The 140,414-nt window shown below is 47.1% G+C and overlaps 3 protein-coding genes across 4 annotated transcripts; 1 reads left to right on the forward strand and 2 right to left on the reverse strand.

Annotated features, from left to right (window-relative positions):
* Positions 1 to 5,914: 5,914 nt before the first annotated feature.
* PSTPIP2 (proline-serine-threonine phosphatase interacting protein 2) lies at positions 5,915 to 74,438 on the reverse strand. Its single transcript, XM_012932169.2, has 15 exons — positions 74,328 to 74,438; positions 48,367 to 48,467; positions 37,405 to 37,482; positions 35,558 to 35,592; positions 31,291 to 31,397; positions 23,327 to 23,389; positions 18,990 to 19,088; positions 18,329 to 18,374; positions 16,280 to 16,359; positions 14,698 to 14,796; positions 13,481 to 13,577; positions 13,290 to 13,371; positions 11,701 to 11,735; positions 10,457 to 10,514; positions 5,915 to 7,704 (listed from the first exon to the last, which is right to left on the reverse strand). Exons 1-14 carry the CDS (start codon positions 74,358 to 74,360, stop codon positions 10,465 to 10,467), a joined length of 1,005 nt encoding a protein of 334 aa, XP_012787623.1. The 5' UTR covers positions 74,361 to 74,438; the 3' UTR covers positions 5,915 to 7,704; positions 10,457 to 10,464.
* Positions 74,439 to 83,193: 8,755 nt separating this feature from the next.
* Positions 83,194 to 92,140, reverse strand: ATP5F1A (ATP synthase F1 subunit alpha). The gene is made up of 12 exons (XM_004606097.2): positions 91,986 to 92,140; positions 90,294 to 90,372; positions 88,674 to 88,843; positions 86,932 to 87,105; positions 86,684 to 86,850; positions 86,377 to 86,525; positions 85,863 to 86,014; positions 85,534 to 85,758; positions 84,384 to 84,491; positions 84,116 to 84,260; positions 83,550 to 83,700; positions 83,194 to 83,438 (listed from the first exon to the last, which is right to left on the reverse strand). The coding sequence occupies exons 1-12, from the start codon at positions 92,043 to 92,045 to the stop codon at positions 83,357 to 83,359; spliced, it is 1,662 nt and encodes a 553-aa protein (XP_004606154.1). The 5' UTR covers positions 92,046 to 92,140; the 3' UTR covers positions 83,194 to 83,356.
* A 2,256-nt stretch (positions 92,141 to 94,396) lies between these two features.
* HAUS1 (HAUS augmin like complex subunit 1) lies at positions 94,397 to 111,026 on the forward strand. Of its 2 annotated transcripts, XM_055127214.1 has the most exons (10): positions 94,397 to 94,482; positions 95,375 to 95,549; positions 98,514 to 98,649; positions 100,351 to 100,485; positions 102,298 to 102,421; positions 102,790 to 102,855; positions 104,471 to 104,542; positions 104,832 to 104,879; positions 105,258 to 105,307; positions 107,211 to 111,026. In XM_055127214.1, exons 1-9 carry the CDS (start codon positions 94,453 to 94,455, stop codon positions 105,264 to 105,266), a joined length of 795 nt encoding a protein of 264 aa, XP_054983189.1. In that variant the 5' UTR covers positions 94,397 to 94,452; the 3' UTR covers positions 105,267 to 105,307; positions 107,211 to 111,026. The 2 variants fall into 2 exon arrangements, with proteins under 2 accessions (XP_054983189.1, XP_004606156.2); XM_004606099.2 differs by lacking the exon at positions 105,258 to 105,307 and having other exon boundaries at positions 107,211 to 111,025.
* Positions 111,027 to 140,414: the final 29,388 nt, after the last annotated feature.

A 140,414-nucleotide genomic window follows, 5' to 3' on the forward strand; every position in this document is an offset into this window, starting at 1 on the left:
AGAAAGACCAGAGCTGCCATCTGGTGGCCATTCTTACTCATGCACTCTGGCTGATGACTGCTGAGAAGTCACTTTTCTTACAAAACAGCTTGTCACTTCCCGTATTCACTCTGTCCTCCTAAGCAGGTGATTTCTAACTGGGGTGCTACTCCCAGCTCAGTACTGGATGTATCTCCTGGTGCTAGTTGGGGACCATCCAGTGCTAGATCAAACGGGGATTCCTGCATATAAAGCATCTCCCTGTTGATGTATCTACCTAACTCTTACTTCATTTTCTTTTTTTTTTCTTATTGAGGGGAGATGTAGGGGACCAAACCTGGCAGTGCTCAGGGCTTCCTTCTGGTTCTGTGCTCAGGGATGATTCTTGGTGGTCTCACGGGATCATATGCAGTACCAGAGATTGAACCAGGGTCAGTCATGTGGAAGGCAAGCATCTTAACCTCCATACTATTTATCCGGCCCTGTTTCATTTTCTTAAGACAATTAACTGGCAAAGCAAGTAAGTCTCAAAATATACAGCCTTTTTATAGGAATAAAAATGTCTTGTCAGAGGTTGGAGCAATCATACACTGGCTAGGAAACTTGTCTTACAATGTATCCGGCCCAGGTTTGATCCTTAACACCCCATATAATTCCATACGCCCTGTCAGCACAGAGCCAGGAGTTAGCCCTGAACACCAGTCAGTATGCACCTAAAACAAACCAAACAAAATCCTGTTGTTTCTATTTGTTTTCTTTTTTTTTTTTTTGCTTTTTTATTTCCAGTCCTTTGGATGGGCGTGGAGAGGACACACTCAGCAGTGCTCAGGACTTACTCCTGTCTCTGTGGTGAGGGGTCACTCTTGACAGTGCTTGGAAGACCATTTGAGGTGCTGGGGATCACCTGCATGCAAGATGAGCACCTTCATTTGTGGAATATAAAATAACATGAGACTGACACCCAAGGACAGTAGAAACAAGGGCCAGGAATATTGCCCCATAGTTGGAAGCCAGTCTCATGAGCTGGGGGAGAAGGCAGCTGGAATAGAGGAGGGATCACTAGGTCAATGATGGTTGGAGGAATCGTTCAGGATGGGAGATGTGTGCTGAAAGTAGTTAACAGACCAAACATGATAGCCTCTCAATATCTGTATTGCAAACCACAATGCCCAAAACTAGAAATAGAGTATGGGGGAAGATGTCTGCCATAGAGGCAGGAGGAGGTTTGAGATGGAGGGTATACTGCGGACATTGGTGGTGGAGAATGTGCACTAGTGGAGGGATGGGTGTTTGATCATTGTATGACTGAAACTCAAACACAAAAGCTTTGTAACTGCATCTCATGTTGATTCAATAATGAAAAAAAAAAAGACAAGGAGGCTGGAGCAATAGCAAAGCAGGTAGGTCCTTTGCCTTGCACGCAGCCAACCCGGGTTCGATTCCCAGCATCCCATATGGTCCCCTGAGCACTTCCAGGGGTAATCCTGAGTGCAGAGCCAGGAGTAACCCCTGTGCATCGCCAGGTGTGACCCAAAAAAAAAGAAAACAAAAGACAAGCACCCATCTTAACCTCCTGCACCCCCTCCTTGGCCCCTCCAGCCTTGTCTGTAAAGACCATTATAGAGATCACTTCTGCTACAGACTTTTGCTTCCATATAAGGAAAACAAAAAACATGTCTTGCATTTTTTTTCTCTTTCTAATTATCTCCCTTGCTTAAGAAAAAAAGTGAAGAGTCACAGAAACGGTTATTTGCACCCACAAAGCATCAGACGCTGCTGGTCTCCGGCTTCCTCCCTTCTGCACAGACTCACCTCCCACTGCCTTGTCTCCTGCCTCAGACCCCACCTCAGACCCCCTCGACCACATGATGCAGATAATGGGCCAAAGGTGCCGGGAAATAACACCCTCCCCTACACTGAGAGCCAACCCCACGAGGGACAGAAGGCAGCTGGCACCTCCAAAGAGTCAGGAGTTGAAAATTCGGATGTAAAGTCCTAAACTTCAATGTCATGCTATTAAGAGCTAGGTCTTCACTGTGGAAACCAAATAAAATAATTCACAAGGTGGATTTTATCCAGGGATCTTATTTAAAAAGCGAGGGATGGGATTTAGAACTGGAGTGACCATGTAGTCATTAAGGCACCTGCCTAGTTCCATCTCCAGCACCGCAGGGTCCCCTGAGCACCTCCGGGTGCACCACCGCCACCAGGTGTGGCTCTGGAGATGCCTTTGAGCACCACAGAGCCCAGGCAGCACCGAGTTCTCAGGTGTTTTTGTTGAACCACCAGCTTGATTTGGCCAAGAATCGCTGGAAGAGGCCTCCAGTTGTAGAATATCATTGGTTTGTCCTTTCTGCCTTGTCACAAAGAGTTTGGGTTTATCTGGTAATAATCTCTAAACAATTTTAGACAACATTGGTATGTCCTGTTCCCCTTGCTACAGGGAGCTTAGGTTTATCGGGTCACGCCCATCAAAGTGCTCCCGAGTCACTGCCATCCCTTTGTCTATCTGTAACCACTTCTCTATGCTCTCTTCCCCAACCAGTTAATCAGCTTTTCCCCTAATCAGACTCTGTTAATTTGTAAGGTCAGACCTTTCTTGGACACTGAACTTGTATTGTAAGTTAATATTGCCTTTCTCCTCTCCTCATGTTTTTTGAATAGTTTACTTTAAAGCAATATCCTTTTTGTATGGACAAAGAAAGACAGTTGTTAATATGCTTTGGTAACATGGGATTTTAATTGGCTTCGAATATTATTCACTCCCCGGCATCTGCTTTCTCAACTTAAGCCTCAGCTGCCCTTACTTCTTAGCACCCCCAAAAGCAGGGTCCCGACAAGGGACGGGACGGACCCAGGGCAAGCGGTGAGTTATGTGCTGCCCTGGCATCGAGATGGGCCTGGCCAAAGTGCCTAATGCTTAACTCTATGTTAAGAGCTTGGTCATGGACATGTCATGTCATGATCCAAAAGTAACAACGAGACTAGGGCCCTGCTAGGGGTAGGAAAGACTAATCTGGCCTGAGCACTATAGTCTGAGATCGAGATGACACCAGGAGAGCAATTCTATAAGCTAAATGCATCTCTTGCTATGTCCATACAAAATGATTAATATTATGAATGCTTATATGTTAGTTGGACAAGGAGAGGAGAAACACACCCATGAGATTCCGCTCTTGGGTTGGTGTCCTGCTGAAAGAGAATCTGTCCTAGAAGAAGCATCCCCTGAGGTAAAAAACTTTACCCCTATTGATTGTGACCACACCTATGTGTAAGCCCCAACCCCTCATGCTTGGGGATTTAACTAGGCTGAGAGTGGGCGGGGGGCCAGTCACCAGTGCCAGATCTGGAGAAGCCAGATCGAGATCCAGATCCAGAGAAGGAGAATGAAGTAGCATGGGGGAGGAAGAAGCAGGAGGAGAATCAGAGGAGAATGGAGATGGGAATGGAATAAACTGCAACTGAGACCAACCAGCCTGGCCTTCATTCCTTCCTTCACCTGCCTCATCATAGCCATCAACCTCCCCAGGGTGAGGGAAGCGACTGGAGACTACCGAACGTGGGTGGCAGGAGAGATAAAGCGCCGCTGTCCTGTGCCCGGTGTGGTGCCCCCCTCTTTTCTTTTTTGTGTGTTTACACATCCAGGCCTCCAGAGCACCACTTGGGAAGCAAGAATTGAAGATGAAATGAAACAGGACTGGAGCAATAGTACAGAGGGTAGGACACTTGCCTTGTATGCATCCAACTGTGGTTCAATTCCTGACCCTCCTCACCATAGGGTCCCCCTAAGCCCCATCAGAAGTGATTCCTGAGTGCAGAGCCAGGAGTAACCCCTGAGCATGGCTGGGTGTGGCTCCAAACCACAAAAAAAAATTGAAATGAAACAATTAAGGTTGGGGGGGCAAGATTTGGACACAGAGACTCTGAAGAAGGAAGATAACAGTGAGTGAACAAGGCCAAGAAACAGCTCCTTCCCTCACAGAAGAAACCAGCCCTTTGGGGACTTTCAGACTTCACATTGTAAGAAAAAACTTCCTGTGGTCAAGGCTACCCAGTCTGTGGCACAAAGATAAACAGGCCGGGAACCTGAACTCCAGCTCTGGCAGAGCCAACTCTGTGGGGTTAGGGGGGCATTCTGGAGTGAACACCCCCTCCTGACCAGAAGGCCATGGCAAGCTACTTGGTGACCTCCTTGAGCCTTCGGTCCCCCATGATGATACCTCAGCTGTGAGGAACTGAGGTGGGATGCAGGAGGAATGACTTAGCTAATCTCCCTGCCCTAGCATGTGAGAGACTGGGGGATGTGGGTGTCAAAGATAGATGTACCAGGAAGTTGGTTGGTTGGTGACAACTGCCTTGAGCACACAAGAGAAGGACAAGTTTAGGTCACTGGGACAATAAGCAGGCCAGGTGTTTCTGAAATAGCACCGACAGAAATCTGGCAGTGCTCAGGGCTTACTCCTGGCTCTGTGCTCAGGGTTTTGTTTGGAGGATATTGTTTGTTTGGGGACACACCCAGTAGTGCTCAGGGATTACTCCTGGCAACTTGGGGGACCATATGGAATGCCAGAGATCAAATCCAGGTCCACCACATGCAAGGCAAGAGCCTTACTGTACTATCACTCCAGCCCCCAGAAATACATTTTTTGATGAATAAAGGAAACCTAGGCAGGAAACAATGGAGCCATTTGAACTTTTCTTCAGACCACTGAATCAGGCAGGCACCTCAGCCGGCCATGAAAATGGAACATTCTGGTCAGGCCAAGCCAGAAAAGCACATATGTCGCTGGAAAGGGCAATCCTCATCACCTTCCTCCACTCGAACTGATGCCTGTGCCTGGGCCATTTGCAGGCAGCCAACATGGACTTGAATCCCTGGCCTCCGCTATGGTACCCCAAGCCCCACCAGGAGTCATCCTGAGCACAGAGGCAGAAGTAATCCCTTAGCACTTTGGGGTGTGGCACAAAATGGAAACAAAACAAAATAAATGGAATTCCAGGGCTGGGACATAGTACAACAATTAGGGCACTTGCCTAGCATATGCCTGACAGGGATTTGATTTCTGGCACCACCTTATCACCCCAAGAATTGCTGGGAGCAGCCACGGAGCCCCACAGCACCACACCCTTCATCCCTTGCCTTGAACTATTGGCTCAGTGGAGCTTTTAGCCTCTTGAGCATCACTTGGAAGGACCTCCCAGCCACCTTCAAAAAAGGTGGATCCCTGCCAATGACAACCACCTAAAGGCTCATGTGCTCGGGAGTATAAGAGAACAAGAAATATGTAGTAAAGCAACCCCCCAATGTGAGCAATCAAAACAAAACCAAATCTGAGAGTACAGCAACAAAACAGGATTTATGAAAAGAGATGGGGGAAGCAGCGTACATAAAAGGACTCAATCATACAGTGATGGACAGATGGAAGCTGGACTGCTGGTGACAAGCATGTGTGGTCTATACAGATATTGATGTAAGTCTATACACTGGAAATCTCTGGAATGTTATAAACAAATGCTGCTACTAGCATTTGTGCATCAGCGGGGAGCTGGAGAAATAAAACAGGGGTTAAGGCACTTGCTTTGCATGCAACCAATTTCAGTTTGATCCTGAGAACCATATGATCCCCTAAGCACTGCCACGAAGGATTCCTGAACACAGCTGGGTTTGGCTCCCCACCAAAACCAAAATAATAAATAAAAATCAGTGGGGAAGAAAAACTCTCCCAGTAGAGTACATCAAGTTGTACTACTGTCAGCTAAGGGCTGTGACCTTGCAGGGAAATGACCTTGCAGCTGGCTAGGAGACTAGTGGGAAATGCCCGCCCCCGTACTACATGGTCTTTAGAACAAGCAGGTTGTCTTCTTGCTGTGTCACAAAAGCAAATGCTACAGGGCTCCAACGGAGCTGGGGAGAGAAGGTGACCACTAAAAAAATGCAAAAGAAATTCCCAATCACCACGAACCTTTATTTGACTTCCATTCAAACTGAAAGATCCACAGAATGTCAATTTCATTCATCTGACACTTTCCCACCCATTACACACCCAGCAGAGAGAAGTGTAAAACCCCTGAGGAGTGGCTGGCAATAAATAAATTAAAGGAGACAGTTCTAAGTTCAAAGGAAAATTTCCTGAGTCTGCTCCATTTGGGGAAGTCAGTGGCCCTTAGCAAACTTCAGTTTCTCAAAAGGATGAGCAACCGATGGTGCAAGCTTCCTGTCCCAACTAGAGGCTGTCACTTTTGGTAGCAGAATACATGAGAGAGGGACAGCATCTTCCAAGCAAAGTCAACACTGTCTCAGGAAGGGAATTGCAATGAGCAGGAGAGGAAGCTGGCCATTCTCGTGGGGTCACGCTGTAGGGTACATACCACTTCAGTGTGAACAAGTCTCTAACCAAAATACACCCAACGCGTGCTCCCCAGTGCCCAACTGTCCGCAGGTGACCAAAGGAAGTGTCAGATATTTGCAGAAGGTTAAGATGGACATCTGGATGTCCAGAGCTGGTGAGGGCAGTGTTTCTCACTGAAGATTCAGGTGCAGGGGCTGGCACTGGCCCTCTAAAAGTCTCCAGAAATAAAATCAAAATCCCACGTCTCGTGGACTTGAGGATGTGCTGCTAGGTGACCCCCACACTTGAGCATTTTAAATTCAAACATCCTTTGCCATTCAGTGTTACAGCTGTCCACTCCCCCACCCAACTCTCCAGGGTATCAAAAATAGGCTCCTGGCTTCTGGTCCCTGGCTGCTTTGATTAGATGAAACAGCCTGCTCCAGAGCGCAGCACACACAGGAGCCAGATAAAAATAAACTTGACATTTACAGCCCGGTACTTTCTCCAGCTAAAAAGATGCTGGCCACAACATGGAGCATCTTACATTTCAACAGCCCCATCACAGCCTCAGGCAGGGTGAGGTGAAGGGTGAGCTCGCCCTCCAGTTAGGGTTCTGGCCCAAATCAGCAGGGAGAAGAGTGCAGGAAGGGATTGCCCACTTCTGAGGTTTATCTCCTCATCTGTAAAATGAGAAGGCACCATCATGCAGATCAGCGTTCTTCAACCAGGGGTCCGTGGGATGGTGCTGGTGGATGGGGTGTAGAAAGGTGGAAAAGCTCTGGTCTGCTGCCTCAGGTTAGAAATGCTCATCCGTGGACCCATGGAGGGAGATTTTGGTCCACAGGTGTAAAAAGGTTGATGAACACTGACATGGATGGTCTCCAAGGCTATGGCCAGATAGGGTGGTGACAGTAAATCTTGCACCACTGAGAGGGTGGGTCCCGGTGCACAGTCCTTTGGCTGCCCTTCAAACCAAAGGAGCTTTTGCAAGTTGATTGGTTCAGAGGCCCCTGCTGCCCCTCCCACCTTCTGCTCCTCCCACCTTCTCACCAAGTTCCAGGCTCTAAATCCCAGACTTTCCTGGATCAAGTGGGGGGAAAAAATAAAATAAACCACACACACACACACACACACACACACACACACACACACAAAATTCATTCACAACCTAAAAGGGACTGATCAGGAAAGGATCTTTCGCAGCTTGGAGCAGTTTGTAAAAACTGCAGAACTCTACTAGGATACACTGGATTCAATGTCTACTATAAATTGTACATATCAAAAGATGAAAGCAAGAGTTCACTTCAAAGTCTTCAGGATTGACATCATTTCTACAGATTCTGAGATTCTGAGTGCCCCGTCCGCAGAAGCACAGTCAGAAAGAGCATTGTTTCTGCAAGAGATGATAAAGAAGTTTTTATTGGAATGAACCATTCAGACTGACCCTCCTACCCTGGGAGTATCGTCAATGAGAAGAAATGGCCAAAGAACACAGATGGCTGTACTTGGAGTATTTTTCAGCAGCTGTTGGGGATCAGCAATGGTGCCAGGAATGGAACCCAGGCAAGGCAAGTGCTTTACCATTGAACTGCATTCCCAACACAAATAGATATATTTTTCATTGAATCACAGGAGAGACACAGTTACAAAGCTGTTCATGACTGAGTTTCAGTCAAATGATGTTCCAAGACCCATCCATTCACCAGTGCACATTTCTCATCCCCAGTATTCCCAATTTCCCAACCACCATCACCACCAAGCACTTATCAATGTCACTGGCTACTGAAGGAAAACCATTTGGGAGCAGTTAAATTTATTTTGTTTTATGACTGGCAGGAAATGTCACTGATACCAAACCAGGACAGGTGAGTGAGAGGCTGTTCTGGTTCCATTACAATTTTCTGCATCCCATCTAGCCCTCCTATCCATGCCAGGAACACACTAAGATCAGCAGTATACAGGAGGACCAACTCTTAAAACAGCTCTTCAGGCGCATATGCTGCCCGAGCCCATATGCTGCTTGCGCCTGCATGGCCGAACACATGTGTCGCCCGAATCTCCCCTCTTGAGATGTGTACTTTCATGCTTTCGTGTCTAATGTGTGTAGGGGCTCTCTCTGCCCTTGAAGAAGCCCGTGTTCTCTCTTGAGTGTGTTACTCTCTTTCTCACACTCTCTCCCCCTCCACACCTTAAAAAACGCTCCAAATAAAATCTATTTATTTCACTGAATAAAAAAATACAGCTCTTCACATATATAGAATAGCGGCATTCACTTGTAGAATATAAAAAATATATGTAGTAGAAGACTAATATCCAAGGCCAGGGAAAACAGGGCCTAGGAGGACTGGTCAATGGATTCTACCACAAGTGTGTGCGGGAGGTAAGATGAGACCAATATGACAATCATGGAAATAGCACAGCGGTTGGGCATTCGCCTTTTACGGGGCCGACCTGTGTTCGATTCCCCCACCCCTCTCGGAGAGCCCGGCAAGCTACCAAGAGGATGGAGCCCGCACGGCAGAGCCTGGCAAGCTACCCATGGAGTATTCAATATACCAAAAACAGTAACAATAAGTCTCTCAATGAGAGACGTTACTGGTGCCTGCTTGAACAAATCGATGAGCAACGGGATGACAGTGACAGTGACAATTGGAAATGATCACACTGACAAGAACTGAGTGTTAAAAGTAGGGAAAGGAATATGTACATTAACCTTTCAGTATATGTATTGCAATCCACAATGCCCAAAACAAGCAGGCGGGGAGGGGGGAACGGGCAGGAGGTGATGGGATGAAAACTGGGGACACTGGTGCTGGGAAGTGTACATGGTGGAAGGATAGATGTTGGAACGCTGTACTACTGAAACCTAATCATTAACAGCTTTGTAAGGGTCTATCTCACGTGATTCAATTAAAAACATCTTTTTCAAAAATCTTAAAAACAACAACAACAACAAAAAAACAGCTCTTCATTAAAGAAGCAATACTTTAGCCTGCAGATCAATTAGAAGACATGGGTGAACAAAAAGAAAATATGTTGCCTGCTTAGAAATACATCCTTTTAGACTTTTTCTTTGCTCATATATGCATATATCATCCCACCCTCAAGATATGCCAATTTGGGTTTAAAGAATTATAGTTTATGTGTGGTTTTTTTTTTCTGTTCTGGTTTGGTTTTTGTTTTTTAGGTCATATCCAGGCCTTATTCCTGGCTCTGCACTCAGGAATCAATTCTGGTGGTTCTTGGGGGAACCATATGCTTGTTGCAGGAGATTAAATCAAAATTGGTTGCTTACAAGCCAACTGTCTTAATCACTGTGCTCTCTCTATGGCCCCAAGGGAATACTTTCTGAAGCATTTTCTTTAGCACTGTCCTTTTGGCTTTGGAGGCATTTCTTCACATTTTTGAGGACGGATCCTGACCAGAGGGCACACAGCAGGCATTGAGGGGAAGAGTCTTTCAACTCGCCACTGCCAGCTCAGTCTGCGCTACTGGAACCCTGTGATCTGCCTATTCAAAGCAGTAGTAGTCCAGTGCGAGGTGGCCCCAGAGATTCTAGTGTGTGCCTGTCGTGAGATATATTTAATCTCATTTTTCTTGGCTTCTTTTTACTTGACTTTTCCCCCTAAGGGTCTCGGTGGTGGTGAGTATGCCAGACTGTAAATAAATGATGAGAAACATATGGGTTTTGTTGGGGAGTATTGCTTTAAGTGTGGGTGTGTACTCACTTTATAAAAGTAGAAAATGAGTTACAGAGTAATTACTAAAGAGAAAATGTCTGAATTCAAGTAGGTATGGAATGGTGCCCAGGCCTTTCTTAGCTGTGGGATACACACACACACACACACACATTCATACACACACACCCACACATACTTACACACATACTCTTACACACAAACATACACATGAAAATGCAGATATAGACTCACACATACACACTCACACATAGCACACACATACATACTTACACACATTCATACACACACCCATGCATGTACATTCACATATATGAGTGTCAGTCTGGTGGATGACTGCTTACTTGTAGGTTATTTTAAAAAAAACGGTTTGGGTGCTTAAGAAAATTCAATCGCCAGTCTAAACATGAAACATGAACATGACTTGTAAAAATGAAAGATTCTTACCATAGATGTTATTGATAGATCAAGCTGTAGTTATCAACCAAAGAATATTCAGGGTCATCTGCAAAGGGAAAAATACAAAGAGGCATTAATATTTCTTCATAATTATGTGGGCCCTTCTCAAACCAAGGCTAAGCTACTTGAAGATTCTAGTGTCCATCCTTTTATTTAAAAAAGAAAGTATGTTCTGGTAATAAAACCCACAAATAATCACCAGGACTCCAAACCAGAGAACATTCTGGAAATCACCATTGTGAGTTCTTTGCCCTTTTGTATTTATGCCTACTTGGCAGTACCCACAGTGGCGCTGTCTTCAAAGATGGGAACAAAGAAACCCATGCTACCAAGTGGTAACTGTGAAGCAATAGAAACTAATAAAACTTAGTCCTTACAATATTGTTCAAATTTTCCATTACTGAAGCATTTGTTTTCCAGTCACTAAATTTTTTCCAAGTGGCTATATGCAGCATAACTTGTCTCTTCTCCATTCCCTTGTACAGACAGGCATATCTTTCTTCTACTCAAATAACAGAAGTATGCTGAGCAGGTATTAGGTGCTTATGACTGTGTTAAGTATTCCAAAAGTTTGCCATACAGAATCTTATGCTGATGTAAGAAATCTAATTATGCAACTAAAATTTGTTATTGTGACTGGCTCTTCTAGAGGTTCCTCAGGGATTCATTCAAGCCAGTGATTAATGAAAGATCCACCTATGAGAAGTACATGAAATCTATAGTATGGAGGGGCTGGAGAAATAGTACAGCAGGTAGGGTGTTTGCCTTGCACAGGTCAATCCAAGTTGGCATACTATATGGTCCCTCAAGCTTTCCAGGAGTGATCCCTGAGCACAGAGATAGGAGTAAGCCCTGAACTCAGCTGGGTATGGCCCAAAAACTAAAAATAAAACACACACACAAACACACACACACACAACAGGATTATGAACATCTGTGAGTTCTGTAATAGAATGTTTGTGTGTAATGTAAAGAAAACAGTTCTCAGTTTTTATCTTCTCTTGGGTCAAATCGAAATTATCTCTTAGGCAAGCATGCCTTCGACATTTGTTTTGGAGCTTTGGTATCTGATTTTTCTGGGAGATGTAAAATCCAATCAATGATTGGATCCTGAGCCATAACAAGCAGTATGATGGGAGAGTAAGCAAGGCTTATTCTGCATTCCCCTCTTTTCTTTATTTCAGAACTCTACTACCTCTTCCACCTGAGAAAAAAAACTGTCGTAGGCATACCTGGCAAACTCTTAGGAATTGGGTGAGGTCCTCTCCTGTAAAAAAGAAAAACCAAGGTCTGTCAGAGAAGTCATTGTTATTTCTCATATACTTTACTTCACATTGCAAGCACATTGCCCATTAATCAGGTCGGATTTCTGCTTTGGAGGCTCCAGAAAAGAGCAGCAAAGCCAACACCTACAAACGGGCTCCTGGAATCCAGGCTGTGGCCCTGCAATGCTCGGGAAGGCAGGGCCCTGCCCCAAGGTCCACGGGGTGCATGCACCTCTCAGCTCTGTGGGCAAAGTGCCCCGGAACTGAAAGGTCCAGTGGAAAATGCAAACAGCCTGGAACTCATGCTGAGGCTTAAATAAACTACTTCACAGAAACTGTGTGTGAACATGTTTGACATTCTTGAGTAGAGTGATGATCACACAATCCAACCCCCAGCCCTTCTCATCTGCACCAAAACTGTTCCCCTCTGAGACTTCAAATTGGCTCTCTGTGTAATCCTGTCAGGATCCTTTCTACAGAGGGCAGGACACTCTGTTGTGCTAAACTGATGGATTCATATCTCAGTTGTGGGGCTGCATCCAGCAGTGCTCGGGCAGCCGTGTAGTGCTGGTGCTTGGATCCTGGTCCTCGCCCTGCAAAGCAGGTGCCCCATCACTTCAGTCCCAGCCCCTAGACAGCAAACTTTGACTGTACGGAATCAGACCGTATGTGGTTTAAGCATAACAGGCCACACAGGACAACACTACTCAATTCTAATACAGCCGTGTTATAAGACAGCTGTATATGAGCACTTTAGATGCCAATTGTGAGTGCCATGTAACTTTTGTGTGTCACAAAATTGTATCCTTTTCCATTTTTATATTTTTGGCCATTTAAAATGTAAAACAAAATAATAAAACATATGCAGGGGGCAGATATAGTACAGGAATCAAGGCACTCAACTTACAAGCAGCTAACCCCTAGTCAATCCCCGGCACCATATAAGATCTCCCAAGCACCCTCAGGGGTCACTTCTGAGCACAGAGCCAGGACTGGCCCCTGACATGGCCAGTGTGGCACAAACTGCACCCACCCCAAATGTGTAGGACTGTATGCATGCTTTTCATGCAGGAGGCCTGGGTATAGTCCCTGGCACTGCATAGTCCCCTGTGCACCTCTAGAACCTTGAGTCAGGAGTGTTACCCAGACACTACCAGCTGTGGCCCCCAAAACCAATTTTTTAAAATTTTTAATAAAAAAGTAAATATAATCGCTGCTCTTAAATTATAGATCTTGCCAAAACAGGCAGGCAAAGTCTGACTCACAGGGGACTGGATTTGCAGTCACCTGTTTTGTATAGGCGGTCTGAAAAACACAGGTATCACGAAGGAGTCACAAGGACCACTCAAGTGCAGATAACAAGGTCCCCATTGTACTGGGAGTGGCAAACTCCTTCTAACATTTGTCCTAAAAATACCTACATCACAAGAACTGGCAACCTCGTTAAGCCCTGTAGTCAGAGAAGTTGTCCCCCAGTTCAAATACGTCTGAGAACAGGAGTCTGAGGATGCTTGGGATCACATCCTTTTCTTCACCGAAAGGAAACTGGTCATTACCTTGCTATGTTAGGTGCAGCAGCCTTTCTGGGAGGGGCTGCATTCTTCTGGGGGGAGTAGAAGTTCTCATACATGATGGGTGCTAGGAGAATCATCAAAAAGCCACATTAGGGGAACAGTGTTTCTGTTCTTAATGACATAATAAGACCAACAGACTTACTTAAGGAAACCCCACCGGCTGCTCTGCTCACCTGGTGGCACCTGACCAGTTTTGTGGTGATTCACAAAGCACTCGATGTCCTTCTCAATGCTGCACATTTCTAAACTCTTTCGGATTTGTTCATACATCTAGCAAAAAGAAGATAAACCCAGGCAGAGGTTATGCCCATAATCACTGACCTAGAGCTGATTTGAACAGGAGGCTGGAGGAAAGGCTAAGTCTCCCAAATTTTGTGGAAGAAGCAGAAGACAGTCAAGACCCTGATTCAAATAAAGGGATTTCTCTGAGGCATATCTGGTAGTAAAAATATTTTTAAAAGATACTAAATCTTTGTGGCAGCACAAAAACTTTAGCAAAAGAATTTTTTTTAATCCTGTTGGGACAAAGAAGATATATATCAAGTCCCATGATGGAAGACTGATGCCACACAAAAGTGTGAAGACAATAGTATAACTTGGGGGGAAAATTCTTCTAGTCAAACTACAGGTCACTTGGGAATTTGCTTTTCTAGAGGAAAGGTGTAGAACTTTTTTTTTCGGTCCAGGGCCATTTAGATATTTATAACATCATTTGTAGGCTACACAATACAGACAGTCAAGGGCAGCTGATGAGATGCATCCATGTCTGTCCCGTCATGGACAAGGGCCAGATCACATGACTTCCTGGACCAACTATGGTCCATGGGCCAGACAATTCCCACCTCTGTGTGTCATCCAAGCAAGAGTGGTTATTTCGTACCAAAGTAGGTTGGCGATTCTTTGATTATGGTGCTCTCAGATCTGGGAACCCTATGCTCATTGCCACAAGAATTTTAACCTGGATCACAGCTTTGGGATAGGGACTAAAAACCACCCTAATTCCTGGAGTGACCATCAGCCTGGTCATGAGTCAATTGGCTACTACGTGGTGCTGGAGGGGTCCCAAATATAAATATAAATACAGGCTGGAGAGGTCTCTGGGACTCAGATTCATGCTGGGACCTCTCTGTCTGCCACAAACATGCTCTCTCTACCTCTCCTTTCACTGTTCTCTTGACTTGCTCTGAGTTTCTGAAGGTGAAAGTCATGGTAGTTGAGTGGCCCCAGAGCAGACAGGTTAGGTAATTCTCTGGAAACTTCGAATGACACACTGTGTGGCCTGGAGCAAGTCACGGTGCCTCTCTGGGCCACAAATTAGGGGGTTAATTAGAACATATCTGTAGTTCCAGTAGGCAAGAGCTGCAGTCCGCCAAGGATGCCTCAAACTTACATTATCATTGGTGACACACTGCTGTGACAGCTGATTCACATGGACCCACAATGCATTCCTGAAGAAGTTTATCCTCTCGCATTCTTGAGCTTCAAACACCTACAGAAACATCACATGTGTATATGGCCGAGAAAGGGACCAGTTATCTAGACGGGTATATCTCAATCAGTTTCCACTGTGACACCTTTCCCAACCTTGTTTGCTCCCTGCGGCCCCATTTTCCTACTGGTTGACTCCCTACTCTTGTGTTATGCCCCCATTTATGAGATTTTTCACCAGTAGCCACACTTGGAATATCCTGGGGATTATAGGAGGGCCAGTTGTTCTACACTGATTATGATTTCAGAAATGGCATCAAATCTTAATTGCCTGGGCACGTATTGTTCCATTTAGGGTACTCTGGACACCACCAAAGGAGTTCATAATCCCTTACTACAGATAAGAATGCAAATGAGTTCTAGGATCATCACATAAATGGGATTGGGAATAGGTCTGAAGAGATACTAATAAGTCCAGACATCAGTGTTCTAACTCAAATTTCAGTTTACATTTCCGGTTGCCAAATGGGCATCTCCATCTGTCAGCCTTCCAGAGCCTCAGATTCAAAATGCTGACCCTCACCCCATCAGCAAATGAATAACATTCATGGACAAGAGGGATATCATTGTTGAAGCTAGATGATTAGCATGGAGAGGCATTGCACTAGTCTTTTATCTAAGTATGTTTGAAATTTTCCTTAATACAAAAAACTATAAGGGGCCAGAGCAATAGCATAGCACGTTGGACATTTGCTTTGCACACAACTCCCACTTCTTTTTTTTTTTTTTTGCTTTTTGGGTCACACCCGGCGATGCACAGGGGTTACTCCTGGCTCTGCACTCAGGAATTACTCCTGGTGGTGCTCAGGAGACCATATGGGATGCTAGAAATCGAACCCGGGTCAGCTGCATGCAAGGCAAACGCCCTACCCGCTGTGCTATCGCTCCAACCCCCAACTCCCACAATTTCTGATCGAGGAGGTCTGGTGTGAAAACCTGCATCTCCAACAAGGTTGAATCTGCAGGTCCAGGACTCCCTGAGAACTATTGCTAAGAGGATGGATGTGTAGACAAGGCAAGAGAAACTTCAAGTTCCATCCCGAATTTTCACAAGGAAATTGCATGTGAGGTTGTATGCTGAAGATGCAGAGACCGTCTGCCCTCTTGCCCTCTTGCTATCTGTTTTCCTTATTACCTAGCAAGTTTAAATGAGGTTCTCACAGGGTAATCACTTAATCATTCATTGATTTGGCTGTCTCATGCCTAGAGAAAAATCTGGACTAGAACTTGACAGCATGGTGAGGACAGGGAAAAGCCAGACTTTGGAGGTTTGAGTAAGACATCCAGTTCCTTCCTTCCATCCTCCTCCTACATTCCTGATTTCTCACTCTAGAACTGGTTCTGGAATCTGGTAGAACTCATTCCTGTTCTACCAGAGTCGGGCATTATAACACGGGTTGGGACCTTTCTCAGAGCTGACTCTCCAGGGTCCAGGAGGGAGACCCGCCCCCACCAGCATAGGTTGCGGTTTCGGTTCCGAGTACCTCGCAGGCCTTGATGTGCTCACTCTGCCATTCCTCTCGGATCTTATCCAGCGTGCTGATGTGCGCCATGTATGCCTTATCTGAAAGGGAGGGGCCTGAGTTGAGAAACTAGTGGGAGGGGTTACCAGCTGACCCACCTTCGTCACCTCCCAGATAGCCCTATTGAGCTGCTCTGAGCCCACAAGGTCCCCCATGAAAGGCCATAATTAATTCATTGTATGGCTGAGACATCAGCAAAGGTGAAAATCACATTACAGATCAAACTTCCCTTGAAACATTGAATTGGCAACGGGCAAGAAATGCTCCGAGGAGAGAGGAGAGAAGGCAGGGAACTCAATGAGTTTTCCTTTGTCTGATTTATCCCTGAAAGTCCCTCTCACCTTCACCCCTTCCATCTTTATATCTACTACCCAGTGAGGGTGTTGGAGAAAAGAAATAAGGTAACTCAACCCCTCGAAGAGTGTCCTGTGACTTAAATTTGGAGTATAGAGACTTCCGAAGAGGCCACAATCCCTATGTTTATTTGCCGTCTCACATTGTTTTAGGACGTCAAGCCTTTGCCAACCAACGAAAGTGTGGATCTTGGGTTTCAGCAATGGCAACCATAGAAATGTCCAGCTCTTACCTCTTAGCTCTGTCCTCCACAGCAGTTAAGCACAACCAGGAAGGGACTCTGTGGATAGCTTGAGGGCTGGAGTACTTTGCGTGTGGGTAGCCTGTATCTGATCCCAGCCCCTCATGGCCCTCCGTGTATCAAAGGGAGCAGCCCAAACACGGTGCTGAGAGTAGCCCGTGAGTAGCACCCAAACAAATAAAACTACCAGAACTGGGGCTGGAGAGGTAGTACAGTGGGTAGGGCGCTTGCCCTGAATGCTACAGACCTGGCACCCCATATAGTTACATGAGCCCCGCCAGGACCAATCCCTGAGCACAGAGCCAGAAGTAAGCCCTGAGCACAGAGCCAGAAGTAAGCCCTGAGCACTGCTGGTGTGGTCCCAGTATAAGAACAATGATAAATAATAATAATAATAATAATATTACCAGAACTGAAATGGGCCTTTCATCGTATTTTATTTTGTCAGGAGCCACACCCAGCGATGCTTAGGAGTTAGTCCAGGTTCAGTGCTCAGGAGTGAGCCCTGGTATTGCTCAAGGAACCATATGTGTTACCAGGCATCAACATGGACTGCATGCAGGCAAGTGCCTTTGTCCCTGTGCTCTCTCTCCAGCCCCTAAAATGGATTTTTTTAACAGAGTCACTGTGAGGTACATAGTTACAAAGTTGTTCATGATGGGATTTCAGCCATACAATGTTCAGACACTTGTCCTTTCTTTCACCAGTGTACATTTCCAACTGCCAATATCCCCAAGTTTCCCTCTCATCCCTCACCACCCCTGGATAGGCACTTTCTCTCTCTCCCTCCCTCCCTCTCTCTCTTTCTCTCTCTTTCTCTCTCTCTCTCATTGGCATTATGGTTCACAGTACAGGTTATGAAAAGTTATCGTGTATATCCCTTTACTTAATTTCAGCACACAGTTCTTATCCAGAGTGATCATTTCCAACTATTTTTTTGGCTCACACCCGACAATGCTCAGGGGTTATTCCTCATTCTGCACTCAAGAATTACTCCTGGAGGGGCTTGGGGGACCATGCCGCGTGCAAGGCAAATGCCCTACCCACTGTACTAGCACTCTGGCCCAGTCCAACTAATATTGTCATAGTGGCCCCTTCTCTATCCTAACTGTGAAATGGGCTTTTTAAAGAGATATGTTGGCAGTTCCTGGGACACATCACCAGTCACATGTGCAGCAGTGAGATTTAAGTGGGTAGTGATGAGAAACCTGCTTCATTTCTAGAAAGTCCTTTCCTTTTTCCCTCCTGATAACTTTCTAACTTTACTGTACGTCCATAGTTTGAGGAGGCAAGGCCTATAAAATCCGCTTCCTCAGAGACACAGAATTACTTTACCCTTGTCTAAAACCCCACCCTCCACAACATACACACATACACACACACACCCCACAAGCTTTCTGGGAGCAATCCCTCACCTGAGTCTTCTACTGCAGTTTTACAAGTTGCCAGTTTCACAAAAAGCTGTGAGGGGAAAATATAAGAGATCAAGAGTACTGAGCCAGGCTACTAGAGGCAAAGTAGATTTAAGACCAATAAAAAGACAAGTTCCCATTAGTCCCAGGCTGACTTCAGTTTCTCTCCTGCGCAAACCAGGCAGATTTTCCTCTCATCTTGTCACCATGGAAAAATGTCCATCTGGGAGCTTATCAATGGCCTTCTAAAGGCAAACCCCCTGTGCTCCAGTTGCAGCCTTTCATCAACCCAGCCTTTATAAAATCCAATTTATAAAACCCCAAACAGGAGGCAGCAGACCACAGAGATATTTGGCTGAGTTTTGAAGAAGTATGAAAATATCAGCAAGGGGGCCAGGATGGTGGGGAGGTGAGGTCATCAATAACGTTAATGTTTTGTTTTTAAAAAACGGTTTTTAATAGAGAGGGGAGTAGCTCATTCCCAATCCCAAAGTGTGACCAGTGTTTTTCTGGTTCAGAGACCCTTTCCCCAAGAAGCCTGAAGAAAGATGCTGCCAGGAGCGTCTGATACAGACTCACAGTTACATAAACTCAAGGAATACATGACTCATCCGCTGGACTGAGTCCAGGCTCTGATGGTTCCAGGCTTGGGATTCCCAGGTACCTTTTCCTGTTGCTTCTGGTTTACCAGGTTGGCATTCCGGTGGACAGCCTGCTCCGCCTCGTCCTTGTCACGGCATTTCTGTTCATACATCTTCTTTGCCTTTGTGGGTAAGAGCCAAAAGATGATCCAAATGGTGAACAGACCATGACCCAAGAAAGTGGCCCCGCTGGCTCTCAAGTCAGGCTAAGGGGAGGGAGATTCCACTGAGAAGGGTTTTGTGTGTGTGTGTGTGTGTGTGTTTATCTGCGATGGAAGGGGGCTGTCTATCATCTGGTGGGGGCTCTTTATAAGTTCTCTAGTCAAATAAGGCATGGTTGGGCCATGGAGGGGCCACCTGACAGAGGAAGCAATGACTCCTGTTTGGCTAGCACCAAACATATGAGATGTTTCAATTGTTTAAGAAAGAAATAGATGAGGCAGAGAAATAGTACAGTAGGTAGGGCACTTGCTTTGCATGCAGCCAACCCAGGTTTGATCACCAGCATCCCATATGGTCCACTGAGCACTGCCAGGAGTGATTCCTGAGTGCAGTACCAGGAGTACGCAGTACATATCATTGGGTATAGGCCAAAAACAAACCAAAGTGAAAGAAAGAAAGAAAGAAAGAAAGAAAGAAAGAAAGAAAGAAAGAAAGAAAGAAAGAAAGAAAGAAAGAAAGAAAGAAAGAAAGAAAGAAAGAAAGAAAGAAAGAAAGAAAGAAGGAAGGAAGGAAGGAAGGAAGGAAGGAAGGAAGGAAGGAAGGAAGGAAGGAAGGAAGGAAGGAAGGAAGGAAGGAAGGAAGGAAGGAAGGAAGGAAGGAAGGAAGGAAGGAAGGAAGGAAGGAGAGAAAGAAAGAAAGAAAGAAAGAAAGAAAGAAAGAAAGAAAGAAAGAAAGAAAGAAAGAAAGAAAGAAAGAAAGAAAGAAAGAAAGAAAGAAAGAAAGAAAGAAAGAAAGAAAGAAAGAAAAAGGAAGGGGCCAGAGAGATACTGTAACAGGTAGGGAGGTTGCCTTGCATATAGCCAACTCGGCACTGTATATAGTTCCCTGAGCACAGAGCCAGGTTATGTAAGCTCTGAGCACTGCCAGTGTGGTCCAAAAGTACAAGACATACACACACACACACACACACACACACACACACACACACAGAAACAGAGAGAGAGATGCATATGCGTATGTGCGTGCAAAACAATAGACTAAAAACCCAAGACAAAATCTGAAATAGGCAAGATTAAAATGCTGGTGCTGGGGCTGGAGCGATAGCACAGCGGGTAGGGCGTTTGCCTTGCACTCGACCAACCCGGGTTCAAATCCCAGCATCCCATATGGTCCCCTGAGCACTGCCAAGGGTAATTCTTGAGTGCAGAGCCAGGAGTAACCCCTGTGCATTGCCGGCTGTGACCCAAAAAGCAAAAAAAAAAAAAAATGCTGGTGCCACTGTGAATGTGTCACCCAGCACCCCTGTCACATTCATCATGGTCAGGACTTGCAGAGAGTCACTTGGCCACTTGGCCGTGGGAACTAGACTTCTGCTCCAGTCTTCACATGAGCCTGTTTGTAGCATGTGGGCCTCAGTGACAAGGTGCATGTCACCTGCCCCCCCTCTGCCACACAAGGCTAGGCACTTTCCCTTTTGATTTCAGTGATTGTTTTAGATAGTTTAAAAGTGGCCATGGCCCATGGCCAAAAGGCACATGAAAAAATGCTCTACATCACTAATAATCAGGGAGATGCAGATCAAAACAACCATGAGATACCACCTCACACCACAGAGACTGGCACACATCCAAAAGAACAAAAGCAACCGCTGTTGGAGAGGATGTGGGGAGAAAGGGACCCTTCTACACTGCTGGTGGGAATGCCGACTGGTTCAGCCCTTTCGGAAAACAATATGGACGCTTCTCAAAAAATTAGAAATTGAGCTCCCATTTGACCCAGCAATACCACTGCTGGGAATATATCCCGGAGAAGCAAAAAAGTATAGTCGAAATGATATCTGCACTTATATGTTCATCGCAGCACTGTTTACAATAGCCAAAATCTGGAAAAAAAACCCGAGTGCCCTAGAACAGATGACTGGTTAAAGAAACTTTAGTACATCTATACAATGGAACACTATGCAGCTGTTAGAAAAAATGAAGTCATGAACTTTGCATATAAGTGGATCAACATGGAAAGTATCATGCTAAGTGAAATGAGTCAGAAAGAGAAAAACAGACATAGAAAGATTGCACTCATCTGTGGAATATAAAATAATAGAGTAGGAGACTAACACCCAAGAATAGTAGAAATAAGTACCAGACAGTTGACTCCATGGCTTGGAAGCTGGCCTCACATGCTGAGGGAAAAGGCAGCGCAGATAGAGAAGGGAACACCAAGTAAAATGTGGTTGGAGGCCACTCGGGGGAAGGGTGATGCGTGCTGAAAGTAGACTAGAGACTTAACACGATGGCCACTCAACATCCCTATTGCAAACCACAACATCCAATTGGAGAGAGAGAACAAAAGGGAATACCCTGCCACAGAGGCAGGGTGGGGTGGGAGGAGATGGGATTGGGGGGGGGGTGAGAGGGATGCTGGGTTTATTGGTGGTGGAGAATGGGCACTGGTGAAGGGATGGGTTCTCGAACATTGTATGAGGGAAACACGAGCACGAAAATGTAAAATCTGTAACTGTACCCTCACGGTGATTCACTAATTTAAAAATAAATAAATTTAAAAAAATAAAAATAAAAGTGGCCATGGCCAGAGAGGAAACTCCGTGGGTTGCATGGAGATGTTGGCTGCTGGAGGCCCAGGGTTGGTCCCTAGCTCAGAGCCCTGAGCATGGCCAGAGAGACCCCTAAGCACAGTGCTGGAGTAGCCGCCGTGCACCCCTGGTGTGGCCCCCTAGTCTCCAAATAAAATTAAATGTAAATGAAGAAGAAGAAGAATAGCACTGTAGCACTGTCCTCCCATTGCTCCCATTGTTCATCGATTTGCTCAAGCGGGCACCAGTAACGTCTCCATTGTGAGACTTGTTGTTACTGTGGGTTTTTTTTTTTTTTTGGCATATCGAATACGCCATGGATAGCTTGCCAGGCTCTGGCGATAAAACTTACAAACTTACATCAAAATGGAGACTCTGTATGCTTTATTGGGTAATCCCTGGGTCCCTAGAAGTATCACAGTCAAAGGCCAAGACCAAACTCGAAGGGGAATCAGAGATGCTCCCATAGCAGGACTCATTCAGTCCAGAGCAGTCAGCACTCTAGAAAGTCAGCAAGCTCCCTAGAAAACTGTCCCAACTAGTATTGGGGGTGGGGGTAACCTTTAGGCTCCCAACTCACTGCTTGGCAGGGTGGTGACACCCAGAAGTGATCAGGGGACCTTGGGGTGCTAGGATTGAACCCAGATCTCCCACAAGAAAAGTCGCTGCTCTAGCCCTTTGAGCTATCTCTCTGGCCCCTAGTTCTGTCTTATTTTTTTGTTTTGTTTTGTTTTTCAATTTCCCATGAAGAAAAGAAAACTTTCATACTTTTTCAGGTATCTTAAAATAAGAAGGTATCAGTAAAACAGGGTAAGAACTCAAGATTTAAAATAGTCACAGAAAAAAGCTCAAATCCAACAAGACAATATACTTCTATCAAACAATATGCTTCTTTTTTATTTGTTTTATTTCTATTTTGAGCCACACCTGGTAGTGCTCAGGCACACTCCTGGTTCAGGAGGTCATATGTGATATTGGGGATCAAACCTAGGGTGCAAGACAAGTGCCTTACTCACTGTGTTCTCTCTAGTCCCCCAACCCCATAAATGGTCTTGACTAAAAAATGGTGGTGGGGGGGAGGAAGGGGAGAAAGGGGAGTGGCAGTTTGAGCCACACCCAGCTGTACTCAGGGACTAATCCTGGCTCTGTGTTCAGGGGTCACTCCTGGCTATGCTCAGGGGACCATGTGCAGTGCTAGGGTTTAGATCGAGGTGAGCCGCCTGCAAGGCAAGTGCTTAACCCCTGTTATCTCTATGCGCCCTGAACTTCCTTTTGTGGTGCCAGGGTGGTGCCCAGGGCCTCCCACTTGTGAGCCATGCACTCTATCACCGAGCTGCACCCCAGCACGGCCAGCTGTTTTTGTTGTTGTTGTTGTTTTTATCTTTCTGGAGCCTGAGAAAGCACAGCATCACAGCACTTCCACACTCGGGTTTCACCCTGACCCTTTCCATGGTTCTCCAGGGAGCAGAGCCAGGCCATACTGGTGGTGTTTTCTACGTGTCTCCCACAGTTACCAAAAGGTGGCCTGCATAGGTGTATGCACAGAACATGGATTTGAGAAAAATGTCACCATTACCAAAAAGACAAACAACATAAAATGGTACTCACTTCCATGGTTTTCTTGAATTGGGAGTGCCTTTGCTTATGGGCAGCATCCATCACAGCCTCTGTCTGTGAAGAGAACACACGGACCGTTGATAATCAGGACGGGCATGGGGGAGACCAACGTCTTTTCAGGGCTAAGTGTGTTTGCACCACGGATTCGCTCCCCGGGTCCTCACACAAGCCCCAGGGCATGATCTTTGCTCATGCCCATCTCGCAGCACAGGGAGGCTGAGTGGCACAGCGGGGCCTGGGACAGGACTAGTGGGTTCTGCCTCTGATGGGCCCCAGTGAGGTCCACCGGCCACCTTAGAAGTCTCTTCAGAAAATCTGCAACCCAGGTTTATTTCAAGAAGGGATTCAAGTTTATTTCAAGTTTACTTCAAGTTTATTTCAAGAAGGAATTTCTTTTTCCCTTCTTGGGAGGTTTTGAAGCCACATCCAGCAATGCTCCAGGATTACTCTTGGCTCAGGGAAAACCCCTAGAAATGCTCAGGGGACTATTTGGGGTACCAAAGATTGAACCCAGGTTGGCCACATGCCAGGCAAATCCCAAACCCGCTGTACTATCTCTCAGGCCCCTCAACTACTTAGTGGGCTGAATGTCATCTCCTTTCAACATTCCAGACATGGAAGATGCTCACTGTTCACTTGGGATTGAAGCGTGCGTGCGTTCCCTAGTAAGTTGAGGTCACACCGGCAGTGCTCTGTATTCAGGGATCACTTCTGGCAGTGCTCGAGGAACCATATGTAGTGCCAGGGATAGAATGCTGGCCATCTCTGCACAAGGCAAGTGCCTTACCCTGCTGTACTATCTCTCCAGCCCCAAAGTGGACTAATTTATGCAAGGTAGTACCCTTCATAAATAGTAGTTAGAATTAGAATCTGACTCATTGGCTTGCTCCTAACCACACTCTAACCTACTGTTATCTATATGATAGCTTCGTAAAACCAAAGGGCACATACTTTGCATGTGGGAGCACCAGGTTTAATGCCATTAACCACACAATTGTTGGAATGGCCCCTGAGCACAGCCAGGTGTGGCAAAAAAGGGAGGGAGTGGGGTATTGGAACAAGAACTGTACAATGGGTTTACTTGCCTTGGGTTTAATCCGTGGCACCACATACAGTCCTCTGAGCACAGCCAGGAGTGGTCCCTGAGCACAGAGCCAGAAGTAATCCCTGAACACTGCTGGCTGTGGCCCAGAACACAACAAGAAAAAAGAGGGGGAGGGAGCAGATAAAAGACAGGGTGATACAATAATTCCAAATGAGCCATGACTTTGTTCTCATACAAAACCATGAAATGCAAAATACTAACATTGAAAATAATATTCAAAGGTGATTTATCCCCTGGAATAATAATTTTTGTGTGTGTTACCACAACAAAAATGTTTGGGTCTGGGGACATAGCTCAGTGGGGCTGGAGCACTTGCTGAGCATGTAAACTGTCCTAGGTCCCCTGAGAACTGAGCTGGAAGTAGCCCCCAAGTACCACCAACATATAAACTGAAAAAAAAATAACATGGTTACATAAATAAATCAAGAGTTTAAAAGGGAAATAAAGAAAAGAAAAATTAAATTAATCATGAGTTCTCTTTGAAGAAAGAGTTCTATCTCTCTTGGGAAAGTGGCACTTTTGGTTTTGTTCTTTAGGATTCTAAAATTTTCTACTAAGGGGCTGGAGCGATAGCACAGTGGTTAGGGCATTTGCTTTGCAGGTGACTGACCCGGGTTTGATTCCCAGCATCCCATATGGTCCCCTGAGCACAACCAGGAGTAATTCCTGAGTGCACGAGCGAGGAGTAACCTCTGTGCATCACTGGGTATGACCCAAAAAGCAAAAAAAAAAAAAAAAAAGTCTACTAGGACCAAAGGAAATTTGGTTGTTTTGTTGTTAACCAACAGAAAATAATACAAAAACAGTTATCTCTACTGTTGGGTGGGGAGAAGAAAGAGGGAAGGGAAGGGAGGAAGATAAGTCCAATGACTTTGCAGTAAGTGGTTGAAACAGCTGCTCCACGATCTGTTTATCTGTCCCCTATCCTCAGACTGTTTTCAGAAAACTGGAAGTGTCACCCTCTGTAACCCAGGAGGGTCCTTTCTTAGAAGACTTCTCTCTGCACAGGCAAAAGCAAATTCATGATAAACCCAGTTCAGTTTTGGGTTCCGGTTTGTTTTATTTTTATTTACTGTTTTGCAGTGCCAGGGAACGAACCCTGGTCCGAGCACACAACTCTCGCATGCACTTTAACCGCTGAGAGCCACATCCCCAGCTAAATTCAGTTTTGTAACATGCAGGCCTGTGCCCTCCCTCTTGAGCCACTTCTCCTGGCCCAACGGTTCCCGGGCTGGGCTGAGATGGTGAAGGCAAGTGTGGGCACCAGAGGAGACAGTTGGCGGCCCGAGTGCGGTGTGAGTTAGGCTGGGAAAGGAAGCGTAGGACCATAAAACTCCTGTGAGAGTCTCCTAAGAGCCCTCCCTCCCTGCCACCTTCCCTCCCATGGTAGTAAGTGCCCCCTCTCACCGCCCTCACCTCTGCAGCCATTTCCTCTGCTGGTTTGGGTTCCCTGGCCACATCCTCCTGGCCCAGCCCAGAGACCAGGTTAGGGATCTGCCCCATCATTTCCCTGCCATTGGACTCCATCCTGTTACTGTGTCGAACAAACTCAGTGAGGGGAGGATGGCCCTGTCCATACTGTCCTCTACCCTTCAAAATATAGCGGTAGACATGAGGACACCCTCAGCTTCTGCCTAGTCCTGGCTCCCCAACCTGATTTACTAAAAGCGATCATTTGCTCTTCTCGAGAAGTGGAAATGGCCTCATTTCCAAGAAGTGAAAGACCGAAGTGTGCAGGTTTCAACCTGTGAAAATGAGAAGTTGAGCATGATGCTTCTTCCTCTGATGATTATTTTTCTTTAGCATAAAAAGTCTCGTTCTGCAGACTAAGGAATTTGACATTGGGTTGAATAACTGCTAGAGACCTTCAATTATACTTAAAGATTGAGGAACAGAATGTAGTGGTGTACCATCTAAACAGAAATTGTGGGGGACAGAGATGGATAGATACAGATATAGACTATACATATCTATATCTGTGTCTATATAGGTATATAAATACAGCAGGTAAAGTGCTTGCTCTGCACATGGCCAACCCGGGTTTGGCTTTGATCTTCAACATCCCATATGGTCCCCTGAGTACTGCCAGGGGTATGACTTCAGGGACAGGAGTAACCCCTCAGCATTGCTGGGTGTAGCCCAAAATATAAACAAAAATTATTAAAAAAATAAACAAATTGTACCCATGTACCATAACATACTATTTATTTCAAATATATCAGGATACAGTATTATTTCATAATTCATAATAGAGATACTTTACAAGACTTTAATTAAGCTAAAAAATTCAGAATAATTGCATCTTTGACTGTTCATTTGGTTTTGTTTTGAGGCCATACTTGGTGGTGCTCAGCCTTTACTCTTGGTTCTGTGCTCAGGCATCACTCCTGGTTGTGCTTGAGGGACTATACGTGGTATTAGGGATCAAACCTGGGCAAGCCACATGCAAAGCAAGCTCCTTACCCACTGTAGTACATCTCCACCCCAATAACTGCATCTTTTAAATGTAACACTGAAAAAAGGTAATAACTCCACATTTATTTTCTTTGAAAAAACAAAAAAAAGATGATAGAAAGTGTGACCTGATGTGTCATATAAATGTTGCTTTATTGCTGCAGTAGTCCAAGTTCAAAGTTCAAGAAAGACAGGAGAGACTATAAAGATATCCCTAGGAACTTGGTCGAGTGAGGTGGGTGGGAGGGGGAATGGATGGGAGATAGCTCAAAAGACAGCAGAGCATGGGGTTTGGTCCCTGTCAGTCCCCGGCACATGCGTGCACGTGCGCAAACACATGCACACACACACACACACACACACACACACACACATACACAATTGGATTTTTGTAGAGTTCTCAGCTAGACTAAATGTCACCCAGAAGTGGCTCCTGGACCCCCTAAAAAAATTTGGCTTTGGCTTTGATGGTAGATTTTATTTTATTTTATTTTTTGATGGTAGATTTTAAACGGTAAAGTTCATTTACACACCAAGAATTAAATGACATGTACACACAATAAACAAATATACTGCAAACCACAACATTTTCAAATGTGGAGCCAAAAAAAGAACCAAAGCAACCACTAACCCTTTGGGGGGAAAAAAAAAACAACAAAGTTTGATGTTTTATTATTTTGGCTGGAGGGGAGTGGGGGGATTGGACCACAACCAGGTAGGCTTACCTCTGCTTCTGTGCTCAGGGCTCACTCCTGGTGAGTTGGGGAACCATATATGATGCTAGGGATCGAACCTGGGTCCAACATGTACAAGGCAAGTGTCCTCCCACTGTACTATCTCTCTGGCCTCAAGTTTGGTTGTTTTTTTGTTTTTGTTTTTGTTTTGCTTTTTGGGTCACACCCAGCAATGCACAGGGGTTACTCCTGGCTCATGCACTCAGGAATTAGTCCTGGCGGTTCTTGGGGGACCATATGAGATGCTGGGAATCAAACCTGGGTCAGCCGCATGCAAGGCAAACGCCCGCTGTGATATCACTCCAGCCCCAAGTTTGGTTATTTTTAACCCGCTGTGATATCACTCCAGCCCCAAGTTTGGTTATTTTTAACCCGCTGTGATATCACTCCAGCCCCAAGTTTGGTTATTTTTAAAGAGGTATCCAAATACAGAAAAAAAAAGGTACATCTCAGAACTTGTGACAGAAGCAATTGGGAATTTCTGAATCACTTTGTACTTTTCAAAGGAACCTAGGGAGGAGTTAGTCTATTGTCTCGAGCTCAGGATTTAGGGAAGTTGGGTGAGGGCGGGCTGTGGAGCCCGGGCCCCTGATTGCCTAACTCTGTGACTCCACATTGCCTGCTAGCAGCAGGATTCCTTCCTGGCCAAGTGTGTGCATCGGGGAAGTTTGGGAAGGCTTGCAAAATCAGTGAAACTCCCCGAACTGATTTTAGTTCACAAGGGCGCCTGGGAGCAAGAGAAAATGATGCTCCTCCCTGCTTCATGGAAACCCCATGTACGGAGGAGATGCTGGTTGTCTAAGGCAGTGTTTCTCCACCAGGGACCATTTGGAGATTCCAAGGAGGCCACAGGTGCAAATAGCCTAAATGAAGGTGGGGGGGAGCGGTAGGAGCGAAACTAGGGACATTGGTGGTGGGAAATTTACACTGGTGAAGGGATGGGTGTTGGAACATTATATAACTGAAACTCAGTCATGAACAACTTTGTAACTGTGTGTCTCACTGTGATTCAATAATAATAACAATAACAATAATAATAATAATAATTTTAGAATAAGAAAAGAATAAATAAATCGTGAAAAAAATTGGAAAATTATCCTTTGGGTTAAAATGGGTGAAAAAAGAAAAAGAAACACATCTCTCTTTGTCGAGTTCTTCAGGGGCATAATATCTTGATAATTTGAAATGTATAATATAAATTTGTTTTGGGGCTGGAGCGATAGCACAGCGGGTAGGGCGTTTGCCTTGCACGCGGCCAACCTGGGTTCGAATCCCAGCATCCCATATGGTCCCCTGAGCACTGTCAGGGTTGATTCCTGAGTGCATGAGCCAGGAGTGACCCCTGTGCATCGCCAGGTGTGACCCAAAAAGCAAAATATATATATATATATATATAAATTTGTTTTTTCTGATGGTATTAAAATATCATTGTGCTGATGTATGTGTGTGATGTATGTAAGCATTTCTGCATAAATTATAAGAATATGAATGTGTTTAAATACATATATATGCTGGTAGAAAACAGAAGGGGAACATTTGAGTTTGCATAAATAATGTGAGATAAAATAAATTCACAAATAAAACCAAATGGAGGACCAGGACATAAGACCAGGGAACCAACTGGTAGGGAAGGGGGGAGGGAGGGGGGAGTACAACAGGAAGGAAACAAAGTGGGAAGTAGATGACAGAAGTCTAGAAACATTCATCTGAGGCTCTGTCCTTCAACGTGTGTAGGACCAGTCCATGAAAATGTCCTGGTGGCCCACTAAAATCCCCGCCCCACCCCCACTCCGTCACGTGGTGGTTCCATGATGCCAAGCTACAGTGAGTTTTGTTTCAGTCTTAGCCAGTCTGCAAAAATATTTCTCCTATTTTCCCCAGTCAACAGGTGTAAGCAAGGCGGAAGAGCACTAGTCTAGGGCATCTGCTTCTGAAAGACTCATTGCTCTCAAGGGCAAGGCCAGGCTGGAGACATCAGCCAAAAGAGACTCAGACCCTCCTGTGGGGTCACAGGCACAATATTCCCACTCTGAGAAGACTGTCTAGGCCAGTCTTTTCTAGAGAGAAAAAAGTGGGCCACCAGGACATTTTCATGGACTGGTCCTACACACGTTGAAGGACAGAGCCTCAGATGAATGTTTCTAGACTTCTGTCATCTACTTCCCACTGCAGCCCTGGGAGCTGGGAGACAAAGCCTGCACGTCTGCGTGAGAGCACTAGCTACGGAGCCTCCCCATGCTGACACTGCTTGTGTTTGCAGAGGCTGTGTTCTCGCTGGCAAGCAGGCAGCCTGCAGGGCTGGCTGGAGGACTCTGGCAGGGGCCGTGGTGTGGCTGCTGGAGCCCCAGGGCTGTCTCGCTGTCCTCTTCCTTGGAGCTGAGAGGAGGTCCCATGGAGCAGAGAGAAAAAATCAAGGGGCGTGTGCCTGGCCAGCTAAAGAGCTGAATCTGCTCTGGGGATCCCTGAAGTAACGGGGTTACTGTCACACTGCTCCCATCCAAGTTCAAATGCCAAGTGTCCCCCCCCACCCCCCGCAGGCTGGCAATGCACGTAGAACCACAAAGTTGTTGAGATTTCGTTCTGGGTACAATCAACTTAGCTGGACTCTCCCGGCTGGCTGATAAAATAGCACCAGTACAGCCCAAGGGATGGTGAAACATGGGGAAGAATTCCCCAAGCCCACACACAGCTATATGAGGACACCACACAGGAAAAGCTTTTCGCCCACGTAAAGCTTAGACTCCAGTCTTGGAGACTAGATGCAAAAGCTTCAAAAGAGAGAGATAGTACAGTAGATAGGGTTCTTGCCTTGTATGTGGCTGACTCATGTCCAATGCCTGGCACCACATATGGTCTCTCAAGCCCCACCAGGAGTGATCCCCGAGCACTGGGCCAGAAGTAAGCTCTGAATACTGCCAGATGTGCTCCCCCAAACAGATCAATTTTAAAACAATTTTTAACTGCTAATGGGCCTTAATTGGGTCTGCCAGGGCAATCGGAATATGTAGATCTTTCACAAAAAGAAGGGTATCAGAATAGTGTCTAATCTGACCAAAGTAACACTTCCCTTTACATCTAGATTTATTGTTTCTCATCCTTCTAACTTCCCAAATGTGGGCCAGTTTTAGGAACCCTTGCCACCTTTATGTTCATGTCTCAAGCTCATTATGATTAACCAGAATAAATTCCATCCACGAAAATATACAGCGGTATCATCTACTTTGAAGACGAAAAGGCCTCATGTCCTTTCCCATGTATGAAATAAGGAAGAGGGTAGATGATACTACAATCTCCAGGGAGAATCTTTCTTTCATTTCTTACTTTTTTCCAGCCACCCAAAAGGGAAACTGTGGCCCAGGAGTCTCCCCAGCTTCTGTGAATAGCGGCTGCTAAAGACAAAGGCATTGTCATGGTGGTCTCTTCCTTGTCCTTCCCCCCTCCACTGCCAAGTCAATACACAGAAAAAACAAACAGGAAAACAAAACCCAGGCAGCCTGTTTCCCCTTTCCAAAGTTTGAATCATGGCTGCAGATACAAATAGGAAAAGGCAGGCCGAACCCCTGGGTTGTGCCAAGAGTTGAAACAGGGCTGCCTGGGGTGCAGGGGTGGGACCCCAGCAAATGAGCAGAAGCGCCACTTGGCTGACCACGCGCCACTCCTACCTTCTTCCGCAGGAGCTTTTGCTTTTCCCTGAATTCTTCCATCTTCTTGGCCTCTTCCCTCAGAGTCTGTGCAAGGTGGATGTGACATTGCGCCACATTGTCTAGTTCTGGAAAAGGAATTTTGGAAACGCCAACAATGAGCCAGGACTACACTCGGTTGAATTTCAATGTGCAAAACCGCACCAAAATGTTAAATCTGTCCAGGACGCCAGAGTAAGTGCTAAAATAGACATACTTGGACACCAACATTAATTGAGTCCCTCTGTAGCCCCGCCACGACCCTGGCCACCAAGACCAAGCTAGAACCCCACCTGCCTCCCACCAGAACTAACTGTGCAGAGAGACAGCCCAAACCACAGCAAATAGAGTCCTTGTGAGCAGAGGCTTTATTGAACACAGCACAACTTCAAATGGAGCCTAACAGATAAACACTGAAGTCTGTTCTAAATGTAAAATAATAAAGCTAGAGAGACAGAGTTCTAAACTAGGAAAAACCTTTTTTTCCTTTCCTCCCCTTCAATGCTGTTTCTGCGGTGACCAGGCACCACATACAGTGGGACTGGAACTCACAGAGCATTTTAAAATGGATTAGAGACTGGACCTGAGTGACAATTCATGGGAAGGGCGTTTGCCTTGCATGCAGTCAACCCAGCTTCGATCCCCAGCACCCCATATGGTCCCCACCAGGAATCCCACCAGGAGCAATTCCTGAATGCAGAGCCAGGAGTAATACCCGAGCATCGCTGGGTGTGACCCAAAAAGAAAAAAGCGTGGGTTAAAGGATGTGGAACTTGGGGGGGAAATAGTACAGCAGTTAAGGCACTTGCCTTGCATAATCCCCATATGTCCCCTTGAGCCCTGCCCAGAGTAAGCCCTGAGCATAGCTCGGGTTGACCAAAAAACAAGCAAAAGAAAGTGAAAGTTAGCACGAGGGAAAGGGCTCACTCAAAAGGCTGGAGCACGTGTTTTGTAGGCAGGAGGCCCCCCAAGCACTCAGGGGCTAACCTCAGATCATCACAGATGTGGCCCAAAAATAAGTTAATAAACAGAAAATTCTGACCCTTTCTATCTCTCCAGGCTATAAATTTTTTAATTAATTATTCATTTATTTATTTTGCAAATACTTGTGATTTTTTTTAAATTTTTTTATTGAGTCACCATGTGGAAAGTTACAGTTTTCAGGTTTAAGTCTCAGTTATACAATGCTTGAACACCCATCCTTTCACCAGTGCACATATTCCACCACCAAGAATCACAGTATAGATAGCTCCACCCCACACCTCCCAGGCTATAAAATTTTTTTAACTTAAAAAATAATTTTTAATATGCCTGTCAAGGTGGCAAGTGGGGGTGACAGGAAGGAAGACAACTTAGAAACACTGGTGGACAGAAGCTAACACTGGTAGTAGAATTGGTGCCAGAACATTTTATGGCTAAAACCTCAACTATTGGGGCCAAAGAGATAGTACAGTGGGTAGGGCACTTGCCTTGAATGAGGCCAAACAACCCAGGTCCAATCCCTGGCATCCTATATTGTCCCCTGAGCACTGCAGGAGTAATTCCTGAGCATGACTGGGTGTGATAACAAAAATTAAAATAAATAAATAAATATAACTAAACTATCGATAATTTTTCACATTATAGTTTTTTAATAAGATTTTTAAAATTCAAACCTTTTAAAATCTAAATTTTAAAATGTGCTAAAGTTTATTTTTGTTCTTGTTGTTTTGTTTTGTTTTTTGTTTTTTGTGGGTTTTTTGCTTTTTGGGTCACACCCAGCGACGCTCAGGGGTCACTCCTGGCTCTACACTCAGGAATTACCCCTGGCTGTGCTCAGGGGACCATATGGGATGCTGGGAATCGAACCCGGGTCAGCCGCGTGCAAGGCAAATGCCCTACCCGCTCTGCTATCACTCCAGCCCCAAAATGTGCTAAAGTTTAAATGGACACCAGGCTCTTGAAATTTTGTCTTAAAACACTTGAAAAAGGAATCAGAAGGATATATATCACCTTGGTTAAGGCACTTAGTTTATATGACACTGATGATCTGGGTTTGATCTCTGGCACCACATATGACCCCTTGAGCACCAACAGAAGTAATTCCTGAGCACAGACCCAGGAGTAAGCCTTGAGCACAGTCACATGTGGCCCAAGAACTATTGAAAAAAATGAAAAAAATTTAAAACCCAGTAGTGAAATGATTGTTTACCGTTCAGGTTGGCCACATTTCAAAAGTGTGAAAAATCTTGGTGTTAGTGATGCTAGGGAAACTAGCAATACTAGAGGGGGGAAACCAGTTCACTCTTTCTAGAAGAAATTCAGCATTGGGAATGGGCACTCTGGGTGGTGCTCAGGGGACCAGGTGGTGCTCCAAGAATCATGTGGGATGGGCAGGGAACCCATATGCCTGTATGCAAGCATGGGCTCCAGTCCTGTGAGCCATTACCTCCACCCCCTACAATTCAAAATATCTAATGTAAAAGAATGAGGGAAAAAACAATGAGGCAGATCTATATGAACTGCAATAACTATTATATATTAAGTAAAAAAATAAACCTATAGGGGTCAAGAACATGACGCATGGGCTGGAGCGATAGCACAGCGGGTAGGGCATTTGCCTTGCAAGTGGCAAACCCAGGTTCGATTCCCAGTATCCCATATGGCCCTCTGAGCATTGCCAGGAGCAATTCCTGAGTGCATGAGCCAATCACCAATGCACAATCACCCCTGTGCATCGCCAGGTGTGACCCAAAAAATAAAAGCAAAAAAAAAAAAAAGAATATGACTGACTCAGTGGAGGGCACTTGCCTTGTATATGGGAGACCTTGGGATCAACTTCTGGTATCAAAAAGTCCCCCTAACACCACTGGGTATGACTCAAAAACAAAGTGAATTTAGAGAGAGAAGTATAATCTCATTTATATAAATACTCATGTCTATTCTGTGTGAATCTCTGCAATTAAGAGAGACTGTTAAGGAAAAAAAAAGATTTCTAGAGGCTGGAGCCATAGAACAGTGAGGAGGGCATTTGCCTTGCATGCGGCCAGCCCGGATTCGATCCCCAGAACCCCATATGGTCCCCCAAGAACCTCCAGGAGTAATTCCTGAGTGCAGAGCCAGGTGCAGAGTTCAGGTCATACCTGAGCATTGCTGACCCTCCCCCCCCAAAAAAAAGATTGCTAAGGGTTGGAGAGATACATACAAAAATAGCAAAGTGATTAAATTTTGATGTTTTTCATTTAAGAACACTACCATGGTATCATCCTATCTAGTTACAGGAATCTGTGTTTAATTACATAAAAATAACTGCGTATATATTTACCCATACTGTTTATTACTGAGAAGTGTAAACTGGGTGTTTACTACTGTCATTACAGTTAGTTGTTTCATTTGACTCTTAAAGACAAAGATATATTCTTAGATAAATTATCTTAATAAGAAGAAAGTAAAACTATTTGCAAAGGAAGAAGAAAACAAGCAAATTGGAGGGGGGCAGTGGGAAGTGGGGTGAAGGTAAGGCACATGCTTCAAATGTTTGAAACTTGGATTTGATCACTGGTGCTGTGCTTACACATGTCACACACACACACACACACACACAGAAAACAAGTACATTAGCTGCAGGCATATATGTTTAGGGGACCCCTGAAGTTCTCATCAACTGTACTATGTGTTTCACTGATGAGCTGAAGAAGTGAGAAGACACTTCTATAGAAAGTTTAGATAAGTTTTTCTTGTTCTAACATTCACCACGGTCTAGGACCATTCAATCAGTGATGGGAACATTCAGCAATGGTCACACGTTCATACATGGAAATCATTCTTAAGATGATTGTATGTGGGTTCTATACTTTGGCCACAGCCAGTAATGCCCAGGGGCTATTCCCAGCTCAGTTCCTGGGGGGCACAAGGAGAACAGGCAGTGCCAAGAACCCCAGTTAGAGCTCAACAAGAAAGAACAGCCTTGGCACCAGACGTTCCCCAAGTCCTTCCTGGAGCAGCAGCACCCACACACTCTTCGAATGACCATACCCAGGAGGCTGTCTGCATAGGTCACCTCCAGGTGGCTGAGGGATGGGCATGGCCTGAAGACGTGAGCAAGCGGGGTGCAGGGATCTGCCAGCCGCCTCCACACAGCACCATCCCTCGTGTCAGAGATGCTCTCCTCTTTCTCCCACCTAGTCTGAGATTGCTGTGCAAAGAAATACCCACCTTTGACGACAGACACAGACATGCCAACGACAGATAATTGTACAGAATCACTTACGTTGCTTGAAGACTTCAAGGGCCCGCTTCAGGGTGCTAAAAACAAACACAGCATTTCAGTTTCAGAAGTGGGCAGTAGTGTCTTAACAAGGAAGCCAGGAGTGATCCCTGAGCACAGGGCCAGGAGTAAGTGCTGAGCACAACTGAGTATGGTGGGAAAAGGGGAGGGAGAAGGAGAAGGAGAGGGAGAGGGAAAGAAAGAGGGAGACAGAAAGGGAGGGGAGGGGAGGGGAGGGAAGGGGAGGGGAGGAGAGGGCAGGGAGAGGGAGAGATGGCCCAAAGGGCTGGAAGACATGCTTTCCAATCCAGCCCTCTGAACAACCCCCAACCAAAACCAAAAGAAAATATGCTAACTGGGACTGGTTGTCCAGGGTCTGAAGAGAACACATAGGTTAGGATTGTGTGATCTTTTCAATATCTTTCAATGTCCTCTTCCTCCTCAATAACACAAAACTTGCAGAAGCCAGACTGAGATGAATGTGTGTGAGAGCAACTCGCATGCTTGTGTAGGTGTGTGTTCATGTATATGAATGAGTATTTGAGCATATTTGGAGAGAAGAGGAAGTCCGGTGCCCATCTGTGTCTCTGAGGGAGGCAAAGATCACAGAGCATCAGGGAAGCAGTGCGCAGGCCAGCACGGGAGGCGGATGGGTCTGCAGGCACCCACCAACACGTGCCTGAACTATTTCTCCCAAACCTTCCTCAGCCAGCCTGTGCAGAACTCTCCATGTAAGTCTGGCAGCTCTGGAACTGGTGAGACCCGCTGCATAATGGAAACACGGGAGCTTGTTTACAGATTATTGAGGATCCCAAGGCAGCAGCAGCAGAGAGCAAGAAATCAGCCACAACTCCACTCTAAGCAGAAGCCCCTCTGCCAGACATGAAGCCCGCCCTGTGTTAGATGTATGAGCACCACTAGACACCATGGCACCTTCAGCGCCCTCCGGGAATGAGGGAAGGAGTCACTGAAAGCTCGAAGTGGCAAAGGGAACTACAAAGGGGTGCAAAGATAAGTTTCCCGTGTGAAGTTATGATACCCTGCCTCATGAAAGAGCACGTATAGCAAAGTCTTTATTGGAGCAATACTATAGCAGGTAGGGTGCTTGCCTAACATGTAGCTGATCAGGGTTCAATCCTCAGTACCCCATCTAGATTTTCCAAGCACTGCCAGAAGTGATCCCTGAGCACAGAGCCAGGAGTAAACCCTGCGCATAGCCAAATATAGCTCAAAAATAAATAATCAATTTTTTTTAATTAATAAAAGGTCTTTAAGGGGCTGGAGTTCACAGCGGGTAGAGCATTTGCCCTGCACGTAGTAAACCCAGGTTCGATTCCCAGCATTCCACATGGCCCTCTGAGCACCGCCAGAAGTAATTCCTGAGTGCATGAGCCAGAAGTAACCCTTGTGCATGGACGGGTGTGACCCAAAAAGCAAAAGAAAAAGAAAAAAATAGAAAAAAAGAAAAGGTCTTTAAGAAAAATTGAGAAAATAACCATGAGCAATGGCTTCACAGTTCACATACTTTTTTGCAATTTTTTTAAAACTGGAAGGTAAAAAAATATAAATTTGCAGAGGTTTCTTTGGTTTAAGGGCCATATTTGGCAGTGTTGAGGCCATACTCCTGGATCTGTGCTCAAGGGTCACTACTGGCAATGCCTGGGGTACCAAACTGGGTGCTGCTGCCGGGGATCAAACTGGTGTCAGCCCCATGCAAGACAAGTGCCCTCCCACCCCCTCGCCTCCCCCCACCATCACATTGCATCACTGGCCAACCAGGCTGGCTGGAGCAATGGGAGTTCCCCGAAAGAACTGGCAGCCTTTGCCGCCAGAAAGACAGAGGCACCTACTTGATCTCCAACTGTCCACACGCCTTCTTCCTGCAGAGGTTAAGCAGATCTTTGCCATACTTTTCTTCAATTGATGCTCTAAAGGGGACAGAAGAGAGTGTCTGAGTGCTTCCCAGAGCTGATGCAGTGACACATGGCACTCCCCATGAAGCAGGAACTGCGTCATGCCAAGTAGATGCTCAACTATAACACTGTGCCTAAGCTACGAAACACGCCCTGTGGAACAGGGAAGAACTGGAGAAGACCAAGGCCTTCCATCTCTCTTGAGGGTCTTCTCAAGCCCAGAGTGCTAGCATAGGCATGGCTGCAGAAGCCAGTCTGGCCCCCTGAGCTGCACAAAATAGCACAGATGCAGTCTAAGGAGAGGGGTAGAGATGCAATGATATTTAATATAGTAAAGCACATTAACATAGACTCACATCACTGTCACTGTCACTTTCATCACATTGTTCATCAATTTGCTGGATCAGGCACCAGTAACGTCTCCATTGTGAGACTTGTTGTTACTGTTTTTGGCATATCAAATATGCCACGGGTAGCTTGCCAGGCTCTGCCATGCGAGCGAGCTACTCTCAGTAGCTTGCCAGGCTCTCCGGGAGGGGCAGAGGAATCAAACCTGGGTCGGCTGCATGCAAGGCGAACGCCCTACCCGCTGTGCTATCGCTCCAGCCCTAACTAACGTACCACATACAATACAGTCATATATAGGACTATATTATACTAGATATATTTGATATTAATATACCTACTAAGGAGCAGTAAAAGATATTTTCCCCAAATGCTGCACTTCTGTGCCTCCCTTCCTCCTCCTCTTTCTCCTTCTCCAAGAGCAGTTACAGCTCCCCACTCACACTCAAGTCAAATACACAAACTGGACCCCAAAGAGGGAGACTTAAGTCCAAATCCTGAGACTGTTGTGTCTCACAGAAACTGCTAGCTGTTCCTTGCTGAAATTCAGTCTGTTGAAAGCACTGACATTGCCATAGTTGTCCCTTCTCTATCCTAGCAGTCTTCTCCCCTCACACTTGAGGCAGGATTCCAACCATGGAATAATCCTCCTGGCCCTTGTTTCTACTGCCCTTGGGTGTTAATCTCATACTATGGTTTTTATATCCCACAAATGAGTGCAGTCCTTCTTTGTCTGTCCCTCTCCTTCCGACTCATTTCACTCAGCATGATACTCTCTATGTCCAACCATGTATAAGCGAATGTCCTGACTTCATTTTTCCTAACAGCTGCATAGTATTCCATTGTGTAGATGTACCACAGCTTCTTTAACCAGTCGTCTGTTCTGGAGACTCGAATTGTTTCTAGATTCTGGCTACTGTGAATAATGCTGTATATTGTTATTATTATTATGCTGTATAACTGTATATTGTATATTATGTAATTGTATATATTCCATTTAAGAAAAAGCACTAACAGTCTCTTTCTCCTGCCCTTCTCCCCCTCCCACTGCCCTGTGTCACTATCCTATTTTGTGCTCCAGCCCCAACCTCGTCAAACACAGGCTATTAGCCTAAGGACATCAGACTCCTCAGCCCCACCTTCTTTCTTCAAAGTAAAGGAATGCACAATAAGTGAACATAGCTTCACAGAAAAGACTCAAGCAACACTACATGGGACAAAATTCAAAAGCATCCCCTCCTGCCTTTCCCATCCTTACCATTTTCCCCATCGAAAGCCTTTGCTAAAGTTGGTTTATGTTTCAGTTTGGGGCCACACCTGGCAGTGCTCAGGGCTTACTCTGCCTAGTGATCAGGGCTTACTGGCTCTGTGCTCAGGGATCACTCCTGGCGATGGTCAGGAGACCAAATATGAGATCAAACTGGGATTGCTCCCCTCCACCCCCCACCCATGTACTATCTCCACAACCCCAAGGTTGGTCTGTTTCAGCTGTTCGACATGAGGCCATCAGCTCTGTTGCACTCTTAATTTATGATTTTTGACTTTATTTGTGTTTCTAACACAGTTTTCACCAATCCTCCTCCCACCCCAATGATTCATTTATTCATGTGTTTTATTTCCTCATGATAACCACTTCCCACCTGCTCCACTTTGCTGTTGTTGCCACCATGCCTGTCTGTGGTGCTTGCACATTTAGCAAGGGTGCTGATGGGGGCCCCCTGGCACATTGTTGTGGTGCTCACACACTTGGCCAGAATGCTCACCTCAATGCTGTGCCCTGGAGGTGCACAGGTGATCATATGTTGTGTCAGGGATTCAAACCAGGATCAGCAGCATGCAAGGATTAAGCAGTAAGCCTTAATCCTTACACTACCTCTCCAGCCCGTATTTCTGCTGTTTTAAGCCACAGGCTTTGTCTAGGAGACTTGTGCAGCTTAGAAAGGTCGGGCTGCGCTTTAGCCACTCCTATTAAATATAGTACTGTAAGTCCTGGCCATAGCAGTTAGACAAGAAAAAGATATCAAGGGCATACAGATAGGAAAGAAAGAGATCAAGTTATCACTATTTGCAGATGATATGATACTGTACTTGGAAAACCCTAAAGACTACAGAAAAGCTCCTAGAACCAATAAGTTGATATAGTGAAGTGACAGGCTACAAAATCAACACCCAAAAGTCCATGGCTTTCTTATATGCAAATAATTAAAAAGAAGAAAGAGGCATTAAAAAAACAATCCATTCACAATAGTACCTCAGAAAATCAAGTACCTTGGAATCAGCTTAGCCAAAGAGGTGAAGGACCTATACAAGGAAAATTACAAAACACTACTTCAAGAAATAAAGGAGGACACTAGGAAGTGGAGACACATCCTCTGCTCATGGATAGGGAGAATTAACATTATCAAAATGGCAATACTGCCCAAAGCACTATACAAATTTAATGCAGTCCCTTATCAGGATACCCATGACATTTTTCAAAGAAATAGACAAAACACTCCTGAAATTTATATGGAACAATAAACCCCAACGAATAGCTAAAGTAATCCTTGGAAAAAACAAGATGGGTGGCATCACCTTCCCCAACTTCAAACTCTACTACAAAGCAGTAGTAATTAAAACAGCATGGACCAATGGAACAGAGTTGAATATCCTGTCACAGACCCCCAAATATATGGCCACTTAATCTTTGACAAAGGAGCAAGAAATGCAAAGTGGAACAAGGAAAGCCTCTTCAACAAGTGGTGCTGGGAAAACTGGATAGCTACCTGCAAAAAAATGAACTCTGACCTCTGTCTAATACCAGGCACAAAAGTCAGATTAAAGTGGATTAAAGACTTCAATATCAGACATGAATCTATAAGGTTCATAGAAGAAGATGTAGGCAGAACTCTCCATGACATTGAAGCTAAAAGCATCTTTAAGGACGAAACAGCACTGACCATGCAAGTGGAAGCAAACATAAGCAAATGGGACTACATCAAACTAAGAAGCTTCTGCACTTCAAAAGAAACAGTGACCAAAATACAGAAAGAGCCCACAGAATGGAAAAGAATATTTACCTAATACCCATCTGATAAGGGATTAATATCCAGGATATACAAGATACTTGTAGAACTGTATAAATAAAAAACCTCCAACCCCATCAAAAAATGGGGAGAAGAAATGAACAGAAGTTTCCTCAAAAAAAAAAATACAGGGGGCTGGAGCGATAGTACAGCGGGTAGGGCGTTTGCCTTGCACGCAGCTGACCTGGGTTCTAATCCCAACATCCCATATGGTCCCCTGAGCACCGCCAAGGGTAATTCCTGAGTGAAGAGCCAGGAGTAACCCCTATGCATCGCCGGGTGTGACCCAAAAACAAAAAAAAAAATACAAATGGCCAAAAGGCACATGAAAAAATGCTCCACATCACTAGTCATCAGGGAGATGCAAATCAAAACAACAATGAGATATCATCTCACACCACAGAAACTGGAACACATTCAAAAGAACAAAAGCAACCAATGCTGGCATGGATGTGGGGAAAAAGGGACGCTCCTTCACTGTTGGTGGGAATGCCGACTGGTCCAGACTTTCTGGAAAACAATATGGACAGTCCTTCAAAAACTAGAAATTGAGCTTCCATATGACCCTGCAATACCACTTCTGGGAATATATCCCGAGGATGCAAAAGAGCACAGTAGAAATGACATCTGTACCTATATATTCATTGCACCACTGTTCACAATAGCCAAAATATAGAAACAACTCGAGTGCCCTAAAACAGATGACTGGTTAAAGAAACTTTGGTACATCTACACAATGGAATACTATGCAGATGTTAGGAGAGATGAAGTCATGAAATTTGCTTATATATGGATAAACATGGAGAGTATGATGCTGAGTGAAATGAGTCAGAAAGAGAGAGACAGACATAGAGGGACTGCACTCATTTGTGGAGTGTAGGGTAGCATCACATGAGGCTGACACCCAAGGACGGTAGATACAAGGGCCAGGGGTATTGCCCCATAGCTGGAAGACTGCTTCATGAGCAGAGGGGAGAAGACAGATGGAATAGAGAAGGGATCACTAAGAAAATGATGGCTGGAGGAACCATTTGGGATGGGAGATGCATGCCGAAAGTAGACAATGAACCAAACATGATGACCTCTCAGTGTCTGTGTTGCAAGCTACAATGCACAAAAGTAGAGAGAGAGTATGGGGAATATTGTCTGCCTTAGAGGCAGGGGGAGGGTGGGAAAGGGGGGGTATACCCGGGATATTGGTAGTGGGGAATGTGCACTGGTGGAGGGATGGGTGTTTGATCATTGTGAGATTGTAACCCAAACATAAAAGCTTGTAACTATCTCACGGTGATTCAATAAAATTTTAAAAATAAATAAATAAATAAATAAATAAATAAATAAATAAATAAATAAAAGAAAGGTCGGGCTGGCTGGCTGCAAAACACTGATGCCCAAGGGAATCAGTCATTCCCACCTCAGCCTGCCAACCACCAGTCCATTGGGGCAGTAGCTGGCCACTGCAAGGCCTCTAGAATGACAATGGTCACAACAGCAGGCTGGCCACTCCTGACAAGCGAGTCACAGGACTAGGAAACTCCAGGAAAGAGAACTAAGTCCCAAGGCACGGAGGTGGGAAATGCCCCAGACCAGAGGCGTAGCCACTCATTACAAGTCCTGTGGCACTCCAGGGTGCAGGGATCTGCAAGCACACCCCTCCTCCCTCTCTGTTGCAGCACAGTTAAGGGAAATGAGCAGACTGTCAGGTTCCTGGAGGGTGGGGTGGGAAACCTTTTACAAAATACAGCCACCCTTCTTTAGCAAACCACTGGGTAGAGTGAGAACATTACCTGGTGTGAAGTTAAGGGAAGTCCAGGCTTCATGACTAAAAGATTTTATAATCCTGGGGAAGTGATTTCAACATTCCCTACTACCTGAGTGCTCATTGAGTGCAAACTCAATTAGGTAACACATGCAAAATACATGGCAGACAGCATCAGGTAAGCCTTCAGTAAATGGCAGCTATAAACTGAATCTTCTGACTCACCCTGAGGTACCTTCGACTCATATCAGGAGCTCTCTATGCAATGTCTGACCCACCTGGGGTCCCAGGGACAGCACTGCGCTACCAATAACAAGGTGGGCTTGGTTGAGCTGTTGTTGTTGCTGTCGGTTGTGAGAGCCACTCCTGGTGGTACCCAAGCTGGAACTCGGAGTCTCACATGTGCAAATCATGTGCTCTACCATTTGAATCCCGGCCCTGAACCCAAGATAAGCTTATTTTAATAGACAGCAGTAGAAGATGGCATGCTGTGGTATTATGTATATGTATAATGTATGTATATGTATATACATACATTATACATATGTATAAAGCACTATGTATAGTGCTTCCTTTAAAGACAGAAAGAAGAGGGGTCAGAGCAATAGCACCGTGGGGAGGGCACTTGCCTTGCACGCAGCACCCCATGTGGTCCCACAAGCCCTACCCGGAGAAATCCCTCAGCTCAGGGCTAGGAGTAAGCTCTTAGCACCGCTGGGTGTGGCCAAAATAACAAGAAAGAAAGAAAGAAAGAAAGAAAGAAAGAAAGAAAGAAAGAAAGAAAGAAAGAAAGAAAGAAAGAAAGAAAGAAAGAAAGAAAGAAAGAAAGAAAGAAAGAAAGAAAGAAAGAAAGAAAGAAAGAAAGAAAGAAAGAAAGAAAGAAAGAAAGAAAGAAAGAAGAAAGAAAGAGATCTGTTTAGGCTGGCTTGGGAGGATGTGGAAAATTGGCCTGGCCTGGCTTGGAGAAGAAAGGCTATTTTGTTTGGTAGGGTTTTTTTTTTTCTTTTTTTGGTGGGGGGGTTGGTTTTGGGCCACAATTTCCTGAATTTAGGGCTCACTCCCAGCTCTGTACTCATGGGTCATTCTTGGCAGTGCTCAGAAGACCATATAGGGTGCCAGGGATCCAACCCCGGTCAGACATATGCAGGCAAGAACCCCACGTGCCCTACTACTTCTCCAGCTGGAAAAAGGCTATTTGGGGGGATCATAGAGCAAAGGGCAGAGACCTCCAAAGCCTGCTCGCTATAAAACCTGTGGGGCTGAAGCAGAAGAGTGAGCTCTCATGAACAGCCTGTATGAGGCAGGAGGACGGGGAGGGAGGGCTCCTCACTGCGCTGGGCACACGCCCGTCCTCCCTCCCCCCGCCATAAAGCCACCTGCCCTTCTGCCTGGAGTGGCTGAGTCATCAGCACAGGGTCTGGGTGACATGTCCCTGGAGCGCTTCTGGATCCTGTCGCTGTAGGGCCCTTTAGGTGCCCTCCACCTCCTTGACAGAGCCACATGGAAAGAATGTTACTTTTAGCGATGGGTGACAGAAACTACTTCCAAGGCCGGTGTTAACCTCCGTGTTACAGGAATAAATGAGACAAAGGTCCTCTGAGAGCTCCTCACAGATGCTTAATATGTGGGTGATGCTCTACAGTGACCAAGGGGTTGTTTCTGCACTGGGCCGTGCCTTTCCAGCTGGTCAGGCATGAACTATGCACAGTGACAATCCCTCATGGCCTTTGGTTGCTCTGCTCTGTCTTGCCCAGCATCAAGGTGCTCGAGAGAGGGGGCTGTCCAGCTGTGAAGAAAGGCAGAAGATGTGGCCCCAGAAGCAGGTACCAGGGCAAGGAAAGCCCCTTTCCACCCACTTGAAGCACCAGCCAACATGCCCCCAGACATCTGGGGACACGTCGGTGCATGCCCCACATGCATGTACACGGAACCTCTGGGCACTGCATTTCCTCCCCTTGCTGCTCCCCAGATCCAGTTAGCTGCAAGAAAGGCCCAAGAGGCCCACCTAGGACCATCCCACTTGGGGCAGATATCCTGAAACTACTGCATCTGATAGCATGTCAAGCCCCATGCTGCACAGGAAAACAAAAGGCACGGTTTACATGCATGATTTAATTTTCTAGTAAATGCAAATTATCACTGCATGCGCCAGACTGTCCCTGTGCCATGTGGCATCCACTCCCTCCGACTTGCCAGGAAAAGAATGGCCGCTCTTAATGAAAGTGCTCTTGTCCAGCCCCGGGGGTACTCCAACAATGTCAGACTGTGGTCCGGGTTCAATGGATAAGTCCCAGGTCCCACAAGCACCCACACTTGCCAGAGCAAGTGGTAAGGCTGAGCCCCCAAACATGAAGGTTTGCGCTGCTCCCCAGAAGTTCCCCATGCACAGGGCAGAGCTAGGGGTGCACACACGCCCTCAGAGAGAGTCACTGTTCCAGCAAGCACCACACCAGAAAGGGAAAACGTGCTGGACAGGGAAAGGAAGGAGGGAAGGAAGGAAGGAAGGAAGGAAGGAAGGAAGGAAGGAAGGAAGGAAGGAAGGAAGGAAGGAAGGAAGGAAGGAAGGAAGGAAGGAAGGAAGGAAGGAGAAGGGAGGAAGGGAGGGAGGGAGGGAGGGAGGGTGGGAGAGAAGGATGAAAGGACCATAAAAACAGTATAGTGCGTAAGACTCTTGCCTTGCATGTTGCTGACCCGAGTTCAATCCCTGGCACTATGAAACGTCCCCCAAGTCCCTCCAGGAAGGGGAAAGGGAAAAAGGAAAAGAAGAGGAGGGGAGAGGAGTGGATGAGAGGGTAGGAGAGGAGGGAGGGTAGGAGAGTGGAGGAGAAGGGAGGGGAGGGAGGAGAAGAGAGGGAAGGAGAGGAGAGGGGAAGAGAGGAAAGGGGAGGAGACAGGAGGAGAGGGGAGGAGAGAAGAGGGGAAGAGAGGAGAGGGGAGGAGAGGAGAGACATTTCCTTTACCATACCATATTTATCATACTACAACTTCACATTGTCTGTGTATGAGAAGATCTGCATGTAAGTGGACCCATGTAGTTCAGCTGTGTTTGTTCAAGGGTGAACTGTGTTTGGACACCAGCAGCCACCCTGGCCACCTAAACACCTATTAACCCAGAATCACTGGGAAATGGAGTGTTCCAGAAGGATGGTATACTTCAGAAATACACTGTCCCCATTTACTTTTAAAAATAAATTTTAATCTTCATCATTTAATAAAAGAATAGCCTCTACTTAACGTGTTTCCCCCAGAGGCCCACGTGGAGCTGTACAGGGGCATACTCAGCCCAGCGGGACCTGCTGCACTGCTTTTGATGTTCGTTTCCCACACCACGAGGCCGGGCTGCCTCCTCAGCTGCTCCCCCTCACCAGGCGTGCCTTGCTCCCCTCTAAGCTGCTGTTCTGCAGACTCTTCAGTGTCACTCCCCATCAATCCCACCCACCCTTCCGGACCACCCAAAAGACCTTCTCTGCCAACTGCCCTCTGCCCTTTCTTCCCTCCATGTCTGTCCTCCGCAGTTGCCCTCTGCTCTGTGGCCTCTCTATTTTATTCATTTCACACAACTTAGAGTAGAGGGGCTGCAGGGATTGTCCTGTGGGTAGGTGCTGGCCTTGCATGCAGCTGACCTGGGTTTGATCTCTGACATCTCATATGAGCACTGCCAGGGAGATCTCTGAGCACAGAGTCAGGAGTATAGCTCTTATGCATAGCCAGGTTTGGCAGAAAGAAAGGAAGAAAGGAAGAAAGAAAGAAAGAAAGAGAGAAAGAAAGAAAGAAAGAAAGAAAGAAAGAAAGAAAGAAAGAAAGAAAGAAAGAAAGAAAGAAAGAAAGAAAGAAAGAAAGAAAGAGAGGAAGAAGGAAAGAAAGAAAGAAAGAAAGAAAGAAAGAAAGAAAGAAAGAAAGAAAGAAAGAAAGAAAGAAAGAAAGAAAGAAAGAAAGAAAGAAAGAAAGAAAGAAAGGAGAGGAAGAAGGAAAGAAAGAAAGAAAGAAAGAAAGAAAGAAAGAAAGAAAGAAGAAAGAAAGAAAGAAATAGAAGAAAGAAAGAAAGAAAGAAAGAAAGAAAGAAAGAAAGAAAGAAAGAAAGAAAGAAAGAAAGAAAGAAAGAAAGAAAGAAAGAAAGAAAGAAAGAAAGAAAGAAAGAAAGAAAGAAAGAAGAGTTGAACTATACAGATTTTCCCTGACAACTGAAAATCCAGAGCCCCGGTGATGCCTTCTGTCAGCTGGAATGGCTGAAAGTCAGGAAACACTGACTCTTGTTTAGATGGAACATTTGTGAGCAGTCCCAGAGTCAAATCACACACATACACCCGTGCACACACATACACACACACACACACACACACACACACACACACACACACACACATTCCTGAGCACCTGTAGGGGTCAGCCCTGAGCACAGAACCAGGAATAACCACAATGTGGGAACCAAAACCAAACAAACAAAAAGAAAAACTAAAACAAATAAAACAAATCCCAAGAAAACACCAACGTCAAGGAAAAGCAAGAGTGAGACACGTGGGCAGAGAACGCTGAGGCGGCAGGAGTTGGAGGGGCCTCACCTGACATCTGGAACTACTGCCACCGCCAACACAGCACACACGTTAGTTTCACTTTCTTTTCTTTTCTTTTTTTTTTGTGCTGGGGGGGTCATGCTCGGTGATGCTCGGGGGTTACTCCTGACTCTGCTCAGGAACCACTCCTGGCGAGCTTAGGGAAACACACAGGGTGCCGGGGATGGAACCCAGGTCGGCCACATACTAGGCAAATGCCCTCCCCTCTGTGTTATTGCTCCAGCTCTAGTTTTGCTTTTGCCTTGTGTCAGAAGAGGAAAATCCTTCTCAGATCTCCTTCCATTGTGGGAAACAGATACTAACACGGATCTTTCATAAGAGCAGGGTGACAAAAAATGAACTTTCAGAAAACGTGTCTTTTGTTTGCTGTCTGTTCTCAGTACTGGCCCTTTCGTTGTTGTTGTTGTTTGTTTGTTTGTTTGTTTGCTGTTTTTTATTTTTCATGGAATCACCGTGAGATACAATTACAAGCTTTCATGTTTGAGTTTCAATCACACAATGATCAAACATCCAGGGGGCTGGAGTGATAGCATAGCGGGTAGGGCGTTTGCCTTGCACACGGCCGACCCGGGTTCGAATCCCAGCATCCCATATGGTCCCCTGAGCACCGCCAGGAGTAATTCCTGAGTGCAGAGCCAGGAGTAACCCCTGTGCATCACCAGGTGTGACCCAAAAACCAAAAAAAAAAAAAAAAATCCATACCTCCACCAGTGCACATTCTCCGCCACCAATGTCCCCAGTATCCCACCTCTTCCCAACCGTACCCCCTGTCTCCATGGCAGACAATTTCAATCACACTCTCTCTCTAATTTTGGCCCTCTGGTTCTTAAGACCGTCTGAGGGGACTGAAGCGATAGTACAGTGGATAGGGCGTTTGCCTTGCACTCGGCCAACCCGGGTTCTATTCCCAGCATCCCATATGATCCCCCGAGCACCACCAGGAGTGATTCCTGAGTGTAGAACTAGGAGTCAGCCTTGAGCATTGCCAGATGTAATCCAAAAAGCCAAAAAATAAAAAAGACCATCTGAGACACGCTAGGCTTCGGGGAGGATCTCCTCCCTAACCTCCTTGTGGACCATTCGAACAGAACCCAGGAACTTGTGGCAGGTGGCAGAGCACTTGCTCGCCCCGTGTGCCCAGACAGAAAGCCACGGCTACCTCTCTTTTAAGAAGTCTTCAAACTCTTTGCAGTTCTTGCGGCCGTTGTTGAGATGCTGGATGATGTTGTCGTAGCCGGAGGTGCTGAGGATGTCCGGACTCTGGGAGGAAAGACAACAAGAGTGAGGACAGCCTGGCGGATTCAGAAACACATTACCTCCAAGACCTGTGTGACAAAGGGAAAAAAAAAAAAAAAAAGAACGAACGCATGGGGAAGAGGGAAGAGTTTTCAGAATGATGCAGCGGAAAGGCTACGAAACAGGAAATGATAGTGAGGAGAGGAGCAGGGATGAGGGAGTGGGCCAGGCTGAGACCCTCAGAAAGGCCAGTCAGGGGCCAGGGAGATAGTCCAGTGGGGAGGTGCTTGCCCTGCATGTGGATGGCTGGCCCAGCATCCCGTATGGTCCCCTGAGCACAGCTGTGTGTGAGCCCCCCGCCCCAGAAGGAACAAGGCCAGCCAGGGGGGCTGGAGCTAGGCAGCTTCTCCAACTCTTCGCTGAGTGGGAACGAGCTCAGCGCCCCCTCCCCAGGCTAATCTGGACTCTTGCCTGCTCAGCCTGTCCTGAGACTGACCCCAGAGCTTGGCCCTGACCGTATGGCAGGCCTGGAACTTGGGGACTCAGCACAGGGCAAGCAGGAGCAGGAGACCCGCCTGGCTTGGGACTGAGGGACTGGCTTAAGGCTCAGGAACCAGCATTTCTACACCACAGTGGACCCCAACTCGGGGAAGAGGAATTGGTTTTTATTTGTAAATGAACAATTTATATTTTATTTTATCCTTCTAACTGGACCGGAGCAATACCACAGTAGGTAAGATATTGGCCTTGCACGTGGCCAACCCGGGTTCGATTCCTCCATCCCTCTCGGAGAGCCCGGCAAGCTACAGAGAGTATCCCGCCCACACGGCAGAGCCTGGCAAGCTCCCTGTATTCAATATGCCAAAAACAGTAAAAATAAGTCTCACAATGGAGACGTTACTGGTGCCCACTCGAGCAAATTGATGAACAATGGGATGACAGTGCTACAGTGCTATCCTTCTGTCTGCTCTGAAGTTGGAGGAAAGTGTCCTATGCTGTCCAGATCAGTACCTCAGATGTAGTACATTGTGAGGGGAAAGGGAAGGACCATGAGGTTCTGAGGGTTGAATTGAGGGCCCCTTTATGCAAAACCTGGCCTCCAGCCCTTGGCGCCACCTTCCCGGCCGAGAGGTAACACACTTTACAAGTCATGGCAGAAGGGCTAGAGGCATAGTGCAGGGCTTCAGGTGCTTGCCTTGCATGCAGCTGACCCAGGTTCTACCCCTAGCAGGTTCTACTGACAGGAGTGATTCCTGAGCACAGAGCCAGGAATAAGCTCTGAACACCACCCAGTGTGAGAAGGGAAGGAAGGAGGGAAGAAAGGAAGGAAGGAAGGAAGGAAGGAAGGAAGGAAGGAAGGAAGGAAGGAAGGAAGGAAGGAAGGAAGGAAGGAAGGAAGGAAGGAAGGAAGGAAGGAAGAAGAGGGAGGGAGGGAGGGAGAGAAAGGAAGAGAAAGAGAGAAGGGAGAGAGACAAGGAGAGAAGGGAAGAGAGAGAAGGAGAGAAAGAGAAAGAGAGGAAGAGAGAGAAGGAGAGAAAGAGAGAGAGGGGGAGAGAGATCAAGGCGGCTGGATCTCCACACATGCCACAAGTGGAGAGGCACAAAGTCAAAGATTTCCTTTACTTTGGACCACATGTTGAAGGATGGCATTGGACTTTGGTGAACTTAATGTGGTACAAACTCATGCTGACATTGTTTGTCTGTTTTGTTTTAGGACTACACCCTTGTGGTGCTCAGGGACTAGCAGGAATCACTCCTGGCAGTGCTCAGGGGACCATATGTGGTGCTGGAATACTAACTGGCACCATGGCAGAAGTGTCTTGCCTCCTGTGCTGCCTCTCCAGTGCCTGCATTTTACTTTAAAAGATGTCGTAGGTGTCACTGAATGGTGCTCAGGGTTCTCAGTCCCAGCAGTGCTCCGATATACATTTATTTTCACAAAGCACTTTAAATAAACAGATTGAAATCACTGGGCATATGCATGAATCCAAATTAGAAATAAACAAAGAGAAATAAAGCCAAGTTGAATTCTGTGGATTCTGGCTGCTACTTGGCTACCAAGTCAGGCCTCACCCTCCAGCCCTTCAAACCCCAGGAATCTTTGAACCCCTGATTTCTGGGAGACAACTCTAAGGAGGCACTCGCTCCCTCCTCTGGGTTCTCAGAGCACCCCACTTCTCAATGTACTGTTCACTATTACCTCTGTGAGTAATAAAGTTGCCTTACAGAGCAACTCTACGGCAGGTACTTGAAGTTTTATCCAAGTCTCAGAAGCTCCTGAAAATGTGCTCACACACACACACACACACACACACACACACACACACACACACACCTCTACTTAATATGTACACAAAAAGCAACAGCAAAATTCTGTAGGATTGGGGTTGGAATGATAGTACAGTGGGTAGGGCGTTTGCCTTGCATGAAGCCAAGCCTGGTTCGATTCTCAGCATTCTGTGTGATATCCTGAGGACTAGCAGGAGTAATTCCTGAGTGCAAAGCCAGGAGTAACCCCTGTGCATTGCCGGATATGACCCAAAAAGAAAAATAATTTTCTGTGGGATCAAAATGCCACCTCCAGATGCATCAGATGAGTGGAAAGAGACTCTTGAGTGGAGGAATGAAAGAGGACCAATGGTTACTGTTAAGGTTGATTGACAGACAGAAGAGCTTCCCAGAGAAAGCATGTGGGGTTCCGATCTTACAATACTCCTTTGGACTCTTTCTCTCAACTAAGGGTGCAGCCGCTCTGAGCTGAACACTGAGGGTAGAGCTAATCTGGGGTTTACTTGGAACAAACCAAAGCACCAGGCCCCAAGCTTCTGCATAACCCAGACCTGCTGGCAGCAGCGGCTCGGCCTTGGAGACAACCAAGAAAGGAAATCCCCGGGAGAAAACAGAGCGTCCCAGGCCAAGCTCCAAGTAGTGGGACTGGCCTGCACACAGGACACAGTTCAGAGCACGGGGGTGAACTCTCGGGGCAGAAACAAGAACAGGAAGGTCAACTGGAAAGAGATCTCCGAGAGAACCCCAAGATGACTCTGCAAATGTCCTGGAGAAGAGAGTTTGTAGTACCGCCCACTGGAAGTGAGGCTCTCCGTGCCGTAGATCAGAAAGACTAGCCACAAGCCACACTGGCGGGGATGTGGTGAAAAAAAGAGCCTCATCCACTGATACCTGGCCCAGCCTCTCTGGAGAACAGTTTGGAGACTTCTCCAAAAAGCATGACAGAGCCTCCTTTTGACCTGACAATTCCACATCTTGGTATCTACCCCAGGAACACAAGAATATTAGTTAGAAAATATATCCGCACACCTATGTTCATTGCAGCACTTAGCGCAATGGGCAGAATAGGGAAACAACCCAAATGTCCCATGACAGATGAGTGGATAAACTGAGGTATATATACACAGTGGCATTGGATGAAGTTGTAGAAAATGATTCAGTCTTCCAGTTCACTGGGATAGAACGAAAGGATATTAAGTTAAGCAAAGAAAGTCAGAAGGAGGGGCTGGAGTGATAGCACAGTGGGTAGGGCGTTTGCCTTGCACGCGGCCGACCCGGGTTCGATTCCCAGCATCCCATATGGTCCCCTGAGCACCGCCAGGGGTGATTCCTGAGTGCATGAGCCAGGAGTGACCCCTGTGCATTGCTGGGTGTGACCCAAAAAAAAAAGCAAAAAAAAAAAAGAAAGTCAGAAGGAGAGGGACAAATGCTGAATGATGTAACTCATCTGTGGTCATGAGAAAGACAAAACAAGGGGCTACAGAAGTAGAGAGAGTAAGAAGGAAGGTGCTTGCTGCAGAGGCAGGAGGTGGGATGCGGTGGGGGTAGCGGGAGGGATACTGGAAACATTGGTGGTGGAAAATGCGCACTGGTGGAGGGATGGGTGCTTGCTCATTTAAGTTTTTAAATTTTTTAAAATTTTTTCACGATCCTCATGAGGTGCAGTTACAGACTTACAAACTTTCGTGGTTACGTTTCAGTCATGCACTGCTCAGCACCCATCCCTCCACCAGTGCCCATTCTCTACCACCAACGATCCCAGTGCGCCTCCTCCCACCCCCACCTCCGCTTGATCATTTTATGACTGAAACTTAATCATGAGAGTTTGTAACTCTATCTCATGGTGATTCAGTTAAAAAAAAAAAGGAGGGGGGCTAGACAGTATAGAATAATGATAAACCATTGGCCTGAGATTATAGAATTGAGATTACCAAGCAGGGGGAGAAAGGAAGTGGCCTAGAGAGAGAGGTGGACAGAGGTGGTGGGCACTGGACACTTTGATGGAGGTGAGATGAGATCACTGTAAACATCAAAACTATAAATAGTAGCACGACTATAAACATGTGAATGAGGCTGTCACTGTCACTGTTGTCCATCAATTTGCTCGAGCGGGTACCAGTAACGTCTCCATTGTGAGACTTGTTACTGGTTTTGGCATATCGAATACCCCACGGGTAGCTTGCCAGGCTCTGCCGCGTGGGCGGGATACTCTCGGTAGGGGCGGAGGAATTGAACTCTGGCCAGCCGAGTGCAGGGCAAATATGCCCTACCCGCTGTGCTATCGCTCCAGCCCATGAATGAGGCTATGATACTTTTTTTTTAAATGTAAGGGAGTTTTCCCAACCCATGAGCCAATATCCTTATCCTTATCCTGCTAGTCGAATTCTCTATAGTCCCTTCCTCCCCAGGATTTTCCCATTCTGGGCTCTTCCTCTCATCCAAAGGGCAATGCAGGTTTCTAGCTGGAGAACTTTGCACTCAGTTTTCCCCACAGGGAGTGTCATTTCCTCTTTCTTCATGGAGATTCCACTTCTGCTTCAGGGCTATTTCATTGCCTCCCTGCGATCTTCCTCTGATAAGGCACTCTATAATCTCTCCTTCTCGCGGCCTGGACTGTTCAATGCCCGTTCCTCTCATTTAGGTCTTATTATATGTTATTTCAGGTTAGCAGGTGAACATATATTTAAAAGATGAGTTGACTTCATAAAGAGTCTCTGGATTAGACCCAAACTTTATCACCCACAGTAGATTCCACGTTGATGGTGCTTGAGAAATATCTGCTAATTATATGCCAACTGGACTAAAAAAACGTTTGCATAAGAGATTGTGCAAATCTTGACCAGATCCATAGTAAAGTGGATGAGGTGCTTGCGGTGAACACAGGTTGAATCCTTGGCACCACATATGGTCCTCTGAACTACACCAGAAGTGATCCCTGAGCATAGATCATAGATCTAGAAGTAATCCCTGAGCACAATTTGGGTGCGTTTCCTCCCCAGAAAAATACAGAAGGGGGAAAAATAACAATTACCAATGTCCTTAATTTGACAAAGGGGATATATTAAAAATTTAAAATAGATCCACAAATCCACAAATAAAATGATGGATTTTGTTGAGTGTGGCATTCATTCACAGCACTTCTGTCTGCCCTCTGCTAGAATACAAAATGTTTGTTTATTCCTATCCTGCTAAGGGATTTTATGCATTTGAAATAATTAACATTTCATTTATGTTAAATATTATATACCAAGTGTCATGTCCATATAGATTTTTATTAAATTCTTTACTTAATAATACATATACATTAACAGTATCTATAGTATAATATTTTCTAATATAAAGCTAATATTCTCTTTCTTAGGATAAAACACAATTTATCCCTTCTCTAGGCCTATTCATACTCTCTCAAATTTTTCTTAACTCTTTCACAAATTTTACATGTGTAAGATTTATTTATTTCATGTAAATATTAAAATGTATTAGCACAGAATTATTCATAATATTAAATTTTTATTTATACACCTGGAAAATTACATTGTTTTTGAAAAGGTTATTAATTTTTCACTCATTTACTATTTTATGGAATTTCAGTTTAGCTCTATTCATCTATATGTGTATAGGTGTCACCACCTTCACAATTAAAAATAAATTTATCCCAAGTATGAAATTTTAAAAAAAGAACCTTAGTAAGAAAACAAAAAATGGTCAAAGTCATCAGAACAGAAGATTTTGTCTATAGAACTGAGCTTACCTGCAGGTGGGGTAGGAGGGAGACGGGACACTGGTGGAGGAGTGGGTTCTCTCCTGGGGGTGGGTGATATACCCATGAAAAGTATGAGTAATGGGGCTGGAGCAATAATACAGTGGGTGAGGTGTTTGCCTCGCACACAGCTGACCCAAGTTTGATCTCCAACATCCCACATGTTCCCTCAAACTTGCCAGGAGTGATCACTAAGCTCAGAGCCCTGAGCACTGCAGGATGTGAGAGAAGAAAGAAAGAAAGAAAGAAAGAAAGAAAGAAAGAAAGAAAGAAAGAAAGAAAGAAAGAAAGAAAGAAAGAAAGAAAGAAAGAAAGAAAGAAAGAAAGAAGGAAGGAAAGGAAGGAAGGAAGGAAGGAAGGAAGGAAGGAAGGAAGGAAGGAAGGAAGGAAGGAAGGAAGGAAGGAAGGAGGAAGAAAGGAGGGAGGGAGGGAACACCACTAAAAAGGGGGCTGGGGGGGCAGTAGACAATGCTCATTGTACATTATATATACTTAGTTTCATGCCTGGGCAGGTGAGGCAAACGTGTAGCTGCACTTTGCATTAAAGGGACGCAACAGGTACCAACACAGCAAGGAAGACGTTATTTCTGGTTTGTAGCTATATTCCATAATATAGTTTTGTTGCTGGAAAAAATAAGGTATTAGGAAGAGTTTACTTGTCATTGCCTCCATCCATAGTGAAAGGTTTTCACTCTCAATCAATAGCATTTTCCATGTGTCTGTTATTTGTCAAAGAAATATACTTATTCATCTCTGTTAAATATTAGTTATGGGGCTGGAGCGATAGCACAGTGGGCAGGGCATTTGCCTTGCACGCAGCTGACCCGGGTTCAATTCCCAGCATCCAATATGGTCCCCTGAGCACCGCCAGGAGTAATTCCTGAGTGCAGAGGCAGGAGGAACCACTGTGTATCACCGGGTGTGACCCCAAAAAGCAAAAAAATAAATAAATATTGGTTATATGAATTCAATGATCATGGGATAAAATTTTAGGAGGCCAGAGAGATAGTATAGTGGGTAGGGCACTTGCCTCGCACACAGCCGACCCAGGTTTGATCCCCGGCATACCATATGGTCCCCCAAGCACTGCCAGGAGTAATTCCTGAGCGCAGAGCCAGGGAGTAACCTGTGAGCATTGCCAGGTGTAGCCTAAAAACAAAACAAAACAAAATAAATCTAGGACTGTGGGCTGGAGAGGAAGTGCAGGGAGTTTAGTGTTCACTTTGCATGTGGCCTTTCCCAGTTCAATCCTTAGCACCATTTATGGTCTCCTGAGCACCCCAGGAGGGACCTTGAGTACAGAGCCAGGAGTAAGCCCTGAGTATTTGGATCAAAAATCCAAAAAAGAAAGGAAATGAATGTCCCCCCTGTCAAGTCAGAAGGTTGATAGAAAAGTAGTTGCACTCAATGGAAATAGCATAAGTGAAAATAAAGTCTCTGGACTTCATTGTGAAGCACCAGTACTGCCTCAGAGAAAGAAAAAGACACAGGACATTTCACCAAATATTGACACAATAGTTTTCCAAACATGTGCCTGCATTTTCTAGCTTTTCTCCAAGATGCTTCCGTGACTTTCACAATCAAAAGCCTTTATCCCTACCTCCATCCTATACAGGTGGGTAGCTGAAGTCAGCCCTGTATCTCTTCCGTTCCCAGGCTCCACAAAGGGACCCATCACCCAGGACAATAGGAAAGAGGGGCGGCTCTGATGAGGAAGCCAGAGCTGAGCAGGGACTTCAGTAACAAGAAAGGTAGGAGCTGGGATGCAGCTCAGTGGTAGAGCACTTGCCTTGCACAGAGGAAACCTGGGTTCAAGTCCCAGCAATGGGGAGGAAACAACAGAGAGGTGGAGAGATGGGACAGTGGGTGAGACACTCGGCCTGTACATGGCCAAGAGGGGTTTATCCCTGACACCACATACAGTCCCTGGCTCCTATCAAGAGTGATCCCTGAGTGCAGAACCAGGAGTAAGCCCTGAGCACTGCAGGGATTGGGCTGACCCCCACCTCCCCACCGCCACCCCCCAAAACCAAAACCAGGGGCTGGAGCGATAGCACCGCGGGTAGGGCATTTGCCTTGCACACGACTGACCTGGGTTCGATTCCCAGCATCCCATATGGTCCCCCGAGCACTGCCAGGAGTAATTCCTGAGTGCATGAGCCAGGAGTAACCCCTGTGCAATGCCAGGTGTTACCCATAAAGCAAAAATAATAATAATAATAATAATTTTTAAAAAGACAGGAAGTAGATGAAACAAACACGGACAAGACAGGAACGCTTGCAAATCCAAACATGTTCCAATCCATGCAAAACGGAAAACTGCTGAGAATGGTGAAACCCCAAGCTCATGCAGGGGCTAGCAGGGGAGCAGCTTGGAGCACTAGGAGGGCGCACACGGGACAGCAGGACGCCGGCCAGTGCCGGGGGAGGTGGCGCAGCTGACTCTGACATCTGCGCCAACACCACAGCTGGTGAGGGCCCCACCCCGCAGCGCCTGGCACAGACCAGCAGACTGCTCCTCGGGAGCATCCAGGCCTCCAGAAAATCAATTTTAAAAGAATGAAAATTAATTTAAAAAAGTTCGAGAGTGTTCTAAACCCCAGCAGGGTAAACCTTTCCCACTTTCCCACTCCAGAGAGAGGCTTTCTCTTGTGTCAGCAAAGGTCATTTTATTTATTTATTTATTTTTATGAATCATTGTGAGAGAGACCCTTACGAAGCTGCTCATGATCAGGTTTCAGTCATACAGTATTCCAACACCCATCCCCCGACCAGTGTACACTTCCCAGCACCAGTGTCCCCAGTTTCCCTCCCATCACCCCTCACCTCCAGGCACCTCCCTCCCTCCCTCCCTCCCTCCCTCCCTCCCTCCCTCCCTCCTTCTCTCTCTCTCTCTCTCTCTCTCTCTCTCTCTCTCTCTCTCTCTCTCTCTCTCTCTCTCTCTCTCTCTCTCTCTCTCTCTCTCTCCTCCTCCTCCTCCTCCATCCTCCCCTTTTGGGCATTATGGTTTGTATTACAGATACTGAAAGATTGTCATGTAGATCAGTTTACCTACTTTTTAACATTTATTTATTTATTTTTTGCTTTTTGGGTCATACCCAGCACTGCACAGGGGTTACTCCTGGCTCTGCACTCAGGAATTACTCCCAGCGGTGCTCGAGGGACCACATGGGATGCTGGGAATCCAACCCGGGTCAGCCGCGTGCAAGGCAAACACCCTACTCGCTGCTGTGCTATCGCTCCAGCCTCTACCTACTTTTTTAACACTCAGTTCTTGTCCAGCGTGAGTTTCCAACTCAATAATTTCCAACTATTACTGTCATACTGCTCCCCTCTCTGTCTTATCTACCCTCTACCCCACAGCACTTGTGGTAGATTCCAACCATTGACGAGTCCTCCTGCTCCTTGTTTACCCTGGCCTTAGGTATTAGGCTTCTACTATATATGTTTTGTATATCACACAAATGAATGCAGTCATTCTATATCTGTCCTTTGCCTTCTGACTCATTTCACTCAGCATGATATTCTCCATGTCCACCCACTTATAAGGAAATTTCGTGAACAAGGGCCATTTTAAAATGCAATTTAGAGACCAGGCAGAGAGCTGGAAGGACTGCTTTGCATGCAAGAAGACTGGATTCAATCCCCAGCACTTCATGGTCCCCAAGACAGAGTCTCAAGGATCTGAACAGTTCATTTTCAATAAAGGATCAATAAGTATGAACTAGAGCAAGGAAAGTCTCTTTAATACGTGGTGCTGGGAAAATTGGTTGGCCCCATGCAAAAAATAAATACAGAATCTTTTCTTAACACATTGCTCCTGTACCAAAAATTAACTGCCCATGCTCCTGAAAATCTGCCTCTAGATTCAATTCAAGGAAGTTTTAATATGCAAGTCAAATACATAATATTCCATATCAATAAAAGGAAAAATAAAAACTATATGATCATATCAATGGATGCAGGAAAAGCATTTGACAAGGTCTAGCATCCATTCATGATTTAAAAGTCTTAATAAGGGGCTGGAGAAATAGCATAGAGGGTAGGGCATTTGTCTTGCACACAGACGACCCGGGTTCAATTACCAGCATCTCATATGGTCCCCCAAGCACTGTCAGGAGTAGTTCCTGAGTGCAGAGCCAGGAAGAGCCCATAAGCATCACCAGGTGTGACCCAAAAAAAAAACAACTATTAATAAAGTGGGAGTTGAAGGAAGTTGCCTCGACATAGTTCAAGTCATTTGCCACAAGCCCATGACAAATATTATACTCAGTGGTAGAGAACTGAAAGATTTCTCTCTAAAGTCAGGTACAAAACAAGGCTGCCCACTCTTACCAGTATTACAACGCTGTAGAAATTAAAGCAGTGCCGTACTGGAGTAAGTTAAACAGCATGATACTCACGGGTCAATGAAATAGCAACGCAGGATCAGAAATGTTGTCTTCTGGGGCTGGAGTGAGAGTAACGTGGTAGGACACTAGCCTTGCACTTGCTGATGCAGATTTCATCCCCAGCACCACATAGGGTCCCCTAAGCCTCATCAAAAGTGATCCCTGAGAGGCTGGAGCAACAGCACAGAGGGTAGGGCATTTGCCTTGCACGAGGCTGACCCGGGTTCTAATCCCAGCATCCCATATGGTCCCCTGAGCACCGCCAGGGGTAATTCCTGAGTGAAGAGCCAGGAGTAACCCCTTTGCATCGCCGGATGTGACCCAAAAAAAAAAAGAGTGATCCCTGAGCCTGAAGCCAGGAGTAAGCCCTGTGCACTGCTGGGTGTACCCCTCCTCCAAAAAAAAGAAAGAAAGAGAGAAAAGAAAGAGAAATCTTACAGAACATTGTTGGGATAGCCAAGGAAATTACCCACAGTCAATAATTATGCAAGAAAATGTATTCTGTTTAGGAAATAGACAATCAAATATTCATAGATAAAGGAAACTCATGCCTGCAACTTTACCTTTAAATACTTCAGAAAAGGGGCCAAAGCATTTGCCATGTACAGAAGGTAGAGCATTTGCCATGCACTTGACTAACCCAGGCTCGATCCCAGAATCCATATGGTTTTTTTCCCAAGCACCGTCAAGAATAATTCTTGAGTACAGAGCCAAGAATAAGCCCTGACCAACACCAGGTGTGCCCCAAAATCCCCAAAAAAGTTTCAGAAAAAAAAGTTCTAAAGAATACGTACAACACATTCATAAAGACAAGTGACAAAGCAAGAAGAGCAACAAGATGTGTGTATATAATGAACAGCTAAAATCAATCATATGGAGATGAAAAAAACGCATGAATAGGTAAGAGTTATGAACAGGAGGTGCTCCTAAAATGGAAAATAAATAACCTGTGTGGCCGAACACATGTGTAGCACATGCAAGGTCCTGGGGTCTGTCCCGGGCACAGCACTCCCCTCCTGCACGTGGGGTGGCCCAAACAAACAGAACAACGTGGCCAATAAACATAATTTAGAAAATAATCAGCATTAATAATTGAAGAACATGCAAAGAGATGGGAAAACAGCACAGCAGGTTGAGAAAGTTTGAAAATATCTAACAGGGAAACAGCAGTTACTATATTACAGTCACGGGCCTATATCCAGTGCAACGTTTTTGAAGGGCAAATGATAAAATACATTGAAATTTTAAATTTGTATGCCTTATTTTTCCTTTTGAAGTTCTAGGAATCAAACCCAGGATCTCACATACGCGAGGCAAGTTTCTATCACTGAACGACCTCTGCCCAAACCTAACTAGCCTTTGACTGGTCAGAGTTCATTCTACAGAAATCACTACACAGATGTGGAAAAATGCATTCGCAGGCTATCATAAGGACAAGTAATTGGAAGCAATCTGAATTCTAACAATAAAGAGTGTTTAAGTAAATTGTGACAATCCTACAGTGGGAAATGACACAAATAATCCAAGAAAGCAGAATTATGTATAAAACCAGTAAGATTCACCTTGTCAACAAAACATGAAAGTTGTCTATATAGGTACAGAGTAAACTTGGCCACATTTGTCAAGATGTAAAGCTACATTATTTGTAACTGTGAAGACAGTCTGGAAAAGGTGCCATACTTTTACTATCAGCAGCCTTTATTTCTGAACTGTTTCAATTGTTATAACACTGAACATAAAACTAGAAAAAAAAGTTATATGTTACTGCCAACAGATTTATATTAGGTATGGTGGTCTCATAGGGCTGGAGTGATAGCACAGCGGGTAGGGCAAGTGCCTTGCACACGCCCGACCCGGGTTCAATTCTTCTGTCCCTCTCAGAGAGCCCGGCAAGCTACCGAGAGTATCTCGACCGCACAGCAGAGCCTGGAAAGCTCCCCGTGGCGTATTCAATATGCCAAAAACAGTAACAACAAGTCTCACAATGGAGACGTTACTGGTGCCCACTCGAGCAAATCAATGAACAACGGGACGGTAGTGCTACAGTGGTTTGGTTGGGGGTTGCCACACCCAACTGTGCTCAACTGTGTGCTCATGGTGATCTTATAGCTTTAAAAGATCAGTTCTATACATTTACTACAGAAGGCATACAATTAAAAAGAATCAATGTTCAAAAAAAAAAAAGAATGTTTAAGCATGTAAAGACGACTCAAAGGGCTGGAGCACACACTCTGCATGTAGAAGGCCTAGGTTCATTCCCCATGTGGTTTCCCTGAGCACCACCAGCAGCGTCCCCTGAGCACTGAACCAGGAGAAACTCCTGAGTTATGCTCAGTTGGCCCCAAAACGAACAAAAGAAAGTCTCAATGTTCATAAAATCAACTAATTTTTAAAAAGTATTCATCTACCTTTAAATATGATCCAACTCTCTCACTGTCTTTATCTGTCTCTGTCTCTGTCTCTGTCTCTGTCTCTGTCTCTGTCTCTCTCTCTCTCTCTCTCTCTCTCTCTCTCTCTCTCTCTCTCTCTCACACACACACACACACACCCCATAAGGGCCATGTGTAAATTTGATTTACAGGTCCATTAATAGAGAAATCTGAGAATTGAAGGTGGGTCTGTCAGCTCCTAACTCATACCATCCCTCTGTGTACTGCTAATATTATTAGTCCTAGGACTTTTCCTGTACATAAAAACAAGCCAAAGTCTCCAGACTACCCTGTGGGGGGAGTGATTTGCGAGCGAGAGAAATCGGTGATGGGCCAATGTCCAGAAATACAGACCCCGAGGTCCTCCTTCTGGTTCCTGGCACTTCCTGCAGAGCTCCTCAAGCCACGCCCAGGACATCAGCCAGCCTGGGAGGAAAGCACATTCCAGGGAGAGGCTGTGCCTGAACCGAAGTCAAGGCCCCAAATATGGGCGCAAGGGAACAGGGGGTAACTCACCCCCAGCAGGCAGCCAGCAGCGCCCATCGGGAGAGCCAGACGTGGCTGCTGCACAGGTCACAAGTGGAGAGAGAGCTGCCTGGGTGAGAGCAATAGTACAGCTGCCTTGCAAGCAGCCAACGGGGTTCAATCCCCGGTATCACGTATGGCCCCCTGAGCACCACCGGGAGTGATGCTTGAGTGCAGAGCCAGGAGTAAAACCTGAGCACCGCTCGGTGTGGCCCCCAAACCAAATAAAATAAATAAAAGAGAAACTCCAGGCAGAAGTGCAAGTCAGCCACCCACACCCAAACTATGGCGTTATTCAAACGTCCTCAGTGTAGACACTCACAGAGGCTGTTCTACCAACCCCAACTCCCACAGCAATAGCATAGCCCGCTTCGCCCAGGGCCAGAGTCTAGGTCCCTGAGTCCTCTTGGCTCTATACCAAGAGACAGAGCAAGGTCCTTGAGGGGGCAAGGCTAGTAAGATGAGGTCTTCCCAAAGCAGATGTGCTAAAAGTCTGGAGGAAGAATTTTTTTTCGGTGGATTCAGACAAAGTTGAATGCTTTGACTATTGAAGAAAATTTGGGACCCACAAGGATGAGAGTCCAACAGGAAATCTGAGAGTTTGGAAACCAGTAATGGGAGGTGTTGTATGTTAGGAGTCCCTAGAACAAGCTCCCACAAGCTCTTTGAAATAGACTTCCTGCTGCTTGCTCTTCTGGACGAATGCCTGCACCTGTGTCCCCAGCTGGTCACTGCTGTAGGATAGAATCAGGGCTCCGGGATTTCCAGACTATTCCAAACATTTGAATAGTATAAATATTTGGAATTAGCCACCAGGGCACTTGGGTGTGGCTCCGTGATAGAGAACCCGCCTTGCAGGTGTGAGGCCATAGGTAGGATCCCTGTACCAGTACACAGGCTGAGTGTGTGCCCAGCAGCACTGCTGTTTTCAACCCTGGCACCACAACTGAGTGTGGACATGCACGACGGCTCAAGTGTGCCACCCCATCAAGTCACAGCAGCAAAGGGAAGGAAGGCAGACACATGAAATAAAGCAAAAACTCTATCAAAAGAAGAACATTTTTGTGTGCTTGGGTTTTTTGGTTTGGTTTTTATTTTTTGGCTCACACCCATCAGTGCTCTAGGGCTACTTACTCAGGAGGTCATTGCTGGCAGTGCTCCCGGGACCACATGGTGCCAGGGATCAAGCATGGGCCTCTTGCACATAAATCAGGCACTCCAGCCTCTATTAAGCACTCTCTCTCTCTCACTCTCTCTTGCTCTCTCTCTCGCTCTCTCTTGCTCTCGCTCTCACTCTCTCTCTCGTTCTCTCTCTTGCTCTCTCTCTTCTGCCCCCTGTCCCCGGCCCAAGAACATTCTTTAAATTATAAGTTTGCCTTTAAAATGATGCTGCCAACACACCGTTCAGCATAAGCCTATTCTCCATATTTGGAATATTGGCTTGAGCTTGCTTCTCAGGAGAGGAATTACTGTGCCAAAGCTAATAGCCCAGACGCCATGTCTTTCCAGAATAACTACCAGTTTCTACTGTTCTTTGCAATGACTGAGCGTGTGGTGCCCACACCTTTCCCAGAACAGTATGCTCTGTGTGTCTCTGTGTGTGTGTGTGTGTGTGTGTGTGTGTGAAACTTGCTCAATTCAACAAGTCAACAATCTTGCATTCATGGTTTTCGTTTTCACTGTTGCCCATTTTTAAAATTTTGGCCTTTTTATTAGTAGTGAAGTTAACCATTTTCCATATTTTGCAATGTTTTCACTTTTATGCGCTCCTTTGTGAGTTGGGAAGATCATTTTCAGAACAGGAAAACAAGGCCGGGAGATGACTCAGAAGGCAGGAGCTTTGCCATCCTGGCTCGGTGGGGTCTCCTGAGCACAGCCAGGAGCGACCCCTCAGCACTGAGTCAACAGTAGCCCCCAAGCACCACTGGATGTGACCGCAAAAGCAAACCAGAAAATGCGTTCAGGTAGTATTTATCTGGGCTACTGAGGGATTTTTGGCAGCCCCTATATTTTAGGCCCAAAGGAGCATCTCTGCCCTGGCCTTGCCTTCCAGGTTCTCAGCCGAAACTCCACCACTCTCCACCAGGGCACCCTCAGTCACAGGAAGAAGGTGAATGAGTGACACCCCCCCATACACCTGCCTTGGGAGAGCTCTGAAGGCCCTTTTTAAATTTACAGAATACCTGATTAGTCTACAATCAACACAATATCGAAGAAGAATTCAAAATCACCCATAACGTCGAAAACAAGAAATCATTTTCATTTGTTTTTAAAAAATATATAATGGCTGGGTTGGGGATATAGGTCATTGGGCTGAAAGACACGCCTGTGTGATAGGGCAGTATCTTCGATCCCGGGCACTGCATGGCGTTCCAGGCATCACTAGAGGTGGCCCTCTTGGCCCCTGAGTGCCACTGAGGAGAGCCCCCAAAACGTAAAAATGCTGACCATGAGGGACAGATGGCTTTACAAGCTGCTATTTCCTGCCCTGATCATAATAAATAGGCTTCTTCAAAAGCTTGTCTGAACAAGCTACATAAGTATATAGGTGCAGGATCAGCTACACCCAGAGGAACCTCTAGAAATTCACTCTATAATTTACCCTGGAGGCTGAGATTCCAGGTACCAGGGGAGAGCCCCAAGGTTGGATGGATCCGCACTCCCTGTTTGCCTCAGCATCATTTTGCTATTTTTACAATGTGCGTGTCTTCCCTTCCTACTTGTTTCAAGTACTAACAGAAATTGAAAACAGATGACTCATTTTCTCCACATGGACTTCTCTTGCTCTCTCTTGCTCCCAGACCAGCTAGGGAAAGGATATCTGGCTGAAGATGGTGGCTATTCTACAAAAGTGGGAGCTGGAAGGAGGGATCCTCTAGACTTGAATTTCCCAGCCATGTGGGTAAACACCACTCATTGGCCTTGGCCTAGGCAACTGGCCAAGGCTCTTCCATGTCCACCTGGGTTGGGTGCTTTTATTTTCTAGTCTAAATAGTTGTTCTTCTAAATACTTTTGCTTCTGTAATAATTTTCAGAATTATTAAAATTATTATTAAAGGGCCAGAAAGAAAGCACAGTGGGTAAAGCATCTGCCTCATACACACCTGAACTTGATTTGAACCCTGACAACACATATGGTCCCCAAGCACCCCCGGGCGTGAGCCCTGAGCCCAGAGCCAGGAGTAAGACCTCAGCAGAGCTGGATATTCCCCCAAGTCCAGCTAATAATAATAATAATATTAATAACAATAATTTTGAAGCTGTACTTGTTTTCTTTTTTTCTCCCTCCTTTCTTTTGTTGTTGCTGCAATACCTGGACACACGTGGTTGCCATGTTTCAGAGATGGCCCCTCAGAGGCCAGGGAGAGGTTCAAAGGGCTGGAGCACATGTACCCAGAATCAGCCCCTGGGTTCGAACCCCATCACTGCATGGCTTCCTGAGCACTTGAGGTGGCCCTGTGACCCCCAGCAACAAAAAAGCAGACAATCCCCTTTGCCGTGGCACTGAAGATCATAAGTAGCAATAGGCTGGTGTGGCATTTTGAGGCGGTGCTAGAGACTGAACAAAGAGCCCCGTGTTGGCCTCCGGTGCACTGCCCTGGGCTATTCCCCAGTCCCCAAAGTCTCCCTTTAGTCACTCTAGAAAAATGGAAAAGTGCCCCTGCAATAAGAATAACTACATATATATATAGAAGTACGTGCTCTACCTGTGAACTTGATCCCTAGCCCATAATTACACTCCTTTATCATATGCGGTCCCAGGGGGGGAAAATTTACACAGAAACAATTTAATATTTTGCTATATAACTCCCAAATATTTTCCTAATGATATTTGACTGTATCTTCATATTTTTTAAAATTAAAATGGGGTCTTATTTTACAAATGAGTAGCATTTTGGTTTTTTTCTGTTTGGGGGCCACACCTGGCGGTGCTGGGGGCTACTCTGGGCTCAGTGTCTGAGGGTCAGTCCTGGTGGTGCTGGGGGACTATGCAGGCCAGGGACTGGACCCAGGTCTCCCATATGCACAGCATGAACTTGGCCCGTTGAACTCTCTCTTCGGCTCAGTAATTTTATGCATAATTATATATTTTTTTAAATTTTAATTATTTAGATAATTTTTTTTGCTTTTCTTTGGGTCACACCCGGCGTTGCACAGGGGTGACTCCTGGCTCATGCACTCAGGAATTCCTCCTGGTGGTGCTCGAGGGACCATATGGGATGCTGGGAATTGAATCCGGGTCAGCCGCGTGCAAGGCAACATCCTACCCGCTGTGTTCTGGCTCCAGCCCCAAATAGATGATTTTAATATTAGATTTAATTATTAGAGTCTTAGTTTTTCATTGATCATTTTCCTTAATGATTTCAACGTTTTAAGATCAGTTTAACTGCCACTGAAAACATGCTCATCAGACTGAGCACATGTGTTGCATACAAGAGGCCAGGGTTTGATCCCCCACTGCACACGAGCACTGCCAGGAGTGTCCCTGAGCACCACCAGGTGTGGCCCCCGAAGCTAAATAAATAAAATTAACTTCACTGCAGGCGCTGAGCCGCTGGCTCGTGCATCAAGGGTGCACACCTTGCAGGCACAAAGACCCAAGTTCCATCCCTGTCACCACCTGCCCACACAGCCCCACTGAGTGCAGCCCTCGTGGCCCCCAAGCAGCGCTGCATGGCCGGGTCAGACACTGAATGTCCGGCCAGGTTGGCCAAGCATCACAAAGGAGTGGCACCTAGGTCCCTGGGCCTGTGCACAGTGCTTGGACGATCCAATAAGTAAGAAAAATGTGATTACAGAAAAAACACAACCATAGGACGGTCTCTCCCTTCCTCTTCTGCTCTCTGAGAGTGCCTCACTGTCAGAGAAAGCTGCAGTCTCCTTCACACAGGCTCTCTGGCCCCCGCTCTTCCCAGGCTTCCCACTTCCCCCTCAGGACACCGGACCACAGGGAACCCCCTCACCCCCAAAAAACCACACCCACAGGGAAACCACGCCTGTGGGGGGAACATGCCCACAGAAAACACTGCCACACAGAAGCCACGACCACCAGACGCCTGACTGCGGGTAGTTGCCCTGAATTCTCCACTTTCCCTGTCCTTCTGTCTAGATGCTGTGTGAGTGACAGAAAGGTGCCCGGATCTGCTCCCTCTCAGAGCTGAGACCTCCAAAGGAACACCACCGGTCCGTATAGACTGCGGGCTAAGAAAGGGCAGTTCCAGCCCTATGGGGTCAGGGCTGCTCGGAATGAAGGCTGGAGGTAATCAGACAAGATCCTGATTAAACACGAAGGCCGTCACTAGGACAGGAGCGGAGGCTGCCATCTCTGTTTATTAAATTGGCAGGGAAAGACCACACCCGGTCCCACCAAATGTAGATAAACTAAGATGGGGGATCACGTAAGACTGGCCTTGGGTTCCACAGATGAAAGATTGTTAAATGGGGGCCGGAGCGATATCACAGCGGGTAGGGCGTTTGCCTTGCACGTGGCTGACCCAGGTTCGATCCCCGGCATCCCATATGGTCCCCTGAGCACCGCCAGGAGTAATTCCTGAGTGCAAAGCCAGGAGTAACCCCTGTGCATCACCGGGTGTGACCCAAAAAGCAAAAAAAAAAAGAAAGAAAGAAAGAAAGAAAGAAAGAAAGAAAGAAAGAAAGAAAGAAAGAAAGAAAGAAAGAAAGAAAGAAAGAAAGAAAGAAAGAAAGAAAGAAAGAAAGAAAGAAAGAAAGAAAGAAAGAAAGAAAGAAAGAAAGAAAGAAAGAAAGAAAGAAAGAAAGAAAGAAAGAAAGAAAGAAAGAAAGAGAAAGAGAGATTGTTAAATGGTGCACTGGTCACGACAATCATCTGGGTCTGACCCCTGGCAGTGCAGGGCCTCCTGAGCTACGGCCATGTGCAGCCTGGGGAGCTCCTAGGCTGCTAGAGAGGACCCCACTAAAAATAATAAACTTGGGGGGGTCCACACCAAGCCATCTTCAAGGTTGACCTCAGACTTTGTGCTCAGGGATCACTCCTAGCAGTGCTCAGGGGACCCTAAGTGATGCCCTGGACCATCCGTGGGTGCAAGGTAAGTGCAAGTCAAGCGCCTTAACCCCTGTACTGTCTCTCCATCCAAGAAGTTATTTTGAATCATGCGGCAGATGCTATTATTATGCGCTGGGCACGAAACCAGGTACGACTGAAGCAACCAGATAGGAGCAGGGGCCTGACTGGTCTTGCCAGCTCTGGAACAACCAGTTGGGGATTCCGTGTAAGGGAGAGAGAAATAAACATTGTCCTCGGCTAAGCCACTGTGGTTTGGGCCAAACTTAATCCTGTTTCTGCAAAAGGAGAGAGCCTGGACCAGATGGTATCTGGTTTCTTAACAGAGCAGCCTGCAAGATCTTCAAAGCCGAGGGAGGGTGTGGGAGGAAAATGAAGGTCTGCATAGCACGGAAAGGTGTGCAATTATCTCCGTGGACAGAGAACAGCCTTGTTGGAAATGGAGTGAAGCCGCTGGGCAGTGACAAGAATGTGCAGAGCTGACACCTAAGGCAGAAACTAAGAAAACCCGATTTGTGTGATGGGAGAGGTGCATAACCTCATACGTACAAAGCAAGTGTTCTAAGCTGAGCTACACCCCTGACCGAGAGCCCTGTTTGAACAATCTCAAATGAAGACGGGCATGACGTTATTAAGTTACCTAAATGCCAAACAGCAAGAAAATGATGACATCACCTATTTGTGACATGAGTGTTATGAAAAACAGACAGCAATAAATAAAATTAATGTATGATACATTGTCGTCAGATTTACTGTTTTGTATAAAAACCAAGGAAGATAAAACGGCACAAAAACACTATGACTACAACTAGACTTGAAGGAAAAATATTGGGGAGAGATCTCAGGGACTTACAATATCTTCTCACTTAGAGACTGTTTAAAATGAAGTCATAAATTCCCTGTGAGACTCATCTCCCAGAGCGTATGAGTCAGTGCATCAGGAGATGGTCCACGTCGAGTGGACTCCGTGTGACTGGCCGTGGTTCCTGTCCGCAGAGTGGGCAGGGGCCACACAGGGGCATGGCGTGGTGGACACTGCCCCTTAGGTGGCTGCTGTCCGCTCCTTGAGTCTCAGCTTCCAAGAGGCCCAGAGCCCTCTCCTGACCATCTCACTCTCGCCAGCACAAGTCAGCCAGAGGTACAGAGCCAAGGGCTCTTAAAGGCGCAAAATGACACAAAAGAAAGTGTGCGGACAGGGTGTCTACCTAATTTTATTTCACTTCTCTGTTTCTTGGTTGTTTGGTTGGTTGGTTGGGGGGCCACACCTGGCAGTGCTCAGGGTTCAGTCCTGGTTCTGTGCTCCAGGATCTCTCCTGGCAGAGCTCAGGGGACCATATGCAGTGCCAGGGATCGAACCAGGGTAAGCTGCATGCAAGGCAAGTGCCTTAACCCCTGTGCTATTGCTCCAGCCGAGAGTGTGTACTTAGAGGAGAACCCCTACCCATGGCCACCCACACTGCCTTCCTTGGTTCGTTCATCTGTCAGGTCTACTCTGAGCCTGGGCTGGAGCGTGCCTGGGGTTGAACAGTCAGGCACAGCTCCCGGAACTGCAGCGTACAGTCCAGTGAGATGCGAGTGAATTATAGCTGCGCAGGCTCACAATCCCCCAAGACGGCACACACGGGGAAAGGTGAGAGAGCAATGCAAGCCAGCGTCTATCCCATCAGGCAAACTCTGTAGAGGCTCACCACAGCTTTGGAGAACACTGCAAATTCCCTTTGCAAACAGACCCGCCAAATACTTCCTTGAAATAACTATTTCTGGGGCTGGAGAGATTGCACAACAGGTACGGTGCCTGCCTTTGGTGCAGCCAGCCTGGGTTCTATCCCCAGCACCCCACAGTCTCTCTCGTTCCCCACCAGGAAAGATTCCTGAGTACAGCTGGCCGTGGCCACTCCCACCCCGCAAAAAAAAAAAAGGAAAATAAAGAAAGAAGTGTTTTCATGGGATGTTTGCATATGATAGACAATCTGTCCATTATGTTGAAATACCTTGTCAAAAATATCTACCTATTTTGTTTGACCATGGAACATTCCACTCATGGGCTGTGATGGCTTCTTCCTGTTGGGGTCCTGGCCTCCCCTCCTCTGTCCTCTTTCTTCTCTCGCCTGAACCCCGGCCTTCACCAAGAGTCCCTCCGAACTCTCCATTCCCCTTGAGCGGCTATCACCTGATTTCCTGGATTGTCTCCTGCATGCTTCGGACAATCTCACAAACTCAGCATGTCCTGAGCTCTGGTTTCCTCCACACCCTGTCCTATGGTAGACACTGTTCTCGTCCCCACTTGCAGACAGAAAGCCGCATGCCAGTATACTGCCCAGGCCAGCTGCCAGTAAGGGGCACTGCAGGAGTCACACCAGTCAGCTCAAGCCCTTGCTGCTAACCCATGCCCAGGCTGTACTGTGTATGCTTGCCCGGACACTCTTTCCAGGGCACTCTCTCCACCAGCTCTCTCCTCAAACCCAGAATCCTGAGCCTCCAGGCATCAGAGAGTCCTCACTGAGATGTTTATGCTGGTTGTCAAAACATGAAAATAGGGCCAAAGAGACAGTACAGAGACTAGGGCACTTGCCTGGCATGCAACTGACCCAGGTTTGATTCCTGGCATCACATATAATCCCTGAATCCCACCAGGCATGAGCCCTGAGCAGAGAGCCAGGAGTGATCTCTGAGCATCACTGGTTGTGGCTTGTCAGCCAAAAAATAGTATAAAAATACTTGCAAACACGGGAGCCTTAAACTTGTTCCCTCTCAGCACCCTCCCCTACACCTCCTCTCTCTGCAAACTAGTTCCTCCTCTGACTTCCTTATTTCTGTGCCCACACCTCATTTTCCAGTTCACCTTATATATAGAGCCTCCGCCAGCCCACCTTGCCTCTTCCCTCCTGCTCACCTCCGATCCCTTATCTGGTCCTGTGGGCTTTGTGCTGGGAGACCAGAGACAGTGCCGGGTCCTACTACAGTCCAGGCTCAGACCTCTGAACATCTCCCCAGCACCTGAAGGACCACACCCTGAGGAGCTCGGGGTCAGGCCCTGCAGTGCTCAAGAGACTTCCAGACTACTCCAGGTGGTACCTGGGCACCTGCTACACCCGGGATCAAACTCGCGGCCTCACAACGCTTAACACATGCTCCATCACTTGAGCTGACCCCGACTTAAGCTGATCCCTGTGCTCTGACCTCTCCACCTCTGCCACTGTTCCCCCTTCCTTATCATCTCCTGACCTGTGCCAATCTCACCCTACTTCCTTCCGCTCCTCAGCCTCATCTGCTACCTGCCATTCAAGGCCAAAACTGGGGCCGGAGTGATAGTACAGCAGGCAGGGCATCTGCGTTTGCACGCAACGGAGCCAGGTTCAGTCTCCGGCATCCCCGAGCACCACCAGGAGTGACTCCTGAGTGCAGAGCCAGGAGTAACCCCTGAGTATCACTGGGTGCGACCCAAAGAGACAAAAAAACAAACAAACAAATAAAAATATATATATATATATATATGTATATATATATATATATATATCAAGGCCAAAACTGCCTTCCTGCCTCAGACCTCAGGACAGAACAACCAAGGTGGCCTGAGCTTGCAATGGCCTCTCCAGGGAGCCCCTCACACCTCACAGATGTCAAGGGCTGCTCCCAGATCCCAACCTCTCATTCTGAAAACGAGGAAACATCTTGAGCTTCATCCCCAGAAACCTCAAGGCAGCCCCTGAGCTCCCCAGTAGTTTCTCTGCTGCCCCTCTCCCTCCCCAGCCCTAGCCATGCTACCTGCCAGATCCCTGTGCATACACATGCACGCACTAGGCAGGTGCTGGGGGCTCAGCTGATGGGGACATCCAAGTCCCTACACCCACCCCCACAGCCCCAGGAGCCAGTGCCTAGAGCCTGGGTGAATGACTGATCCATCATGTGAATACTGCAGTTCTGTCTACACTGGCAGTGTTAGGGGGCCCTGCAGAGAGTCAGGCCAGGACCAGCCTCTGCATCACTGACCCTCCCTCCCACACAGACCGGCCACGAGACATCTGTCCAACCTCTCTGCCCTTCAGTTTCCTCATCTGCAAGACGGGAGCACAAGTTCTCCCCGCGGGTGGCAGTGAGGCCTCCAATAGTAAGGCCTGTGGGATGTACTTGCCACTGCAGGGCACAGAGCTCGTCACTAGCCTTGGTTTTAGTATCTGACACCAAACTGTCATCCCCGTTGCTCATCGATTTGTTCGAGTGGGCACCAGTAATGTCTCTCATTGAGAGATTTATTGTGACTGTTTTTGGCATATCCAATACTCACGGGTAGCTTGCCAGGCTCTGCCACACAGGCTCAATACTCTCAGTAGCTTGCCGGGCTCTCCAAGAGGGGCGGAGGAATCGAACTCGGGTCGGCCACATGAAAGGCGAACGCTTAACCGCTGTGCTATTGCTCCAGCCCAAACATCATCACAGCAAATTCGAGATACAAGACACTGTCACAAAGGACCTCTAGGAGTTCCAAGGCCTTCTGGAGAAACTCAGAAAGTTCTTTCCCCCAGACCTTTCCCCATTTTTAACTCCAGTCCAGCCCTCATCCTGCAGCACCCACCACACCCCGGTCATTGCAGCCAGCAGCATGTGTATGGGTGACACGCCGGGGTGACTGCCCTACAGTGGCCAGAGGTGCCTCTGAGGGTGGAAGCCCTGGGTCTCACGGGTCATAAGCGTTATGGGCCTGGCAGGATCTGTGTTCCATCCCCCAGGAGGAAACACCAACTGTGCCAGGGATAGTACCAGTGTGCCAGGCACTCATGTGTAGGCATCAAATTCAATCCACATGGTCAGAGATATTGTACAGGGGTAAGGCGCTTGCCTTGCAGATGGTCCACCCAGGTTCTCGATCCTCGGAACCACATACAGTCCTTGGAGCACTGCCAAGAATGATCCCCGAGCACAGAATCAGGAGAAAGCCCTGAGCCCAGCCCAGCGTGACTCAGAGACAAATAAACACACATACAACAAATTCAAACCACAATGGAGGAGTGAGGAATGGGGCTCACTGCTGGAGCACAGCTATGCCCGTGAGGCCCTGGGTTTGATCCCCCAAACGGGACACGTCAGGAGGGAACCTCATAAACTGACAAGTACTAGAAAGGAGCAGAAGGCGAGCTCTGATGAGCAGGTGACATCCGGCCAACTAGGTACAATCAGGCAAGTCTTCCCTGAAGAGGGGGCATTGAGGCCAAGATTCAAATAGTGGGTACCCTACTTAAGTGGGCGTCACTCCAGGGGCAAAGGCAGCATCTCAGCCCTGCTTTCACCCACTGCTGTGCTAGGACCCCGAGTTCTGTGTTCTGTCAGAAGTATTAGCAGACCTCTTGGCAGAGCTGAAGGGTGCAGTGCCCCCTGAAGATTCTCAAGAATTACAGGGTATGGGGGCTTGAGCGATAGCACAGTGGGGAGGGCGTTTGCCTTGTTCGCATTCAACCTGGGTTCGAGCCCCAGCATCTTATACGGTCCACCAAGCACCACCAGGAGTAATTCCTGAGTGCAGAGCCAGGAGTAACCCCTGAGCATCGCTGGGTGTGACCCCAAAAGCCAAAAAATAATAATAATAATAAAATAAAAAGAATTCCAGGGGCTGGAGAGAGTACAGTGTGGAAACCGCTTGCTTTGCCCGCAGCCAACCTGAGTTCCATCCCTGGAGCCCCATACGGTCCCTTGAGCCCTTCCAGGAATGACTCTTCCACCCACCCACCCCCCAAAAAAAATTCTTCCAAGGACAAGATCTGTCTTATGTTCCCAGACTGGTGCCGTCCCCACCACTGGGTGAACCTTCGAGACAGCCTGGCCAGCATGAGCAGCTCAGCAGGGCTGGCATCGGGGACAGGACAGCTGCTGTGGGGCCTTGTGGGGTGCCCGGAGAGGAGGCTGAAGGGTGCCAGGGGCAAAGAAAGGGGCGCCGCTGGCAGAGTCGTCAGTAGGGCCGGTGCCTACCAGAGTGGATACCAGGGTTCGCACATGCAGGGGTCCCCCTCCCGGCTGGGAGCCAGGCTTGGGGACGGGGCTCTTGGGGGACAGGGTTACCAGCCAGCACAAGGCAAGCGAATTCCTTCAGGGTCCGCAGAGGCTAACAGGGCAGGGACTGATCTAGAAAGTTGAGCCGTGGGGTGCCTAAGGCTGTCCGTGGGGCGCAGCTCTGGCCAGGGCTCCCCCCCCCCCCACCCTCGGCACGGATTGTTTTTCCCTCTGGGGTTGTGCGTCTCCAGCCGCGGACCCTAAGGAGTGGGCGCGAGTGAGCGCTGCAGGGGCCACCGTGGACAGAGGGTCGCTCGGGGACGGCTCCCGGGGACTGGAGCACGGGGCCGCGGCCCAGCGCCAACGTCGTCCCGGCGTCGGCTCAGGTCCTGCCCCTGTGTCCCTGGTGCCGCGCTGTCCCCGCGCGGGTCCCGCAACCCGTGCCGGCCGCCCCCCGCGTCCACTTACCCAGAAGTTTGCCTTGAAGAGCGAGCGGGTCATGGCTGCACGCGTCGGGGAGCGCGGGGCAGAGTCGGAGGCCTGAGCGTCACCGCGGCCGTCCCGCAGCGCAACTGCAACTGAGCCGCCTGCTGCGCCCGGAGGCCCGCCCCGGGCTGACCACGCCCCCGACGGGCCACCGGCCACGGGCTCTCACGCTCGCAGAGTCTCCAACTACAGCCGCACACAGAACACGCGCACAAACACACAAACACACGCACGGGCACACACGCGCACACACGCACGGGCACACAAGCACACGCTCACACACAGACACGCACACGCGCGCGCGCACACACACACAAACACATGCACGCACTCAAACACGCGCACACACACACGCAGTCACGCGCCCCGGGGAGCTTTGCAGCGTCGGGAGAAACTGGTCTGGTCGCCTCCCCTATTTGAGTTCAGCTCCTGCCCTTCCGCGCCACCCCGCCCGGTCCCAGCTCCGCAGGGTGGCGGCGTGGACAGACGCAGCTGCGAGCCCCCACACCCGCTAGTCACCTGGCCGAAGGGAGGTGGGGCGGGCTGGGGGTCGCTCCTGCTGCACCTCAGCCTCCTGGGACACGTTTTGGTCGGAATGTTCCAGAAAAAGTCTTTGATAAAATGTCCCCTCCACCCTGGTCCCTGGGTGGTGTCTTCCAGGGAACCTGGGAGTTCAGGTCCTCACTCACCTTCTTCCTCCTCTCAAAGCTAAAGCATCCCAGTCGGATCCCACGCCCCAACCTCCATCCTCTCGCTGTGTCCCCCACACTCATAAACAGAACCCCAGCCCCATCCTGCTTTGAGATTTTACTGTTTTGAAGTGATCCAGTGCTCTAGCACCAAATACTGCCTGGGTGACTCCCCTAGCCCCACCGAACTGCTTCATCACGGTGTTTTCTTTCTCCCTTTGTTTAGTGTTTGTTGTGGGGCTTTGGGGGATGAACCCAGAAGGCCATGTGCAAAGCATTGGCCCGGAAAGCTCTAGCTCCCCACGGGATGAATGGGCACTTGCTGGGAGTGAGCGGAAGGCCGGCTAAAAGGCTCCCACTGGCACTCTGGCCCACGGATTCACACCCCCGGGAGCTTCATCCGTGATCGGGACTCCAGCCCCACAGTCTATCCCAAGCAAGGTGCCCTGGCATCTCTCATGAAAGCAGAAAGGACAGAAGGAAAGAAGAGAAACCCAGGGGGTCTCTCAGGGGACAGCAGAGCCAGCAGAGGGGTTGGGGAGCATCCCTGGACAAGTTCCCAGAAGGGTGAGAGTGCCAACTGGGGGAATGAAGGAACTGAGAGGGCAGCATCACTTGCCCTGGGAGTTTTAAGTACTTCAAAACAGATATTTTAAATCAAATTGTTGTCAAATTTTAAGTTTGATTTTACTATGTATTCATATGTGTTGGAGGAGTACCACCACCACCCGCCCCCGCCCTCGCGGCCCTTCATATCTACTTTTATTTAATTAATTAATTAATTAATTAATTAATTGCTTTTTGGGTCACACCCGGCAATGCACAGGGTTTACTCCTGGCTCTGCACTCAGGAATTACTCCCGGCAGTGCTCAGGGGACCATATGGGATGCTAGTGTTCGAACCTGGGTTGACCACGTGCAAGGCAAACACCCTACCTGCCCTACCTGCTGTGTTATCACTCCAGCCCCCCATATCTAAAAAACCTAGACAGACTTACTAGTTCTCCTGGTTGGTACGCAGTGCTGGATTTATCCCTGAATTTTAACTCTCTCCCACCACCTAGTGGCACGACTACAAATTGCAAGTGGTTGTCCATGCTATAAGAAAATAATGCTGATTCCTCAAACTTTAAACTCATCACCTGAACAGATGTTGTGAACAAAAAAAGATTTTTAAAAATGTGTGCCAGATGTGTATATAATAAACTCTGGATGTTTCATTAAAAATTTAAATATCACTGTTATGAGAATGAAATTAAGTGAAGAATAGCATGCATTTAAATGGTTCCCTCCAAGGCCACTGGGTTGAGGGAGGTGGTAAGAAGAGCAGGGCTAGGGGCTGGAGCGATAGCACAGCGGGTAGGGCATTTTCCTTGCACATGACCGACCCAGGTTCAATTCCCAGCATCCCATATGGTCCCCTGAGCACCTCCAGGGGGAATTTCTGAGTGCAGAGCCAGGAGTGCTTCGCAGGGTGTGATAAAAAAAAAAAAAAAAAAAAAAAAAAGAAAGAAAAAGGTAAGGGCTAAAGAGATAGTACAGGGGATAAGGTGCATGTCTTGTGGCCGACCCCCATTCTTCCTGGTAGTACTAGGGGTCCACTCCTGGCTTGGTGCTCAGGAGTCACCCCTAGTGGTGCTCAAGGGACCATGAGGTGCCAGGAATAACACCTAGCATGCAAAGCATGTACTTCAGCCCTTTGATCTATTTCTCTGGGTCCTGCATATTTCCCATCAACACTTCAATAATAATTTCCCAAAAACTTCTTTGCATTTTTTCAAAACTTTCAAAAATATTCATAAGAGTATATGGTTTATTAAAAATATATAATCTCTATAAAATCTTCATCCAGATTCCTCAGAGAGGGGCAGAGAGATAGCACAGGGAGTAAGACATTTGCCTTGCATGCAGCCCTCCCTGGTTCAATCAATCGGCATCACAGCATTGGGAGTAAGCCCCGAGCACAGCCTAGTTAGTGTGGCCCTGAGACCCCCCACTTTGCTTGATTTTGCTGAGTATAATCAAGCAAAACCCCTCACTGAAGATTTTCAAGTAAAAAGAACATAAGCTCCGTCAGGGAAAGTGGGAGCTGGTGGTGTTCCCAGCAGTCCCTGCATCACTAAGGCTTTTCCCACACAGTGGACAGTTCAGTCTTGCTGATGTGGCCCCAACCAGCCTCAGGATGGAAGCTCCACTGAGGGAAACTCCACACGGATCCTGCCGCAAAGAGGAAGGGGACTTGGGGGTGATGAGATTCAGCTCTGGGGAGATCTTCTGCTCACAGAACTCTATGGCTATGGCTTCCGTGCAATACTGTGAAAAGTTCTTTTCATCTAGTTCACTTGGAAAAAATGGTACATTATGAGCAGAGATCATAGGTCAAAGGCTAAAGTGCATGCATGTTTGATCCTGGCACCGCAAGGTTTCCCAACCACAGGGGAGCAACTCCCTAACCCAGCACCTCACCAGGGAATGTGGCCTCCTAAATAAAAAAACTTATTGACATAAGTGATGAAAAACTGGATAGTGCGATCATGCTGAAGTTACTGGCAGTAGAGTATTCAGTAGCTGAAACTCTTTGTGTCCTAGAGTATCTACAACACAAAGAAAGGGAAGAAGGAACTGCCAAGGCCAGTGTAGCAAGCTTCTGAAAACATACAGATAGGCTAGTCAAGCAGAATTGAACACCCCACACCCCCAGCCAGCTATAAGTGACTATTGACTTGCTTATAGGGAGCAAGTGGGTTTTCACAGTAAAACCTAATTATGACAAGTTGGCAACGATGCAACTTCTGGCAGATATCTCTCTGGACTTAGTTACTAAAATACTAAATTACAGAAATCCAAAACTGAGAGGCCGCTAAGTGTGGTCACTCGACCTCATACCTCTTCATCCTCAGCAATGGAAAACAAATTATCTAATGCTTCCTTTTCAGCAGGTCTGACTTTAGGGGAGAGACTCTCCAAACAATAATAGTGAGTTTTGTTGAAATATTGTATGCAATCAAAGTAAAAGTAAAGTGAAATTTATTAGTTACACAGGCGGGGGGGGGGGGCTTAGGGTGGGGGTCTAGGAGCGTGGGGGGGTTTGGGGTGGGAGGGGGCGGGGTGGAGCTATACTGGGATTCTTGGTGGTGGAATATGAGCACTGGTGAAGGGATGGGTATTCGAGCATTGTATAACTGAGATTTAAACCTGAAAACTTTGTAACTTTCCACATGGTGACTCAATAAAAAATTAAAAAAAAAATATTTGGTGGAAACTCAAAAAAAAAAAACCTAATTATGAACACAGATGAACTTGGAAGAGCTTGCCTCATCAACACCTTCTAAAATCATTAGAATAAAAGGTGATTTCTTGACTAATATGGTAGTAGATGTTGTACTTGCTATTAAATATACAAATATGAGGACTAAAAATACTTTGTGGGAGCCCTGGGATCGATCCCTACTTGCAATCCTCTGCTCCATGATGTCCCCTGAGCACCAGTGTGAGTGGTCTCTCAGTCCCAGCACTGAGCCAGGACTGGGATCCCAGAATTAAAATTAAAATCCCAAAATTAAAATTAAAAATAAAGGGCATTACTAAGCTTCTGAAACGACTATTCTGTTAACCTGTACCCTATGTAGGTTGACCTTAAACAATCATTTTACAATTCCCAAGGGTACACGTATTTCACACAATCATTACATTGGGGCCAGGGGAGGTAGGGAGACGGCTGAAGGAATTAGACCACCTATGGGAGCCCTGGTTTTGATTCCCAACATTTCCCCAAGCCCCACTGGGTGTGACAAAAAACAAAAAAAAACCAAGTGCCTCAAAATTACCAGCACATCCCAGAACAGAACCTAGTATAGGAGAAATATGCTCCCACCCTAGCACTCCCTCAGGCCTTGGTCGTGGTAGACATCACTCGTGCATCCAGACTCCACCTGCAAAGCTGCCACGGCATCGGAATCCTCAACACCAATCTACAAGGAAAATCTCTAACCGCTTCAGAACTTGGAACATCAACTGGTGACATCAGTGATGTTAACCACATGAAACAGCATAGTATTTGGACATAAGAGTATTTGGACACAAGCGATTTGGATACAAGCGATTTTTTAAGTCTGGGGAATACTGAGTGACATTATCTCAAAAAAGTCATTTCCTTTTTTTTTTTTTTGCTTTTTGGGTCACACCCGACGATGCACAGGGGTCACTCCTGGCTCTGCACTAGCTCAGGAATTACCCCTGGCGGTGCTCAGGGGACCCTATGGGATGCTGGGAATCGAACCCGGGTCGGCCGCGTACAAGGCAAACGCCCTACCTGCTGTGCTATCACTCCAGCCGCAAGTCATTTCCTATTTAATGGAGGTTAAGGTTAATCAGATTAAACATGTCTGAGTAGGGTCCAGAGCAGTGGGTAGGGCACTTGCCTTGCATGTGGCCAACCTGGGTTCTACCCCCAGCATCCCATATAGTCTATATTTAGGAAGAAGATCCAAGTCCAGTGTTAAGGGCTAGAGCATATGTGCTAGGAGGCCCCAAACTTGATGCCCAGCATAGTCCTTCAAATACTGCCACATAGTCCTTCAAATACTGCTGAGCATTTCCAGGGATAATCCCGGGGCTCCCCAGCACCAGAGCCTGAGCAGAACCAAATGCCAGGGCATTTGGAGTATTAAAGCATCAGGAGTATTAAAGCATTACTCCCACCCCAGTAATCATTATTATAGATGGGCTGGAACCACCTACAAGGCTGCCTTTCCAGTCACCGCCATCAGCCAAGGAGGACCACCCATCCCTCTAACTCCTCTTCCTCAAAAACTTATCAATTCCCAAGCTTGTATCTCAGACATTGGACAGAATTTTGAGTCTCAAAGATCACCAATTTTATGAGTATTTTGATAGGTGGTTTTAAAGCTTGACTGAGTACATAGTTGCCTAATTCTATCTTTAAATGGGTTCTAATGTACAGGCACTGTGACAAGAATGACTTTCAGTATCTATTACCTATTTAGACATGTTTATTTACTTTGGTTTTTGGCCACTCAGTCCTCAGAGGTTACTCCTGGTGAGGCTTGGGGGACCATATATGATACTGGGGATCAAACCCACATTGGTTGCTACCAGGCAAGTACTCTACCTGCTGCACTATTGCTCTGATTAAACATGCAGACATGTTTAATCTCATTAATCTTAATCTTCACTAAGACTGCACTCATTTGTGGAGTATAGAATAACATCAGGAGACTGACACCCAAGGACAGTAGATACAAGGGCCAGGAGGATTGCCCCATAGCTGGAAGACTGCTTCATGAGCGGAGGGGAGAAGGCAGATGGAATAGAGAAGGGATGATTAAGAAAACGATGGTTGGAGGAATCAGTCAGGAGGGAGATGCGTGCCAAAAGTAGGTAACGAATCAAGTATGATGACCTCTCAGCGTCTGTGTTGCAAGCCATAATGCCCAAAAGTAGAGTATGGGGAATATTGTCTGCCATGGAGGCAGGGGAAGGGTGGGAAAGCGGGGGTATACCCAGGATATTGGTGGTGGGAAATGTGCACTGGTGGAGGGACGGGTGTTTGATCATTGTGTGATTGTAATGCAAACATGAAAGCTTGTAATTATCTCAGTGATTCAATAAAATTAAAAAAATCTTAACCTTCATTGAATATGAAATTTCGTTGAGGTAATAGTTTACACGACTGTGGAAGTTTCTGTTTTCAGATGTTCTCTGCTGGATCTTCAGTTTGGCTTCCAGAAACGGCAAGTGCCAGTGCCAGGATTTTTTTTTCTTTTTGCATCCCAGGGAAAACTACTGTAAGTTTTAGAGGCCTAATTTCACACATCTCCCATGTCACCAACAACTCTGTATACCCTTCCACCTTCCACTGAGCCCGTCCAGGCCCTCTTCCCCTCACTCCCCCATCCACACCTCAGCAATCCAAGGAGAGGCTTGTCTCTGGGTTTGTCTGTCCCCTTATTTTCCTGTATCCTATATAAGCTAAAGCTTACTGGTTACTTGTCCTCCTATTTACTTAGCATAACCCGCTCGTATTCCATGTTATAAAAAGCAAGATTTCCTTTTCTTACACTAAGTTCCCAAAGGAAAAGTATACGTTCCATTGTGTACTGCTGGGCACTTGAGGAGTTATAAACTCAGCTATCAGAAACTCAGGTAAACATGTTTTGTTTTTTTTTTCAGGGGTGGGATGGCTTTCTCAGTGCCAATCAAGCTCAGGGCCTCACACAGCCTTACACTTGAAGCCTTACACTTACATTGTGAAGCCCCATCCCCAATCTTTTAATAAAATTTGGTGCAGGGGAGTGACACACACACATCCAGTATGCTATACTATCTCTCCAGCCCAAACAGAACTTTTATTTTCAGCTGATAACTTAAAAACCACATCCTAAAGCAATCCAGTGTGGTTGGAAAAACAAGGTAAGATATTCAGTTAAAACAAAAAAAAATTATGGGAGCCAAAGAGATTGTGCAGGCATCCCTCAAACACTGCCAAGCAAACACTCTTAAGCAAAGCACCAAGAATAGCTCGACACTGCAGAGGTACCAAAACACTCAAAACCGTATCCTGCCAAAGGGCAAGATTTACAGCTTCTGAATAGTAGGAACTAAAACCCACACCACTGGACTCACAAAACTTCTTTCCACATGGTGTTTTTGTTCATTTTTTAATGAATCACTATAAAATAGTTACAAATTCATACAACGTTCCAACTCCCATCCCTCCACCAGTGCACTTCCCACCACTAATATCCCCCTTATCCCTCCTGCCTGCCTAGCCCAACCCCCCATGCTGCCTTTATGGCAGGCACTTTCCTTCTGTGTTCCTTCTATTGGATAGAGTCAAGCGAGTTTCCAAATAAAGATTTTGCCCAGGGTCAAGGTTAGTTGAAAATAAGCCTTTAGTTTCAACAGCTCAGTCATAAGCTATTTTGTGTGTGCCAAGGACTGGATCAAGGCTCTCATCATTCACGTACAAGACAAATGCTCAAGTACCAAGCTACATTTTCATTTTATTGCAAATTAAAATCTGTCCATGTTATGATGATGAAAGAAACTGAGGATGGTGGGAGGTACTAAGTATGAACATACAAAATTCTTACCATCCACAGGGTGAAATCAGTAGATTCTACATATTCTAAAACCAAGTGGCATAGTGACTTCTTAGGGGGTAGGAGAGTATGAATAAGGTGCACTGCACACAACCGACCATAGTTTGACCTCTGATGCTGCATATTGTCCTGAGCATTACCAGGTATGGCCCAAAAAACAAATAATAAAGTGTGATTTTTTTTTTTGCTCTGGCCCAACAGTAACTTTTCTGAACTCTACACAAAAATAGAAATTCATATAGATTATTACTATGCTCTATCCTAGGTAACACCTTGACTTAGCTATGATAACCAAATCTTTTGGTCAAATACCAATCTAGAAGCTGCTGTTAGCATGTGAACAATGATACAACTGGAGAATACTCTTCAAAATGTGGGATAAACCTCATCCAGATAGGGCTGGAGCGATAGCACAGTGGGTAGGGCGTTAGCCTTGCACGCGGCCGACCTGGGTTCAATCCCCGGCATCCCATATGGTCTCCCAAGCACCGCCAGGAGTAATTCCTGAGTGCAAAGCCAGGAGTAACCCCTGAGCATTGCTGGGTGTGACCCAAAAAGCAAAAAAAAACAACAAAACAAACAAACAAACAAACAAACAAACAAACAAAAACCTCACCCAGAAGAGGTTAGGAGAAGAACAGAGGACCAGGGAAAAAAAAAGGAAAAAAGGGAAAGAAAAAGAATTCTGCATCTTCCCTGGGTTTCCAACCTCCCCACCTATTCTTTCAAACTTGCCAGCCCTCGCTATCTACTTCATATTAGTTCCTTTTCTTGCTCATAAAGAAACAACAGTACCTCTTAATGCAGCCGAACTTCTGGGCAGAAAAGCCACTCAGGCTCTCCCACGTTTACTGTGACCTCTGCCATCTATCTTTATCCAGTTTACGAATTTTTTTTAAATCAACTGACAACGCACACTCAAACCTTAACAACCTTTAACTATGCTGATTGTATTAATATTCAAATAACAAATGGTTATCAACCCCTCAGTATAATCTCAGGTTTTTAAAAGAACCACTCAACTGCAAAAAAAAAAACAGTCCAACCAATACCGAACCATTTATTTTTAACCATGATTTCTGTACATCTGGAGTATGACAGTACTCCTTTTACAAATGGAACCGATTACTAAAGACAAAGACAAAAGCAAACTGGCATTTTGATGTGAACTGGCATTTTGACGTGAATCCATAGGAGTTTAAGCTTCGAATCCAGCCAAGAAGTTTGTTACAATCTCTTTCAGCTTAGCATCTGACTGCTCTGAGATCTTTCCATCAGCCCTATTTGGAAATAAAAGCAGATCATCAGTTCAGATCTGACCAAAAAGAACTTTAAAAAAATATTTTTATCTTAAAAGTTCTAAAAAAATAATTCACCAACTGTGTTCATACCTGATATTACCCAAGAGGGACTGGTGCTGGCTGATGACATGAGACAAGAAAGCATTCTCAAACTTTGTGATCTTGCTGGGCTCCAGTTTGTCAAGATATCCCCTCACACCAGCATAGATGACTGCCACTTGTTCTTCAATGGCCATAGGCGCTAAAGAAAGAAAAAAAGCCAAGTGAGTTACAAACCTCCAGTTAGATGAATTTCCTTTACCCTCCAGAATATGTACGTACACACATGTCCATGTCCATACACACAAACATATAGGCATCCAGCTCCATTAATCTCCTCTTATCTCAAAAGATTTGAAAACTCCACATCAATAATCTATCCCACTTTCCTTCACATTTCCCCCCTTATACTTGACACCCTATTTAATGAGCACTTTGATCATCTGTCTTTTGGGGGGGGTATTATTTGCCAGACTTTGTAACAAGATAGGCATGAACTACAACCAAAAAAGCAGTTTAGTATGGCAAACATTAAGGTTTTTACGTATTACTTATTAGTATTATGGCTATTCCCAGGCTGACACACCACAGAAAGTGATCAAACAAAAAGAACTCACAGTACTGTCCTTGCTTCAGCAACTCAGTCAGACGCACACCACGACTTAAGAGCTGCTGAGTGGCGGCATCAAGGTCAGAGCCGAACTGGGCAAAAGCAGCAACCTCACGATACTGAGCCAACTCCAACTTCATGGTACCTGCCACCTGAATTACAAAGACAGTTGGTTGACACACAAGCCAGGAATACTGACCCAGAGACCTATCCAGTTTGATTTTGAACTTGTCATGTCCCTCCTCTCGCTTATATAAAAGGAGCGAAAAAATCACCTGCTTCATGGCCCTGGTTTGGGCAGCTGATCCGACACGGGACACAGACAGACCGACATTAATGGCAGGGCGGATACCTTTGTAGAACAATTCTGTTTCCAAGAAGATCTAAAATATAAGGAGAATAACAGTTTACAAAAATTAAGTTACTATACCAAAATTTCTAAGGAGGATACTAAGTGTTTTGCCCCACCGAAGTGTCTATGGTAGAGTCCTCTAATATTTCACATCCCACATCAACTTAAAAATTTGTAACATACATAGATGAAATGACATGATCTCTAGGATTTTGCTTCAAAATTATCTAGGAGGGTGGGAGAGCTCATTAGGCTGAGCACTTGCTCTATATACATGAGAGCTAGAGTTGGCCCCTGGCACCACCTGGCTGCCTATACTTGGAACTAATCACCTAAGCACCACTGTGTGCCTTCTCCACCCCTCCACATCCCCCACCCCCAAAATTTATCTAGAAGTGGGGGGGCTGAAAATGGAGCTTGGTGGCAAAGTACACATCCAGCATGTTTGAGGCAACAGCAGCTTCAACCCCCAGCACTGAAGGGTTCAAAAAAATAAATCTAGGAAAGAGATTTGTATTGGATATTAATCAAAATTGAAATACACTATGCCATGAAGCAATCAAATGGTAGGAGACTATCTAGCATTTAATACACTACCTTTAAGATTTATTTATTTATTTTTGCTTTTTTTTTTTTTGTCATACCCAGCAATGCTTAGGGGTTGCTCCTGGCTCTGCACTCAGTAATTACACCTGGCGGTGCTCGGGGGACCATATGGAAATCTGGAAATCGAACCCAGGTCGGCCATGTGCAAGGCAAATGCCCTACTCGCTTTGCTATAGCTCCAGCATCAAGATTTGATTTTTTTTTTTTTTTTTTGCTTTTTAGGTCACACCCAGCGATGCAATGCTCAGGGGTTACTCCTGGCAGTGCTTGGGGGACCATATGGGATGCCGGGGATCGAACCCGGGTTGGCCGCGTGCAAGGCAAACGCCCCACCCGCTGTGCTATCGTTCCGGCCCCTGAAATTTTAATAAAAGGTAAAGCCCAGTAAAACTCACAAATTCATAACTTCTAGTCTCAAGCAATGGCTTGAAACCATCTGAAGTTTCTACAGTTCATCATGAAAGTACCTGTCCGTCAGTGATGGAAATGACGTTTGTTGGAATGTAAGCAGACACGTCACCAGCTTGTGTTTCGATGACGGGCAGAGCAGTCAAGGAGCCACCACCAAAGGAGTCATTCATCTTGGCTGCTCTCTCCAGCAGACGGGAGTGCAGGTAGAACACATCACCGGGATAGGCCTCACGACCTGGGGGTCGGCGAAGCAGCAGGGACATCTGACGGTAGGCCACGGCCTACAAAGCAGGAAGGAGGGATGAAGCACACCAGTTAGAAGTCACTTTTGTCAACTCTGTTGTCTTGTGGTACAAGCATATTCTAAAAACTCATTTCCTCTGACCTGCTTGGATAAGTCATCATAGATGATCAAAGCATGCTTGCCATTGTCCCTGAAGTATTCTCCCATCGAGCAGCCTGAATAAGGAGCCAGATACTGAAGCGGGGCAGCATCAGAAGCAGTGGCTGAAACCACAATGGTGTACTTCATGGCATCTGAGAAAAAAAGAAATTTTAAATTTTACTTTACTCCTTTGAAACTACATGATTTACTACTAAGACTTAACAATTACAGGGCCAGGAAGAAGCACATGGGTTCTAGGCAGGAGGCTTGGGTTACATCTCAGGCACTGCATGGTCCCTTCAGCACCACCAAGAGCAACCCTGAAGCAGCTCCCATACCGACAGGTAAACCCCAAAAAGTATGAAAAAACAAAGCTTCTAATTCAAAGAAACTGATAACATCTTAGTATTTATAGCTCTTTGTTTTTGTTTCACTTACACAACTATCAAATTTAGTTTAGTAGGGACCGAGACACATTTCAGTAAATAGACGGCAGCAGTGGGCTCTCCCATACCTGCATCAGTCAGTCTCTTCACCAGCTGGGCCACAGTGGATCTCTTCTGGCCAATAGCAACATAGATACAGTACAGCTTCTTCTTTTCATCAGTGCCATCATTGAAACGTTTCTGGTTAATGATTGTGTCGATAGCAATTGATGTTTTGCTTTAAAGAGAAATACATATAAATCTTAAAATACCTCATAGCACTTCCCAACTAAAATTTTTACTTATGCTCTCAACATTCTTTCCCCCACCCCCATTATACCCAAAGCAACTCTAATCAACAAACTTCCCAAAGAGCAAATTTTAGTTTAGTCTTACCCAGTCTGTCGGTCACCAATGATCAGCTCACGCTGACCACGACCAATAGGCACCAAGCTATCCACAGCCTTAATGCCAGTCTGCATTGGTTCCCGCACAGAGATTCGAGGAATGATACCAGGGGCTTTCAGGCCGACTCGCCTGCGGGTCTTGGAGCCAACTGGACCCTATTTATAAAGAGACCGCCGAATAATCAGCTCTGGTGCTTGTTAGAAGTTACAAGCAAACCCAATAAATGTTAAACCTACCTTTCCATCAATGGCATTTCCGAGGGCATCTACTACACGGCCCAAGAGCTCCTCACCAACAGGCACATCCACGATGGCACCAGTCCTCTTCACAATATCTCCCTCCTTAATCAACTTATCATTTCCAAACACGACAACACCGACGTTGTCAGGTTCCAAGTTCAGAGACATGCCCTACATGAGACAGAAGTGAACACCAATGAAGCCTGACTTCTCATACAGCAAACACTACTTAATATGAAAAAAAGAGAAGATAGTATTGCACCTTAATTTCACAACAACAAATCTTCCCGTGAATAATACTTTTTTGGGGGGAACCTTTATCTATGGTGACCCTTCCCACAATCCCATAGCTTTCTTACCTTCTTTTCCTCTCTCCATTCTCTTAATTTTAAGGATATTGCCCCCATTATCAAAGACTATAAAACATTAGGACTATTAGGAAATTCTTTAACTTTTTTATTTTTATCTGAGAAGTTCCAATAAAAATTTAACAGCAGTAGGTCATATCATAACCATACTTCAAACAAGATTTTAAATCCCTATTTCAAAAAGAAAGCAAAGAAGTTTTTTCCAGGTGCTTAATCTGGTGACAATAAAACATCTAGAAGTACTTAAATGGAGAACACCATGGAATATCACTGCAATTATAGGATCATTCAATCTAAATCTCATGTTCATATACTGGCGCACCTGCCTGAAACTGAAAATTAAACCCGATATATTTTTTTAATTTTTTATTAGTGAATCACTGTGAGGTACACTTACAGACTTACACCTTTTCATGCTTGTGTTACAGTCATATAATACTTGAGTACCCATCCCTTCACCAGTGCCCATTCTCCACCACCGATGATCCCAGTATCCATCGCATCCCACCTCTGTGGCAGGGGATTCCCTTTTGTTCTCTCTCTCCTTTGGGGTGTTGTGTAAACCTGATTTTCTTGAGTCATACTAGTCACAATTTACGTGCTCAATAAAGATCAAAGTATACTAGTAACTGTATCAAACCACAGGCCTAAAATGTCCCCATAGTTGCAAAAAGTTCACTTGAGCAGCCCTGGACTAGGCAATTGCATCTAAGTGGGAACTTATTCAGTTCTTTTCTTTTTGCAGTGCTGTGTAAACCAGGGTTTTACAAGCCCCAACACACTCCAAGGATAAACTCACAGGCCAGCACGTGCTTTTCACGGATGAGACCTGGTTTTGACCCCAGCCACCAAAATCAAAGTAGCTAAGACCAAAGAGTGCTCAAAGGGCTGGCACACAAATTTGGCATGTGACAGGCTGGGTCTGACTCTGATAGCTCCTTTGCTTGAGGTCAACAGAACTGGACACCTCCCCAACCTCTCAACCTCCGGCAATATGACTCTGTGACCCCAGCAAAAGTAAACCCTGAGCACACTGGATGTGCTCAACCAAAAACCTTTTGGGCTCTTCTGCATCCAGTGGCTCTTTGCCCACACTGGATACAGGAAAAAGAATTGTGGATAACCCTCCAGCCCCTGATCCACGTGGTTATGCTCTGCTTTCCTCCTCTAAGACTCCTATAACATTCCTCACCGAACTGGCCAACTAGGCTCAACCCAACAGAAGTGGACTTGTATCATCAGATCACTTGTGAGAACTATACCAGTAACTCACCTATCAACAGTACTTGCTAAACACTAATAAAACAAATTTTCAGCTGTAGAGAAATAATACGCCATCCTAAAACACCAAAATACCACTTTTGAATTTACCTTTAAGCCTGAAGAAAACTCTACCATTTCTTCTGCTTGAACATTCCTCAACCCATGTACTCGGGCAATACCATCACCAATACTTAAAACACGCCCAGTCTCCTCAAGGTCAACGGAAGTATCGGCTCCAAGAATCCGCTCTTCAAGGATAGATGACATCTCGGCGGTGCCTATTGAGAAGAGTGTTCTAGTGAAAAAATAGTCGGGTCCCAATATTGTTTTAAAAACCATTCTTAGGGCCTGGAGGCTGGAGCAATAGCACAGTGGGTAGGGCGTTTGCCTTGCATGCGGCTGGCCCGGGTTCAATTCCCAGCATTCCATATGGTCCCCCGAGCACTGCTAGGAGTAATTCCTGAGTGCAAAGCCAGGAGTAACCCCTGAGCATCGATGGGTGTGACCAAAGAAGAAAAAAAAAAAACAACAAAAACCCACAAACCATGCCTAGGGCATGTAACTTTGTGATAGAGCATATACCATCTATGCATGAGGCCTGGGATCTGAAGCCCAGCACTCACCACACAGACACTTAAGTCCTACTATCCCAGTGATATAAAATGTCTAGTTTGTAATCATAATAATCTGTAACAAATGTACCATCTGATGCTGGAGAGATACTACAGCAAATAGGGCATAGGCCCTTGTACAAGTTCCCAGGAAAATACATGGTCCCCCCAGCACCATCAGGAGTGATCCAAACCAAAACAAACCAAAAAGAATTAAAAGATAAAATAATAAATGTGCTAGAGAATTAACACAAAGGTTAACATGCATTGCATGCTGGAGCCCAGGTTCAATCCCTGGTATATGATCCTCTTAGCACTTCCAAGAGTGAATCCCAAGGACAAAGGTTTAAGTAGCCTCTAAGCACCCAAAAATCAAATAAGAAAAAAAGGCTCAAACTAATGGTTTATGACCATCAGCGCGTGCACACACAGCCAGTGCAACAGAACAAGATCTAGAGCACACACATGCCAGAACTTAGCACTTGATCCCTGGGTTGTCCCAAGCTCTATCAAGATCGCCACTGAGAGGCAAGTAGTAGCCCTCACTGGGTGTGCTCACAAAATATCCCAGGGAATTGGCTCAAAAGGTTTGCCACCTAGGTCTCCAATCACTGATAGGGTACAACTCTCCCATATTCAAAAAGCAAAAATATATGTAGTGAAAATGCATACTTGTTATGGTTTTATTTTTAAAAGCTTTAATGCATGTCTTAAGAGAAAATCCCCAAAGCTATGCCTCTTCCTATGCTTATCTGCTCGCTTCTCATCAAATCTGCAAGAAGCAAACGCAAAAGACTGCCAGGTACAAATCAGACACCTAAGTCCAATTTCTCAAGTTGCTTTTGAAAAACCTAGAGGTAAAATTACTTTTATCCAAACAAAGAAACTGCACTAACACCAAAGTTCATTTCACCAGAACAAGTGGACCCAAACAAGTGAACCTAAATAAGGCACATTACAGATTAATAACCTGAGATTCTGCAGAACTCAAAATTGAGAAAAATAAATAATCAATGGAAAACTTAAAGACTCCCAACAGTTCTGTGATCTCTGTAACATGTCTTTTCATAAGGACAAGGTGGTAAGTAGTACAGAAGCAGTCTTGGAAATGACTTACCAGTCTTCTGAAGACGAGACTGAGAGGCATGGAGGTTCCTTGCAGCAACAAAGGAGGATCCCAAAGCATTTTTGGAGACCTATTAAGGAAATTTAAAATTGATTTTTTTCCAAACAAGCCTTCATGTAACTGGGCATATTAAAACAAATACAAGCCTTCTTTATTCAAATTACCAGTAAAATCATGACAGAGGTCAGAGAAAAAGCACAGGGATTACGGCACTTGACCTCACGCAAGCCAACCCCAGCGTCCTGAACACACCTTGCAGGAACCATAAGCTCCCAAAGAAACAAAAATCTCGGGAAAACGATTGTGCTTCAAATGCAAGAATACCAATCACACTGGAAAATGCTTTTTGATATATACAGGCATATAGACATATGAAGAGCATTTAGTTTCCTAGGGGAGAAAATGCTATAAAACACTTTTAAATGCGGCTAAAAAGCGACCGTTATCAAAGTGCCTGTACTGTTACACGGTCATTAGAGGCAGTACTTAAACCGAGCCGCAGAAAAGCCTGTCGAAAGATACACCACTGACCTCCTCAACGGGCAAGTCCTCAACAGCTGGACTACTTAAAAAATAAAAATAAAGAGGTAACCAAGGGGCTGGAGTGACAGTGCGGCGGACAGGACCACCCTCCTCCCCGCCCGCCCCCCCCACCCCACCCCGAGATGCTCAGGCGGTTCGATCTCCGGCATCCCATATGGACCTTCGTGCACCGCCAGAGACTTTCCCGTGTGCAAAAACCAGGGAGGACACAATCCCTAAGATTACTGCGAACAGAAACGGCCAGCGCAATTGCAAGCGCCCACAGAGCTAACTCCGGGGCATCAATCACAGCCTCCCTGACATACCTCCAGCTGCTCGCGTATCCGCCAAAGACTTTAAGAAGGGAAAACGTAATAAACAATAATAATAATAATAATCCCCTGCAACGACCTTCCCGCAAGACAAAGCTCGGGGCGCGAACCGCAACCCGCTGAGACCCGGGGCGGCCCGGCCCGCAGCTGCAAGCATATCCTCCAGTGCAGAACCCGGAGGGGAAGAGGGGAGGAGGGGGAGGAGGGCCGGGAGAGCCGGGGCCGGCGCCAGGCCCCGAGGACCATGACCTTCACGGGCGCTCGCCGCCTCCGTTCCCAAGGGCGAACCTCCAAGCGGGTCCGAGGAGGCCAGAAAGCAACAGAAAGCCTCTGGCTGCAGGCGATCGGGGCCCCCGCGAGGGCCTCGGGGGGCTCTGCAGGTGACGAGGTCCCCTGGCCGGGTTCCCGGCGGGCCCCCGACCTCGGGGCCGACCGAGGTGACCTTCAAGCCACTGTCAGCAGCCCCCGCCGCGCGCGACGCCAGACGGGCCGGACAAGCCACGCCGGGCGGCGGCGGGCCCCGGCCTCGTCTCCTCAGCCAGGCTTCGGGGCCGCCCGCGCCCACCCCGACCTGCAGTCCGGGGCGGCCCGCCGATCGCTCGCTCGGACGGCGACACCGAGGTCACCGCGTCCCCCGCACCTCTCCCCTTCCCGCCCCGCACTCTGGGGCCGAGGCACCCCCCACGCGCTGCAGCCGCCCCTGCAGTCCGGCCCGAGCAGCCAACGCTGCAAAGATGGCGACTCCGCCACAGCCCCTCATTCTCCTCAGAGACAGCGCAGCCCCCTCGGCGCCCGCGCGGCCGCCGCCCCGTCCGCTCCCCGCGCTCACCAGCCCGGCCCGCCGAGGGAGGGAGCGGGCCACGGCCGCGGCGACGCGCACGGACAGCATCTTCGCAGCTTCTCTCAGGGGGATCCTCCGCAGCCGCAGCCTCTGCACCGACTGGGACAAAATGGCCGAGCGGCGAGGAAGGTCAAGGCGCCCAGCCCGCCTGACCCGGAAGTACCGCCCCTCGCGCTCACCTCCGGATGTGAATCCCGCGGAGCCGGGATCCTAGTGGGGGCTACGTATTTTTTTAAAGTCGGTTTCGGATTTTGGATTTTGTTTTTGTGTTTTTCAGATTGCCACCCATAAAACGAGTGGTTAGGGCTTGGCCAGGTTTGACCAGTCTTTCGGCAGACGTTTATTTTGGCCGTTCGAGTCGACCTTGTGGTTGCCCCGGCGACCACGTGGGGCGCGGACTTTGAGACGCCGCAGTTCCCAGGTTTCCTCTCGGCTGTCAGAGGACGGACGTTGGCGGAGGCCGGGTGGGGGACGCGGCTGGATTGGGTGGCGTGGGGTCACGGTGTCCGATCCGAGGCTCCAGCAGTTAAATCTGGAAGCACAAAAGGTTACACGCCACCCCCGCTCCGGGGAGCTGATTCGCAGGACTTTTCCGATTATGCGAATTAACACGCAGGTCACCAACCCACTGAATTGGTGACAGGGAGTTACATCGTCCTAGGTGATCTATATGTTAGAGACCTGCCGTTTGGTTCTTTCTGAATATATGTATCAGAGCAAATTGCTTAAAAATTGTATTAAAATAAGGAGCCTAAATAGAATTGTTGCAAATCCCACTGAGAAAAATGGTCCAGAATCAAGTCTCACTACAGATCAGGTTAAGGTTCCGGTTTTCTCTCCTCTGTCTGTCTGGGTTTTCTTTCCTGTGACAATAGAAATTCTACTTTTTCATTTGCACCATCACACACACACACACACACACACACACACACACACACACGTCACCTGAAATTGGTTTGCTAAGCAGAGCCATATTTGAAACGATAAGCAAGCTGTACCATACAGGCTAAGCTAACTGGTGGGAGGCCTGGTTACATCCCCGGGACCCCAGGGACTCTAGGCACCTTATTGGGAGTCCCTGGGGTCCCAGGGATGTAACCAGGCCTTCTACCAGTTAGCTCAGCCTGTTAGGTTGTTTCTCCAATCCCAATTTAATCATTTGCAATAGGTATGTGGCTTGGGGAAGAGTTATTTGGTACCAAGCCTGATGCACAATTTGAAATTAAAGAACAATTGTAGAAAATTGGATCTTTGGTCTACATTTCCTTTTGTACCAGGTCACCTGTCAGCAGTGTTGATATAACTTGAAGTGACTGAAATACCCAATTTGAAACAAAACACTGTGGTCAGGTTCCAAATCAACTATATTATCTGAAACAAGTCACTTATGCTGAATCTGATTTCAAGGTGAAAACAGAAAAGCTATAGTATGTGTCCTTGTATTTTCAGGGTTCCTGTAAGGGTGAAACAAAAACAGGGAAACACGAAAAACTATACACAGTTTAAAAATAAGAAACCCTGGGGCTGGAGCGATAGCACAGCGGGTAGGGCGTTTGCCTTGCACGCGGCCGACCCGAGTTCGAATCCCAGCATCCCATATGGTCCCCTGAGCACCGCTAGGGGTAATTCCTGAGTGCAGAGCCAGGAGTAACCCCTGTGCATCGCCAGGTGTGACCCAAAAAGAAAAAAAAAAAAAACAAAAAAAAAAAAATAAGAAACCCTTTCTGAGTGATAGATGGAGGAATGAACTTTAGGGAAAGCAGATGACGGATGGGGAATGGCTAGGTGGCAGTCCAGGCCCGCAGTGGATGCTGTCAGTCCTTTCAAAACTGCCTCCAATGGGCCAGGAAGAAAGTACAGCAAGTAAGGCGCTGGCCTTGTATGCTGACCTGGGATTGATTTCCCAGCACCACCTACGGTCTCCCGAGCACCTATAGTGTAAACCCTGAGCATCACTGAGAGTAGCCCCAGAATACATTTATCTGTTCCTGAGTAGAAACAAAGAAATAAGATCAGTTTTATTGCAGCTCAAACTTCCAAGGGGGAAAAAAAAATGGGGGAAAAAGGATGTTCCATGAGCTGGGGCCGGGGCAAGGGGGGAGGATAGGGGAGGGAAGAAATATCTGCTATCCATAAAACAATGTATTAGAAAATGATTCAAGTAAAAAAAAAAATTAAAAGAAAAGAACGGCCGGTAATAGGCAGCGCTACTTCGCCTTCTTGAAGATTATACCCGGAGGACCGACAGAGCAGCGAGATAACAGGAAATATATGCCATGCTGGATGGAACCTTAGACCCACAGTGTTGAAGGTCTCCGCGACCGAGAATCCCAGTATAAACTACAACTCCCAGAAAACCCCGGGCCTTGAAGAGGCGTGGCCAACGGCGTGTGGGCGGAGCCTCGGAGCACACTGGGCGCTGCTCCCGCACCCAGAAGTGGCGGGAGCCGACGTTATGGAAGCGCGGGAGGAGAAGGAAGCGCAGGTGATGAGTGGGAGCGGGGCTTGCGGTGTCCTGGACACACAGCCCAGCCCTGGGACTCGAGTGCCCTGCGCGCGTTGTATTCACTCTTTCTCTTCCCCGCCGATGCTCGTCTGTGTGTAGTCCCGCCTCCGCCGCCCAGCGTCCCCTTCTGCAAGACCCCTGGGCAGAGGGCGTTTCCCTGCCTGCTTGGGCCTGCTCGGGTTTGGTCTGGGACAGGGATTGAGGCGATTCCTGGGGTGACCAGTGTGGGCCTGCTATCACCTACTGGCTTCGGCAATCGCAGCTGCTTTTTACTAGAATTTCCACAGCTGACCTGCTTCCCAGCCCTGCGTGGGGCCTCTAGGAGCCTTTTCTCTTGGGGGGCGCCTCTTTTCGGACTTTGGCACGAGCCTTGCGTAGCTTTGGGGTTCCTTGGAGTGATGCTCGTGGTTAGCCGGTACCCCTCTCCTAGCTTGAGGAAAGGATGGATAGACTGATTTTTTTTTTTTTTTTTGGAGGCGGGGAGGAATGCGGGGCCATATCTGGCGATGCTCAGATGCTCCTGGCTCTGCACTCAGGAATTTTTACTTTTGGCAGTGCTCAGGGGACCATATGACCGCTGGGGATTGAATCCGGGTTGGCCACGTGTAAGGCAAGCACCCTACCCGCTGTACTGTCAATCAGGTCCTCTGATCATTTTGACTTTGACCTTTGGTCTTGGCGCCCTTGCTCATATTTTTGGATGAGCTCTGACCTCTCTCTCCCCAAGGCTAAGTTTGAGTGAAATTGGTGGGACCCAGAAAGTACATCACAAGCACTTCTTTAGCTTTTTGTCACTTGCCATATCCCCTTTGCATTGTACTGATTGTAATAAACAAGGCCTAATGGTCTTTGTATTCCTTTTCATGGTTAGGTGGCTGCATGGTTAAAGAAGGTATTTGGAGACCATCCCATCCCACAGTACGAAGTGAATTCACGGACCACAGAGATTTTACATCATCTTTCAGAACGCAATAGGGTCCGGGACAGAGATGTCAGTCTTGTCATTGAGGACTTGAAGCAGAAAGCTGGTGAATATGAATCAGAAGGTGAGATGAATTTCAGAGGCTTGACTGAGACAACTAGAGGCTATGGTTTGTAACAAAATGTTGTAGAAAATGCTTGTTGGTTTGAATTCTTCCTTCACCCAGATTTGTCTTTCATTCTGTTGTCCTAGTAACAAAATGAATGATAGATTGCATCATAGCAAATATTTCATTAGTACCCTGATAGCAAAGTAGTGAGCTTTAAAAATATATGAGTCTATTTTTTGTTTGGTTGGTTTTGTTTTTTGGCCACAGCTAGCTGTGCTCAAGGCTTAATCCTGGCTCTGTGCTCAGGTATCATTCCTGCTGGTGCTTACAGGACCACATGCAGTGCCAGGAATTAACCCTGGTTGGCTGCATGCAAAACAATGTCCTACCCCCTTTACTATCTCTCTGACCCTAAGATCGGAATCTAAACTTACTAGCCTGACAGATGTATTGTAGATTTATCTTTTTCCTTTTGTTTTTTGAGCTATACCTGGCTGTGCTCAGGGCCAACTCCTGGCTCTGCAGTTCAGGGATCACTCCTGGCAGTTCTTGGGAACCAGGGCGGGTACCAAGAACTGAAATGGGATAGGCCACATGCAAGACAAGTGCCCTGCCCAAAGACCTATTTCTAAGCTTAGTGTAGTGGATTTTCACTTAGCTGTCATCTTGGTGAGTTTTTGGTCCCCATGCTTTAGTTATAAGGAGTCACTTTATGATAATAGCCATGAACTATGAGACCTGAGCAGATCACTCAATTGCTATGTATTCATGGGATTGCATTATACTTTTCTGCCAGGTACATGTAACTAGACAGTGCATGGAAGACCCTATTCTTTCTAGGACACAAACCACAAAAATGCTGGTATAATACGTATGTAGGGACAGAGATAACTCAGCAGGATGAATACATGTTTTGCACGCAGGAAGCGCCAGTTTCAGTCACCGGCACTGCCTTGGCTCCCTGAGCATCACTTGATGTGATCCCTGAACACAGAGCCAAGAGTAAGCCCCAGCATAGCTGGGTGTGGGCCTCCCTCCCCATCGTCCAAAATGCCTTTCCTATGGGTTGACATATAAGAAAAGAGAAAAGCTGAACTGGAGCAATAGCACAGCGGGTAGGGTGTTTGCCTTGCATGCAGCCGGCCCGGGTTCGATTCCCAGCATTCCATATGGTCCCCCAAGCACTGCCAGGAGTAATTCCTGAGTTCAGAGACAGGAGTAACCCCTGAGCATCGATGGGTGACCCAAAAAGCAAAAAAAAAAAAAAGGAAAAGAAAAGAGAACCGAAGCTACATTTGCCATATGTTTAACTACATAGGAAGTTTTGAATGTGATATATTTTATCTTGTAACTCTATTTATATGTGAGTTTTTTTTTTTTTTTTTTTTTTTTTTTGCTTTTTGGGTCACACCCGGCGATGCACAGGGGTTACTCCTGGCTCTGCACTCAGGAATTACCCCTGGCGGTGCTCAGGGGACCATATGGGATGCTGGGATTTGAACCCGGGTCGGCCGAGTGCAAGGCAAACGCCCTACCCGCTGTGCTCTCTCCAGCCCCTATATGTGAGTTTTAAAACTTTAAAAATGGACATGGCAAAATCGACTTTCTGTTTTGGTGTACAGACACATGTCCTGTGCTCTGAAAACAGAATTCATGTGTACTTTGAAAATGGATTTGAAAACCACCCTTCAGGATAAAAGATGGTTCCATCACCCTCAGAAGCTTCTGCTATGATCACCTTTGTGGTTATACTTTCCCATAAGTGGATCCTTTTTATGGGGGGGAGGGGGCGAAAGTGGACCATACCTGGAGATGTTTAGAGGCTATTTTTAGCTCTGTGCTCAGGGGACACTCCAAGGACCATGTGTGGTACCAGGGACCAAATCAGAATTAATGGTGCAAGACAAGCACTTAAATACCTGTATTATCTCTTTGGCCCTGGCAGTTTCTTACACATTTAAAAATAGGGTTGCTGAGGCTGGAGAGATAGCGCCTGGAACCAAGTGCACACTTGGCTTCCAGAGGTCTGGATTCAGTTCCTTGCCCTGCATGATCTCCCAGGCACCACCAGGAGCAGTGACCGAGCACAGAGAGCAGTAACTCCCAGCCACTGCAAGGCTTTGCCCCAAAACAATCACGATCACAAAATCCCATTAATCTTCGATTTCTCGAGCGGGCTCAGTAACCTCTCATTTCATCCTTTCCCTGAGATCTTAGAAGTCTATCTCGACTAGGCCCTCCCAACGATGGCGCACTGGGGGCTCTTTCAGGGTCAGGGGAATGAGATCCAGCTTGTTACTGGATTTAGCATATGAATACACCATGGGAAGCTTGTGAGGCTGTCCCATGTGGGCAGGAAACTCTCAGAAGCCTGCCAATTTCTCCCAGAGGGAGAAGTAGGCTACAGGCCCCAAAACAGGAAAAAAAAATTGCTGTATATCAGATATGTTCCCTTCCTTGGTGAATACTCAAGAGAAATAAAAACATAGTCCTATGTGAAAACCTTTTTGTAGATCTTATAGCAGCATTTTTTTCATGATGGTGTAAATAACCCAATTCTATCAACAGATGAATGGATAAATATTAGCTATCCGGTGGAATATTTAACCATGGGAAGGAATGAAGTACTGATACATGGCACTCTGTGGGTGAACCATAAAACCTTTATGCCAAGTCACAGAGGACCACACATTGGATGATACAATCCAGGACAGACAATGAATGGAGGCTAGATTGGTGACTGCTAGTGGCTTCATGAATTGGAGAGTTAGGGGGGAAAAAAAGATGACAAAAAAATGTGGACTGATTTTCTGGGGTGATGAAAATATTCTAAACTGGGTTGTATTGAGGTGTATACAACTCTGACTATATTGGAAGCCGATGGGTTATGTGCTTTAGGAGAACAGGTGTTTGGTACATGAGATATTTCCATAAGGCCGTTAAAACATCTTCGTCACCACTAAAATCCTGTCTTTCCAGCTAAGCATCTTCAAGACCTTCTCATGGAGAGTGTCAGCTTGTCCCCCGCCTGTCTTTCTAGCACTGGTTCCAGGTACCTGAATGCTTTGGTTGATAGTGCAATGGCCCTGGAAGCAAAGGATACCTCACTAACTAGGTAATTTTTGTGACTGTTTTGTTTTCTTTCTTATATAAAAAAAAAAAAATTATTAAGAAACTGTGATTTACAAAGTTATTGATCATTACATTTTAGGCATGTAATATTTCAACACCAGTCCCACCACCAATGTTAACTTCCCTCCACCAGTGTTCCCATATTCTCTCCGCACCCCAGCCCCGCCCCACCCCCGCCTGTCAACTTGACAGGCACTTTACAAAGCTCCAGTAGTTGCAGCTTAGATCTCATGTTTTCAGTGTTATTGAGTCTGTGTTTTGGAAATATGGTGATACCACTCACCCATATCACCAGTATAACTGAAGTCCTGCTGCCTATTTACCCATTATTTCTCCTTTTCTTCTTCCTCCCTATATTTATTTCCTTCCCTACCCTCCTTTCTTCTTTTTTTTTTTTTTTTGCTTTTTGGGTCACAGCTGGCGATGCACAGGGGTTACTCCTGGCTCTGCACTCAGGAATTACCCCTGGCGGTGCTCAGGGGACCATATGGGATGCTGGGATTCGAACCCGGGTTGGCCGCGTGCAAGGCAAACGCCCTACCCGCTGTGCTATCACTCCAGCCCCTCCCTACCCTCCTTTCTAAACACTGGGATCAAAGGTGACCTAGTCCCCCCCCTTTAGCCGTTTTCATTTCTGCACTCACACATGCTCTATTGGTCTTTTTTTTTTCTTTTTGGGTCACACCTGGCAATGTACAGGGGGTTACTCCTGGCTCTGCACGCAGGAATTACTTTCATAGTACTCAGTAATTCCACATAGAAAAAAAAATTTGTTTTTTGGCTTTTTGGGTCACACCTGGCAATGCACAGGGTTTACTCCTGGCTCTGCACTCAGGAATTACTCCTAGCGGCACTCAGGGGACCATATGGGATGCTGGGATTCGAACTTGGGTTGGCCGCATGCAAGGCAAATGCCCTACCTGCTGTGCTATCACTCCAGCCCCACCACATAGAAAATTAACGGTAAAAGCGAAACTGCTGGATTTAGCTAACTCCTTATTTTTAGGAGTTTAAATAATTCAGATAAACTTGATCTGGGTTAACTTTAAGTGTTTTCTTCTTTTGGTGTTATGTTTGTATAAAGATCGGTTTTTTAGATATATGGAGAAGAATTAAGTAAATTATTATTTACCTTATTCTCTATAAACAATAAGAGAAACAGTAAGCTAAGTCATCTGGTTGACCTTGATACATTACTTCTGTCTGTGTTTCTCAACTGGGAATCCTGTGGCCCCTGGGCCCGCAGGACAGTTCATAGGAGCCACATTGAAACTCACGCAAATGGAGGCTACATGGCATGCGGCCAACCAGTAGGACATTCCTGGGAACAACATGAAAAAACTGCATGGTGCTATGAAGCAGTGTGGTTAGAAAAGAAATTACATATAAAATTCTTTTCTAAAAAAAAAATCTTTGGTTTTGGGATCACACCCAGCAGTGCTCAGAAGTTACTCCTGGCTCTGTGCTCAGGAATCACTCCTGGTGGTGCTTGAAGAACCATATGGGGTACCAGGGATTGAACTTGGGAACCATATGGGTGTTGGGGCTTGAACCCAGGTCAGCCACATGCAAGGCAAGCACCCTACCTATTGTACTATCGCTTCAGTCCCTAAAATACTTTGTAGAAATGAGATTATAATAATTGTCCTTTATTTTCATTTATGTGACCAGATTTTTCTTTCAGTTTTATCCCTGCAGTGAATGATTTGACCTCTAATCTTTTTGCTACCAAATGCAAAAATGAAGAAATCAAGCTCGAATTGACCAAACTCGAAAAGAATCTAACTGCCACTTTGGTATTAGAAAAATGTCTAAGAGAGTAAGTATTGGAAGTGGTGATTATTTGGTGGCTGGTGACTGGGGAATGGGGGTGTGGTTTGAGTCACATCCAATAGTGGCTAGTGCCTGCTAGTGCCTGCTTCTGGCTCCGTGCTCAGGGGTCAGTCCTGGCAGTGTTCTAGGGACCATAGGTCGTATCAGGGATCCAACTGTTAGCTGCAAATAGGCACTTGCCCTCTACCATCTCTCTGGCATCTTTATATATATATGTATATGTATATACACATATATGTGTATATACATATACATAGGTACATGTATATACATATATGTGTGTATGGATATATATATATATATTTATTTACAAATAACCTGGGGCTTAAATTTTTTTTTTCTTTTTGGGTCACACCCGGCGATGCTCAGGGGTTACTCCTGGCTTTGCACTCAGGAATTGCTCCTGGCAGTGCTTGGGGGACCATATGGGATGCTGGGGATCAAACCCAGGTCGGCCGCGTGCAAGGCAAACGCCCTACCCGCTGTGCTATCGCTCCGGCCCCTGGGGCTTAAAATTTTTAAGATACTTAAAAATTTTTAAGATACTTAAAAATTAAGATGTAATTTTTTTTTTTACTTACACACTCTTCTGTGCAACTTAAATTCATATTTTACTTTATTGCCCTTTCTTACTAGAGCTTTGGTATCCCTCTTATTCTAATTCTTTAAGTTCCTGTTGGCGAGGAGACTTAAAGCTATATATATATATATATATATATATATATATATATATATATATATGTACAAACAATTTGGTGATGTGCAAATTTATCCAACATTGAATTGTTTCATCATAGCATATTTAGGAAAGTAGCCTTTAGTACCTCCATAATACAGGTTTCCTTTAGGATACATTAAGTCACTTTTTCATTTTGGGCTGGGCCAGGGGCCAACCTAACAGTTCTCCGAGGCCACTCCTGGTTCCTGGTTGACCAGGTAGTGCCTAGAATTGAACCTCGGCCTGTAGCATGCACAGCAAGCACTCCAGCCCTCTGAGCTCTTTTGAGTCACAGATATACTTTCTCCAAGAATAAGTGATTAGAAAATTATAAATTCATCTTAAAATTATTTTGTATTCCTTGAGGAAAAAGCCCAGTTGGCAACGTAGTGTGAATATGAACTGGTCCAGGATATAAAATTTTGGGTAGCTACTGCAGCAAGTAGCTTATCATTTATAACTAACTTAGAGCTGATCCCAAATACCAGAGATGTCACAGCATTTACCTTGTACACGTGCCAAGCCCAGTTCAATATCTGACACTGCATATGGCTCCCCAGATACCACCAGGAATGATCCTTGAACTCAGAACTGGTAGTAAGCCCTGAGCACTAGTGAGTTTTGGTCCCCTCCCCAAAAAAATGCCAGAGAGTTTCTTCATTATAATAATTTTACTGAGGAGAAGAAAATGGTTTTTGTTTTGTTTGTTTTGTTTTTTGCTTTTTGGGTCACACCTGGTGATGCTCGGGTTACTTCTGGCACTGCACTCAGGAATTGCTCCTGGTAGTGCTCTGGGGGACCATATGGGATGCTGAGGACTGAACCCAGGTCTGCTGTGTGGAAAAATGATGCCCTACCCACTGCACTATCGCTCTGGTCCCAAGAAAATGCTTTTAACTTGAGATTGGTTTTTTGGTTTGGGGGCCACACCCAGCTGTGCTCAGGGATCACTCCTGTTAGGGCTCAGGGAACCTTGTGGGATGCAAGGGATTGAACTCAGGTCAGCCATGTGCCATGTGCAAGGCAAGACATCTCTACCCACCATCCCATCTCTCTGGTCCCTAACTTGACTTTCTAAAGGGATCTCAAGAAAGCAGAGCTGCATCTGTCTACAGAAAAGGCCAAAGCTGACAATCGTCTTCAGAATATGGACTTCCTAAAGGCCAAGTCAGAGGAGTTCAGATCTGGAATCAAAACTGCAGAGGTTTGTATGAAGGACCAGTTCTCTCTCTCAGGGCTTCTTGAGCTTCCTCCCTCACAGTGAAGCTGTTGATTCTCCTCTGACGGGGAACTGTAGAGAAGGAAGTTAACTTGCCCAGGGTTGCCTCACAACAAAACAGCAGATCCAGGTCTCATGCAGGCTGACAGGCCCTGAGGCCCGGAAGCCCCTGCTCCTGTGCAGATAGGACTGTTGATGTGGTTCCTGCACCACACTTGAACGTGCTTGGATGCATAGTTCTAAACATGGGGTTTTATCTGTGGGTTGTAGCTTCACTTTACTATGTTAAAACTATTTCATGAAGGTCACTTCAAAAATAATATTTTAACTGAATCCCTTATTTGTAATTACAGGAGCAACTTTCAGCCAGAGGTATGGACTCATCTCTGTCTCATCAGTCATTAGTGGCACTTTCAGAGGTGAGCTTATTCTAACCCAGGCTAATGTCTGTAAAATCTTACTCTAGGGGCAGAGCGATAGTACAGCCTGTAGGGCACTTACCTTGCACGAAGCCATCTGGTTCTATCCCCGGCGTCCCATATGGTCCCCTGAGCACTGCCAGGAGTAATTCCTGAGTGCAGAGCCAGGACTAATCCCTGAGCATCACTCGGTGTGATCCAAAAAGCCAATAAATAAATAAATAAATAAAATCTAAAAATAAAAAATAAACAAAATCTGACACCGACCATTTATAAACATGTATTTGAGACTCGCTGTTCCCTTGCACTTAGTTTATTCTTTTTGTTTTGTTTTGTTTTATTTTGTTCTGGGGCCACACGCAACAGTGCTCAGGGCTTATTCCTGCCTCTGCACTCAGGGATCACTTTTTTTTTTTTAATTTTTTATTAGAGAATCACTGTGATGTACAGTTACAAACTTATGAACTTTTGCGTTTGCATTTTACTCATACAGTGATCGTTTACCCATCCCTCCACCAGTGCCCATTCACCTCCACCAATGATCCCAGTATCCCTCTCACCACCCCCACCCCATTCTCCACCGTACCACCCTGCCTCTGTGGCAGGGCATTCCCCTTTGTTCTCTCTCCATTTGGGTGTTGTAGTTTGCAATAGAGATATTGAGTGGCCATCATGTTCGGTACATAGTCTGCTTTTAGCTTGCATCTTCCAACCCGAATGGGTCCTGCCGACATCCTCTACTTGGTGTTCCCTTCTCTATCTGAGCTGCCTTTTCAGGGATCACTCTTGGGGAGCTCAGAGGACCATTTGGGGTACAAGGGATCAAACCTAAATGGGTCGATGCAAGGCAAACGCCCTCCCTGCTGAACTACAACTCCAGCCCCATGTTCAAGTTATTCTTACATTATTCTCTATTCCTAGGTCACAGATATAAATCTTACTCTTTTCTATTGGGGGCCGGTCAGGGGTGGAGGGCAGGGTAATGCCTTCCCAGTAATGCTGGGGCCATCAGGGCTGCATATGGCATTGCTTGAGGGGAACGAGGCGTGTATGTTCATGCCACTGAGCTCTCTCCCCAGCCCTTTTGTGAATGATTTGGGGAAAAAAAGTTTTTCTTCCCTTGCCTTTGTTGTGATGATGGGGGCCCTGGGCAGGGGGTATGGGGTGGGGGCTCCATACACATGGTGATTGGCCTCACATACTCCAGTTTCACTATTTAATGGAGAGTCACACACTAGTTGTGCTCATTGGGGTCACACACGCAGGCAGCACGCTTTGTTATGAAGGGGACCCCAAACAGCAGTGCAGCTGGCACGCAAGTGGCATGTGGGCAGTGCTGGGCACTGAACTCGAGGCCTTTTGACAGCAAGGCAGATGCCCTACCCCTGAGCTGTGCCCAGATCCCTAGGTCCTAATTCTTAATTAGTAGATATTTTCCTTTCTCATAAGTATTGTTTCAGTTGGAAGTGAGTTTGTCTATTCATTTGTATTTGAAATCCTTTATTTGATATGGCATTAATGCTTCATCCTGGTTTATTTCAGAAATGGGCATTTAGTTACATGTGAATTTCTCTGTGACCCTGTGCTTTTTTTTTTTTTTTTGGTCATCCCCTAGAAATTGACAGAACTGAAACAACAGACGATACCTTTGAAGAAAAAATTGGAGTCCTATTTAGACTTAATGCCGGTAATTATTCTTATAAAGTAAAGATAAAAGCCCTCCCTTGCCTTTCAAAGGGCATGGAGAATCGTTCTGAGTAGCAGGCCTGTGCTGACGATTTCAGTTCGGTACCGAATTTCAGTATTGCATGTGCGTGGACCGATCTCTATAATGCCACTTTGCCTTTTGAAAAGGATCATTTTGGGATCGTTGTGGGCTTTATCATTGTGGGCTTTATTTATTTGTTTGTTTGTTTGTTTGTTTTTAATTATAATTGAAGCAATGTAACCTTTCTTCTTTGACTTTTCTTTAAAAGAATCCATCTCTTGCTCAGGTGAAAATTGAAGAAGCAAAGCGAGAACTAGTAAGTTCCATTTCTTTCTTCAGATTTTTGAAATAGAGCATAAACGGTGATCGAGCTGAAGTTCCCAGGGGGACACCGCAAAGGGCCACAGCACATACTCGCAGGCTGCACCTCTGGCACCACACTGTCCCCGCAGCATCTCTGGGAGTGGCCCTCTGCACACCTCGGGTGGGTCCAAAAACAGAACTGAAAAAGACCAAAGACCTCGGCTCCTCTTGGCCTTCCTCACACTCTCACTCGTTGACCAGGCCTAGAGTCTCCTGTGCCCGACTTGTACCTGTTAACTAGTTTAGGGGTACTTGGGTCTACCTTTCTTTCTTCATTATTATTATTTTTTTAATTAAAAAATGCTTATCATCTCTTTAATTTTCTGCTTAGATTTTCTAGGATGAAAAAGATGAATTGGGGCCAGACAGATAGTAAAGAGGGTAAGGCACTCGCCCTGCACACCCCCAGCCCAGGTTTGACCCCTGGCACCTGGTATGATCCCCTGAGCTCTACCAGGAGTGACCTCTGAACAGTGCTGGGTTTACCCCAAAAATCAAAGTAAATAAATAAAAGGAAATGCAGTCAAAACTATGCTTTTTTGGGTTTTGGGGGGGGGGGAGTTGTGTGTGTTTGTTTTTGTTTGGGAAGCTGGCCATGCTCAAAGGTTCCTACTGGCTCGGCACTCAGGGATCACTCCTGGTGGGCTTGGGGAACCATATGGGATGCCAGGGAAGGAACCAGGGTCGGCTGCATGCAAGGCCAGTGCCCTCCCCATTGTGCTATCCCTCCAGCCCAGCCCTTGCTTCCTGACCAGCCTGATTCCCTTGGAGGAGGAAGTGTCCTACAGTCAGTGTATTGTACAGTGGGTTGCAGGGAGGAGACGTAGAAGTGAGTTGGCCCTGTAGTCCAGTGAGAAGTCAGGAGAGCAGCAATGGCAGAGAAGGTGACGGAGCATCAGGCGGCTTCCAGTGCACAGGTGAGAGGAGCGTGCGTGGTCCTGCCCGCACCCCGATGCTGTGGATGCGAAGGAAAGGATGCAAGAGCAGGGCAATGTCTAAACGCCTATTAGATGCTCCAGGTGGTTGCTGACAATTTATTTTTATTTTTATTTATTGAATCACCGTGAAAAAAATACAAAGCTTTCAAGTTTAAGTCTCAGTCATATAATGATTAAACCCCCATCCCTTCACCAGTGCACATGTTCCACCACCAAGAATCCCAATAAACCCCCCTCCCACTCCCCCACCTAAGTAGCTAATGATCTTCACTTTATTCTCTTTATACTTTGAATACATTCAATATTTCATTACAGAACTCGCTATTATTGTCTAGAATTTCCCCCCAACAATCAGGCCTGCTGAAAAGGCATCATTTAATAATTTCTTTTCATTGCTGAGAATGAAGACTCTATGAGCTCGCGCGGCCGCAATAGCTCGCAACAGCGGCAGTGCGGTTTTGGATTTCTGTTATTTTAGCTCAGTTCACAGCCTAGATGCATTTCTGTAAGAAGCCGCTCTGGGTACCAAAATGGGTTAGAAGACCTCACGGATCATAGTCTTTTGGAGCAGAGGGTCCGTTTCGAGCTCGGCAGCTCCAAATCTTATCTGGGCGGAGGGCATGCTGGTAACGCTGCCCCCCTCTCCCCCCCAACCCCGTGATCGCCTATGAGCAGCGTCACTGCAAAACTCATACCTCTGGGTTGGGAGTCTTAGGAGGTGGCTCTCGCTGCATGGATGTTGCCACCACTGCCAGGGCAGAGAGGGAAAATCCCTTCCCGGGCGGCACAGGGTTGTAGCACAGCTCATAGTCTAGATGCATTTCTGTAAGAAGCCGCTCTGGGTTAGAAGACCTCTCGGATCATAGTCTTTAGGAGCAGAGAGTCCCAACAATTTTTGTTTCTAACGATTTTTCTCTTGTTCCTTTCTTTTCTTATTTTCGTTTTGGAACTACATCCAGCAGTGCCCAGGGCTTACTCCTGACTGCGCTCAGGGATCACTCCTGATGTTCCTGGGGGGACCAAATGAGTGCCCAGGATTGAACCCGAGTCGACCTCATGCAAAGCAACTGCCTTTCCCACTGTACTATCACCCTAGCCCCTCAGTCCTGTTTTTCTGTACGACACCAGCTGCACTATTCCTGCCTCTGGGCTCAGGAGTAACCCTGGTAGCACTCAGGAGACTCGTGTTTGGTGCCAGGGATTCAAATCAGGGTTGGCAGGAGGCAAGGCCTGTGCCTTATCCCCTGTTCTAGCTCTCCAGCCCTTTGCGCCTGACATCACACTACAAGTTGGTGCCGGTTTTATGTCCTCATCTTTGGTATTTATGTGTTTCTGTTTTCCTTTAGGATGCCATTGAAGCTGAGCTGACAAAGAAAGTAAACATGATGGAACTGTGACCACCCAGTCACTCACCCCCTGATCCTGGCACTCAGACTGGGACATTTCCCTGACTTGCCTTCACTGGATTTCTTTGTCCTCAGAGGAGATTGTCATTATGGGTCATCGTCGTGGCACCTTGTGTGTTACTGCATTTGTGCCTGAATACAGTTTTCAGACTGAAATGTGGGGTTGGCTTTCTCTGTTGTGGGCTGTCAGCCCCCTTAGCTCCCTTCCTCTCGCCCCTCTCCGGCCCTTCCCTGCCAGCTCCTTCTCCTCAGCTCCCCTCGGCCTCCAGATATCAGTCTGTGATGAGATGACCTAGTAGAGCGCCAGGCCATGGAGCTAAACCCAGATTTCAGAATTTTCACGTCAGTAATTTCAGAGGCTCAGAGATTGAAATCATGGAGTTCTAGGGGTCAGAGAGATAGCAGAGGGGTTAAGACACTTGCCTTGCATGCACCTGATTTGGGTTCGATCCACAACACCGCCTGTGGTCTCCTGAGCACTGCAGAGCCAGAAGGCAGTAGGTGTGGCCCAAAAACAGAATAATAGAGAAGAAAGAGAGAAACCATGGAATTCTACCGTTTTGATTTTCAAATGACCACAGAGAGCCAGGAGTGTTGCTTAAGTGGTAGAGCACATATATGTCTTGCGTATACCAAGCCCTGAGTACTGTATGTCCCCCAGAAGGTATCGCCCTCACAATAGCCCTAAGAAATAAACACGAAACCACAGAGTTGGGGACATAGTAAACTCCAGAAACTAGGGCTGGAGAGATAGTTGAGGGGTTAAGAAACTCCGGGGTTGGGGCTGGAGCGATAGCACAGCAAGTAGGGCGTTTGCCTTGCACGCGGCGACCCAGGTTTGATTCCCAGCTTCCCATATGGTCCCCTGAGCACCACCAGGAGTGATTCCTGAGTGCAGAGCCAGGAGTGACCCCTGAGCATCACGGGATGTGACCCAAAAAGCAAAAAAAAAAAAAAAAAAAAAACTCCGGGGTTGTTTCTGTGGTGTCTGGGGGACTGTACGGTGCTGGGAATTGAGTCTGGCCCCCCCATAAGCAAAGCCTGGGCACTAGCCATGTAAACAATCGCCCCAGCCTCAAACTTTACTTTTTGTATGCGCTAACAGGGATGGAACCAAGGACCTTGCTCTTACAAGGCAAATACTGTATTGCTGAGCCACACCCCAGCCTTTAGATGCTTTTTTTGGTTTGTTTTGGAGCCACACCCAGTGGTGCTCAGGACATACCCCTAGCTCTGCACTCGGGCATCACTCCTGGCAGACCATATGGGATGCCAGGGGTCAGACCCTGGTCAGCATATTTAAGGCGAGGTAAGTGCCCTACCTGCTGTACTATCTCTGGCCCCCTCAGTGTTTATTTATTTATTTGGTTTTGGGGCCACACCTGGTGATATTCAGGGCTTTCTCCTGGCTCTGCACTCAGAAATTACTCTTGGCAGGCTCAGGGGACCATACGGGGTATGGGGGATCACACCCAAGTTGGGCACGTGCAAGGCAAGCACTCTACCCACTGTACTCTATCGCTCCAAGTCCAGGTGCTTCTTTCCCCAAATCCACTTAACTAGTCCAGCCAAGGTGGCCCAAGCCCAGGAACCAGGGCCCAGTGCGGCCCCTGCCCTATGGAGTATGTCCTTGGGCAGTGTGCCCCACCTGCAGGGGAGGGCACCTCAGTGGGGTGTCTTTGCTTGTTCTAAATCAGGAACTCATGACCAGGGGAATGGAATGAGCTATTTCCACTCCTGCTCCTTGGCAAGCAACCCAGGTCCAAAGAGCAGTGTGAATGAAAGAGGTTTCTCATCCAAATGTGCCGAAGCTATTCTAGGAGTCACTGGGGGCGACAGTGGGTGGGGCTTAAGAGCCCAAGCACTTGCTTGGCATGCCGGAGGCTTGGGTTCGATCCCGGCACCTTGTGGTGGCCTGAACACCGTCAGGAGCTACCTTACTGCTGCACTGAGCAGAAACTAGGGCTGGAGAGATAGTTGAGGGGTTAAGAAACTCCGGGGTTGGGGCTGGAGCGATAGCACAGCGAGTAGGGCGTTTGCCTTGCACGCGGCGACCCGGGTTTGATTCCCAGCTTCTACCCCCGAGCTCTACTGGCTGCAGCCCCCGACACAAGCACCAGTAGACTGAGGACTGAGGGTGGGTATCCTGGAGCCCTGGTCACTGGCCAGGAGGACTTCTTACCCGGACTTATTTATCCTAGGCGCTCTCCCTAAGCCGGGCCTGCTGGGTGTATGGCTTGTATGCAACACGGCTCCAAGAGGTCACCCTGCCGGCTTTATTTAGTCTCCCGCTGCCCAGATGTCCTTCTGACCTTCACACAGCTTCCCCTCTCCTCAGGCAGGGAAATATTTTTAGGTCTGGCTTGCAGCGCCCTCCCTCCCCTTTCCAGGTTTTATTTATTAATTTCGTCCAGTTCTGCAGGAGCAGCTGTGGGCTGACAGCCTCGCCCTGTTGCTTTGGGGCAGAGAGTGGTTTTCTCTGCTGCTACAGGGTCCAGGTTTTCTGTAGCAGCCCCGAGCAGGAAGCCTAACTTTTGCATTAAGAAAGTGACCTTAAGGGCTGGAGCGATAATATAGCGGGTAGGGCATTTGCCTTGCACACGGCCCACCTGGGTTCAGTTCCCAGCATCCCATATGGTCCCCCAAGCACTGCCAGGAGTAATTCCTGAGTGCCTGAACCAGGAGTAACCCCTGAGCATCGCCGGGTGTGGCCCAAAAAGCAGAAAAAAAAAAAGAAGGGGTGACCTTAAAGGCAAAGTAGAAACACTATTTCATAGGACCACTGGACCTAGCAAAGGTTCTGTGTGCCCCATCACCCTTCCGTCATTTGCTCATCTGGGACTAGTATCATGCAATACTATGTCTTATGTAGCAGAACCACAAAAATGAGGAAGAGAACTACAATCTGAAAACTACAATGTATAAGTTCACAAAATAGCAGACTGTAAAGGAAGGCTCATTCCAAAATTTAATCTTGGGCCAGAGAGGAAAAACTGACAAATCAAAAATTAAAAATCCCAGGGGGCTGATTGCCTCACAAGTGACCAACCTGACTTTGATCCCCAGCATCCCATCTGGTCCCCTGAGCACCACCAGGAATAATCCCTAAATGTAGAGCCAGGAGGAACCCCTGAGCATCCAAGGGTGTCACCCAAAATTAAAACTAAAAATCCCTACCACTGTAGTTGTTCTTTGAATGTTTTTCTTCAGAGAGGGGCTGAAAAGCAGTAAAGTGTTTGCATGAAGCCCTCTCGGCGGCAGTGCTGTGAACCACAGGGTCAAAAGTTATTTAAAAAGTGCCACTAAGATCCAAGTACAACATTTAATTTCATGCAATATATTTTTGATTTGCTAGAGTTGGACTGGAGCAATAGCACAACGGGTAGGGCGTTTGCCTTGCACGCGGCCGACCCAGGTTCGATTCCTCCATCCCTCTTGGAGAGCCCGGCAAGCTACCAAGAGTATCCCGCCCACACGGCAGAGCCTAGAAGGCTACCCGTAGTGTATTCAGTATACCAAAATCAGTAACAACAAGTCTCATAATGGAGACGTTATTGGTGTCCACTTGAGCAAACTGATGAACAACAGGACGACAGTGCTACAGTGCTACAGAGTTGAAACAGTTATACAAATGAGAAGGATTTATATTATTTTATTTATATTTTACTTATGGTCATTATATAACTATTATATTGAATAATTAGAATTTTTTATTTACATAGATTAAAAGAGCAGTCTATCACTGCAACTCATTGATTTATGCTTTGATAATTCCATTTGCCATTTCTTTTAAGTTTCGTTGGAACAAGAAATATGAAATAAGTTTTGTTATATGCCTGTCAAAGGGGTAGGCTAGGGAGTGTCAGAGGACATGGTGGAGGGAAGGGGACATTGATGGTGGGACTGGAGGGAACATTGTATGCCCCGAACAACTCTTATTATGAACAACTTTGTAAATTACAGTGTCGTACTTTAAAAAAAAACAACACACCTTTGAGGGGCCAGAGCACTAGTACAGCAGGTAGAGCATTTGCCTTGCATATGGCTGACCCCAAGTTCAATCCAGGCACCCTGTATGGTCCCCTGAGCCTGCTAGGAATGATCTCTGAGTGCAGATCTCTGAGTAAGCCCTGAGCATCACTCGGTATGGCCCTCAAACAACAACAACAAAATATCTGGGAGAAATGTTATAATCCAATAAGAAAGTCAATGTGAAAAGTAGCATATAAATCATATAAATAATAAAAGAGTAATAAATCAAGATAGAATAGAAAATCCCTTTCAAAATAATAGCACTAAACCATTAAACAGAAAAAAGAATCATTGGAATAAAATCAATGAAAGTTGTAAAACATCTTCTCCAAGGAAATTATGGCCTATTGAAATAAATTACTAATAAAACAACAAGAAGCAGGCAGGAGGGTGGGAGGGAAACAGTGGGGGCACATGGAGGGGAGTAGACACTCCTGACAGGATAAGCGTTGAAACATTGTATTCCTGAAACCCAGTCATGATTAACTTTGTGGTTCTTTGTGGTTTCATGTGTCTGACCCAGGTTCAATCCCTAGGATATGATATGGTCTCCCAATCTTCAGCAGGAATGATCCCTGAGTGCAGAGCCAAGAATAAACCCTGGGCATCACTGGGTGTTTCCCCTCCCCCCGCAAAAAAAAAAAAACACTCTAAAAGGAGTCATACAAGTGTATACACTTGTAAAACCATATCTGTGGCACTGTCATCCCGTTATTCATTGATTTACCCAAGCAGGCATCAGTAATGCCTCCATTGTGAGACTTGTTACTGTTTTTGGCATATTGAATACACCACGAGTAGCTTGCCAGGCTCTGCCGTGCGGGCAGGATACTCTCGGTAGCTTGCCGGGCTCTCCAAGAGGGATGGAGGAATCAAACCCGCGTCAGCCGAGTGCAAGGCAAATGCCCTACCCGCTGTGCTATCGCTCCAGTCCAAAACCATATCACCCCAATTAAAAATTCAAAGTTTAAAATGTCACTTAAGAATGTGTATTTGGCACTGTTTATAATAGCCAGAATCTGGAAAAAACCCGAATGCCCTAGAACAGATGACTGGTTGAGGAAACTTTGGTACATCTATACAATGAAATACTATGCAGCTATTAGAAAAACGGAGATCATGAATTTTGCATGTAAGTGGATCGGCATGGAAAGTTTCATGCTGAGTGAAATGAGTCAGAAAGAGAGAGACAGACATAGAAAGATTGCACTCATTTGTGGTATATAGAATAACAGAGTGGGAGACTAACACCCAAGAATTGTAGAAATAAGTACCAGGAGGTTGACTCCATGGTTTGGAGGCTGGCCTCACATTCTGGGGAAAGGGCAACTCAGAGAAGGGACCACCAACTATAATGTAGTCGAAGGCCATGCGGGGGAAGGGTGTTGCAGGCTGAATGAGGGCTAGAGACTGAGCACAGAGGCCTCTCAACACCTTTATTGCAAACCACAACAGCTAATTAGAGAGAGAGAACGAAGGGAATGCCCTGCCACAGTGGTGGGGTGGGGTGGGGGGAGATGGGATTGGGGAGGGTGGGAGGGATGCTGGGTTTACTGGTGGTGGAGAATGGGCACTGGTGAAGGGATGGGTTCCCGAACTTTGTATGAGGGAAGCATGAGCACAAAAGTGTATAAATCTGTAACTGTACCCTCACGGTGATACACTAATTAAAAATAAATCAATTTCAAAATTAAAAAAATTTTTAAAAAATTTAAAAAAAAGAATGTGTATTTGGGGGCTGGAGCGATAGCATAGCAGGTAGGGCATTTGCCTTGCAAGCGGCCAACCCGGGTTCGAATCCCAGCATCCCATATGGCCCCCTGAGCACTGCCAGGAGTAATTCCTGAGTGCAAAGCCAGGAGTAAACCCTGTGCATCTCCAGGTGTGACCCAAAAAGCAAAAAAAAAAAAAAAAAAGTGTATTTGGGGGGCTGGAGCAATAGTATAGCGGGTACGGCGTTTGCCTTGCACGCAGCCGACCCGGGTTCGATTCCCAGCATCCCATATGGTCTTGTGAGCACTGCCAGGGGTGATTCCTGATTGCAGAGCCAGGAGTACCCCCTGTGCATTGCCAGGTATGACCCAAAAAAGCAAAAACAAAAAACAAACAAAAAAGAATGTGTATTTGGGCCTGGGGAGAGAGCAGAGAGGTTAAGGCACATACCTCACATGCAGCTGATGCCAGTTTGATCCCTACTACCACTTATGATCCCTCGAGCACCACCAGGGGTGATTCCTGAGCACAGAGCCAAGTGTAGCCCCTGAGCAGGTGTGACCCAATTCTTGCCCTCCCTCACTCCCTAAAAGAGTATATACCTAGATCGGGACCCAGAGAACTAGCACAAGGGCTTGGAGCAACTCTCTTGTAAGCATATGGTCATGAGTTCAAATCCTGGGTGTCCCACATCTGCTCAGCTCTACTGTTTGTAGTTGACTGTGAGTCCTGCTGCTGCTGGCCACACCACAGTCAAGTGTGTATGTGTGTGTGTGTATGCATGTGTGTGTGTGTGTGTGTGTAAGTGAGCACCACACAAAGGGACTGCCCCTGGTGAGCACTGCAACTGAGATGAATGAGCACCATGGCCAGGAGGCGAGATATCTGGCATGCACATGCATGAGCACCGCAGCGATCTTCGAGGAGAGCACTCCAGACCCATGCAAGGCAAGCACTGCACTCTCACTCCAGCCTCCATGCTCTGAAGGGACTGTGCCCCTAGCTGCCCTCACACACAGCTCTATCCCTGAAATCCATGCATCATGGTTCATGCCACCGAAGCTCATTCAGATTGCTGAAGAGAAGTGGCTGTCCATGGGAAGTGGAAATAAGGGGCACGTGGTGGTGAGGGGTGTGATTTAAGGCCTCTACAAAACAGGAGAACTGGGGCCCTCTCTGGAGTGCTGGATTTTTTAAATTTGGGATTGCCACCACCAAGGCAGTGCTACTGCCCTCTAGTGGTGCAGACCAGGGGTGCTGTGAAGTAGCCTTTTTATTTATTTATTTATTTATTTTTAGTTTTTTAATGAATCACCGTGAGATACAATTACAGACTTAAAAACTTTCGTGATTACGTTTCAGTCATACAATGATCAAGTACCCATCCCTCCACTCGTGCCCATTCTCCACCACCAAAGTACCCAGTATCCCTCCGGCCACTCCCCTACTCTCTCCCTCCCTCCCGCATCACCGCCTTTGTGGCAGGCACATCCCCTTTCACTCTTGCTCTCCTTTTGGATGTTATGGTTTGCAATACAGGTACTAAGCAGCCATCATGTTTGGTTTAAAGTCTACTTTCATCCCACATCTCCCATCCTGAGTGAGCCCTCCAAGCATCATTCACTTAGTGGTCCCTTCTTTATTCCCGCTGCCTTTTCCCCCAGCATCTGAGGCTGGCTTCCAAGCCGTGGAGTGATCTTCCTGGCCCTTATCTCTATTATCCTTGGGTGTTAGTCTCCCATTCTGTTACTTTATATTCCACAAATGAATACAGTCATTCTATGTCTGTCCCTTTCTCTGACTCATTTCACTTAGCACGATACTCTCCATGTTGATCCACTTACATGCAAGTTTATTCAAAGGTCCTGGCAACACAGAATTATCTACCCACAAAGCTCAGGCAAACCCGAGGTCGCTGAGCTTGCTCCCCCGCAGGGCCATAGAGTGTCCACTCCCCAGGGTGTGCAGGCACCCCAGCTGAAGACGAGCACCCGGCAAGCACCACAGTGAGAAAGCTGCAAGAGGGCTGGCCAGCTGGGAGCGTGGTCCCAGGCGGGCCTGCGTGTGGGCGCCAGGGAGACTCAGGAGAGGACTGTTACAGCCAGAACGTGCACCCAACCAAGGGGGCGCAGCCCTTGGTGAGGAAGTGTGCCTGCTAAACGTGAATGTGTGCTCCCCACATGCCTGCCCCCAGCAAGCGAGGGTGACCCCATCACTGCAACAGTAGCCGCCCAGAGAACGGAAGGGGAAAATAAACAAAGACCCTAAGTGTTTCTGTTGTCAGATCCTCACCCACCTGGTCCTGATGCTTGGTGGAAAACAATCTACTTCCAAGGGGATCTGTTTGTTGTTGGCTGGATTCAGACTCCAGAGGCGGGAGGAATAAAGGTTCATCTCTCCAGCACCAAGAGTGCTGGCTCGGGGCTGGAGCAATAGTACAGCGGGTAGGGCATTTGCCTTGCACGTGGCCAACCCGGGTTCGATTCCCAGCATCCCATATGGTCCTCTGAGCACCGCCAGGGGTGATTCCTGAGTGCAGAACCAGGAGTAACCCCTGTGCATTGCCAGATGTGACCCAAAAAGCAAAAAAAAAAAAAAAAAGAGTGCTGGCTCGTGCTCAGGGCTGACCTCTCCCCCAGCCCGTGCTGCCTCCAGATGGAAGAGCCTGAGGAGGAACCAACGCCAGCAGGTCGCATCTCAGAACTTCCTGTCTGTGCTGTTTTAATTTCATTTGCAATGCCAGGGATTGAACCCTGGTCTCAGGCATGCAAGGCCCGTCCTTTACCACTGAGCCCCGTCCTCTGGCCTGGGAGAGACTAGCTAGCTTGCTTGCTTGCTTGCTTTTCTTTTTCTCCTATTTTTCTTCTTTGATTCCTTCTTTTGCTCTTTCCTTTTTGATGGTTTTGAGGTCACAGTTGGTGGTGGTCAGGGCTTGCTGCTGGTTCTGTGCTCAGGAATCACTCCTGACAGCACTCAGGGGGCCATATTGGATGCCAGAGATAGACCCAGGGTTGCCACATGCAAGGCAAGCGCCTTACCCCCATGTCTCTTCAGCCACAGCTTCCTTTTTCTTCCTGCATCTCGGCATCTCACCCCCGCTGCATTGATTGCCTAGAGCTCCAGAGCTGTTCTTTCCAGCCTATTGAAAGCACCAAACACTCTGCTCAGACGCCTGCCACTTGGCAACCGGTTTGTATTCAATGTTGGCGCCTCTGTCTCCCAAACCATTCATGGCTCAATATATTCTGCAAGGGGCAAAGAGGTGCAGCTCCCTCCCCTCTGGAGCTGGGCCCCGTCAGGGCTGGCTGGCCGGGCAGTGCTCAGATGCCTTCCCACAGCTTTCTCCTTCCCATTTTTTTTCAGCCTTCCACCTCATTCTTAAGAAAAGTATTAATCCTCCAAGGGCCATAGACCCCCAAGAGAACATTAATAGAGATTTCTCCAGCGCACTGGGCTGAAGAGAACCACTCCCGTTCATGCGCTTTCATAGGAAGTCAGTAGCTCCCAACTCTCAGAGCAATTGCATGTGTATCTACATGCACCCAGCAATGCTGTGGGCATGTAGCGTCACACACATACAGCTCATCTCTCAGCTCCCCTGTCCTGGTTCACATGAGACATGAAGAACAGCACCTCCATTCAATGCACAGCCCCTGGGCTCACCGCTAAGTCCTGAAAGAAAGTGTCCGGGCTGCTCCCTGAACACTAAACTGGAAATCTCAGGGCCAGAAGACAGTGCAAGAGAAGGCTGAGCACAGACTTTCCCTGGGGGAGGCTTGTGTTCAACCACCAGCACCTGATGTCCCCAGAGCATGGGAGTAACCCCTGAGCACTACCAGGTGTGCTCAAAAATCCACGCGAAACAAACAAGTAAGGGAAGGAATGATCATTCCAACGCTCTTTCAGTTGATTCTCTCAGCTTTTCCAGAAACATAATTATTTCACCTGCAAATTAAAGGCATATGTACCGCCTCCTTATCAGTTCTGCTCTCCTTGTTCCCAGAAGGCCGTCTCATGCTTTGATACTAGGCGTGTCGGTCTCTGGCTAAAGGACTTGCCCGTTGACTGTCTCCGTGTTCCCAAGAGGCTGCACGGACCCTCTCCAACGTGGCAGCTGCCTTTGTTCCCATTGCTCCCCTTCCCTCACCTGCTGCTGCTGTTATGACCAGGAATCACACACACTGGGTTACGGTGCCCACCAGGGGTCACATCCTTTAGTCGTGCTGCTTGAACACTCTGTGGCCAGTGCCAGAGACCCCACATTTCACGGTGACACCTAGGATCCCAAATGGCCATGACACCAGGATTACACTTTGCACATGGGGTGGTGCTGAGGGTAAAACTCTTTTTTTTAATTAATTATTTAATTAATTAATTTTTAGTAACCATGAAATTACAAAGTTACTCATTATTAGGTTTCAGGCATACAATGTTCCAACACTAATCCATTTCCCTCAACCAATGCCCCAACCACCACATTTGCCTCCCTCCTATATATATATATATATATATATATATATATATATATATATAATATATGTATATATATTCTCTTTCCTCTTTGATGGCTTTGAGGTCACAACTGGTGATGCTCAGGGTTTATATATATATATATATATATATATATATATATATATGGAGCAATAGCACAGCGGGTAGGGCATTTGCCTTGCATGCGTCTCACCTGGGTTCGATTCCTCTGTCCCCTCGGAGAGCCCGACAAGCTACTGAGAGTATCCCACCTGCACAGCAGAGCCTGGCAAGCTACCTGTGGCGTATTCAATATGCCAAAAACAGTAACAACAAGTCTCACAATGAGACGTTACTGGTGACATTCGAGCAAATCAATGAACAATGGGACAACAGTGCTACAGTGCTATATATATAGTTGTATATATGTATATATATATATATATATATATATATATATGATTTTGCTCTGTGAAAATCAAACTCTTGACCTCTCACTTACAAAGCAGATGCTCTACCAGTGAGTTTGCCCCAGGTACAGGTAGAATGTTACTTAAAGTGAATTTCTCAATAAATCCAGATAGAAGCGTTTGGTGTTCTTATGGCCTGGTCCTGGAACTCACAAAACAATATTTCCATCAATAAAACAGGTAGTCACAGAGTCTACCCATAACCCTGGAAAGGGAACAGAGACCCCTTATCCACTCTGGATCCCCCTCCCCTGCCCCCTGCCATGGGTAAGTCCCATTCTGAGAAGACCAGGTGAGATTGATGGAACTATGGCCACCTTGGGAAATACCATCTGTCAAAGGCACAGATTTCTTGAGACTCTGAAATGACTAGAGGTTCTTCCACTACAGGGTTTGGCTTTAAGCCTGAGTTCAGATTTCTCATGTCAGATAAGTCCATTGTTCCCAATTACATTCATTGAGTTCTTTAAAAAATAATAATAATAGAGGCCTGGATAGATAGTACAGCAGATAAGGCACTTACCTTGCATGAATCAACCAGGGTTTGACGCCCAGCACCACATGTGATTCCCTGAGCCTGCCAGGTGTAAGCCCTGAGCTTAGAGTGATGGGTAAGCTCTGAGCACCACCAGGTGTAGTCCCCAAACAACAACAAAAAAAGAATTAATGAATAAATAATAGGGACCAAGGATATGACGCAGCAGTCGTGCCTTACCTTGCCTGTGTGAGGCCCTGGGCTCAATCCTTGGTACCCCAGGTTCCCTAAGCACCACCACCAGGAGAAGCCCCCAAGCATAGAGCCAGGAGCAGCCCTTGAGAACAGGCTGATGTGTTCCCAAAACAAAGCAATAGTCATGGAGAGCACAATAGCTGAGTCAGGTGTGGCTCAGTGGCAGAACACACACACTGCATGTGGGAAGCCCTGGATTTCTTCTCCAGCTCCGTAGGCAAGGACCCCGGGACACTTCCAGAGTGACCCTCACTTCTGGGTGTTATCTCCAAATTCTATTATTTAGTGAAAAATAAAAATAGGCCAGAGAGATATCTCCAAGGGCTAGATCTTGTGTTTTACATGTAGGAGTCCTGGGTTTGAGCCCCAGCATTATATAATCCTCCAAGCCCTGAGTCAGAAGTGACCCCAAAACACTCTTGGGGATGACCCTAAAGTCAAAAAAATGAAAGTATGAAAGTAAAGAGATAACAGATGTTATCTCTAGGGTGTGGCTCCATGGCAGAGTGCCTCCCTCATTTGCATGAGGCTGTAGGTTCAAACCCCTCACAGAGGGTGAAAGTTTCTTTTTTTTTTAATATTATTTTATTTTATTTTATAAAGTAGTTCACAATATTTGATTGCATTTACTATTCGGACACCAAGCCCACCACCATTATACCTTCCCACCACCATATTTCAGATGTTTCCATCCCGAACCCCAAGCCCTGAAAGGCGGAAGTTTCTCAGCAGCCTTTCCAGCTCCTTGGGAAGCCTCCAGAGGCAGCACAATATGGGGAAAATGAATGAGGCTGTCCCAGGTCCCTTTAAGGAATATTCACAGTTCATTTATCAATTCAGTTACTATTTCTGAGCCCTTAGTACGCACCAGACATCCTGCTAGATGCCAGCTGGGAGCCAAACCCTAGAAGCAGGGCCTGAAAGGATCGAGAGGCAGACGGGGAGTGTGATTAAGAGACGGGGCTGAATTTGCTGGTGGGCAGTGAGTCAGCCAGGCAGAGACATGCAAAGCTGCCCTCTGTTGTATTTTATGCAAGATTGTAAGTTAATGGGAAATCGATAACATTTTCTTTTCCTTAATTGGGTGGGGGACGCGGGACTATTTCCAGCTCTGGACTCAGGAGCGACCACAGCAGTGCTCTGGAGACCATCCCAGATGGGGCTAAGGATGCACCTTACCCTCTGTACTATCCCTCTGGTCCTCAACAACAATCTTATTTGAAATTTATTATCAGTAATAAATTTTGGGGCCAGGGCGATAGCACAGTGGAAAGGGCATTTGCCTTGCACACAACCAACCTGGGTTCGATCCCCAGCGTCCCCATATGGTCCCCTGAGCACCACCAGGAGTTATTCCTGAGTGCAGAGCCAGGAGTAACCCCTGAGCATCACCGGGTGTGACCCCAAAAGACAAAATAAAATTAAATAAAATAAAATAATTGTCAGTTCCATCCTGCCTGAGATAAAACCCAGGCCTCATACATGTGAGGCAAGTGCTCTATCACTGAGTTCCTGCCAAGACAAAACTTGTTTTTGTGGGGCTACACCTAGTGATGCCAGAGCTGAACCCCAGGCATCTGCACTAGCCCTCTGAGCACTCACCCTGACCTCTCAAAATGTGGTTTTCTTTCTTTCTTTTTCTTTTTTTTTTTTTTTTTGCTTTTTGGGTCACACCTGGCAATGCACAGGGGTTACTCCTGGCTCTGCACTCAGGAATCACCCCTGGCGGTGCTCAGGGGACCATATGGGATACTGGGAATTGAACCCGGGTTGGCCGCATGCAAGGCAAACGCCCTACCCACTGTGCTATCGCTCCAGCCCCAAAATGCGGTTTTCTTATTTTCATTTGATTTTGGTTAGGGGGGGGGTCACACCTGGTGGTGCTTAGGGCTCACTCCTGGCTATGTGCCCAAGGGTTAGTTTGGGTGGTGCTTGGGGGACCATACACATTGCCAGGAATTGAACCCATGTCCATCATGAGCAAGGCAAGTGTCTCACCTGCTACACTTGCTTTCCAGGTTCTCAAAATGTGTTTTGCTGTTGTTTTGTTTGGGGCCGCAGCCAGCAGTGCTCATGACTTTCTCCTGGCTTTGTGCTCAGGGATCACTCCTGGTGGTGCTTGGCAGACCGTATCTGATGCTGGGGTGTGAACCGGGGTTGGCCAGGTGCAAGGCAAGTGCTTTCACGGCTGTATTAACTCTGCTCCCAGCCTTATTACTTAAATATTACTCCCTCCCCCCCCCTTCCTTTGGTTGTGATTGCAAGAATCAGGATCCTGCTAAGTGTCACACTTTTATTGTGGTTCTTGTGCTTCAATCGTTCTGTTCAGGGGCCAAGTTGTGGTTCTGGAGAAGAGCATCTGCCGTGCAGGTTTGAGCCTTCAACCCCTGGGGAAAAACAAAACAAAACATAATCAGGCTCCTCACGTGTACTTGGCATTGGAGCACCTAAAGTGGGGCACCTCGGTGACTCTGAGGACTCCGGACAGAATGCCACCAGGCCTGCATTTGGCACGTGGGGTGCAGCCAGGGATCAAACTTGAGGCCTTATGCGTGCAAGGTGGGCATCCTACCACAACCTTGGGCGGGCCTGGGCTGTTTGAATCCACATCGTGGTCATTTTGTTACACAACCTCAAAAGCTCGGCCACTGGAGACATCCCTCAACTCTGTGGGTTCCAGTTACTCATCTGCTAATGGGGAAGGAGGTTGAGCCCAGAAGCCCCTACGACTTCCCCTTGCTCACTTTGGTTGCTCTGGGTTTGGTTTGTGTGCTGCATCTGGCAATGCTCAGCGTTGGCTCCCGACTCTGTACTCAAAGATCACTTCCGGTGGTGCTGGGGGCTGAACTGGGGTTGGCTGTGTGCAAGGCAAGCGCCTTCACCCCTGCACTATCTCTCTGGCCCATGCCACTCTGGCTTTCGGAGATAATATGGATGAGGCACCGTGGATGTTTCGAGAAAATAGCTCTCTGGGGATGGGCCATTGAGGGAGAAGCGAAGACAGGATGCCAACGGGTGCTGTGGAGGTGGCAGGGAGAGTACAGACAACCAAGGACTCCTGCTGAGTCGACAGTGGCCCATCCGCCAGGCTGGACACTGACCGCAGCTGGCCGCGGTCCTGACTGTGGAGCCAGACGATCAGCTTTCAAAAGCAGAAACAAGCTTCCGCTCTTGCCAGCGCTGCCAGCGGGGAGCGAGGCTCCAAGGGCTGTGCTCAGCAAGTCTCTGTCTCCGGGGCCTCAGCGACAGGCTTGGGGAAGCCACGGGAGCTGAGTCACAGTCCATCAGGGTCCCCAGGCGCTTTGCTCAAAGCTTCTGGGACCTCCCTTCTAGCTCATCTGCAGTGTCCCGCAGCCCCCATCCCTGCCACCTGACCCAGGGGGCCCTCCCCTCTGCCCTTAACGTATGGGGGCAGCAACTGGAAGCCTTCTCCCCCAGTCGTGCTCACCTCAGACACAGCTGAGACACCCTTCCGGCTGGCTGAAGCCATTGTCCCTTATTAAATTCCTCCGGGGATGATCTCATTAAGCAAGCCCAGTTATGGGTCACTTCTATTTCAGGGAGAATGAATTTGCTGGAATCTTTCTCTGGGCCGCTAGTTAATTAAAATCTGAAGTGGGGGGGGGGTAGGGAAGGTGGGGGAGGGAGGGGATAGGGAAGGGCTGGCAATCTGGGGATTGATGGTTGATGAGGAGCTGGTTGGGAAAGGCAGATTGAAGTGACGCCAACTGGGGTGGTGGAAGAGTCACAGGCTGTGAATGTGACAGGGCTGGGGGAGGTAGGGCCATGTCCACTGCAGCCTAATATGCCAAGTGAGGCTCCCAGGCTTCTGCCCACACACAGGAATTCAGTCCAGCAAGCAGGGATGCAGGCCTGAGCCTGCATATGGTGACAGATGGAGAAAGAGAAGACAGAAGAAAACCTGGGAACCAGTTTCATCCAGGGACAAAGTAGAGGACAAAGCCCAGGATGACTTTGTTTTGTTCTTTGGGTTTTTCTCGTGGGGTCATCCCCGTTGGTACTCAGGGGATGCTCCCAGTTTAGTGCTCAGAGGGGGTGCTTCCAGCAGTACTAAGGGAACCATGTGGTGTTTGGACTCAAACCTGGGTTCCTGTATGCAATGCGTGTGCTTCAGCCCTTTGAGTTATTTTCCCGCTCCCCAAGACAACTTTCATTAATTTACTTAAACAATTTTTGTCTGTGTTGGAGCCACATTCAAGCAGTGCTCTGGGGTGACTCCTGGCTCTGAACTCAGGGATCACTCCTAGTGAGGCCCAGGGAACCATATGAGTGTTGGGGATCGAACACAGGTCAGCTGTGTACAAGGCAAGTGCCCTATCTTTTGTACTATCTTTTCACCCTCACCTGCCATTATTTTTATAGATTCCTGGGAGAGGGCGTTGGATGTTGCTTAGTGGTTAGAGCCCTTGACTTTCATGTGCCCAGAGCAGCACCCAGTACTACTGAGTATGGGCTCCAGATCAAAGTCAGGTCAACCAATCAAGTTCCCCGGAGAATAGGGGACGCATCTGGGGACAAACCCAGCAGAAGACTCAGATCAATGTCAAATACATGGCTGAGCTGGTGGGAGAATCCTGCTGACCCACTGCTGGAAACAGCATCTTCCCTGCACGTCTGTGGTTCTTTCCCGGGCTGGCCTCTACTCCACGTGCACAGTCAGCTCAGCTCCCGTGCCTATGTCAGACTTGGGTAAATGTCCGCTGGGGTGCAGATCTGAGCAAGTGGCTTTTGAGGCCGGGCACTCATGTCCACACACACCATCTCTGGCCTCAGAATCATTCTTGCTTCAGTCCACAGAGCAGCTTTGGAGAGACGTATGGACATATGGAAGAGCCTTAACCTTACAGACAAACGAATGTGTGACAGGAGGCCACTCGCTGGTGGTGTGGACTGTGGTCACTATCAAATTATTTTTTTTAATTTCTTTTTAAAAATATTTCAGTTTTTTCGGTTGGAGCAATAGCACAGAGGGCTATTGCAAGGGCGTTTGCCTTGCATGCTGACCTGGGTTCGATTCCCAGCATCCCATATGGTCCCCTGAGCACCGCCGGGAGTAATTCCTGAGTGCAAAGCCAGGAGTAACCCCTGTGCATCACCAGGTGTGACCCAAAAAGCAAAAAAAAATTTTTCATTTTATTTTCATACAGTTGTTCACAATAATTGATTGCATTAGATATTTGAACACCAATCCCACCACCATTACACCTTCCCACCACCATTATTTCGAATTTTCCTACCACACTCAAGACAGCTCTGTTTTGACCACTCAATCATCAGAACTTTGAGGAGAGGTCCTTGAGCACAGGCAGGTGCTAAATAATTTATTTCATATTACTTGCTATGAATAGTGCGAGATGTTGTGTGGCCGCTTTTGTAGTCACGTGCTCCCGGAATTCTAAAATTTTAAATAGTTGGGATCTGGAGACATCTCTGCAGTGTGCTGCTCTCTTCCAAGATTCATTTCAGGTCTCTGGATCATGGCCATTAATGCTCTTAAATGGCACCCGGAGGCAGTTCGTGGGCATGACTGCCAGGACATCAGAAGGGTGGGGAGATGGGAAGAGGTGGCCCGTTCCTAATTCTGTGTAGACCTGAGTTTTCAGTCATTGGTCCTGCATACCTGGGCCTTTTTATTGGGTTCTGGAGGTTGGTTGCTGCCAGGGTTCATTTGGAGCAGGTGGAGGGACTACACCAGCTCCCTTCCAAGGTGCCCCAGTGAAATCAGCCTGGCGCATGGTCTGAAGCCATTCCTGCAGCATGCTGTTCTCTCCTGAGATTCATTTGTGAGTCTCTGGATAATGGCTGTTCATGTGCTTAAATGGTACCCCAAGGCAGTTCGTGGGTGTGTCTGCCAGGACAGTGGAAGGGTGGGGAGATGCTCTCAAACTTCTAGGCCTGGATTCTTTCAACAGCGAAGAAAGGGGTGGGGGCAGGGAGGTGGCTCAGGGCCAACTGCCTTGTGTGTGTGAGGCCCAGGGAGAGTGGCCTTGGTGTCACAGTACTGAGGGAAGGAAAGAAAGGGAGGGGAGGTAAGGGAAGGAAAGAAAAGAGGAAGGAAGGAAGAAAGGGAGGAAGGAAGGAAGGAAGGAAGGAAGGAAGGAAGGAAGGAAGGAAGGAAGGAAGGAAGGAAGGAAGGAAGGAAGGAAGGAAGGAAGGAAGGAAGGAAGGAAAGAAGGAAGGAAGGAAGGATGGATTAAGGCTTGCCCTGATCATGTTCCTTCCTGTCTTGTCTTCACATACTTACATACTTGCTGATGCCTCATTCTGGGTCCTCACCTCCCCTAAACACCCCGTTTAGACTCACTTTTCACTGCCAAGGACCATCTCCAAACAGTCACAGTCTAGGATGCGGTGGGTGAGAAAACCCACACAGTTCCCGCCATCAAAACTGCCATTCAGGGGGCTAGGAAGGTAGCACGGGGGTCTAAGGCACTTGCTTGGCATACATATGACCCCAATTCAGTCATCAGGACTGCCAGGAGAGGTCGTTGAGCACAGGCCCAGGAGTGGCCCCTGAGAACTGCTGGGTTGTGGCTCAACACTCCAGAACTCTCCAGAACTGGAAGGAAACACAGCTTCCGTTGTTGGAGTCAGCAGTTCGTGGGACTTTATGCTGGCAGCCGAGCCCACGGGAGAGCTCGCTCTCTTCTCCGTAGGACTTGCCTTCCCACACAGGAGCATTTTTCTGGGCTGTTCATCTCTCAGACAAGCTGCTTCAGAGCCTGAGGTTATTCAGGTCCATCTGCTGTTGGGTGATTGTCTGCAGTAGCCGTGATTTATTAGTGATTTATTAGCCAGTCCACAGGTCCCGAATGTGCGCCCATGTCCTCTAATCTAGCTGTGACTACCCTAGAGTTGACATTTAAATAGTGATCTGGGTTAACTTACCGTGTCTGGAGGCCACTAAAAAGGCAAAACGCATTTATTTGGGATTAAAGAATTGCAGTTTAGGTGTTAGAGAGAGAGAATGGGAGGTAGGGCATATACTGGGGGCCCTGGTTCAATCCTTGGCAACAAAGATCCCCTTTCCACCCCCTGCCAGCACCCCCAGAGGCCTCCAAGCACTCTAGGCTGGCCCTGAGCAGCTCTGCGCACTCCAGGCCTAGCATTTAACCCTCAGGCTCAGTGGCTAAAAATCCCCTGGGTGGCCTAGACACAGATGGTGAGCCTCCTCCCCCTGCCAAAAGGAATCACAACATGGAAGACATAGATTCAGACACAGAAGCCTAAAATGTACCTTCAGGAGGGTCTAAATCAGTGTTTTGAGTTTTGACACCATACTCAGCAATGCGCAGAGATCACTCCTGCTTTTGTGCTCAAGGATCACTCCTGGCAGTGCTCAGAGAACCATATGTGGTGGAAGGGATTGAAACCTAATGAGCTACATGCAAGGCCTGGGCCTACCTGCTGTCTTTTCTCTGGCTCCTACATGTACATCTTAAGTCAAGGTTTTTTGGTGAGAAGAGGAAACTTAGATAAATGGTTCTGTTCAAGGAGGTGCCCTGCTGGAGAATGGGGCCTAGGAACTGCCCTTTCAGACTTGCAGGGAAGGGAAAAAGGAGAGAGGGTGCTGCCTGATGGGGTATAGGATACAATGAGGTGGCATCAGCTGGCACATGATTGATACAGACCAACACACATAGACACAGATTGGCATAAATTATCATGGACTGGCACTGCCCAGCATGGGTTTGTACCAACTGATGCTGCCTGACATTGCTTGGCACAGATTGGCACAGGTAGGCATTGATTTGCACCACATGCACTGATTGACACTATCACCACAAGTAGGTCTGGCACAAGTTGGCATCACATGGCACAGACTGACATTGTTTATTACAGACTGGTACTACCTGAGATAGACGGGCATGAATTGGCACTGGCTGGAAAGGTGGCATACACCAGACATAGATAGACACTGTGTGGCATGGGTTGGCACTGACTGGCAGATACTGTAATGGGTTGGCATTGACTATCACCATCTGGCATATATCAGTGCTCGGGGGACCAAATGTGGTGCTGGGGATCAAACCCAGGTCAGCTTCATGCAAGGCAAGCACCCTGCTTAACTGTGCTACATCTGCAACCCAGGATATCTAAGTTTGATTCCTGGTACAGTCTGATCTAAGTGACCCTTGAGCACTTACCTGGGAGTAGTTCCTGAGCACCATCAGGTGCGGGCTCCCCAAAGCTAAAATCCAAATATCTGGGCCTTCTGCTTACGAAGTTTGTGCTTGTCTGCCCCCACCCCCAGCCTCCATGTAGAGACTATAGTTCCCGGGGGACAGTGTGTGTGTGTGTGCGTGCGTGCGTGCGCGCGTGTGTGTGTGTGAAAGAGAGATTTTCTTCACACCTGTCACACCTGACAGACAGCACCTGTCTTTAGGTAGACCTCCTGGGCTGAGTGGAGAAAGCACAGCTGTGGCCAGGTCTCCTCCAAAGCTGAGCTGAAGACAAGAGCTGGCACACACCTGGGCAACTGTGGGAAGTTCCTAAGGCCAAAGTGAGGGTATTTGAATGCAGGGAGCAGAAGGACACAGGGAGACACCCACCCCAGGACAAGAACAGACTAAAGGATGTTTGTTGGTCACCTGTGACCTCTGCCACCTCAGGGCCACTGTGGAGGGTCCAGGAGAAAGTATCAAGGCAGGTGGCAGGCACATACTGCAGTGAAAATGTGGGCCAACGGCTGGAGAGATAGCACAGGGAGGTAAGACACTTACCCTGCACATGACCAACTGGGTTCAACCTCTGACACTGCATAATGTCATGAGCACAGCCAGGAGGGGACCCAAAATTTAAAATGAAGAAGAGGAGGAAAAGGAAGAGGTGTGAGGAGAAAGAGAAAAAGAAGAGGAAGAAGGAGAAGGAGAAGAAGAAACAGAGGAAGGAGAAGGAAGAAGAGGAGGAGGAGGAAGTGGAAGAAGAAGAAGAGGAGGAGGGAGTGGAAGAAGAAGAGAAGGAGGAGGAGGAGGGAGTGGAAGAAGAGAAGGAGGAGGATAATGGGAGGAGTCTGAAGAGATAACAAGAGCTGAAGAATGAAGAGAGGCCACAGCAGGAGAGGGCCAGTAACCCAGGAGAACTAGACAGACATCAACAGTCCTCGTCTGATGGGAAGGTATGGACAGGGCAGTGCACCTTTTTGTAGGTACCCTCTGCAATTTCCTGGGAACAGGCTTTTGTGGGGCACACCCTGAAGTGCTCAGAAGACCCTTCAGTTCCATGCTAGAGGGACCGTGAAGCTGGGGATCACCCCCAGACCTCCAGCATACAGAGCCTACACTCAGCCTTGTGCTCTCTCTGACCCTCTGTCTTTTTTAACACTCTAGGTTCCACCTGCTGGCAGGGACAGGGTGACCTTGGCAGTGCCAAGCTGCCCCATCTGCTGGGAGCCCGAGGCAACATCTACTGGGCCTTGGAAGAAGATAAATGGGCTCTTCCGGTCCTAAGCCCATTGACGGCTTTTGGCTGAGTTTGAACAGCTCCAGGGGTGGGAGAAAGTGCAGGGTTACAGGAAGGTCTTATAACCTTCTGGAATGCAAACCTGTTTCCTGCATTCCTGGTGGCAAGTGGAAATTCATTCTGGTGCATCCCACAATCCCTTCACCCCTAACTCAGTGTTGGCTGGATTGGAGGAGATGGGTTCTGGAAGCTTTTGAAGGTGAAATCTAGGGGGGAATAAGAGAGGCACTATGGATGGAAGAGGCTTTTCAGTATCATTTTTAAAAGGCCTAGGCAGGACCACAGAAGATAAAATAAGGCAGCAGGCTGGGTTTGCTCTTGGGTATTACATATGGTTCCCTGAGTACCACCAAGGGCCACTCCTGAGCGGAGAGCCAGGGATAGCCCCTGAGAATCACGAGAGATGGCCCAAATCCCTTCAGTCTTCCAAAAGAAATAAAATGGGGGTTGGGGAAATAGCTCACTGGACATGAGCACAGACTTTGCATGTAGGAGTCATTGATCTCTGGTACCGCACCAGCCCCCGGAACCACTGAGCACAGCACTGGCAAGAGCCCCCTAGCACCATCAAACCAAAATTATAATTAAAAAAAAAAAGTCTACCATGGGGCTAAATCAATAGTACAGCGGGGAGGGCATTTGCCTTGCATGCGGCCAACCTAGGTTCGATCTCCGGCATCCCATATGGTCTCCGGAGCACTTCCAGGAGTGATTCCTGAGTGCAGAGCCAGGAGTAACCCCTGAGCATCACTGGCTGCGACCAAAAAAGAAAAAAAAAAAAAGCTTACCATATGCCATATTTGTATTCTAACACAATGTTCCTCAGCCTTTTTCTCATCATGGACCCCTTCTTACCTAGTTTCCTTCCTGTGGTTCCCTGCGCACACACACACACACACACACACACACACACACACACACACACATGCACACACACACACACCCTACCAGCAAGCCCTCTTGTCTAGTGCCACGGACCCCCATGCACTGGATTTTCATCTGTGCCCCTGAGGAATATTCTGGGCACCATAAGGCCCCCACCTGAGAAATGCTGTTCTAATGCTTCTTTCCAACCAGCTTCCTCCCCCCACAGAGTGCGTCCCTCCCACACATCAATCCTTTCCTTCCCTGAAGCTCCTAGCTGATAATCAAGATGCAGACTGAGCTCTCAGCTCTTCCTTTGTTCTTTCCCTTTAGTTATCCTTGTCTTCTCGCATCATCAGTTATGGGGCTTCTTGATTATCCCCAGGTTCTGAGACACCGGTGCAGGTGGCATAAGACTGCAGATGTTGGCGGTGGAGCTTAGTAAGAATCCACTGGGGAGGAAGTGTTAGGTGTGGACAGGATGTTGAGGTCTGAGACTTCTGGGTTTGCTTTTATTTTTTTATTTTGGGACCACACTTGGCAGTGCTCAGGGCTTACTCCTGGTTCTGCACTCAAGGATCACTCCTGGCGTGGCTCAGAGATCATGTGGGGTGCAAGGAACTGAGCCCAGGTCAGCATCATGAAAGGCAAGTGCCTTATTTGCTGTACCATCTCTCTCCAGCCCCAACATCTGAGACTTCTGACACACCTGGCTGGCTAGCCAAAAATCTTTCTCTCTTCCTAGTTGACCTGCCCAGCCAGAAATCCTTACCTGGCAGGTGAGTCCTTGATACCTTCTAGAGAAATGTTTATTTTGTTGAACAAAGGATTTGTCATCACCGGGAGGAGTCATGTACCTGTCAGCTATAACTTGAGGAAGAATCAAGTTTTTTGATTCATGGTGGTAAGACAGGAAGAAGAGAAGATTCAGAGAGGGAGTCATAGGCCATCCCTCAGTTACCCAGAGTGCATAGGGGTGATCCTGGTACTACATGATAGCAGCCAGATTTTCAAGGTCAGCAGAGGTGGGGACAGAGTCCTGGGGCCTGGAATGGGTTCCCCTTGGGGGCCCCACCTGATCACAGATGTTCCCGGATATAGTGGGAAAAGAAACACCACCTTTGGCTGGCTTGGGTAGGCCCTATCCAGTGGCACTAATGTTCAGTAGCTTGTCTAAGGAAGGTCTTGCTTCTCGGAGGTGGGGACAGTATCTGCCAAGACCATCCCTCAGTTACCCAGAGTGCATGAGGGTGATGCTGGGGCTACAAGGTAGCATATAGATTTGCACCTCTGCTGAGCTCCCCTTCAGCTCTCCTTGGTCTGTGGTCCCCCTGGCTTCTCTCAGGAAGGCCTCACACTGCCTCTGAATTGATCCCAACTGACTTCCAGGGCTAAGGGTGAAAACTGCCCACAGAAATGAGAGGCCAGAACTTGGGAGGTTTGTGGAGATACATTTCCCCCAAAAAAGTTTGAAAAGATGTCTTCTAAACAGTTTTTTTTTTTTTTTGCTTGCAAATAAGAGGGGAAGCACAGTGGTCCCCTGCTTGGTCTGGGGGTTACTTGTCAGTCCTTGCAAATGACAGTTAAGAAGAGCGGGGTAATAGTGCCAGAGAGAGAAACAAGAATAGAGCACTAGGCTTGCATGAGGCAGACCCTGATTCAATCTGGAGCACCATGTATGGTCCCCTGAGCCCCACTAGGAGTGACCCCTAAGCAAAGAGCCAGAATGAATCACTGAGCACTGCCAGCTGTGACCGGAAAAAAAAAAGAAGTGGGGTGGCTTTTGTTTTTTATTTTTTATTTGGGGAGGTGGGGATCAGTTCTTTGGATTCACAACTAGCTCTGTGCTCAGGAATCACTCCTGGCAGTGCTGGGGGGCCAGGGTTGGCCACGTGCAAGGCAGATGCCTTGACCCCTCTCCTACCTCTCTGAGAAGAGGGGTGTCTTTTGGGTATATCTGGTCTCTAGAGCCCCTTGGGTTTGCCTAGATGGGGTCCCTGCTAGCCTGCTGCCCCACCCCCATTTCTGCTTTGCCTCTCTCCTTGGGAACTGCATCCTGTTTCCTCAAAGGCTGGTGCCTGTGCACTGGTTCCTCAAAAGGGGAGTCGCAGGAGAGCCTCTGTCTCATTTAATTTTAGGTTATTGTTGCTGCTGTCGGCTATTGAAGCGCTCTAATGAATGCCTGCATTGTTCTCCGCCCCCAGCCTTTTCAGATGATCAGCGCATTATAAAACACAATAATGAGTCTAATTCCCCACTCCCCAACACACATAATGGCCTTGCAAGCTGCACCCCCCAAATGTACTGGGGTGGCAAGAGGCTGAGATTTGGAGGAAGCAGAGCAAAGTTTGGTGCTGCCTCTGCCATTTAGTGGAGACCTCAGGCAGGTCTGTCTGTTTCTCTTTCTTTCCTTCTGAATTTACTTAGATTCTCCTGTGTCAACCATATACTCCCACTGCAAAGGTAACGATGCTCTTCTAATTACCTTTTGGGTAGCTCTGAAGAATTCTGGGATCAGACTCCTGACGGGTTGGGGTTCGAGGTAAGCGGTACACAAATGTACGTGGCTGAGGGTCAGAGAGATGCTTCAGCAGGCTTGCCTTGCACTACCGGGGATCCCGGCTGATTTCCTGGCACCTCTTGTGGTCCCAGGCAATGTGGAGAGTGACTCCTGAGCACAGAGTCAGAGGTAGCCCTGAACACTGCTGGCTGTGTCTCTCCAAAAAGCCACCTCCCAAACAAACAGAATAAAAAAAACCCCAAATCTCCCTGGTTGTTGGTATTAATAAATGAAAAGGTCAACCAGAACTGGAGGGGGGAGGTGAGGGCTCTGATCTCAACACTTGGTCTGTGTCTCTGCCTGCCTGTCTCTGTCTCTGCTCTGTATGAGGAATGTCCTGTGCCCAACTGCCCACTAGACCCCTCCCCTCCCAGGCCCAGACTCTCCTCCACTGTCCTTTGTCCCACAGTCCTGGGAACCCCTATCAAAGCCTTTCTCTTGGGGACCCTTCTTTCCCTCCACCCTCCCTGCTCTGAGTGGGGGATGCCCCTTTCCCTGACCTCCACCCCAGGGGCGGCTGCTCTCCACAGAGCTCACATTCTCTTTCAGGAATGTGACTCCTGTGACCTGATTAGCTCCTGTGACCTGGTCAGGTGCCCATCTTGCCTGTTTTCTGCAAGCCTCAGTTTCCTCCTTTGTAAGACCCACCTGCCTTTGGGGGAGGCTTAGTGAGCCGGCGTCTGTCCAGGTCCCGACTGAGTGCCTGGGAGATTCCCCGTGGATGCACTTCACAATCAAGTTCAAGGGCATGTGCGAACTGACAGGCCCCTTTGATACACACACACTGAGGACACAGTCACCAAATATGAGCAACCAAACAAGTTTCATGTTTTGGATTTGGTGGCGCTCCTGGTTCAGGGGCTGTTCCCTCTGCTCTTGGCAGTTGCTTCTGGTGGATCTTGGGGTGCCATGAAGAGATTTGAGTCAGGTTGAACCTGGACCTCCTATGTGCCAAGCCTGAGTACACTTAGCCCTTCAAACCCAGAGTTGTTTTTTTGTTTTTCAGTATCAAGGATCAAACCCAGGGCTTCACGCATACAAGGTATGAGCTTTACCACACCCTTGGCCCATGCAGCTGAGGAATGTTGGGGTGATTCTCCACCCACTTATGTCATGTTTCCCCACCCAGGAAAGATTAAATCCTGTTCAGAGGCATCCTTTGTGCTTCAAGACCACTGGGGCAGGCCAAGTACGTGCCCAAGATGCTTGCCTGAGTCTCGGGTGGTGACACATGGTGGCACGTGGCTGCCGGATTATAGAAGGGGAAGAGGTGGCCAAGGATTGATCTTGCCCCACAGGGAACATCTGTTCAAGTTAAATAGAACCTATTTATATGCAGGCAGAGTTTTAAGAGCCTGTGTTTTCAATTCTCCAATTTCAATTCTTCAATACAGTGCCTAATAATGCAGTTCAGTTCTATCCCTTTTAGTGACCCAGTTAGTGTTTTTCGATTCTCCTTCTCCCCCTTCTCCTTCTACCTCTTCCTTTTTTTCTCCTTCTTCACCCTTTCCTCTTCTTCCTGCTGTTTGGGTTATCCCCAGTGATGCTCAGAGACTATCTGTGGGAACCATAGCAGGTGGTATGGGTTTGAGCTAGGGTCAGCAGGATGTAAGGCAAGCATCTTAACCCTGTATTGCCTCTCTGGCCCAAGGAGTCTTCATTATATTATTATTATTATTGTCATTGTCATTATTTTACTACTGAACTTTACTTCCAGTCAGGTTAATGTCTTTTAACCCTCCAGCCACACAAAACTCACCCATTTCAGAGGCCAGCCCCACGTGTGTCCTCAGACCACTCACACTTCTTTCCTACAGACTATAAATTCAAGGGTTCCCCTTGTGTTTGAATGATTCACAGAACTCAGGAAAGTACCTTTTAATTATCATGGGGTTATTGTATATACATACATATAGACATATAAATATGTGTGGACTGGAGCGATAGCACAGTGGGTAGGGCTTTTGCCTTGCACGTGGCCAACCTGGGTTCAATTCATAAATATGTGTATAGATATATATTTTGGGGGTGATAAGGATCAAACATAAGGCCCCACACCTACAAGACAAGTGCTCAACCACCAAGTCACATCCCTGTTTACTGGTTTATTACAGTAAGGGATACAACTCAGGGGCCCAAGCAAAAGTACAGTGGATAAGGCACTTGCTTTGCATATAGCTAACTCAGTTTGAGCCTTGGTATCTTTTATGGTCCTCTAAGCCATACAAGGAGTGATCTCTGAGCACAGAGTCAGAAGTAAGTTCTGAGCACTGCTGGGTGTGACCCCAAAACCAAAACCAACAACACACACCCCCACCAAAATAATGACAAAAAGCAAAGAATACAACTTAGAAGAGAAACATGGGGCAGGGAGAGTTTGGCACAGAACTTCTGTGCCCTTTGTGGGCTATCACCATCCTAATGTCTTTGTGTACCCTGTCTGGAAACTCCACAAACTCTATCATTTGGGGTTTTCATTAATGTCCCATTACATGGGTACTACCGATTAGATCATCAATGATTAAAGGTTCAAATCAATCTTCAGTTCTTCCCTGGTGGAAGGTGGAGGGTTGGGTGTGTCGCTGAAAGTGAACAACCTTTCACCCCCCAGTGGCTTCCTCTGTGCACCAGCCCCATCCAGCCATCACCCAGGGGCCCGCCATGAATATATATGCACTATATATGAGTATTCATGTGCTAGCATAAACTTCGGGACTGCTTAAAGGGGGATGGTCTTAGGAATGACAAAAGGCACTCCTAATGCTCCAGAAATCCCAGGGGTCACAAGAGCTCTGGGTCAGGAAGTAAGGGACATAGACCAAGTGAGTATTTTAAATTACACTCAGAATCTGGGTGATCTTACTTAAATACTGTTCTTTGGGGAGCTGGAGAGGGAAGGGAGAGTCAGGGCTCTCTCAGAAGCTGGGGTTTCAGGTGCTCTTGGAGCCCTGGGGTCCCCAAACCTGGAGCCTTTGTAATGTGTCTACCGAGCATCCCATGGAGGATGGGGTCCTTTCCTGCTCTCCTAATCCTTCCTTCTTTCTCCTCTCTGCAGGCTCCCCTTTAGCATTTTTTTCCTTCCAGAGCTCCCCTGGAAGGTGGTGCAGTGGGGTGGGGGCAAGGACTGTCCACTTTCTTCTAGTCTGGACCTGAAGCCTCAGCAGAAGTCTAGGTGAGAGTGTGCATCCCTGGCGATTCCATTAGAGTTGGGATAAACGAAGCCCAGTCTCCTCCAACTCCCTTCCAGCTTCCCAACTGCCCCCCCCACCTTCCCACAGGCAGCCTGCCCTTTCCACAGAGCTGGGAACTTGCCCCTCTCCCCCCACAGGCCAGCACCCTTGTCTCGGCTCTCCTGGACTCTGAATGTGTCTTCCTTTCTTCCTTCAGTGCTGGGTAACTGGCAGCACTCGGCAAGATGTTCCCCATAGGGCTATCTGCATAGCATGGGTGCTGCTGCCTCCTTTGGACCCCTTTCAGGTGTCCAAGCCTCTCCCAGACCTCCATGCTTTCTCCCTGAGTGTGTGAGCTTTGGACTAGGTTACCAAAGGCCCCCCAGCTCTCCTCTCATATGATGACGGATGAGCAAGAAGACAATGGGGCAGGATGGGTGGCAGTGACAGTACAGTGGGGAGGGAGCTAGCTTTGCAACGCAGCTGGTCTGGGTTTGATTTCTGATATCCCCTAAGCACCACTAGGAGTAAGTCTTTAGAAATTTTTTTTTGTTTTTAATATTTAAAACTTTATTTGTCACTGTCACTGTCATCCCATTGCTCATCGATTTGTTCAAGCGGGCACTAGTAACGTCTCTCATTGTGAGACTTATTGTTACTGTCTTTGGCATATCCAATATGCCATGAGTAGCTTGCCAGGCTCTGCCGTGCAGGCTAGATACTCTAGGTAGCTTGCCGGACTCTCCGAGAGGGGCAGAAGAATCGAACACGGGTCGGCCGCGTGAAAGGCGAATGCCCTACCACTGTAAATATCGTTATTTGCGAAGCTGTTCATAGTACAGTTGTTTCAAGTATTCAATGTTCCAATATCAATCCCACCACCAGTGTGAGTTTCTCTCCACCAATGTCCCCAATTTTTCACTCATCAGATAAGACTGCCCCCTTAACATACACAAAATAATCTACTTCACATTGCTTGTTACAACATATTCTCACAACAGTGTTACTAAAATCATTGTCTGAAGAAACTGAGCTAGTAGGTGCTGGCTGAGCCTTCTGTTATTGTTTTTGCTCATTGAGTTTGGTAGGCATCAACACAACTTTCTCATCTAATATGATAAGAGAGACATTTTAAAAAATTTATTTAATTTTATTGAATCACCGTGAGAGAGTTACAAGGTTTCATGTTTGGGTTACAATCTCACAATGATCAAACACCCATCCCTCCACCAGTCCACATTCCCCACCACCAATATTCTGGGTATACCCTCCTTTTCCCACCTTTCCCTGCCTCCATGCAGACAATATTCCCCATACTCTCTCTCTACTTTGGGGCATCATGGCTTGCAACACAGACACTGAGAGGTCATCATATTTGGTTCATTATCTACTTTCGGCATGCATTTCCCATCCCAACTGGTTCCTCCAGCCATCATTTTCTTAATGATCCCTTTTCTATTCCATCTGCCTTCTCCCCTCTGCTCATGAAGCAGACTTCCAGCTATGTGGCAATCCCCCTGGCCCTTTTTTCTACTGTCCTTGTGTGTCAGCCTCATGTGAAAGACAGACATTTTAAAACATAATTTTAAGTACTAGTTATTATTGTAATGTAATTTTATTAAGCATAATTCAATACAATCTACTTTGCTGAACTATTTACTAATAATTATAATATCATTAAGAAGACTTTTTTTAAACATTTAAAACCTATTGGGAAATTTGGGGTATTGTTTTGGGCCACACTTGGCAGTGCTCAGGGGTTACTACTAGGAGTAAGTCTTGAGTGCAGTATCCCCTGAGCATTGATGGGTGTGGCCCCAAAACCAAACCAAAAATTGCAAAGAAGGTGCCAGGGTTTGGGGGTGGCTGTGGGGAATGAGTCCTGGGACATCCGAGGAGCTACAGTGGGGCCCCTCATCTAGATGGCTCACATAAAGCTTTTCTTCTATTTTGGGTTTGGGACCCAGTCCCAGCGTGCTGGGGGTTACTCGTGGTCTGGTAGTTGGGGGTCTCTTCCTGCCAGGGGTCCCCAGAGACTGGAAGTCAAACTCAGGACTCTCACCACCTGGGCAAAGCTTCCTTAAGTTGTTCTTTTTCCGTGCAGTGTGGGGAATCAAACCCAGGGCCACAGACCTATAGGACCTCACGGTAAATGGCCGAGCCACATCCCCAGTTGGCGTTTTTCTATGAGAAATGAGAGGCCAGCAGGCTGGGGAGATGCATGAAAGAGCTAACCAGCAGAATTTGCACACAGGAGGCCCGGATTTGATCCCTGGCACCTCCTGTCCCCTTGAACACTGTGAGAGTGAGTCCTGAGCACAGAGATGGGAGTAGCCCCTGAGCAGCACAAACTGTGGCTCTCGAACAAAAGTGAAACAATCACCCAAAGGGAGAGAGAGAAGAGGTGAGAGGTTAGGTAGAGCACATGCTTTTTGGTTGATTAATTTTCATCTGTACTTGGAGCTGAGCGATAGTACGTTGGGGAGGGCATTTACCTTGCATGCGGCCAACACTGGTTTGATCCCCAACATCCCATATGGTCCCCCAAGCACTGCCAGGAGTAATTCCTAGTGCAGAGCCAGGAGTAACCCCTGAGCCGGTGTGACCCCCAAAATTTCTTTTCTTCAACCATACATTGCATTAATTTCCATTAGTCATTAGAAGTTACAGATTTGCGTATAGAAGGGATGCCAGGGTTTCCTTGACATAAATGGGGACCTGGGTGCCTCCATCCTCATACCTTGAGGACAGGGAGGAAGGTGAAACCCTCCCAGTCTCTTACCACACCCCCATAGCCTCTGCTGTCACCAGCTGTGCCTTCCCATACCGTGCAGACCTCAGGGGGAACTTTTGCTTTTTGCTGTGGAGCTGGGGATGCCCAGGGGGGTAAAGATGTGCAGGCTTGGGGGGTGGAGTCAGTCCTACTAGTCCCCCTCCAAAGTCTACCATTCTGTGGTTCCCAAGACCCACTTGATCTGCGCATTACAGGGAATGGTCCCCAACCCCTGGATTTTTGGGGTGCAAAGGTTCTCAGGCTGGGGCAAGATTAAGCTCTTAGAAGGAAAAGGCAAGTCTGCCTCAATCTCTGTCTAGATACAGGCTCTGTCATGCTGTGCAGGGAGGAATTGCATAAGACAGCTAGTGACGGGAAACAGTCTATGGAAGGAGGATGCTAATTCCAAGGACAATGTGGGACTCTCCAGAAAGAAACAACAAAAGGAAAGGAATCTAGGTCCCAGAGAAGGACACAGGCAGTCACTTTCCGAGTGGAGAGATCATGAATCCTGAGCTGGGATGCGGGAGGCTTCAGGATCCCATAATGCTTTGGGGAACTGTATTATGGGGTCTCCCTCTGAAAACAGCCTAAACTTTGCCCAGAGGCAACGTTGTCAAGGAGTTTTTTGAGCCCTGGGGAGTTTCTGCATTGAGGGTTTTTTTTTTTTTTTTTTGCATTCAGCATAACTCACTCAGCTCCTGCTGACCAGTGTCCTTGAGTTCAGGCCGACCCGGGTCATCCCCAGCTGGAGTTCCAGGGCTTGTACTGAGTCTGGGGCTGGACAAGGCAGACAAACCATTTTCATCTTGGGTTATTTTTCCCCCTAAAGTGATTTTGCGAAGGGCCCCATCCTCACTGCCTCCTTGTCTTCAAATCTGTGAAATATTATTATCACTATCTGAGCACTGTGAGTGTACATCTTAGGAGGTGCTGGCAGGGAGTTTTGCCATTAGAACATTCCTTTTCTCCTCTCCCTCTCCCTCCTCCTCTCCTTCTCTTTCTCCATCCACCTCTCCTCCTTCTTCTTGTCATTCTCCTTTCCCTTCTCTTTCTCCTCCTCCTCCTTTTTTTTTGGGGGGGTCATATTTGGCAGTAGTTGGGGTTAACTCCTGCACTCAGGGTTTTCTCCTGGCAGGGCTCAGGGATTATGTAGGGCTGGGGATTGAACCCGGCTCAGCTGTGTAAAAGATGAGTGCCCTGCCTGCTGTCCTATTGCACTGACCCCAGAGCAATGATCCTCCATATCACACCTTCATTCCAGCCAGTGCATTTTCCTCACCTGAAAGGTGGAATCAGGGACTGTGCTGTTTGGCAGGTGAGGGCAGAGGCTTGGTGGGGTTCCATTCCTGCTGGGAGTCTGCTCGTTGGAGTGAGGAGATAATATCAACTCAGTTGGGGACTCATCTGAGGTTCTGCACCTCAGTGCAGAGGTCTAGCCTTTTCCTTGTGATGGCACAGCCTCGTCGCGTAGACAGTAATAGATGGCTGGTTATGCTATGAGGGAGGGGTAGCCTCATTCTTAGCACTCCAAGAAGAAAAGTGGGGAAACAGCCTAGAGATGACAGTTCTGCCCCTTATCCCATTACACTCCTAATCTAAAGATTGATAATAGCAATCACCTTATAGGGGTCAACGGTAGAAGCAATCCACTGAGTTAAGCCAGAACAAACCATCACCGAAGTGGAGCTACCTATGTTCTGCTGTGGCAGCTGCTCAGGACATCATTTGGGATTTGGGGGGCCACACCCTGTAGTGCTTGCATGAGTCCTGGCTCTTGGTTCAGAAGGTGGGGCTGGGAATTCAAACCCAGGTCCGAAGCAAGCACAGCAAATGCCTTATCTCCCATACTAGCTATCTCTCCAGCCCCAAGCCACTATTCCAAACAGGCATCTGTGCAGGCCCAGCTCCCGTTTCATGAACTGCATCAATTATAAGAAACCTTGTTGAAATGTGGTTCCGACAGACTTGGCCTTGGCTTCTTGGCTTTTCATGGACATTGGGAGGGGAACCATTGAAAGGGCTCCTGAGCACTGCAGTCAGGCCCAGGGGTGGACACGTTTGCAGGAGAGACTGTAAGCAGAGGAGTCTTGCAGACATTTCTGTAGAAACAATGGGATGGAGAAATGTGCTAAGGCATGTGGAGGGGTGAGTAGTGCCTGGGCTGGGCTGGTTTGATGGAGGAGATGAGAAGCTGGAACAACTGAGTACTTATTGCACAGGAGATCCTAGGAGAGAATTCCAAGGCAATCAGAGGTTTGATTGCCCAGCTCCAAAAGCAGTGGTGCTGTTTAGCAGCCTAAACATACAATCATAAGGGATAGTAGTACTTAATATATGACATACTCCTCTAGAAATATGCACAGTCTATATTTCACTATGGCAGAAAGGACTGGGGGTTGAGTTGTTGGCATCACTCAGGAAAATAAACTGAGATGGCACCTCAGAGGTCAGAGTCTTTCTTCAGTACCTCTAGAGCTCTGCAAAAAGTCAAGTCATGCTGGTCTGGATCAAGGGATTGTTTTAAAATCAAATGTGTTGGCTGCAGTGAGAGTCCAGTGGGCAGGGCGATTGCCTTGCACACGGCTGAGCTGGGTTTGATCCCTGACATCCCATTTGGTCCTGAGCCCACCAGGAGTGATTAGTGAGAACAGAGCCAGAAGTGACCCTGAGCACCTCTGGGTGCAGCCTCCAAGCAAACAAAAAACAAAACCTCAAGTGTTTTCATTAGTACACATTTGTTCCTCTGTTCAAAACTGACAACGGAGATGTTGAATTAATTTTTTTTTTCATTCTTTCTGGTTTGGGGCCATACCAGGCTGTGCTCAGGGGTTACTCCTGGACCTGCACTCAGGGATCACTCCTGGCAGTACTTGGGT

Source organism: Sorex araneus, chromosome 2, assembly GCF_027595985.1.
Source record: "Sorex araneus isolate mSorAra2 chromosome 2, mSorAra2.pri, whole genome shotgun sequence".
Classification (NCBI taxonomy): domain Eukaryota; kingdom Metazoa; phylum Chordata; class Mammalia; order Eulipotyphla; family Soricidae; genus Sorex; species Sorex araneus.

Bases quoted from the DNA above. Each gene is read 5' to 3' on its own strand.
- ATP5F1A (XM_004606097.2), bottom strand. From the start codon at position 92,045: ATGCTGTCCGTGCGCGTCGCCGCGGCCGTGGCCCGCTCCCTCCCTCGG. The intron at 85,759-85,862 runs GTCAGAGGAAAT...CCTGCTTTGTAG, and splicing joins ATGATGACTTATCCAAGCAG to GCCGTGGCCTACCGTCAGAT. The intron at 83,701-84,115 runs GTGAGTTCTTTT...TTCTTTCTTTAG, and splicing joins GCTGAAGCAAGGACAGTACT to CGCCTATGGCCATTGAAGAA.
- HAUS1 (XM_004606099.2), top strand. From the start codon at position 94,453: ATGGAAGCGCGGGAGGAGAAGGAAGCGCAG. The intron at 95,550-98,513 runs GTGAGATGAATT...CTGTCTTTCCAG, and splicing joins TGGTGAATATGAATCAGAAG to CTAAGCATCTTCAAGACCTT. The intron at 102,856-104,470 runs GTGAGCTTATTC...GTCATCCCCTAG, and splicing joins CATTAGTGGCACTTTCAGAG to AAATTGACAGAACTGAAACA.
- PSTPIP2 (XM_012932169.2), bottom strand. From the start codon at position 74,360: ATGACCCGCTCGCTCTTCAAGGCAAACTTCTGG. The intron at 11,736-13,289 runs GTAATGACCAGT...TCTTTTTTACAG, and splicing joins GCTGCACCTAACATAGCAAG to GAGAGGACCTCACCCAATTC. The intron at 10,515-11,700 runs GTATGCCTACGA...TTCCCTTTGCAG, and splicing joins AATTCCTAAGAGTTTGCCAG to ATGACCCTGAATATTCTTTG.